We start from the raw sequence: 143,194 nt of genomic DNA on the forward strand, positions 1-143,194 counted from the left end.
GACAGGGTTTCTCCCTGGCCAACATTTTTGGTAGAGACAGGGTTTTCCCATGTTAGCCAGGCTGGTCTCTAACTCCTGACCTTGAGTGATGTGCCCACCTCAGCCTCCCAAAGTGCTGGGATTACAGGCATGAACCACCACACCCAGCTGGAAACAGCTAATTTTTTAAAATTGTGTCTAGAGTTTGCCTTTTTACAAAATGACACCTAGTTTGAATCACAGATTATGTATCTTCTTCAACAGATAATCCCAGCCTCCAGAGTGGTGAGAAAGAAACAACTGTGTTTATACCACCCAGCACATGGTATTTGGGTTACCTTTTCTTTTCTGGGGACAGGGTCTCCTGTGTTGCCTAGGCTGGAGCACAGTAGCGTGATCTGAGTTTATTGCAGCCTTGACCTCCTGGGCTCAAGTGATCCTCCCATCTCAGCTGGGACCGCAGGCACACACCACCATGCGAGGCTAATTTTCTTTGTATTTTTGTAGAGATGGGGGTCTCACTATGTTTCCTAGGCAGGTTTTGATCTCCTAGCCTCAAGCAATGTTGGGATTCACTCAGGGTGGCTGGAAAAATATTAAGGGAAATATCAGGGAAAGTTATAAGATATACTTTCAAATGTTTTGGAAGACAAAAAGATTTTTACAACTTGTAATAATGGAACAGACTGAAGGCAGCTGCTTCTTACCTTAGAGTATTAGGTCATGGGTAAAAATTAGGGATAATAGAAGCTTCCCCAGTTCAGTCTGTTTACCTCACATTCCTTTGTCTCTACTCTAACTCCCTTGTTTACCCATGTGGTCTTAAAACTAACCTTTTAGCCAATGGCTTTATTGGGGGAGGTCAAAGGGAGATTACCCCTTAATGGTGTTTTCTCTGGGCCCTGGAACCAAATCTTTAACTGTGTTAATTATTCACAAGCATGTTGAATTAGAGCTTTTGTCATTAAATCTAAACTGAATACATGTGAGGAGGGACAGCTATTGAAGTGTTGGATATCTGCAATGGCCCTCTGAGAGCAGCTGATTTATTCACTGTACTTCGTGTGTGGAGGGTACTTATTCATCTGTCGCAGAGTCAGGGTTTGCAGGACAGGCCCCCACAGGTGGTGATCAACCTCTCAAAGCAATCCACCTGCCTCAGCCTCCCAAGATGCTGGGGTAAGAGGCAGGAGCCTCAGCACCCAGCCAGCCTTGTTTTAGCAGCCTGAACTGACCGTAGCTGACTCTTCCAGAAGACACTGGTTGGAGAGGGCAGTCAGGAGGGGCAGCATCAGGCTTTAAGCTGTGTGAAACAGAAAGTTTTGCTCAGCAGCAAATTCTCTCCAGATTAAGAGTTTTGTGATTGGCGGCCACCGTGAACTAGAGAGACACATCCTCCAGGGAAAGCCTGCAACATCCCCAAGGTGTCTGCTGGCTTCCGGGGCCTTTGACCACTGCTTTCCATCTGGGATTCTGTGTTCACAGCAGAAACAAAAGACCTGAGAAACACCATGCAGTGTGACTTGGTCCTCATGGCCCCCTCTCTCCTTTAATTGTAGGTGGCCTCAGGAAAACAGCCTGTATTCTGGAATCACTGACTCACTGATAAAAAAAAAAATCCAGATGAAAAGCAAGGCAGGATTTTTCTGCTGGCTTCAATCTGATTCCAGCTTCCCACTGGGCACAAGACAGGGGTGGTGTAAGGAGTGATTTTTGGAGGCAAAGGACCCTGGCCTCATTGTACATTCCCTGGGGCAACCATATCTTTCTAGGTTTGTGTGCATAAGACTCTGGAGGGGTCTTCGTGGGTGTCATGCGGTGTGACTGAATGTGTGGGTGTGGGTGGGTGGGAGTGTGTCTCCTCAGGAGAGGTGTCCCACCTACACAGCACAGGTGCTACATCAACGTTCTCTAGGGAATCCCCACTGCCACTGTGTGCTTCCCACATGTTGACATGTTCATGGCTGACCACAGCCTTGCCCAGGGGCTCACTTTCCAGTCTCATGCCCTGGAAAATGAGGCATAGAGAATGATCCACACTCATGAGCTTCTCTGTGAAAGAGATGCAGGGTGAGTGAGGATTGGGGCCCCATGTGGAAGCTCAGGACCACTGGGTGGCATTCCTCACTCAGTAGCGGACTCATGGGTCACAGGGCAGGAGAGACCCAGCCCCGTGCATATGCCTGGAAGTACCTGGGTGTGTGGAGTTCCAAGACACCACCCATGGTTAAAAGGCAGCCCCTGTGTGGACATAGCCCGACATCTTTGCAGATATCATAGATTTTCCCTCAGCTATTAGCCTAACAAGTCCAAGTCATGGAAACAGAGTAGAAGGGTGGTGTCGGAGAGTGAAGAAAATGGAGAGCTGGTGAAAGGACACAAACTTTCAGTTATGTGATGAGTACACTCTAGAGACCTGGCACACAGCATGGCAACCGTAGTTCACAGTGATGAACTGCACACTTGGAATCTGGTGAGAAAGCAAACCTGGAATATTCTCAACACACACGCAAATGGCAACAATGTGAAGGGATGGGAATGTTTATGAGCCTGATGCTGGTCATCATTTCACATTGTTTGCATATATTAAAACTACACATTTCATGCCTTATATATATGTATTTACAAATTGTTCAAATATGTCTCAGTAACGCCAGGAAAATATCCTCAGAAATACTCAGATTCTGTGAGCTACACATCCTAGAATTGATTAATTAGAACCAGCAGGACCCCTGCTGATCAATGAGCCCCATTAGCCTGGCTGAGGCACCCCAGGACAGCAGAGTTAGAGCACCAGCTCCAGGCCCACACCTCCCCCTGTAAGGAGCCACCCTTCCAGCCTATGTGAGCAGGTCTAGGGAGGTGTCACAAAGATCCTGGCAATTTAGAGGCAGTTAAACATGGCAGGAGAGGTCAAGAGACTTTCTTTTGCATTACAGTGTAGAGTTGGGCACATGGAGAGACTGAGCATTTCCTGTTGAATTAGGTGGCCTCTAGATCCACAGCTGAGGACCCTGAGCCTCATCCAAGTCCTGATTTTCTTTTCCAAGCCTCTTCCACTGAGGAGGATGACCCAGCAGCAGCTGAGCCTATGTGGTAAGCCCACCGTGCCCACACAGGGCTGTGTCCATCTCAAGCCAGTGCCCCAAGTCATCCACAAGCAACACCGTCAAGGCACTGCCAGCCAGCCACTCTGTCCTTCTAACGTCCCTGAGAGGCTGCTGGAGGAAGAGTCACACCTCACAGCAATGAAGGATCGCCTACCTTTGTCCAAAATAGACACAACACTTTGTTGACTTATTTCATTTCAAATTTATTCATAAATGAACATCTGGCAATATACATAACATGTGATACATACTGTTTCCTGGCAAGACAGGGTCAGTCATGAATGGCAGCCTCAGCTTATTAACAAATCGGGAGAGGGTCTTCCCTCAGCACTTGTACTTCCTTCTTCTGGGAAGAATTTTCCAATTGCCAGCCAAAATAGACTTAGGAGACCCATACTCCAAGGAAACCTCTTGCATGTCCTACGGGTGTCCTCACACTCACTGCGGGGCTTTGACTGGGCTACAGTTTCCCATCTGTTTTTCTAAAGCAACCTGTTCTGTAATTATGATACAGAAGTGCTGGGAAGGGATGAGTGTCTTTCCTTTAAATGAAACAAAATGGGGGAAGGGAAGGGCTGGGTAGAGGAAGGTGAGGTCCCTTGTAGGGCTCCACACCCATGGACCTAGGTGAAGACAAGCACCCCTGCCTTCATGCCCAAATGTTGCATTTCCCAAGACCATCCTGGCCCACCATGTTGAGAGAAGCATATTGGTGGAGCAACACAAAGGTGGCTGGACATTGAGAGGAACTGTCAGGCACCAGCACGAGGGCAGACCACTGGCAGAAGCAGAATGATGTGGAGTTTGGCCAGAGTGGTCAAAGAAGAGTCCAACCACTGGAGAAAAGCTGGGCCACCAATGTCCGACCTCTAGGGGAAATCCATCTCCTTGCTGGCTCCCTGATCTGCTGAGAGCTACTCCCACTCAATAAAGCCTTGCACTCATTCTCCAAGCCCACATGTGATCCGATTCTTCCCCTGCATTAAGGCAAGAAACCCTGGGATTGAGAAAGCCCTCTGTCCTTGTGACAAGGTATAGGGTCTAATTGAGTGGGTTAACATGGGCCACCTGTAGACAGCAAACTCAAAGAGCACCCCATAACACACTCTCAGTGGTGCCTCAGATGTAACCATTCACCCCTATACACTGCCGTGGGGTCAGAGCCCCACAACCTGCCCAACTGAAGAAGTGAGCTACACCCCCATTGCATGCCCTGTGAGGGAACCTTTCCTGTTTCAATTACAGATCATCCCAAGAGTGAGTAAAAGTGGTGCATGTTCTGGAATCACTCCGTTGCTGAGAAATAGTGGAGGTGATGTGGAAAGTGGAACTTTCCTTTTGGCTTTGGTTGGAGAGGTTCCTTCATCCTGGGTTCCTATTAGGGGTGAGGATCAGGGAAGTGTTGATGGATGCTGATTTTCCAGATAAAGAGTAATGGACGCGTTTCAGGGAGCAGCTGTACTCCCCTTCAGATGGTGGGAGGCTGGTGTACGGAGCTGGCACTCTGAGTGTGGCTGTCTAGGAGTTCTTGCATTCATATCCCCTCTAGCAGCACAGCCACTATCGTCAGTTTCCAAATGAAAAACTCGCATCTCCATTATTGCATATATATATATATATATATATATTTAAAATTTATTAAGTTTTACACTTCATATGTGTGTAGTTCATCACACTCCAGGCTGTGGTCAGGGCCAGGGGAGATTAAGGTGGGCTCCTGGGGACAGTGGGGTGTCCTCTCCCCTCTGCTGCAGCTTCCCTGATTTTCCAGCACAGGTTTGCAGGGCCACGCTCTTCACTCTGCTTACAGTTTTCCACAGCTCTGAACCTCTCTAGGACTTGGATACAACCCACTGTTTAGCACCCCCAGGGCCTCAAAGTGGCCAATACTTGTACCTGTGCACAGGAAGTACCTATTAGAGGAAAGATAGCACTTGTCCATTGATTGCTACTCTGCAAGAAAAAACCAGGGGAGGCGGAGTGACGTCTCCCACATCTCCGGATCCCCAGTGCTATGCTCTCCAGGGTGTCAGCCATTAGCCAGGGGTATCTATTTTAATTCATTTTTTAAAAAATGTAATATCTAGTCCCTCATCACACTAAACACGTTTCCAGCACACAGTAGCCCTGCACAAAATGCAGAGAGAACATTCCCATCTGCACAGCATAGTCTTGCGCACAGGGTCTGTTTGTTGGATCACGGACCTGAAGCCTGCCTGTAACAAATGGAGCCCCGCATCGATCAGACTGGTGCTGAGAGCTGTAATGATCTAGAGGATAGGGGAGTGGCAGGTTGCAAGGAGGTCCTCTCTTGATGGGAAAGTTTGTAAATGTGACCATTGACCTGATGAAATCCTCTAATGCCAGAGAACCCAGATGAGTTCTGAGAAGGCTGAGGGCAGAGTAGGGAGTTCCTGTGGGAGCTGGTGTGGCCTCCCCTGCAGCAGGCAGGATGGGTCATCTCCTCTGGGTAACACCTTTCTTGCTGCTGTTTGTGTGTCCAGAGCTTAATTGGCCACATTCCAGCCATGACAATGAAGGCACTCCACGTGGATGCACACACTGGAGAGAGGGAGCCACAGAAGACGCTTGAGACATCAATCGCCACCAACAGAGGTTGGTCCTGCAGTCCCTGAGTCAAGGATGGGTTAATAAATTCACTCTCACACTTGGTGTTTCAGTGATTCAAGTGGGCTAGGGATGGTCATCTGCTGCTTTCAGAGGGCGACTGCAGACAATTGACCAGACCCCTGTCCATCCTCACATTTATTCAGTATGAATTTCATAACAGAGGTTCTAAGTCAACATGCTTGCGGATAATTAACACGGTGAAAAGAGTGGTTTTATGATGAGAAAAGCTTTGGGTTCCAGGGCCCAGAGCAAACACCATTAATGGGTAATTCCCCTTTCACCTCCCCCTGAGAGGACCATCCAGCAAAATACTAGAGACAAAGGGATGTGGGATAAACACACTTAACTTGGAAAACCTCTCATCGTCTCTATCTTTTCTCTAACATCATGGACCAGCTGCCTTCAGCCTGTCCCAATAAATCCTTTCAGCCTTCCAAAAGGTTTGAGACTAATCTGTAACTTTCCCTAATATTTTGCCAGCCACCCCAAGTGAATTCCAACAGAGGCTTCGAGGCTTTTTTTTTCTTGATGTGGAGTCTTGCTCTGTCGCCCAGGCTGGAGTGCATTGGAGCAGTCATAGCTCACTGTACCCTCTGCCTTTTTGGTTCAAGGGATTCTCCTGCCTTGGCCTTCCAAGAGCAAGTCAGAGTCTTGCCCTGTCACCCAGGCTGGAGTACGATGGTGCCATCTCAGCTCACTGCAACCTCTGCCTCCCTGGTTCAAGTGATTCTCTTGCCTCAGCCTCCCGAGTAGCTGAAGCTACAGGTGTGCACCACCACACCCAGCTAATTTTTGTATTTTTAGTGGTGACAGGATTTCACCATCTTGGCCAGCTTGGTCTCGAACTCCTGTCTTCCAGTGATCTGCCTGTCTCAGCTTCCCAAAGTGCTGGGATTACAGACATGAGCCACCACGCCCTGCCTCTGTATCCCTTTGATCACCCCTCAACTCCAGTGTTAAAAATCTAATAAATCCGGCCGGGCACGGTGGCTCATGCCAGTAATCCCAGCACTTTGGGAGGCCGAGGTGGATGGATCACGAGGTCAGGAGATTGAGACCATCCTGGCCAACATGGTGAAACCCCGTCTCTACTAAAAACCCAAAAATTAGGTGGGCCTAGTGGCGTGTGCCTGTAATCCCAGTTACTTGGGAAGCTAAGGCAGAAGAATTGCTTGAACCTGGGAGATGGAGGTTGCAGTGAGCCGAGATCGCGCCACTGTACTCCAGCCTGGGCAACACAGCGAGACTCCATCTCAAATAATAAGGCTAATAAATCTGGCCAGGCAGGGTGGTTCACGCCTGTAATCCCAACCCCTTGGGAGGCCAAAGTGGGTGGATCACATCAGGAGTTTGAGATCAGCCTGACCAACATGCTGAAACTCAGTCCTTGCTAAAAATACAAAACAAAAGTCTAATAAATGTAATAAATATGATGGCATGACCAGTGCTCACCCACGCCAAGGCAGTCCTTTAAAAACAAGACACATTGGTCAGGCGTGGTGGCTCACGCCTGTAATTCCAGCACTTTGAGAGGCCGAGGTGGGTGGATCACTTGAGGCCAGGAGTTCGAGACCAGCTTGGCCAACATGGTGAAACCCCCATCTCTTTAAAAAAAAATTTTTTTAGGTAAATTAAAAAAAACAAAAAACAAGACACATCATGTTGACTTGGGCAGGGCTGTGCATTAGAGCTGTGTTCGTGGCACAGAACACCTGACTTGAAGCCACCCAGCTGTGCAACAACTCCATCCTGGCCTCACACGGAATCTGCCATCCACCATCCCGCAAGTCAGTTCCCGTGCCTGCTTGGTGGAGCCAAGAGACTCCTGAGGCCATCTCTCTGGGGGAATGAAATACAAGTTCAAGATCCCCGATGCTGCTTTTGAGGTGAAGCTTTTGTAAAGGGGAAAAAAAGCATATCGAAAAAGTGAAGGAGGAAATGCCCCAGGGCTTGGCAGTTACTCTGGGGAGTGGGGGAGAATTTCAGTTCTTACTTTAGATCTTGAAGAGGTGGGATGAGCTTGAGAGTTTATATTGGACGTTTTTTCTCTTTCCCTTGGTTGAAAAATGTTCGTTTTGGGAGCCAGGAATGGTGGTTCACATCTGTAATCCCAGCCCTTTGGGAGGTCAAAGTGGGAGGATTACTTGAGGCCGGGAGTTCAAGACCAGCCTGGGCAACATAGCAAGACCCCATTTCTACAATAAATTAATAAATAAAATTAGCCAGGCCTGGTGGTGTGCAGTTATAGTCCCAGCTACTAGGGAGGCTGAGGTGGGAGGATCCCTTGAGTCCAGAAGTTGGAGGTTGCAGTGAGCTATGATCGTACCACTGCCTTCCAGCCTGTGCGACAGAGTGAGATCTTGTCTCTCTCTCTCTTTTTTTCTCTTGAGACAGAGTCTCGCTCTTTTGCCAAGCACCAGGCTGGAGTGCAGTGGTGCGATCTCGGTTCGCTGCAACCTCCTCCTCCCGGCTTCAAGCAATTCTCCTTCCCCAGCCTCCCGAATAGCTGGGACTACACAGGCATGTGCCACCACGCCCAGCTAATTTTTGTATTTTAAATAGAGATGTGGTTTCACTACCTTGGTCAGGATTGTCTTGATCTCTTGACCTCATGATCCGCCCACCTCACACTTTGATCACCCCTCAACTCCAGTGTTAAAAACTCCAAAGTGTTCCTTATGTAGAAAGAAAAAAAGAAAAACAAACAAACAAAAAACTCCAAAGTGCTGGGATTATAAGTGTGAGCCACTGCGCTGGGTCGAGATCTCCTCTCTTAAAGAAAAATTTTATTTCGACAATATGTATATTGTCAAAATATATGGCCACAGGCACGAGGCTCAGCTGAAACATCACTTGCAACATCATAAGAGGCAGAAGATTTGGGTCCTTCATATACAAAGAGTTCCAACAAATCAATAAGGAAAAAACTCAAATAGAAAACCATGCAAAGAAATGAATGATTAATTCACACAAGAAATACAAACGGCTACTGGATACAAGCCCACAGAATATTTGGAAAGTGAGGCTGAGAAGTGAGCTGCTGTCCTGGAGACATTGATTAATGACTGACGGGGCTGGGTGCGGTGGCTCCTGCCTGTTATCCCAGCACTTTGGCAGGCCAAGGTGGGTGGATCACTTGAGGCCAAGAGTTTCAAATCAGCCTGTCCAACATGGTGAAACAATCTCTCTACTAATATTCAAAAATTAGCCAGACCTGGTAGGTGGCACCTGTAATCTCACCTACTCAGAAGGCTGAGGTAGGAGAATCATTTGAACCCAGGAAGCAGAACCTGCACTGAGCCAAGACTGTGACACTACAATCCAACCTGGGCGACAGAGTGAGAGTCCATCTCAAAAAGCAGAAAGACTGCCAGGGTTCTCAGCATCCTCCTCATCTTCACGCTCTAAGATGATGGTTTCTGCCTGTGTGTATTTTATGTTTTTTGTTTGTTTTTTCAGATGGAGCCTCCCTCTGTTGCCCACATGCTGGAGTGCACTGGCGTGATCTCAGCTCACTGCAGCCTCCACCTTTTGGATTCAAATGATTCTCCTGCCTCAGCTTCCCTAGTAGCTGGGATTACAGGTGCCCAATACCATGCCCAGCTAATTTTTGTAATTTTAGTAGAGATGGGTTTCACCATGCCGGTCAGGCCGGTCTTGAACTTCCAACCTTGGGCGATGGCTGAGGCTGAGGAAGCAGGAGAATCGCTTGAGACCAGAAGGCAGAGGTTGCAGTGAGCTGAGATCACGCCACTCAACTCCAGCCTGGGCGAAAGAGTAAAATTGGTCTCAAAAAAAAAAAAAAGAGGTAGGGTCTGACTCTGTTGCCCGGGCTGCTGCAGCACAATGGTGCAATCATGGCTCACTGCAGCCTCAAATTCCTGGGATCAAGCCATCCTCCTTCCTCAGCCTCCCAAGTAGCTGGGACTACAGGCACACCCCACCCCACTAACTTTATTTTTTGTAGCGATGGGATCTCGCTATGTTGCCCAGTGAGGTCTCCAACTCCTGGGCTCCAGCCAGCCTCCTGCCTTGGCCTCCCAAAGTGTTGAGATTACAGGCATGAGCCACCATGCCCGGCCCCTTTTTAAAATGAAAAGAACATTTAATTCATCACCTCGCTGAAGACGCTGCATGACTAAGATTGCAGAACCGCAGGATGGGAGTGGGTGGACTTCCACGGGGTACCCCCTCCTCCTCCAGTATCAGCACTTTTTGGGCGTTTTCCTGGGGGTGGGGAGGCCTCTTGCTGTCCCGGGGTCTGCTGGGGGAAACCCCTGGTGTTCTGAGGAGGCCCCACCAGGTTGATCCTGAGCATGAGCTCAGGACAAGGAGCACTGCTGAGCGAGTCCACTGTGGTCATGATTGTACAGCTGTGTGAGCTCTCATCTGTCAAAGGAGTTAGTTCCATCTGTCCAGAGGACACAATGGGATGAGGCCCGGGAGGCTTTTAGGGGCCCCTGAAAATGTCTTCCTGTCTTCCTTCCCTTCTCCCTTCCTTCCTTCGTCTCTTCCTCCTCCTTCCCTTCCTCCCTCCTTTCCTCCCTCTTTTCCTCCCTCCCTCCTTCTCCCCTCCCCCTCTTCCCTCCCTCCTTTTCTCCTCGCCCCTCCTTTCCTCCCTCCTTCCCCCTTCCCCCTCTTCCCTCCCTCCTTTCCTCCTCCCCCTCCTTTCCTCCCTCCCTCCCCCCTTTCCCCTCCCCCTCCTTTCCTCCCTCCTCCCTCTCTCCCTTCCTCCCTTCTCCCTCTCTCCCTTCCTTCCTCCCTTCTCCCTCCCTCCCTTCCTTCCTCCTTCCCTTGCTGCCTTCCTTCTCTTTCCTTTCTTCTTCTCTCCTCCCTGCCCCCTCCTTTCTCCTCCCCTCCCCCTCCTTCCTTTCCCTCTTTTTCTTTCTCTTCCTTCCCTTCCCTCCCCCTCCCACTCCCTCCCTTCTCTCCTTCCTTCTCTCTTTCCCCCATTCTCCCTTTTTTATTTTTATTTATTATTATTATTTTTTGAGACAGAGTTTCGCTCTTGTTACCCAGGCTGGAGTGCAATGGCGCGATGTCGGCTCACCGCAACCTCCGCCTCCTGGGTTCAGGCAATTCTCCTGCCTCAGCCTCCTGAGTAGCTGGGATTACAGGCATGCACCACTGTGCCCAGCTAGTTTTTTGTATTTTTAGTAGAGACAGGGTTTCACCATGTTGTCCAGGATGGTCTCGATCTCTTGACCTCATGATCCATCCTCCTCGGCCTCCCAAAGTGCTGGGATTACAGGCATGAGCCATCAGGCTGGCCTCTCCCTTTCTTTCTTTTCTTTTCTTTTTTTCCACATCTAGAGATTTGGACCTTTCTTTTTCTTTCTTTTTTTTGTTCATTTGTTGTTAAGGAGTCTTGCTCTGTTGCCCAGGCTGGAGTGCAGTGCTGCGATCTCGGCTGCCTCCCAGGTTCAAGCAATTCTTCTGCCTCAGCCTCCCGTGTGCCACTGTGTCTGGCTAATTGCTGTATTTTTAGTAGAGACAGAGTTTCACCATGTTGGTCAGGAATTGCTGTATTTTTAGTAGAGAGGGTTTCACCATGTTGGTCCGGGTCCTTCCGGGCAGTCCTCTCTGCTGACACCCACATCCCTGGCTCTTCGTTCGAGGCCCACATGGTTCCCTGCTTTGATGCATCCAAGGTCAAGTGCTCAGGCCCTGCGCCAGAGCGGGCCACCACTGGGGAGGTGGGCCAATTCCAAGTGGACTGCTCCAGCACAGGCAGTGCAGAGCTGACCACTGAGATCTGCTCAGAGGCGGGGCTGCCAGCCGAGGTGTACATCCAGGACCATGGCGATGGCATGCACACCATCACATACATTCCCCTCTGCCCCAGGGCCTACACTGCCACCATCAAGTATGGCGGCCAGCCTGTGCCCAACTTCCCCAGCAAGCTGCAGGTGGAGCCTGCATGGACACTTCTGGCATCCAGTGCTACTGGCCTGGGATTGAGGGCCAGGGTGAGTGGCCCTGCTGTGTGGTATGTGGCAGTGGGGGCACAGGGACCAGAGCCCCAAGCCTCCTCCCTGTGTCCCTTTGCAGGCATCATCCAAGAGGCCACCACTGAGTTCAGTGTGGACGCCCGGGCCCTCACATAGACTGGAGGGCCACCCATCAAGGCCCTCGTGCCCAACCCCTCAGGCAACCTGACAGAGACCTACGTGCAGGACTGCAGCGACGGCACCTACAAAGTGGAGTGCAGCCCTTATGAGGAGGGTCCGTGCTGGGGCTCCTGCAGGCCGGCGGATGGGGGTGGGTAGCACAGCCCGGGCTCCTCCTGACCCGGCCTGCACTCCTCCAGGACTGCACTCCATGGACGTGACCTATGAGGGCAGCCCTGTGCCCAGCAGCCCCTTCCAGGTGCCCGTGACCGAGGGCTGAGACCCCTCCTGGGTGTGTGTCCACGGGCCAGGCATCCAAAGCGGCACCACCAAGTTCACCGTGGAGACCAGGTGAGGGGGCCCCAAGTGCCTGTGTGGCCGAGGGGCCTGGGAACCCCGAGAATGAGTGGCTGTCTCTTTGGACCAGGGGAGCTGGCATGGGAGGCTTGGGCCTGGCTGTAGAGGGCCCCTCCAAGGCCAAGAGGTCCTTCATGGACAACAAGGATGGCAGCTGCTCAGTTGAGTACATCCCCTATGAGCCTGGCACCTACAGCCTCAACGTCACCTATGGTGGACATCAAGTACCAGGTGAGGAGGTGGCAGCCAGCACAGGGCTGGAACTATCTGCTTGTCCCCACCCTGTCTCATATAGTCACCATCCCTTTGACCCACCCCTCAGGCAGTCCTTTCAAGGTCCCTGTGCATGATGTGACAGAGGCATCCAAGGTCAAGTGCTCTGGACCTGGCCTGAGTCCTGGCATGGTTTGTGCCAACCTTCCTCAGTCCTTCCAGGTGGACACAAGCAAGGCTGATGTGGCCCCACTGCAGGTCAAAGTGCAAGGGCCCAAAGGTGAGTGTTTGCATGCCTGGAGCCGAGAGTCAGGAAGGAGACTGCTAGTGTGCAGGTTTTTTTTGGAAGAGCCTCACATGACAGTGCAGCCAGGAGGGGGACTGGGAGGAGGTAGAACAGATAGGACTTTGTCACTTAGCAGATGTGGCAAGAAGGCACGCAGGCAAGGGTCCCAGCTGGCACCCAGATGGGCGTCTTTTGTGCCAGAGAGGGTCAGGGCCATTCCCAGGGTCGGGCTGATGGGAATGAAGCAAGGTCTAGGCCTGGGGCTGAGTCCTGGCCATTGAGAGGTGGGGTAGGAGTGGAGGCCCAGGATATGAGCTGAGGCTGTGTCCCTGGGCCTGGGGCCACGCCTGGTGGAGCCAGTGGATGTGGTGGACAACGCTGATGGCACCCAGACCGTCAATTACTTGCCCAGCCGAGAAGGGCCCTACAGCATCTCAGTACTGTATGGAGATGAAGAGGTACCCCGGAGGTAAGAGGCAGGGCCCGCTGCCTGAGGGGAGGTCCAGGCCGGATGCCTAGAGCCTATCTAACTGCTCATGACACCCATGCCCACAGCCCCTTCAAGGTCAAGGTGCTGCCTAGTCATGATGGCAGCAAGGTGAATGCCAGTGGCCCTGGGCTCAACACTACTGGCATGCCCACCAGCCTGCCCATGGAGTTCACCATCGATGCAAAGGATGCCGGGGTGGGCCTGCTGGCTGTCCAGATCACAGTGAGCTCCAGGCACAGGCAGGGGAGGCAAGGGGTCTGGGCCTGGGTGGCTGGAGTGTGGGCTGCCGGTGGTGCAGGCTGGCATCTGGTCTCCCTGGGGCACTGCACCAAGGAAGGCAGGGAAGGACAGGGCCACAGCCTTTGGCTTCCTAAGGTTGTGACCAACTTAGGATGGTGGTGATAGGCCTGGGCTCCCCCAGACACGCACTTGCTTACTGTTGACTTTGAGCACATTACCAAAGCCTTTTGTGCCTCAGTTTCCCTACCTGTAACATTCTCATGGGGCAGGGAGAAGCCTGAGATCACCTGAGTGTGTTCCTCCTCGTGCTGGACAGGACCTGGGGCTGAGGATGGGTGCCAGGCTCCCTGGCCGTGCCTGTTGTCAGTGGGGGGTGTTGGGTGTTTTAGTCTCCCTTGTGGACTCTGCCTGTAGGGAAATAAAGGGCAACAGAGCCTAAAAATAAACCCACACTTCTATGGTCAACTGATTTCTAACAAAGGTGGTAAGTTAAATCAGTGGGAAAAAGCCTTTTAAACAAACGGTGCTGGTACAACTCAATATTCATATATTCCCTTCCCCACTACAAAATAAACTTACATCTTTACCTCACACTACACATACCCAAAAAAAGCCTCAAATTGCATCACTGATCAAAATATGAAAGCCGAAACTATGAAATTTCTATATTAAAGCAAAGAAGAAAATCTTTGTGACTTTGGAAATGATTTCTTAAATATGACACCAAAAGTACAATCCATAAAAGGAAAAAAGAAATAAATAAATGGTTCTTCAAAAAGTCACCATTACAAAAATGAAAAGATAAACCACAGAATAGGAGAAAAGATCTACAAATCATTTACCTGATAAACAACTTGTACACAAACTATATAACAAACTTACAAGTATAAGAAGACAAACAATACAATTAAAAAAGAAAATCTGATCAAGAACAAACTCCCATTCACAATTGCCACAAAGAGAACAAAATACCTAGGAATACAACTAACAAAAGATGTAAAGGACCTCTTCAAGGAGAACTACAAACCACTGCTCAAGGAAATAAGAGAGAACACAAACAAATGGAAAATCATTCCATGTTTATGGTTAGGAAGACTCAATATCATGAAAATGGCCATACTGCCTGAAGTAATTTATAGATTCAATGCTATCTCCATCAAGCTACCAATGACCCTCTTCACAGACCTGGAAAAAACCACCTTAAACTTCATATGGAACCAAAAGAGAGCCCACATAGCCAAGTCAATTCTAAGCAAAAAGAACAAAGCTGGAGGCATCATGCTGCCTGCCTTCAAACTATACTACAAGGCTACAGTAATCAAAACAGCATGGTACTGGTACCAAAACAGAGATATAGACCAATGGAACAGAACAGAGGCCTCAGAGGCAACGCCACACATTTACAACCATCTGATCTTTGACAAACCTGACAAAAAGAAGCAATGGGGAAAGGATTCCCTGTTTAATAAATGGTGTTGGCAAAACTGGCTAGCCATGTGCACAAAGCAGAAACTGGACCCCTTCCTGACACCTTACACTAAAATTAACTCTAGATGGATTAAAGACTTAAACATAAGACCTAACACTATAAAAACTCTATAAGAAAACCTAGGCAAAACTATTCAGACATAGGCGTAGGCAAGGACTTCATGACTAAAACACAAGAAGCATTGGCAACAAAAGCCAAAATAGACAAAGGGGATCTAATTAAACTCCAAAGCTTCTGCACAGCAAAAGAAACAATCATTAGAGTGAACCAGCAACCAACAGAATGGGAAAAAATTTTTGCAATCTACCCATCTGACAAAGGACTTACATCCAAAATCTACAAAGAACTAAAACAGATTAACAAGAAAAAAAACAAACCCATTCAAAAGTGGACAAAGGATATGAACAGATACTTTTCAAAAGAAGACATATATGAGGCCAAAAAACATATGAAAAAATGCTCATCACTGGTCATCAAGGAAATGCAAATCAAAACTATGTTGAGATACCATCTCATGCCAGTTAGAATGGCAATCGTTAAAAAAAATCAGGAGACAACAGATGCTGGAGAGGATGTGGAGAAATCGGAAGGCTTTTATACTGTTGGTGGGAGTGTAAATTAGTTCAACCATTGTGGAAGACAATGTGACAATACCTCAAGGACCTAGAAATAGAAATTTCATTTGACCCAGCAATCCCATTACTGGGTATATATCCAAAGGATTATAAATCATTCTATTATGACATATGCAAACGTATGTTCATTGCAGCACTGTTTACAATAGCAAAGACTTGGAACCAACCCAAATGCCCATCAATGATAGACTGGACAAGGAAAATGTGGCACATATACCCCATGGAATACTATGCAGCCATAAAAAACAATGAGTTCGTGTCCTTTGTAGGGACATGGATGAACCTGGAAACTATCATACTCAGCAAACTGAAACGAGAACAGAAAATCAAACACCGCATGTTCTCACTCATAGGCGAGTGTTGAACAATGAGAACAGATGGACACAGGGAGAAGAGCATCACACACTGAGGTCTGTAGGGGGCACTAGAGGAGGGACAGTGAGGGGTAAGGAGTTGGGGAGGGATAACATGGGGAGAAATGCCAGATATATGTGATGGGGATGGAGGCGGCAAACCACATTGCCATGTATGTACCTATGCAACAATCCTGCATGCTCTTCACATGTACCCCAGAACCTAAAATGCAATAAAATTATATATATAATTAAAAAAAAAAGATCTGTTCTGGAGGAAAGTATAATAGAAAAAAAAGAAAAAAAAATCTGAACAGATAATTCACCAAGATATACAAATGGATAATATGAATATCAAAATATGCAGCCAGGTGCAGTGGCTCATGCCTGTAATCCCAGCACTTTGTGAGACAGAGGCGGGCAGATCACAAGGTCAAGAGTTCAAGACCAGCCTGACCAAAATGATGGTGATATCCCATCTCTACTAAAAATACAAAAATTAGTCAGGCATGGAGGCACACATCTGTAATCCCAGCAGTACTCAGGGGGCTGAGGCCGGAGAAGTGCTTGAATCGAGGAGGTGGAGGTTGCAGTGAGCAAAGATCTTGCCACTTGCACTCCAGCCTGAGCAACAGAGCAGACTCCATTTCAAGTAAAAGAAAAAAGAAAATATGCACATCACTAGTCATTTGAGAAATGCAAATTAAAACCACAATAAGATATCACTATACAACTGACCAGAATGACTATAATTTTAAAAAACTGACAATACCAAGTGTTGGCCAGGATGTAGAAAAACTGGAAGCATCTGTATTACTGGTGGGAAAGTAAATGATTCAACTACTTTGGAAAACAAATTGACAGTTCTTAAAAATTTACACACGCCAGGCACAGTGGCTCACGCCTATAATCCGAGCACTTTGGGAGACAAAGGTGGGCGGATTGCTTGAAGTTAAGAGTTCCAGACAAGCCTTGCCAACATGGTCAAACACTATCTCTACTAAAAATACAAAAATTAGCTGGGCATGGTGGCATGCACCTGTAGTACCAACTACTCTACTCAGGAGGCTAAGGTAGGAGAATCGCTTGAACCCAGGAGGCAGAGGTTGCAGCGAGCCGAGATTGCACCACTGTACTGCAGCCTGGGCAACAGAGCAAGACTCTGTCTCAAAAAAAAAAAATATTTATACATAAACTTAACATATAACCCAGTGATTCCACTCCCAAGTATCTACCCAAGAGAAATAAAAACATATGTCCACACAAAGACTTGTATATGAATATTCACAGTATTCATAATAGCCATAAACTGGAAGCAATTTAAATATCCTGGTAAGTGGATAAACAAAATGTGGTATATCCATGCAGCTGAGTATTATTCAGCCATAAAAATCAAGTACTGACACATGCTATAATGTGGATGAATTTTTTTTTTTTTTGAGACAGGGTCTTACTCTGTCACCCAGGCTGGAGTGCAGTGGCACGATCTCAGCTTACTGCAACCTCTGTCTCCCAGGCTGAAGCAATCCTCTCACCTCAGTATCTGGAGTAGTTGGGTCCACAGGCGCATGCCACATCTGGCTAGTTTTTTTAACTTTTAGTAGAAACAGGGTTTCACCATGATGCCCAGACTGGTCTCAAACTCCTGGCCTCAAGCAATCCACCACACCCAGCCAACACGGCTGAACTCTGAAAACATTAGGCTAAGTGAAAAAGGCCAGACACAAAATCATATTGTATGATTACACCTAGGTGAAATTTCTAGAAAAGGCAAAACTATAGAGCCAGAAAACAGGTTAGGAATTGCCTGTGTGTGGGAGTGGAACAGGAACCAACTACAAATGAACAAGACAATTCTGGGGGCTAGTGGAAGTACTCTAAAACTGGATCACAGTGATTGCTGCATAAATGTAGAAACTTCTTAAAGCTTACTGACTGTGCACCCACAAAGGGTGAATTCTATGGTATATAAATTATACCTAATAAAGCTGTTGTTAAAAAATACATGAAACAAACAGGAGGACTTTTTCAAAAACTTTCAGTCATAAAGGTTTATTTTAAATAAATAAAAAAATACTCTTCATTCCCATTATGCTTTATTTTGCAAACCACCAAAAATAGCTATAATTTTACACTATGACATACACTTTGCTTCCCCAAATTTTGGTGCCTGCTAACTTGGGTTAAACATAGTCTAAAGTTTATACTTGAGCAACTGGATTTATCAACTTTTTCTAAAAAGAATGATGCATCTCACCATAAGGCTCACACCAGATTGGAAAAGCTCATATGGGTAGAGAATTCTTTCATAATGTGACTTCAAAAGAGACCCAGTTCCTTTTCCTGGCGGATATCCCAAGCGACTACCCACTTTAGACCATTTCTTCTCTTTGGTGACCATTTCAAAACCTCCTTTGCTGGCAACAATCTGAAAAGCAAGTAAAAGTTTCTTAGAGAAAAAAAGTAGATTCAAGCATCCTGACTCTATGTCTACTAAATAGAAAAATTATTCTGGGCTTAAATTTCAAATTTTCCTTTCAATGAGTATGTAACCAAACTGAAATCTGTCAACATTTAGAGTAAGAAATAGAAACAATGATTTACAGAGGTTTAAAATTTAATTAATATTATTATGCCTACCTTCAAACCAAGCATTTAAAAATATTTAATGAATTAATACTTTGTATAGTATGCACTGTGAGAAAACTAAATACACATATAAAACTTATGTACTCAAGGAACTCACAGTATGAAATAAGAATAAAAACAGACAAAAATAGACATGAAAATGTTATATAACACAAATAAACATAAATCCTGAATTTAGAAATACCAAGTAACTTACAGAACTTAACAAAAATGTCAATCAAACCATGAATATAAAGAACGGTTTTGAAAAACAGGCCATAGTTTTTCAAAAGGACAAGAGTTTTCTATGGAAGATTATGAAGGAACACTGAGGAAAGGTTAGACTGAAGTAGATTTACTGATACGGAGTACAGAATTTATTAAGGTAGAAAATAAGATAAATTGGCTAATCTTTACTATCCCATACAATAATCACTTTTACATAGTAATCTGCTTTGTATTGAAAGCATTTCAAGCTAAATTTCCATTAGTTATGACATATCTGCATGGATCCAGTCATGATGTCCCACTCAGTTCTGGTGATTAGTAGCAGCCAGGATATGGCCATGACAAAGGAATAAACTATCTCACATAGAAAACAAAACCATTACTTAGGCTCCATGTATACAATACTCTAACAATCTAACCAAAAAACACGCAAAACCTTATACCTGTATTTCTTCAGCTGACAGATTCAAGGATTATCATGCATAATTTTAAAATATAAACCAGGGCACGGTGGCTCATGCCTACAATCCCAGTACACTGGGAGGCTGACACAGGTGGATCACCTGAGGTCAGGAGTTCCAAACCAGCCTGGCCAACATGGTGAAACCCTATCTCTACTAAAAGTACAAAAATGAGCCACGCATCGTGGCAGGCACCTGTAATCCCAGTTACTTGGGAGGCTGAAGCAGTAGACTCACTTGAACCTGGGGGGCGGGGGTTGCTGTGAGCTGGGATCAGGCCACTGCACTCCAGCCTGGGCAACAGTGTTGTCTCAAAAACAAATAAATAAAAATAAAATATAAAATATAAACCATTTATTCCAAATGTTTGCCATGTACTACATCACAGCATTGTCACCAGAAATATCACTATGAACCCTGCTCTATAAAGACATATGGCATGCACTTGAACTGAACACAATGAAGACAAGCCCTTTATCAAAACTTGACCAAAAAGTAGTATCACTCAAGACCAAAATGGCTGGGAATAGAGACAGTTTTAACATACGTAAAGAACAGTCTTCTACTTAAAAGATCCCTCTAAAAACTCCAGTAGAAAGACCAGAAAGAAACAAAAAGGCATCCTCTCAAGGGGTCAAATAGACCAAGAAAGAAACCAAATACAAAGAAATGTAAACAATATTTTGAAGCTAGAGATATCTAACAAGCCAAAGCAATAAACAAAACAGAAAAACCAGGTGTACTTTTAAACTACAAGTTTAAAACTAAGTGCCCTGCAACAGAGAAAAGCCAGAGAAGCTTTTGCAACATAGAACCTGGAAAGGCTTAAGAGGACGCCCTTCCTCCCTTTTCTAAAAAAAGAGAAAAAAAAAAAAAAAGGCTTAAGAAGCAAAAGCAGCAGTACCTCTAAAATTAAGGGTGGCAATGCAGCGAGAATGAGATTGTGAAGACCTGTGTAAACAGACCTCCTCCAGGCAACTATCCCTCTCTAGCCCCAGCAGAAAACTGGAGATTTACTCTCAGCAAAGTTTGAACAGAAGGGATGCTGAACTAAGAAAGCAATAGGTAAGTAAATTAGAGGACCAGCCTAACAAGTCTAATATCTAACTAACAAATAGTCCAGAAGAAGAGAAAAAATAATAAACTTATCAAAGAATACAGGAAAAATTAGAAGAACTGGAAGAAATGAGTTATCAGATAAGAGAGGTTATTGAGAGCCATAAAAACAGTGAATGAAAATAAACACATACCAATACATTATCACTGTGAAATTTCAAAGCCCTGGGAATAAAGGTAAGATCCTAAATCTTCAGGGAAAAAAAAGTCACACACACAAAAAAACAAGAATTAATATAGCATCGTTCTCACCAAGGCAATGGAGTAAAGCTTTACACATACTACAGTAAAATGATTCACAATCTAGACTTTTAAACCCCACCAAACTACTAAGAAAGTATAAGGGCAGAACATTTTTACACAAGCAAGAAGTCCTAAAAAATTTACATCCCACTACTATCTTTCTCATGAAACTAGCAGAAGAAACGTTTCACCAAAATGAGAGTAAACCAAGTAAAAGGAAGACTTGCAACAAGGAAAAAGGCCAAGGAATTCCCAGAATGATGGCAATAAAAGGAAGTTCCAGACTGACAGCCGAACTTTAAGAAACAACCAGTCAAGATCTGAGGTAAAAAAGACTCCTGGAAGAATGGCTCCAAGAAAATAAAGCTGACAGATTATCTGATGGGTAGAAGCATAATGAGCGATGTATATTTCTGCTGGAAAGTTTGAAAATATATTTTTCACAGTATTAATTTTAGATTAATAAAAAATTAATGTAACTACATTAGAAGGGGAAGAGGAACATATAAATGTAACTACACTAGAAGGGGAAGAGGAACATAAAGTATGGGAGGACTTAAGATCTCTTACACCCATTCTCCATCTTCAACAGGAGGAAATCAATATACAACATTTAAAGCTGAGAAAAGAAAAAATAGCATAATGAGCATATTGTTTGGAAATATGAGGATCAAAATCAGAAACCACTAAAAGAACTGAAAGTGATTAGCTCTGAGGAGTGGGAATGGGGGTGGAGATTAAGGGAGATGCTGATTTTCATTTTAAGCTGCCTTCTTTTTTTTCTCTTTTTTTTTTTAAGAAACAGGGTCTTACTCTGTCGCCCAGGTGGTGCAATCAGAGGTATCATAGCCTCAAACTCCTGGACTCAAGCAATCCTCCAGCTTCAGCTTCTCGAGTAGATGCAACTATAGGCATGTGCCACCACAATCAGGTAATCTTTTAAAATTTTTTTGTAGAGACAGGGTCTCCCTATGTCTAGACCAGGAGGCTGGTCTAGAACTCCTGTATTCAAATGATCCTCCTGCCTTGGCCTCCCAAAGTGCTGGGATTACAAGTGTGAGCCCACCGTACCCAGCCAAAGCCTTGTTTTTTTTAAAAGTGTACTACTTTGACAAGAATAAAAATGTTTTAAAGAGAAGGGCTAGATTGAATGCTTCTTGCTGAAGTGGTTATAAAAACAGTAATTAGTAATATAGAAGTCTGTTAAATTACAGGCATTCCAAGTAATACTTCTTTTTTTTTTTTTTTTTTGAGATGGAGTCACCAGAATGGAGTGCAGTGGTGCGTGCGAGCTAGGCTCACCGAAACCTCCACCTCCGGGATTCAAGCGATTCTCCTGCCTCAGCCTCCTAAGTAGCTGGTATCACAGGCGCAAGTCACCACACCTAGCTAATTTTTGTATTTTTAGTAGAGACAAGTTTTCATCATGTTGGCCAGTTCAAGATTATGATCTTGAACTCATGATCCATCTGCCTCAGCCTCCCAAATTGCTGGGATTACAGGCATGAGCCACCGTGCCTGGCCTAGTAATACTTTTTATTATTAAAAATAATAGGGAGAAAGATGTGATTTAATCAAAACAGGAATCCATCACATTGATGACTTAATGACTAAGACTGAAAATATGCTTCCCATTAAAATGCAATGTGAATCACAGTATTTTCAAATCATATCTATAAAAAACAAAACTCAATAGATGCCAATAAACTGTCAGCCAAAAATAAACTTTTTTTAAAAAAAGAAAGGACACCACTAACAACCTTAAAACATGCGAACTCTTGGTATTTTCTGCGGTTTTCAGCCCAAGCCTCTTGCTAGAATAAAATGTCACGTTAATGAAATAAACAGTCACCCATTGATAAGGGTCAGAATAAATTACTTTTGTGAAGTACTGACTGGGAGAGAGATGAAAGAACCCACTAGAGTGTTATGAAAATGTTATGCATCAGCCGGGCGCAGTGGCTCACGCCTGTAATCCCAAGACTTTGGGAGGTCGAGGCAGGTGGATCACAAGATCAGGAGTTCAAGACCAGCCTGGCCAACATGGTGAAACCCTGTCCCAACTAAATAGAAAAAGTAGCCGGGTGTGGGGGAGAATCCTAGCTACTTGGGAGGCTGAAGCAGGAGAATTGCCTGAACCCTGGAGATGGAGGCTGCAGTGAGCTGAGACCATGCCATCGCACTCCAGCCTGGGTGACAGAGCAAGACTCCGTCTCAAAAGCAAAAAGAAAAGTGATATATCTTGATCTGGGTGATGGCTACAAAACAGGTGTATACATATATAAAGATTTATTGAACTGTACACTTAAAATTTGTAGCTTACACTGTAAGCTACACCTCAATATAAAAGAAAAAAGTTAATGTGAGAAGCAGAAATCTCACAATGACATTTAGGGAACAAAAGTATTACAAACAAAATAACTACAAATCGAAGTTTGTCTTTTAGCTTTAAATCTGTTTTGCAAATGTTCTCACAGGTTAGGGGAAAGATGTCCATGAGGACTTAAAAAACCCCACAAAAGACAGGACTCCAATAAACCCTCAGATAAGCACACTTAACCTTTAATTACAATGCATTTTCAGTAAGTTTTCCGAATATTTCATTCTTTTTTTTTTTTTTTAAGATGGGCTTTACCATGTTGGCCAGGCTGGTCTTGAACTCCTGACCTCAGGTGATCCACCCACCTTGGCCTCCCAAAGTGCTAGAATTACAGGCGTGAGCCACCGCACCCAGGTTTTTTTCCAAATATTTCAATAAAGTGTACTTTATTAGTAGTTTGAACCTTAAAAGTAAATGGGATTCTCAAGATGGTGTTAAACAGTCTGAACGACAAATGTTGTAAAGAGAATTGTGAACAACTAAGTATTCAGACTAGGTTACCCCTAAAAGCCCTTTCCTGATTGAAATTCTATAACTTCAGAAAACCAGAAAAATGTGGTCGGGCTCAGTGGCTCACGCCTGTAATCCCAGCACTTTGAGAGGGTGAGATGGGCAATCACTTGAGGTCAGGAGTTCTTGACCAGCTTGGCCAACATGGTGAAATCCTGTCTCTACTAAAAATACAAAAATTAGCCATGCATGGTGGCTCAGGCTTGCAGTCCCAGCTGCTGCAGAGGCTGAGTCAGGAGAATCACTTGAACCCAGGAGGCAGGTAGTTGCAGTAAGCTGAGATCGTGCTACTACACTCTAACCTGGGCAACAGAAGAAGACACTGTCTCAAAAAAAAAAAAAAAGGAAAAGAAAAGAAAACCAAATAATGCAATTTAACTTATCATCAGATTAAACCTGAGGTTTATCTATTAATTGAAAAATCACTGATACCAAAAGTTTCCATTTAATAGGTTACTACTCCTACTATTAATAAATACTCTAGTAAATTCCTTATCACTGATACCAAAAGTTTCAATTTAATAGATTACTACTTACACGATTAATAAATACTCTAGTAAATTCCTTAGGGTATTTATGAAAACAAGAAATAAAAATGTGGCCAGGCACAGTGGCTCACACCTATAATCCCAACACTTTGGGAGGCCAAGGTGGGTAGATCATTTGAGGTCAGGAGTTTAAGACCAGCCTGGCCAATGTGATAATACCCCATCTCTACTAAAAACACAAAAATTAGCCAGGTTTGGTGGCATGCACCTGTAATCCCAGCCCCATTTACTCAGGAGGCTGAGGTATGACAGTCACTTGAATCTGGGAGGTGGAGGTTGCAGTGAGCCAAGATTGTGCCACTGCACTCCAATCTGGGCAACAAAGTGAGACTCTTTCTAAAAAAAAAAAGTGGAAAGAGCTTCATTAAAGAGTATCACAACATACTGTTATTAATGACAAAATAAATTTCGAGGGCCAGGCATGGTGGCTGACTCCTGTAACCCCAGCACTTTGGGAAGCTGAGGTGGGTGTATCACCTGAGGTTGGGAGTTCGAGACAAGCCTGATCAACATCAAGAAACTCTGTCTCTCGGCCGGGCGCGGTGGCTCACGCCTGTAATCCCAGCACTTTGGGAGGCCGAGGCGGGTGGATCGAGAGGTCAGGAGATCGAGACCATCCTGGTCAACATGGTGAAACCCCATCTCTACTCAAAATACAAAAAATTAGCTGGGCATGGTGGCGTGTGCCTGTAATCCCAGCTGCTCAGGAGGCTGAGGCAGGAGAATTGCCCGAACCCAGGAGGCGGAGATTGCGGTGAGCCGAGATCGCGCCATTGCACTCCAGCCTGGGTGACAAGAGCGAAACTCTGTCTCAAAAAAAAAAAAAAAAAAAAAAAAAGAAACTCCGTCTCTACTGAAAATGCAAAATTAGCCAGGCGTGGTGGGACATGCCTGTAATCCCAGCTACTCAGGAGGCTGAGGCAGGAGAATCGCTTGAACCCAGGAGGCGGAGGTTGCAGTGAGCCGAGATTGTGCCATTGCACTCTATCCTGGGCAACAAGAGTGAAACTCCGACTCAAAAAAATAAAAAATAAAAATAATAATAATTTTTGAAAAACAATTTTTTTTTTTTTCAGACAGAGTTTTACTTTTGTTGCCCAGGCTGGAGTGCAGTGGTGCTATCTCAAGCCCACTACAATCTCTGCCTCCTGGTTTCAAGCAACTTCCTGCTTGAAACTTCCAAGTAGCTGGGATTACAGGTGCCTACCACCACACCCAGCTAATTTTTGTATTTTTAGTAGAGACAAGTTTTCATCGTGTTGGCCAGGCTGGTCTTGAACTCTTGACCTCAGGTGATCCACCCACCTCAGCCTTCCAAAGTGCTGGGATTACAGGTGTAAGCCACTACCCCGGCCAATTTTTGAAAATTTTTTATATTTTATTCAAGTAACAGTCAAACACATTCAGAACCTTAAACAGCATCATACAGCAAAATGTAATAGGTAAGTTCTGACTGAATGAAAACATCAAAATTAAGTTCTTAAAACAAATTTTTATCCTAATGGTTCCCTATAGTAAACCTAGGCCTCAAATTTAGCATAATTTGTTCTTGAGCACCATAGGTTTTCATATAACTGCAGTAGAACACTTTTGGCACAGTGCTTACTAACCTCATCACCTGACTAAGTCTCAAGCTGTATTTTAGCATTAGACCATACTTCCCAAATTTTTTAGCAAGAGAATTCTGACCTGACACTAATTTTAAAACATATCATAAAAGATAAATATGATTATTCTAACATCTTTTTTTTTTTTTTGGAGACAGGGTCTTGCTCTGTCACCCAGTCTAAAATGCAGTAGAATGATGATGGTTCACTGCAGTCTTGACCTCCTGGCTCTCGAGATCCTCCTGCCTTAGCCTCCTGATTAGCTAGGACTATAGGAGTCCACCGCCATGCCCAGATTATTTATTTTTTAATTTTTTGTAGAGACAGAGTCTCACTATGTTGCCCAGGCTGGTCTCGAACTCCTAGGTTCAAGCAATCCTTCCACCTCAGCCTCCCAAAGTGCTGGGATTATAGGTATGCACCACCACAGGTGGCTGATTACTCTTACTTTTTTTCCTTGAAAGTGAAATCTTCCAAAATTAACTGCAATTTAAATGAGAATAAATTTCTATTTCAAAATAGTACATAAATTGTAAGTATGGAAGGCCACAAAAAGAAGCTGTTTTGCAAAATTTCTCAGATAATTAAGCAATAATAAACTTGTATTATTGTATTAACAAAACATATTTCAATGTTGTTATAATCTCAGCTTGCAGGTCAGTTAGTTTTCTTCACATTATAACATTAGGGAATATAATGTTAAAAAGTTAACACAATTTGGACGAAAATTTATCTAAACTCTTCACCCTTAAGTTTCTGAGCTATTGTTCATCCTACCCAACAATGCTGGCCTCAATTAGTCATTAACGCTACATATAGTTATTAACAAAACTAATATATACTATACATAAGAATGGTGAGTAACATGAGTCCCTTTATTTTTATTTTATTTTATTTTTTGAGACAGAGTCGCACTCCGTCACCAGGCGCCAGGCTGGAGAACAGCGGCATAATCACAGCTCACTGCAGCCTTGACTTTCCGGATTCACGTGATCCTCCCACCTTAGTCTCCTGAGTGGTTGAGACTACAGGTGTGCACCACGATGCCCAGTTAACTTTTTCTAATTTTATCGGAGTCAGGGTTTTGCCATGTTGCCAGGCTAGTCTCTTAACTCCTAGGCTCAAGTGATCCTCCCACCTCAACCTCCTAAAGTGCTCAGTTGACAGGCGTGAGCCATTGTGCCTGGCCCAAATTTTCAATTAAGTAACAACAACAACAAAAAAAGATGACAAGATCAACACAGAACATTGTACATGCAGTACAATATAATATTAGCAGGCTATAGTCATTTATTTTGCATATTGCATATCACAGAGCCCGATAAATATTAGTCTCATTAACAAATATAAAGTAACTTTTAAAGATAACTTTGAGGTCTGTCATTTCCATTTATTCAAATGTGCATTTCATTTTTTTTTTTTTGGAAATGGAGTTTCACTTTTATTGCCCAGGCTGGAGGGCAATGGCGCGATCTCAGCTCACCTCAACCTCCACCTCCCAGGTTCAAGCAATTCTCCTGCCTCAGCCTTCTGAGTAGCTGGGATTATAGGTACATGCCACCATGCCCAGCTAGGGCATCTATCAAACAAATCCTCCATTGGAAGCAATATTTCCCACCAAATTCATTTTAAATTCCTAAATTCACAAGCCTCTGCTCTAATTTCTAAACCAGTATAAGCCTCACCTTGCTCAAAGCATACAGATCCAGGATTTTTCTCTCTACCACAGGGATCTTCAGAGTAGATCCTTGAAGTTCCCAAAATTTTGCTAGTTGATCCAAGAAATCCAGTCTCACTCTGGTCATTGCCTAAAATTATTAAAATACAGAAATAAGAACTAAGTTATGATTGAAAGGAATGAGTATAACAGAGCAGGGGTCCCCAAACACCAGGCTGTGGACTGGTACCCATCAGTGGCCTATTAGGAACCCAGCCGCACAGCAGGAGGTGAGCAGCAGCAGCGGGCAGGTGAGCAGGCAAGGATTCCCACAAACCCTACTATGAACTGCATATGCAAGGGATTTAGGTTGTGCACGCCTATGAGAATCTAACAAATGTCTGATGACCTGAGATGGAACAGTTTCATCCCAAAACCATCCCCCATACTCCCATCCATCCATGGATAAACTGTCTTCCATGAAACCAGTCCCTGGTGCCAAAACCGTTGGGGACCACTGTAATAGAGGTACTCACTTCTTTCAAGAAATTCAAAGACTTTTCATTATTGCTTAGTCCAACCCTGTAAAACCAGCCAATAATAAAGATGCAAAAGACTTCTAACAAACTATTCATTCAGGCAAAAAAGTTACTCTGATTTATTTTAAAAGTTATCCTGGCAACCAAAATAATTTTTTTAAGTTTGTTCAACTTTATGCTGACCAGAAAATTCAGTAAATCAGATCCTCCTCAGTGTCTAACATTCTGTCATTTCATCCACAGGTAAATATGCACACTTTTGGTGCGTCATCCCTCAACCTCACTTATATTGAGATGCTTCATCAAGTATCTAATTACAAGAGACTAAAAAGAAAAAAGATGTACTGTGGCCAGGCATGGTGGCTCATGCCTAGAATCCCAGCACTTTGGGAGGCTGAGGCGGGCGGATCACCTGAGGTCTGGAGTTCTAGACCAGCCTGGCCAAAATGGCATAACTCCGTTTCTACTAAAAATACAAAAATTAGCCGGGCATGCTGGCTGTAATCCCAGCTACTGTAAAACTAGCTACTAAGGAGGCTGAGGCAGGAGAATCGTTTTTGAACCTGGGAGGTAGAGGTTGCATGAGCCAAGATCACACCACTACAGTCTCATTTGGGTAACAAAGCAATACTCTGTCTCAAAAAAAAAAAAAAAGTATGTAATAAACTCTCAGAAATGTTTTGAGGGAAAAGAAAAAAAAAACTCAGAATGACATAATAAACCTTTTCTATCAATGATTTTCCTTCTGTACTCTAAAAGTTTTAATATCACAATGAAGAACCTTCTAAAAATCAGCAGACAAGAAAAACAGCAACACATAGTCTTCTATTTAGAAAACGTAAGATAAATCAGTAATACTTAGAGGAAGATCTTTAAGTGTGTGTGAAACGGAGTCTCACTCTGTTGCTCAGCTGAGGGCCATGGCGCGATCTCAGCAAACCTCCACCACCTCCGCCTCCTGGGTTCAAGCAATTCTCCTGCCTTAGCCTCCCGAGTAGCTGGGACTACAGGGGCCCACAACCACACCCAGCTAATTTTTGTATTTTTAGTAGAGACGGGGGGGTCTCACCATATTGGCCAGGCTGGTCTCGAACTCTTGACCTTGTGATCCACCCACCTTGGCATCCCAAAGTGCTAGGATTACAGGCCTTAGCCACTGCACCCGGCCAAAGGAAGATCTTAATAAATTAGATTAACAGTCCTGACAAAGTTCCATTAAAACCGAAACCAAAACAAAAGAAAAAACTTTGAAAACTAGGATTTTAAAACAGGATTTAAGAATCCATTTTCCAAGAACCAAGGAAGACAGAATCTTCCGAGATTAACAAAAATTTTAGCAGAGTAAGAAACAATAGAGAAAGTAGAATTCAGGAATTCTAAGTCTCTGAAGCTAAGCATTGAACATTTCCACTAGAAAAACAGAGCTACAGATAGTTTCTCGTGATCTCAGTTAAATGGAAGAACCGTAACTGCTTTGCACAATTTTTTTAAAAAGCACACTCTTCCTCCAAACATCAAGTAACTATTCCAGTCAGTACCAATTAACACAAACTCTAGGCTGTGCAAAGTTCTCTACCTACAGCCCTAACAATAAAGAATAAATCAGGAAGAAGAAATGGTGACACAACACTTAACCTCAAGTTCATTCAGGCGCTGGACTCTTGGAGTGAAATGAAAGCTTTTTACTTCACAGGCGAATGGAGGCTGCCAGTCCTAAATAGAAAGAGTTTTTTCAAAACACAGTGGTATGTAAGCAAGGAATGGGTTATTTATTCCCTTAAAGGGGGTTTTTGCCACAAATCATGGTGATAATAGACTAACTTATAAGTCTTCTTTATTATAGAAACAAAATGAGCAAATTTTTTAGATAAAATAATTTTAATACAGGTTGAGTATCCCTTACACGAAATGCTTGGGATGAGAAGTGTTTTGGATTTCACTTTCCATATTCTGGAGTATCTGCATATACATAATGAGATATATTGGAGATGAGACCCAAGTCTAAATACAAAATTCTTTTATTTCACATAAAGTTATACATGTAGCCTAAAGGAAATTTTATACGATATTTTTAATAATCTGGTGCATAATGCATGTGTACACTGGACCATCAGAAAGGAAAGGTGTCACTATCTCAGCCACCCGTGTGGACAATCTGTAGTTGTCTGGCATCACCATAATTTCTGACTCTGCATTTACAAGCTACCAATAAACAATTATTTCCTTACACTTATTCCCACATAAGTAGTTAACAGGAAAAATATAACATACCATTAATACAATGAAAAAAGTAATCTGTTCAAGCTAGAATCAGTAGCTCACACCTGCAATCCCAGCATATTGGGAGGCTGAGGCAGGAGAATCACTTGAGCCCAGGAGCTTGAGATCAGCCCAAGCAACAGAGTGAGAACCTGTCTCTATAAAAGAAAAAGAATAATAATGTTTCAGGGTAACCTGGTTTCAGATTTTGGAGCATTTTGGATCTGGATTTTTTTTTATTTTTATTTTTTTAGCTCACTATGAATCTACTGTAAGGGGGTAGATCTGGAATTTTTAAAGTAGGGACACTAAACCTGTATTGCTCGGAGAAGCAATCGTCTTCAAACCAGTCCCACTATTTATATCCCACAATTATGCTTTCCCAAGTTACTCAAGTGAAAATCACTGAGGTCATATATGACAAAGCAGTGTCTAGTAAACATACAGTTTTACCAAAATGAAAAAAAAATTTTTAAAGACAAAAAGGGAGCAGGGGGCAGTGGCTCACACCTGTAATCCCAGAACTTTGAGAGGCCAAGGCGGGCAGATCACCTGAGGTCGGGAGTTGGAGACCAGCCTGACCAACATGGAGAAGCCATGTCTCCACTAAAAATACAAAATTAACCGGTGGTGCATGCCTGTAATCCCAGCTACCTGGGAGGCTGAGGCAGAACTGATTGAACCCAGGAGTCAGGAGGTTGCAGTGAGCCAAGATCACGTCATTGCACTCCAGCCTCGGCAACAAGACTGAAACTCCATCTCAAAGAAAAAAAAATTTTTTTTAAGGGTAGAATTAAAAATTAAAAAGAAACTTTGAAAAAGAACTTATTTATTTAAACTTTTTAAAAGTTATGTGTAATGTGACAGAGCACTTTATGTTACACAGATGTTTTGTTCAAAGCCCACCTCCTGGAAACCCAAATATTCAAAAAAAAGTAATAATAATAAGCAAACACACAAAACAAGAACAATTTTCAGATTGCAATATAACTAAAATGAGATAGCATATTTCACATGGGATCTAAAGAACATACTTTGATTTGGCCTAAATAGTAGTAAACTTATTTTTAAATGTGAGAAGTAGGAAAAAAAACCCTTACCTTGGAAACTAAAGAATCTACCAATACTAAAATTAAATTCCAAGTGTAAACAAGATTTATTTTCAATAATGTGACATAAAAAGAGAAAGCATTATTTCAGCTTCCAGCATTTTTTAAGTTAAAAAAAAAGCTTTTTTTTTTAATCGAATAACCTTGAATAGAATTTCTAATGAATAAATTCAAGAGTAGATTAAAACATGATTTAGGAAAACCTTCAATGCTTGAGATGTTAACATGAGGTCATTATGATAGAAAAAAGGGCTAAATGGAAGTTTTTGGAGAATGGCATTGCATATCATCACAGCAATTATTTGTTAATCCTCTGCTTGAAATGAATAGCCTATAATCTTAAACAAATTCATTCAACATAGTGAAAGCATTATGTCTGTTTTAGAATCAGAAAAACTAATCTAGGTTCAAAATATACTTTGCTACTTGCCCAGGATCTCACATCTGGTGTTTTAACTTACCCAGACTTGCAAACATAAAGCAAAATGTGTCTTCAAGAAGCAATGACTAAAGCGATGGTTCAAAAACCTCAACTTACATGAAGAATTATCTAAGATTAGTTGCTAGAAAAGCAGAAACTTCCACAACGAGAAGCCTAGAAATCTGCATTTAAACAAGCATCCAGTTGACCCTGGTGCCAAGTGGTCCAGTAACATCATTTAAAAAGCGCTTGGTCTAATGGGTACAGAAAAACACCTTTTGACCTGGAGCACTTTAACTCAACCTCTTTGGGCATTAATTCCCTCCACACAAGGGATAGTGTCTCCTTACCTCAAAGTCGAGATTATAATTAACCTTACAGGCAAACCTAATTATCTGCAATAACTGATTCTAAAATCGTTGATGTTTAGTTCCCTATGTCAAGAGATTTCAACATTTCCTTCCACCTCCATTATAGACCAATTCTTGCTAAACCTCTAAATTTTCTTCCCCCGGTAAGACTTTTCACTGCAGCCATAATTAGTCTGGAGTTCTTGTCTAGCGATAGCATCCTGGAGGACTAGAGCTCAGATTAGCTTTTGAGAAACCCTAACCCTGAGATAAGGCCTGCAAATTATTTGATGCAAGCAGGTCTTGAATAAAGAGATAGCCGACTATCAAACCATAATGAAGATACGCGAGGGAAGAGTATGTCATGTCATAATACTGTACTTTAAGCACCATATTGCTTAACGAAAGGCCTAAAGCCTTTTGTTACCCTTGCCCACAGCTGAGAAAAGTATCAGTTCCCGAGTTCTAGGCGGAAGAGGCCCCAGAGACACCACTTTCTCGCGTTCAGATGTGTCTACGTAAGACCACAAAAGAAACAGAGGCAAAAATATCCAGAAACAGCCTCCAGTTGTCGCAAAACAGAGAGAGTACATATAAAAGAACAGAAGGACCAGAAAAGTAAGGCTAAACCCAGGGCATGGACTCCCCGATTCTTCCTTCTCCCGCTCTCTTCACAGACTGAGGTACCTTGGGCGGCCGAATTTTGCAGATGCCGGTTTTCTCCGCCAAAAGCCGGATGCGAGCGATAAAGCTGAGAGGATCTGTGAGCTCCTCCCAGCTCGGCTCAAAGACAGGGCACTCTGGGGGTGACACGAACTCCGCCGCGTAGCCCCCCGGCCCCACGCCCGCCATTGCAACGGCGGGGGCGGGGGTCCCCGTGGGGAACAGGTGGTGAAAAGCTGACTGAAGCCGAGTTTGTTCACGTCCCCTGACACAGGCCGAAGCGCATCTTCGCGGACGAGAACTGTTCAACACAGAAACCCCAGAATCGCTTCCTGCTCCCGTTTGTTATTGTTTCTCTCAGGGCTTTTCCTCTGAGGTTCAGGACTTTTCCGGAAGTTACCGTGCTGTCAAAGCCCTCGGCTCCCTGCAGGAAACAGAATCCTTCCGCAGCGGCGCGAAGCCTGTGTGTCTGACCCTTCCTTATGCCTTTTTTGCCCGGCAGCCCAGTATGGCTGTTTCTCCCCTTGCCTGCCAAAGTTCAGCCCAGTCCAACGACTCCACGCGGCTCGCTCTTGGTGGGGTTTGAAGAGGGGCACATCTCCTTTATCAGTGCTACGGTATAGAGGGAAGCCGACTGGGCGAGGTGAGGCGACGCGAGGCGCGACGCGTTCTTCCGGCGCGGAGGAATGTGTAATGCCCCAGAGGGCAGAGGTTGTGCTTCCGGCGAGGAGGGGCTCTTTCCCTTTTGTGTATCTATCTGTGCACACGGAATCACGCCGGGTCTTAACTTAGCCACCCAGACTGGCCGCCTGTGCTTCGTGATTTGTTTTAACGTGCCCGGCTGCGTTTATAACAAGTAGACTTTCCAGCATTTTCTCTTTTTCTTAGCCCTTTGAATGCAGATATTTTACAGTAATCTCACCCTGCCACTTTATACCCGCCTCTTCTCCATGAAAACAAGTGCAGGTCTAACCCATCCCCTAAATTCTGCCATCTGGCTTTAGACATCATCCAGGAGTAGCTTTTCCTATTACACAGGACGCGGCAGCTCTCCTGAGTTACAAGCCAGTACATCTAGCTACTTACAGGACGTGTCACTTTGATAACTCAAAGAAATTGTTCACTATTTCTTCAGTGTTCCTGGTTTCTACTAATGACTTCATCTACTCAGTTGTTTGAGCAAAAAGAAAATCAAGAAATAATCCTAATTCTTTCTACTCTCACTTCCCAAGTATAATCGTGTGTCTCTCCATCCTTGTTACCAGTATCCTCATTTAAATACACTGAACTGACAGCAGCTCATTTCTTTTCTCCTCTCAAATCCTTCTCCATTCACAAGTTGGATTGCTTTTGTCTAAAATCTAGAATTTATCTTGTCACTTTTCAGCTCCAAACTAAACACTCCAAACTTTTTAAATTGCTGATTTGCTGCCTCACTCCCCAGCTTCATCTCTCCTGCCTCCCCACATAACCTACAGAAGTTTTTGTAGTGAGTTTAGTACACCATGATTTTTCTCACCTCTGAGCCTTCACATATATTTCCTCTGTCCGGAACATTTTAGTACTCTCCGGACCCAAACCCATCGTGCGGTTTCATATGTCCCCTTCCTGACTAAATGTCTACTCATCCTTCATTTAAATCAATATGAAGGATTAAATATCACTTCTAGATAGACTGTCCTAAACCCGAAAATTAGTGTAGTCAGCAGCAACTTGTACTTCCTTGTCAAACTCTTTGAAATTGCTTATTTAATTGCCTTTTCCCCTCAAACTGTAAGTTACACAAAGGCAGGGACAGTGTCTGTCTTGTTTTCCCAGCTTCTAGAATAGTGCTTGGTGTACAGGAGGTGTGCAATAAATATCTGCTAAATGAATGAGTAAATAAATAAATGGATTCACAAACCAATTCGCCTTGTGTGTGTCCCTGCCTCATCCTACACTTATGTATATAACATTTTGTTTGACACTGTACTTGCATGTGATATACACAATATCCCTCCACTTGATTACAGCATCCACAAAAGTTAATGCCCACTTACTCATAACCCCCACCCTAAACCCACAGACACTTTCAGAGGTAGTTCTGTTTCAGTTACCCTTTGTTATGTAACATATCACCTCAAAACTTAGTGGCAAAAATAAAAACAACTTACGGCAATTCTGTGGGTTAGCAATCTGGTGTTTTTCATGGTCTCACCTGGGGTCACCCATTCAATTATAATCATCTGACAGCTTGACTGGTATGATGATTAATTTTATGTGTCAATTTGACTGGGCCATGTTGCCCAGATACACGATCAAACATTCTGCTGTTTCTGTTAGGGTTTGTTGCAATGAGATTAACAAATCAGTGGACTTTGAATAACTCAGATTGACCTCCATAATGTGAATAGGCCTTATCCAATCACCTGAAGGCCTTTCGTGACCAAGGAAGAATTTTGCCAGTAGATGGCTCTCAGACTTGAACTGCAGCATCAGCTTTTCCCTGGTCTCCAGCCTGCCAACCCACCCTGCAGATTTTGGACTTGAAAGCTCTGTAATCAAGTCAGCCAAGTCCTTAAAATAAATCTCTTTATAAACACACACACACACACACACACACACACACGTGCACGCACACGCACACATCCCATTGGTTCTGTTTCTCTGGAGAACCCTGAATACATCTAGGGTTGGAGGGTTCAAGATGGCCTCACTCACATGTCTGGCAGTTGGTGCTGGCTATTGCCTGGGAAGCCTTAGTTCTCCACGTGGCTTCTCATCTTGTTGTGGTAGGTTGAGCTTTTCCATAGCATGGTGGTCTTAGCATTCCAAGATGAGAGTGGGAGCAAAGACCTAAAGCCTAGACTCTAAAATGTACAAGATCACTACATCATATTCAGTTGATCAAAGCAAGTCATAAGATCATCCCAGATACAAGAGGTGGTAAAATAAACTCCGATTTCTGATGCACAGAGTGACAATGTCACATTACAAAGGGGTGTGGACACAGGAAGCTGTGATTCATAATAATTGCATACAATTATTATAATGATTTACAGTCAGGCATGGTGGCTAACGCCTATAATCCCAGCACTTTGGAAGGCCAAGGCAGGTGGATTACCTGAGGTCAAGAGTTCGAGACCAATCTGACCAACATGGAGAAATCCTGTCTCTACTAAAAATACAAAAATTGGCCGGGCATAGTGGTGAGCACCTGTAATCCCAGCTACTTGGGAGGCTGGAGCTGGAGAATTGCTGGAACCCAGGGGGCAGAGGTTACAGAGAGCCGAGATCACACCATTGCACTCCAGCCTGGGCAACAAGAGGGAAACTCTGTCTTGGGGAAAAAAAAAAAAAAGGATTTACAACAAAGTCTTTGACTTTTACTACTTAAATCTGGAAAACTATATTATTCAGAAAAAGAAATAATGGAATTCCAAATAAAACAAGTCACTGAAATAATTCATTTTTTTAAACATTCAATTAAAATGTAATGGTTTTGCTTTCAAATTAATAGAGAGGGAGAATCTGATAGAATCTCAGTATAAGCACAAATCCTTCAAAGTTTTGATTGGTTCTATTTATTTCCTGTTATTTTCTTTTTTCTTTCTTTCTTTATTTTTTTGAGACACAGTCTCACTCTGTCGCCAGGCCAGACTGCCGTGGCCCCATCTTAGCTCACTGCAACCTCCCACTCCCAGGTTCAAGCAATTCTCCTGCCTCAGCCTCCCGAGTAGCTGGGATTACAGGCACCCACCACCACGCCCAGCTAATTTTTCATATTTTTAGCAGAGACAGGGTTTCATCATGTTGGCTAGGATGGTCTCGATCTCCTGACCTCATAATCTGCCCAACCTCACCTCCCAAAATGCTGGGATTACAGGCATGAGCCACTGTGCCCAGCCTATTTCCTGTTATTTTCTTCAGGAAAATTATTATTATTATTTTATTTTAAACTGTCTCTCTAGTGGAATAGAAAATTGTAGAGTAATGATTCTCAATCATTTTTATTTGCCACAGTACTTCTGAGAAATCTGTAGTGGTTGCTTACAAGAGCAGGAAGTCTGTAAGAGAAGACAGTGAATGGAAGGGCAGTAAATATTAATATATCTGGTGCGGACAGAAGAAACTTCTCTAGTTAGGTCCACCCCACATTCTGATGCTCCCCTCAGGGAGGGCAGGTGAAACCCATTCCCACCTCTCATGCCTACCCCTTTGAAAATCACTGTTGTAAAAATCCAAATTGTGTTTTATCAGCTTCTCTGAGGACATTTTGCGCACATGATGTTAAACTGACTGTCAAAAGTATTTGGGTTTCTGGGAAGAACAGTGGAGTATAACTGTAGTTTAAAAGTATTGCTTGCATTATTTAAACCATCCTTGAAAGTAACTTTTCAGAAAAATTAAATAATATTAGCATATTAAGTATTGATCTGAAATATATTATCCTGCGTGTTATAATAGACTAAAATGAATACCTAGATCTGATCATCATTTGGCTAGAGTGTGGTCCCTGAATTTTTTAAAAATGTAATAAAACCTCACAAAATCAGATTAAGGGAGGGTTAGTTTTAGAGAGGGAAAAGTCAAAATTACTGAATTTTTAAAGAAATGCATGCCATTTTACTTCAAGAATAATTCCCACCAGTGTTTCTCAAACTGTTTTGGTCTCAGGACCCTTTTGCACTCTTAAAAATTATTGAAGCTGAGCACAGTGGCTCATAACTGTAATCCCAGCACTTTGGGAGGCTGAGGCAGGCAGATCACTTGAGGTCAGGAGTTCAAGACAAGCCTGGCCAACATGGCAAAACCCCCTCCTACTAAAAATGCAAAAGTTAGCCAGGTGTAGTGGCGGGCACCTGTAATCCCAGGTACTCAGGAGACTGGGGCAGGAGGATCACTTGAACCTGGGAGGCGGAAGTTGTAGTGAGCCAAGATCGCGCCACTGTACTCTAGCCTGGGCAACAGAGTAAGACTCTGTCTCAAAAAAAATAAATTGAGAACCCCCAAAGTTCTTGTTTACATGTATAACACATATTGATGTTTACTATATTAGAAATTAGACCTAAGATGTTTAAACTATTTTATTCACTTAAATATAAAGGTCATCAACTTTTATATTTAAATGTATTTTTAAAATAATAACTATATTTTCAAAAACAAAAAAAATTTAGTGAAAAGAGTGCCATTGGTTTACATTTTTTGTATATTTTTTTAATATTTGGTTTAGCAGCACCAAGCTGGATTCTCATGTTTCTGCATTCAACCTGTTGCAATATGTTGTTTTGGTTGGAATATATGAAATAAAGCCAGCACCACACAAATATGCATTTTATTTATTTACTTTATGTGTGTATTTATTTATTTATTTATTATTTTTTTAGACACAAGGTCTCACTCTGTTGCCCAGCTAGAGCACAGCAGCACAATCCCAGCTTACTATAGACTCTTGGGCTCAGGCAATCCTCCTGCCTCAGCCTCCCAAGTAGCTAGGACCACAGATGTGCATCATTATGACCAGCTAATTAAAAGAAAAACTTTTTTTTAATACATGGGGTCTTGCTATGTTGCCCAGACTGATATCAAACTCCTGGGCTCAGCGATCCTCCCCTTGGCCTGCTAAAGTGCTGCAATTACAGGCATGAGCCACCGTGCAGAGTGGGGAGAAGCATTTTAAAAGCCTTCTCAGATAACTGTAATTTCTTTAAGGCTAACACTTTGGAATCTAAAACTTTATCATTTAACTGTTTGTACTCTGTTACATTAAAGTGGTAGTCAATCTTGTCCTTTTTTTTTTGACAGAGTCTTACCCTGTCGCCCAGGCTGGAGTGCAGTGGTGTGATCTTGACTCACTGCAACCTCTGCCTCCTGGATTCAAGCAATTCTCCTGCCTGGGATTACAGGTGCCACCATGACTGGCTTATTTTTAGTAGAGACGGGGTTTCACCATTTTGGTCAGGCTGGGCTCAAACTCCTGACTTCAGGTGATCCACTTGCCTCGGCCTCCCAAGGTGCTGGGATTAGAGGCGTGAGCCACCATGCACAGCCAGTCTTGTCCTTTCATGCACTGTTTTTACCCAGTCATGCTTTTGCAACATCATGCATTCATCATTTAGAAAATACTAGTTCACTGAGTTATACAGCTCTCCCAAATGTCAAAACATATTATTATACAATATCAAAAAATTTACAAAAATATCACCATCAATCTTATCAGGCAGTTGGGAAGTTGTCAAACTCATAATGACAGAAACAAGCTTTCCAAAATTATAATTTTCACTTGAAAGCCCAAATTTTATTATTGCCGACAAATACCATTCGTTGTTTTTGTGGAAGAAATTGGCTCTCCTTGTTCATTTTCTTTTCTTTTTTTTTTTTTTTTAAACATGGGTTTCACCATATTGGTCAGGCTGGTCTCAAACTCCTAACCTCAGGTGATCCACCCGCCCCAGCCTCCCAAAGTGCTGGGATTACAGGCATGAGCCACCGTGCCTGGCTCACCTTGTTCATTTTCAAGAAAAGACCTGCCATAGCTAAATCTGAACAACCATAGTTTGTCTGTTAGTCCTTCTGGTGTTCTATGAAAAAAGTGGCTAGTTGAGCTGGTATTACTTCCTTGAGGAAAAACCCTCTGTATGCAACTGAGTGTTCTATGTGTACTTCTTACTTCATCATACAGACAACAGACATTTTTAAAGGTTGAGATTTATTAAAATTAATAATTTTCACTCCTTTCTCAAGGGCATTCTTAAATGAAACTGGCTTTTCCCCATGAGCATATGTAATGAAGGCAATGACTACAAGGATGGTTTGGTGTCACTGCCATGACTCATGCTAAGGGACCAGCATTTTACCCACTGTTGCTTTTGTACCATTCATGCAAATATCAACAATGAAAATGGCAAATACCATCTTAGTATTACCATGGTCAATGCTGCTCTTGGTTAGGCCCTTTCCCTCATGAATTTCTGCTGTGGCCTTCCAGTGACCTTCGAGCATTGTTCTCATTTGATCCTTTGCCACCAGTGTGATTTTTAAAAAAAATTATCAATTTGATGTTGTGTGATTTCAAGAGAGTGATGAATTAGAGAATGACTCTTTGGCATTATAATGAATGATGATGCATTAATTTAGATACCAAATGGAAGAATAGCAAGCTAACAGGGGGAAGCAGCACACCTGTAGGGAGGAGCAGTATATGTGCATTCAACATTTATTGCATGTCTCTATGTGCCAGGCACTCTTCCAGATGCTGGATCTATGACAGTGAACAACAAAAAAAGACAGTGTCTGCTCTCATAGAGCTCACACTCTAGTGGAAATGGATAACAAAGGAATAAGTACAAACTAATAAATATATACTATTTTATGTGATGATGAGATCTTTTTTAAAGTAGAGAAAGTGAGGGGGATTGTGTGATCATCAAGGGGCTCACAGATTGGTGACATTTGTTTTGTTTTTTGTTTTCTGAGACAGGGTTTTATTCTGTCACCTAGGTTGGAGTGCAGTGGCACCATCTTGGCTCACTGTAACCTCGAACTTCTGGGTTCAAGCGATCTTCCTGCCTCAGCTTCCTGAGTAGCTGGGACTACAGGCCTGGGTAATTTTTAAAAATTTTTTCTATTTTCTATAGAGACAGGCTGTATTGCCCAGGTTAGTTTCAAACTTCTGAGCTCCAGCGATCCTACTGCCTTGGCCTCCCAAAGTGGCCGAATTACAGGTATGAGCCACTGCACCCAGCCAGATTGGGAACATCTGAATAGAGGCTACTTTATGAAAATAAAAGGACAAATTGCTAAATGAATATCCAGTCAGGAGGGATTACAGCTAACCTTCCATATCTGTGAGTTCCTCATTTAGAGAGGCAGTGTCTATGGACCCAACCAACTACAGAAAATATTTGGGGAAAAAACAATAAATATACCAATAAACAATAAAAATAACATAGATTAAAAAACAGAACAGGCTTACACCTGAAATTCCAGAACTTTGGGAGGCTGAGGTGGGTGGATCACTTGAGGTCACAAGTTTGACATCAGACTGGCCAACATGGCAAAGCCCCATCTCTACTAAAAATACAAAAATTAGCTGGGCATGTTGATGCACGCCTATAGTCCCAGCTACTTGTGAGGCTAAGGCAAGAGAATTGCTTTAACCCAGGAGGCAGAGGTTGCAGTGACCTGAGATCTTGCTATTGCACTCCAGCCTGGGCGACAGAGTGAGACTCTGTCTCAAAATAAATAAATAAATAGATAAATAAAATAAAATAAAACAATACAGTAAATCAAGTACAGTGGCATGCATCTGTATTCCCAGCTACTCAGGAGGTTGAGCCAGGAGGACTGCCTGAGCCCAGGAGTTCGAGTCCAGTCTGAGCAATATAGCAAGACCTTGTCTTTTAAAAAGGAAAAAGAAACGAAAATTAAATAAATTTTGAAATTAAAAAAAATCTGGATTACACCTGTAATCCCAGCACTTTGGGAGGCTGAGGTGGGTGGATCACCTGAGGTCAGAAGTTTGAGACCAGCCTGACCAATATGGTGAAACCCTATCTTAAAAAATAATAATAATAAAATAAAATAAACCAATACACTATAACAACTATTTAGCTACATAGGAGGCTAAGGTGGGAGGATGACTTGAGCTCAGGAGTCTGAGACCAGCCTGGGCAAAATGCGGAGACTCAGAGTTTAAGAAAATAAAATAAAATAATTAATTAAATTTAAAAAAGAAAAACAAGGGCGGGCACAGTGGCTCATGCCTGTAATTCCAGCACTTTGGAAGGTCGAGGCAAGTGGATCACCTAAGGTCAGGAGTTTGAGGCCAGCCTGGCCAACATGGTAAAACCTCGTCTCTACTAAAAATACAGAAATTAGCCAGGTGTGGTGACGGGCGCCTGTAATCCCAGCTACTGGGGAGGTTGAGGCAGGAGAATTGAACCTGAGAAGTGGAGGTTGCAGTGAGCTGAAACTGTGCCACTATACTCCAGCCTGGGCAACACAGTGAGACTCCCTCTCAAAAAAGAAAGTAAAAAGAAAAACAATTATTTACATTGTATCAGGTACTATAAGTAATCCATAGATGTCCCGTCTCTACTAAAAATACAAAATTAGCTGGCATGGTGGCACATACCTGTAATCCCAGCTACTCAGGATGCTGAGGCAGGAGAATTGCTTGAACCCGGGAGGCAGAGGTTGCGGTAAGTCGAGATTGCACCATTGCACTCCAGCCTGGACCACAAGAGCAAACCTCTGTCTCAAAAAAATAAAAAATAAAATAAAATAAATAAAGTATACGGGAGGGTATGCACAGGTCATATGCAAATAGTACACAATTTATGTAAGTGACTTTAGTGTCCACGTGTTTTAGTAACCAGGAATTGCCTGCCACCAATCCCCAGCAGATACTGAGCAAGGGACAACTATATTTCCAATTAGGGAGATAAGTCAAGATTTTACAAAAGTGATAGTATTTGAGTTGGCCCTTCTAGGAATTTTGAGTGAAGATTCATTGAAAGGGCCAATACAGATAAAAGGAAGAGGGTGAACTGAAGCTGGAAAGTGCATCTTATGTTCAGGAGATGACCAGCAATTTCTTTTAATAGAGACAAATTGGGTCCTAAAATGGCAGTCTTTGAATGCCATATTGCTATTTGAACTTTATTCTCTAGTTTGTGGGGAATTATCAAAGGCTTATAAGCAGGAATGTGACATATCCAGAATTGTGCTTAAAAAAAAAAATCCCCCTTTTTTTTTTTTTTCTTGGAGAGTCTTACTCTGTCATCCAGGCTGGAGTGCAACGATGCCATCTCAGCTCACTGCAACCTCTGCTTTCCAGGTTCAAGCAATTCTCCTGCCTCAGCCTCCCAAGTAGCTGGGATTATAGGCATGTGCCACCACGCCTGGCTAATTTTTATTTTTTTTGAGACTGAGTTTCACTCTTGTTGCCCAGGCTGGAGTGCAATGGTGTGATCTCAGCTCACTGCAACCTCCACTGCCCAGGTTCAAGTGATTCTCCTGCCTCAGCCCCCCAAGTACCTGGGATTACAGGTATGCACCACCACACCCAGCTAATTTTGTATTTTTAGTAGAGAAGTGGTTTCTCCATGCTGGTCAGGCTGGTCTCAAACTCCGGATCTCAGGTGATCTACCCGCCTCATCCTCTCAAGGTGCTGGGATTATAGGCGTGAGCCACCACGTCTGGCCTGAAATATATTTCTTAATAAGACCTGAAAGTCAAAATGACTCCTTGATCCATGAGCGGCAGAGTGTCTGTGGTGTTTGCAAGCATGAAAGCAACATTCACCTGTTTGCACATCTCCACCAGAGCTCTTGGGTGACCAGGTGCATTGTGAGTGAGAGTAGTATTTTGAAAGAAATTATTTTTTTCCTTCGCAGTAGGGCTTAAAATAAAACAGTGGACTTAAACTATTCAGTTAACCATGCCACAAACATATATGCTGTCATCAAGGTTTTGTTGTTCCATTTATAGAGCACAGGCAGACTTTAGCATAATTCTTAAGGGCTCTAGGATTTTAGGGAGGTAAATGAGCACTGGCTTCAACTCAGAGTCACCAGCTGCATTAGCCCCTAAGATGAGAGTCAGTTTGTTCTTAGAAGCTGTGAAGCCAGGCGTTGACTTCTCTCTAGCTATGAAAGTATTAGCATCTTCTTCCAATAAAAGGCTGTTTCATATACATTGAAAGTCTGTTGTTCAGCGTAGCCACCTTAATCAATTACCTTAGTTAGGTCTTCTGAATAACGTGCTGCAGCATCTACAACAGCACTTGCTGCTTCAGCTTTCACTTTTAAGTTATGGAAATAGCTCCTTACCTTAAACCTCGCTAGCTTCCACCTTCTTTTCTGCAGCTGCCTCACCTGTCTCAGCCTTCATTTTATTGAAGAGTCAGGGCTCCACATTAGGCTTTGACTTGAGGGAATGTGGCTGGTTTGTCCTTCTATCCAGATTACTCAAACTTTCTCTGTATCAGCAGTGTCTGTTTCACTTTCTTATCATTTGTGTGTATAATGGAGTAGCACTTTTAATTTCCTTCAAAAACTTTTCCTTTGCATTCACAACTTAGCTGTTTGGTGCAAGAAGACTGGCTTTTATCCTGTCTCAGCTTTCAACATGTCTTCTTCACTGAGCTTAATCATTTTCAGCTTTTTATTTAAAGTAAGAGATGTGTGACTCTTCCTTCCCCTTGAAGCCCACTGTAGAGGTGCTAATTGGTCTAATTTCAATATTGTTGTATCACAGGAATAAGGACACAGGAAGAGAAGGAGAAAAGCAGGAAGACTGCCGGTCTGTGGAGCAGTCAAAACATCCACAACATTTATGAATTAAGTTTGCCATCTTATATGGGCATGGTTCATGGTGCTCCTAAACAATTACAATAGTAATAAAAAGATAACAGATCAGCATAACATATACAATAATTATGAAAAAGTTTGAAACAGTGTGAAAATTACCCAAATGTGGCACAGAGACACATAGTAAGCCTGTGCTGTAGGAAAAATGGCGCAGACAGCTTTGGTTCTATGCAATGGCCACAAACCTTCCATTTGTAAAAACAGTTATCTGTGAAGCGCAATAAAGGAAAGCGAGGCTGTAGCAGATGCACGGTTCATTTAGACATCCTTAGGACTCAAACTAATACAGGGCCTTTTCCATGCCAGTAGCTGCAATTCTGAGACGAAAGTGCCTCTTCCCCGACCTTTACACCTTGCTTTCTGGAAAGATGAGACCATAATGAATTTTGAACTTGCTTTGATGATTAAAGCCCATTGTCGTACATTTCTCCGGAAAAGGAAGCAGTGTCTGCTATGGAGCAAACAGTAGAATTTAAATATATAATCCCTTGACCGTAGAAACTGAACCTCAGATCCTATCCTGGCTCTAGACCACCAGGTCATGGAAGAAGAAACTTTTCTTTGAATCTTTATCTTCTTGACAAGCTTGTAAATTACAACATATATGCACCATGGACACCTGAGCTCAAAGCAGTTGAGCAATCTTAAGTGGGGGTGACCAGAAGTGGTGCCTTCTGACCCCAAGCATCACACTACCCATACCTGAAGGAGCGAGTTGCAGCCCTGCTGCATCGCCACGCGGGGAGGAGCAAGCAGAAGGAAAACTACATTTCCCAGCGACCACTGCACGGCGAGGAACGCCGCGAGGAGGGGCGAGATGGGGGGGGTTGGCCTCTGTGTGAAGGCCCTTCCCATTGGTGCGTAGTCTAAAGGGCCGTGTAAGCTGCTGCGCGATTGGACAGACTCAGGGACGTTCAGTGGCGCCGCGACGCTCCTTGGTTTGACTTTTATTTTTCAGTTGAGTTCCCTGACTCGGAGACTTGAGTGTGTCCTGAGTATAGAGTTTCGGGTTTGGGGTGAAGGGGTTAGGGAAGAGGGCTTGGGAAGAAAATCTGGTGAGGGAGAAATAACTGCGGAAGCAGTACGGAGGAGACGGACGTGGCCCTGGAATCTGGGGTCTGTGGAGGGGCTGCGGACCGGGAGAGGAAAGTTCGAATCTGCAAAGGGAGAGACCTCGCCTGTGCTGGAGGGTTGGGACCTGGAGCAGTGAGAGAGTCGAGAATGGAATGAATTGGAAAAAGGAGTACAAGATTCGGACGTCCTGAAGGTGGGTTCCTGTATACGTTCACCCCACGCTGGTCCAAGCTTCAATTTCCTATTGTAAAATAAGGGATAATAAAAATACTTAACAGTTGTGGGAATAAATCAAATAAATCCACGGGTTGTCACATGGCGAAAAGAAAAAAATTCAAAGTGCTACACAAATGTTAATTGTTAATAGAAAGCTGTAAGAGTGTACCTAAGCAAGGATATCAGAGATAGGTGCATAGAAGCTAGCTGAAACCCGTTAATTTACCTATAAACAAGGGTTTTGTTTTGAGAGAGGAAATGAAGCGTAACACGGTTTCTATCTGCAGGGAACGCACGCCATCCTGGGAGAAACGATAGCAATAAAGAACTCTAATATGTTTAATTGTAGAGAATTTCAAAGGCAGTTCTTTTGCAGGTAGATCATTTTTGCTAAATCGTTTTGAGTGGAGAGACTCAGGAAAGAGATAAAAGAGGTGGTATTTAAGATGAGTTTTCGTGTACAGACTAAATTTTGTTAGCGGAAATTATGAGGGCTGTTGAGGGAGCTTTGTTCCAGCTAGAGGGAAGCTCATAAACAAAGGTATAGAGGCGGGGAAGTTATCTGGAAACAGAAAGATAGGTTTGACCCTTATGTAGAAAGGGTCACGAATTTTAGGCTAACAAGTTTGATTTAATGCTTTAGGCTATGAGGTGCTACTGATGAATTTTATTAAAGAAAATGGTCCAGGAGAGGCAAGGAGTAGGTTGAACCATTAGTTAAGCTGTTGTAGTGGTGTGGGTAGGAAGTATTGCGATTCTGAATTAACATGGTCTTTGTGCAGATAAAATAGGTAAGATGACAGGAGGTTCAGGAGAATGAGTAATCAAATGACGAATTTAAGTTGCCAACTCCAGGTTGCTTGGAAACGCTGAATTAGTAACTAAAATAGGAAAGTAGAAGGGGCACATTTGGATGAAAAAGATGATGTGTTAGGTTTAGGAAATGTTAGCTTTGAGGTGCTAAAAAAAAAGTCTGAGTGATTTCCTTTTTAAGCTAAATATTTCAAGTGCTAGTGAGACTATAGGTGAAAATGTCCGGTATGTTTTTGTTAATTCAAATTAAGAGCTTGAAAAAGATGTCATTTATTTATTCAACATGTAATTGTTGCTTGCTCTAGTGCTTTAGATGATAGAATTAATAGGCTGGCAAGGTGGCTCATGCCTGTAATCCCAGCACTTTGGGAGGCTGAGGTTGGCAGATTATGAGGTCAGGAGTTCGAGATCAGTTTGGCCAACATGGTGAAACCCCGTCTCTACTAAAAAAAAAATACAAAATTAGCTGGGCATAGTAACATGTGCTTGTAGTCCCAGCTACTTGGGAGACGGAGGCAGAAATTGCTTGAACCCTGGAGGGGGAGGTTGCAGTGAGCCCAGGTCATGCCATTGCACTCCAGCCTGGGCGACAGAGTGAGACTCTGTCTCAAAAAAAAAAAAAAGTGATAGAGTTAGTCATAAAAACAGGAGAAATAATGATGTTCCCAAATAAATGCTTAGAGGAAATGGTAAAGTTGAAGACAGAACCTTTTGAACCAAGAGAGTAAAATTGTCAATAATAATAATAGTCTGCCTTTATTGAGTGCTTATTTATGTGTCAAACACTGTCACTTGGCTCTGTACTCATTAGGTCATTTAATACTGACACCAACTTATGGCACAGAAGTAACTGAAATTTAGAGAGTATAACTTGCCGGAGGTACACCACTAATAAGAGGCGGGGCTCTGACTCAATCCCTAGTCTGATTTCAGAGCCCACTGTCTCAACGACAAAGCAATATTTATTATTATTATTATTTTCAGAAAAGTCTCACTCTGTTGCCCAGGCTGGAGACCAGTGGGGCAATCTCAGCCCAGTGCAGCCTCTGCCTCCCAAGTTCAAGCAGTCCTCCTGCCTCAGACTCCTGAATAGCTGGGGCTACAGGCACATGCCACACCTAGCTAATTCTGTAATTTTTGTAGAGACAGGGTTTCACCATGTTGCCCAGGCTGCTCTTGAACTCCTGACCCCTAGTGATCCACTCACATTGGCCTCCCAAAGTGCTGAGATTACAGGCATAAGCCACCGTACCCAGCTTATTTTAATTTTTTTTGAGACAGGAACTTGCTCTATTGTCCAGGCTAGACTGCAGTGGCACAATTACTGCTCACTGCAGCCTTGAACCCCCCAAGCTGAAGTGATCCTAACACCAAGCAGCTGGGGCTACAGACGTGCCACAGTGCCCTGCTAATTTTTTAATTTTTTGTAGAGATGGGTTCTTGCCATGTTGCCCAGGCTTAACTCGTGGGCTAAAGCAGTCTGCTGGCCTTGGCCTCCCAAAGTGCTGGGATTACAAACGTGAGCCACCATGCCCAGCCAAAGCAATATATTTTTAAAGGGTAGTTGGCGCTACCAGGCACAGTGACTTGCGCCTGTAATCCCAACACTTTGGGAGGCAGAGGCATGTTAGACCATCTGATGTCAGGAGTTCCAGACCCGCCTGGCCAACATACCGAAACCCTGTCTTTACTAAAAGTACAAAAAATTAGCCAGCTGTGGTGGCAGGCACCTGTAATCCCAGCTGAGTCAGGAGAATCACTTGAACCTGGGAGGTGGAGGTGGCAGTGAGCCAAGATCATGCCACCGAACTCTGGTCTGGGTGACAGAGTAAGACTCCATCTCAATAAATAAATAAACTAATTAATAAATTAATAAAGGGTAGTTGGCACTATTGAATTAAGCATACAAGTGAAGGAGTAACTGTTGGATGAAGCAGGATAGAAACAGAAAAGAGCAATGAATTTATTAATTTGGATGTCTGCTGACCAGTAAGAGTTCGGTTAGATGTCATAGTAGAAGCCCGAGGCCTGGCTCAGTGGCTCCTGCCTGTAATCTCAGCACTTTGGAAGGCCGAGGCAGGAGGATTGTTTGAGTCCAGGAGTTGAAGGCCAGCCTAGGCAACATAGCAAGGCCCCGTCTTGCAGCCAGAGAGGTGAGTGTAGACAGCGTTATTTGTGGACGTGTGCAATAGTGAGGACAGTCACTGTGAAGTAGAAGAGGGCTGCAGGTTGTTAGAAGACTCTTTTAAAGTTTCAAATTACTCTTTCTTTTTTTTTGAGACAGAGTCTCGCTGTCGCCCAGGCCAGAGTGCAGTGGTGCGATCTTGGCTCACTGCAACCTCCGCTTCCTGGGTTCTTGCAGTTCTCCTGCCTCTGCCTCCTGAGTAGCTGGGACTACAGGTGCACACCACCACGCCTGGCTAATTTTTTTGTATTTTAGTAGAGTCAGGGTTTCACTGTGTTGCCCAGGCTGGTCTCGAACTCCTCAACTCAGGCAATCTGCCCACCTCGGCCTCCCAAAGTGCCAAGATTACAGGCGTGAGCCACCGCATCTGGCCTCAAATTACTTTTAAATGGTTTTGGAACTGTGAAATTTAGCTTTAAGTTGTCATCCATATCCATACAATGGATACAATTCATCTGCAAAAAGAGATAAGTACTGATACATGGTGCAACATAGTTGAACCTTGAAAACATTATGCTAAGTGAAAGAAGCCAGTCACAAAAGACCACATACTAAATGATTCCATTTATAGGCAAGTCCAGAATAGGGACATCTGTAGAGACAGTAGATCAGTGGTTGCTTAGGACTGGGAGACTGGGGTGATAGCTGAAGGACACAGGGTTTTTTCTTGAAGTGTTGAAACTTCTGAAATGGACTCTGGTGATAGGTGCACGTATCTGTGAATATGCTAAAAATCATTGAATTGTATACTTTGAATGAATTTAATGGTATATACAAATTAAATTTCCATAAAGCTATTTTTAAAAAATGTTACCCATAATCCTACCATGCCAATCCAATAATTTTTCTTTTCTAGGGTATTTTGACAAGAGGCAAATTGGCCCAATCTGGAGAAGTATTTTGGAAGGAGGTGGGTTTGGAGGAGGAGAGCAATCATTTTAAAGGAGAGAATTAAAAGAATAAAGATGGCATATTTGAAGGGTTGGCTGTAGAAGAAAGCAAGTGGGATGAGAGAACCAGAAACAGATTTTTTAGCTGGATTGAGTAGACTGGCCAGCAGAAGAAAAGGCTGTTTAATAGTGTTTCAGATTCATATTGAGAATTAGTGTGTGTGCGTGTCCAGTAAATATTTATTAAGTACTTATTATGAGCCAGGCACTATTTAAGTTACTAGGGATACAGCAGTAAACATAATAGATAAAAACCCCTGCCCTTAGTGAGTTTGCATATTACAGTGTGGAGAGACAGACATTCAATATTAGATAGATGGTTCTAAGTGTTTGGCTTTTTTTCTTCTCTCTGTCACCCAAGCTGGACTGCAATGGCATGCTCATGGCTCACTGCAGCCTTGGCCTCCCAGTGCAGGCGATCCTCCTACCACAGCCTCCCGTTTAACTGGGACTACAGGCACATCCCACATCTGGCTAATTTTCTGTAGAGACAGGGTTTGGCCATGTTGCCCGGACTGTTCTGAAACTCCTGGACTCAAGCAGTCTATCTGCCTTGGCCTCCCAAAGTTCTGCGATTACGGGAGTGAGCCACCACCCAGCCAAGGTTGTACGTGTCATGGAGAAAAGTAAAGCAGAGAAGATGGATGAGGGTGGTGGAGTGGTCAGGAAAGACTTCATCAAGAAAGTGACATTTTAGCTCTGAAGGAGGAGGAGGGAGTAAGCCACGTAGATAAATGAGGAAAGACCATCATAGCAAAGAGAACTACATGGGTATAGGGACTCTGAAGTAGAAGTGTGCCTGTGTTTGAAGAACAGCAGAGAGGCCAGTGTTTGTGCAGCAGTGAATGAGAAGAGTAGTAGGTGAGGTCGCAGAAGTCATGGGGTTGGCCAGGTCATATATGACCCTGTAGCCAATTTTAAAGACCTTGACTTTCTGAGTAAGATGAAAGTCATTGGAGGCTTTTGGGCAGGGGAGTTTTGTGTTTTGATATATATTAATGTGTTGAGAATATACTGTAAGGGATGAGGTTGAAAGTGGAACGGGGGCAAAGTGTGGTGACTCACGCCTGTAATCCCAGCACTTTGGGAGACTGAGGTGGGTGAATTACCTGAGGTCAGGAGTTCAAGACCAGCCTAATCAACATGGTGAAACCCCATCTCTACTAAAAGTACAAAAGTTACTGGGGCTTGGTGGCCTGTGCCTGTAATCCCAGCTACTCCAGAGGGAGGCTGAAGCAGGAGAATTACTTGAACCCTAGCGGGGTAAAGGTGGCAGTGAACCAAGATTGCACCATTGGACTCCAACGTGGGTGACAGAGAAAGACCCTGTATATTTAAAAAAAAAAAAAAAAAAAAGCAAAAAACGGCTGAACCAGGGCAATGAGGGCATAGGTGTTAAGTAGTTGTCAGATTCTAGATGTTTTGATGTGCTGGCTAGTAGGATTTGCTAATGGGTGTGTGTGGCATGTAAGACAAAGAGGAGGAGTAAAATTTCTCCAACCACATTTGTTTGTTTGTCATAAACAACTGGCAGCATAGAATTAGCATTTACTGGAATGTAGAATTCTAAGAGAAGAGCAAGTTTTGGTGGTGGGAGGTAGGTATCAGGAGCTCAGTTTTACACTTGGCAAGCTTGGGAAACCTGCTAGACATCCACGTGGAGAGATTGAGTAGGTAGTTAGGTGTGTGAGTCTAGAGCAGAGGGCAGAGTAAGGACTAAGGCATCAGTTTGAAAACCATTAATGTGTATATGCTATTTAAAGCTGTGAGACTTCAGGAGATCACCAACGCAATGAGTAATGACCAGTAAGGAAAGCGGACAACCAGGAAGAGGTCCCCTGGAAGCCAAACAAAGAAAACTTTAAAGGAATCAGGGAGAGAGGCACTGTGGGGTTCTGAGCAGGAAAATGGTATGTGGAAGTAACAGTGGCGATGATCTCTTGCTACTTTTTCACAAAATTCTTTCCCAAAGGATTGAAGATTTTAAGCAGATTATACCAGGTAGAAGAACATAGCAGAACATCATCTGACTTGCTCAGAGTCAGAAGGGATTGACAGAGCATGCTTGATAAGAAAGCTTTCACCGAAGCAATAAAAAATCAGCCTCTCTTCCTCCCCCCACGCCCCCCCCGCCGTCAATCATGTAACATGGTATGATATTCCCTTTCCAGCCGTGAGGTTTATATTCCTGATATTTTATTTATAAATTTATTTATTTATTTATTTTACTTCAGGTGCATACTATAGCTGGCATTTCTCCCCACGTTATCCCTCCCCAGGAAAATTTCTATAATAAGGTTGTTGCAAGTACGGGAGCTCAAGATCTTGCATTATGAATTGAGATGGAGATTGTGAAGAGACATTTAAATTTTATAAGTAATTTTTTTTCTTTTGCTCAAGATGCTAGAGAAAGCATGTGAAATAAAGATAGCATCAATGGCTTTGTATTAGTTTTAAATTCGATATAGTGGGTACTCTCTCTACCTTAATTTCCATTTACTACTTCCTTCTTTGGAGAGGGGAGTGGAGCAGGGGAAGTCAATATGTTGCTGAGGCTGGCCTCGAACCCCTGGGCTCAAATGATCTTCCCTCAGCCTCCTGAGTAGCAGGGACTATAGGTGTGGACCACTGCACCTGACTGTATGTACTGTTTATTGCTTATTAGAGACTTCTCTGCATCTCCTTCTCCTATCCTGTAACTTCGAGGAAAAGATTGTAGATTTGTTTTTCATTGTTGCAGATAACAGGGAGACCTTTTTTCCTTTGTTTGCTTATCCATTTAAATATTTAATACCATTCTGGTTTTTATTTGAAAATAATTATGAGGAGTACCTTTTGAAAATTCAAAAGGCATGAATTTCAGGATTTGGAGATACTTTAAAGAAAACTACATTTTAAAACATTAAGTTCTTTCCAAGAGGAAAATATGATGATGTTGAAGAGGGAACTAGTCTATACGTCCTGTACTGTTTTTATTTTTCTGTTCTTGGCCCCTCATTATGAATTTTTTGTGTATTTGATAGGTGTGAAAAAGACAGCATGAACTTTACCCCAATACACACCCCTGTCTGCAGAAAGTAAGACATTTGCTTCTTTTTTTTTTTTTTTTGAGACAGAGTTTCGCTCTTGTTACCCAGGCTGGAGTGCAATGGCGCGATCTCGGCTCACCACAACCTCCGCCCCCTGGGTTCAGGCAATTCTCCTGCCTCAGCCTCCTGAGTAGCTGGGATTACAGGCACGCGCCACTGTGCCCAGCCAATTTTTTTTGTAATTTTTAGTAGAGACGGGGTTTCACCATGCTGACCAGGATGGTCTCGATCTGTTGACCTCGTGATCCACCCGCCTCGGCCTCCCAAAGTGCTGGGATTACAGGCTTGAGCCACCGTGCCCGGCCAAGACATTTGCTTCTTATTTTCAACTTGTTAAAATAAGAAATCAAGACTTGTGTGGTCTTAGTCTTATAATAGGAACTGGAAAGGTATTGGAAATGTACTTCCTAAAGTTTTTAATTTTTATTTATTTTTTTATTTTTTGAGACAGAGTCTCACTCTGTTGCCCAGGTTGGAGTGCAGTGGTGCAATCATAGCTCATTGCAGCCGTGACCTCCTGGCTCAAGCAATCCTCCCGCCTCGGCTTCCTAAAGTGTTGGGATTACAGGCATAATCCACGGCTCCCAGCCTGAGACAACCCCTTTTAGAAAATATGAAATGTCGGCTGGGCGTGGTGGCTCACACCTATAATCCCTGTACTTTGGGAGGCCAAGATGGGTGGATCACTTGAGGTCAAGAGTTCAAGGCCGGGCACGGTGGCTCAAGCCTGTAATCCTAGCACTTTTGGAGCCCGAGGGGGGTGGATCACGAGGTCAAGAGATCGAGACCATCCTGGTCAACATGGTGAAACCCCGTCTCTACTAAAAATCCAAAAAATTAGCTGGGCACGGTGGCGCGTACCTGTAATCCCAGCTACTCAGGAGGCCGAGGCAGGAGAATTGCCTGAACCCAGGAGGCAGAGGTTGTGGTGAGCCGAGATCGTGCCATTGCACTCCAGCCTGGGTAACAAGAGCGAAACTCCGTCTCAAAAAAAAAAAAAAAAAGAGTTCAAGACCAGCCTGGCCAACGTGGTGAAACCCTACGTCTACTAAAAATATAAAAATTAGCCAGGCATGGTGGCAGGAACCTGTAATCCAAGCTACTTGGGAGGCTGAGGCAGGAGAATCACTTAAACCCAGGAGGTGAAAGTTGCAGTGAGCAACTTTCATGCTACTGCACTCAGCCTGGGTGACAGAGCAAGACTTCATCTCAAAAAAAAAAAAGGAAAGAAAAGAAAAGAAAGAAAATATGAACTGTTAAGTAGGTGAGCACTGTGGCTCATGCCTGTAATCCTAGCACTTTGAGAGGCTGAGGCGGGCAGATCACAGGGTCAGGTGTTTGAGATTAGCCAACATGGTGAAACCCCACCTCTACCAAAAAAATAACAAAAATTAACCAGGCATGGTGGCGTGCGCCTGTAATCCCAGCCATTCGGAAGACTGAGGCAGGAGAATTGCTTAAACTCGGGAGGCAGAGGTTGCAGAGCTGAGATCACACCATTGCCACTCCAGCCTGGGCAACAGAGCAAGACTCCATCTCAAAAAAAAAAAAGTTAAATAAAATAGTATTTCTCTCACAAGTTTTTAATGATTGGGAAAATATCTAAGGTTTTCTTCATACAAGTTGACAAATTTTAATATCTTCATGCTTATTTATTAGAAGCAAGCACATATATTAACTACAACTCAGAGCTTCTGGTATAGTTTCTTCACTTTGTTGTCTGTTTTGTTATGTTGTAAATTGTAGACAACCAAGCTGGATTTATTTTCACATAAGGGTTACTCTTCTTCTGTACTATTTGTTTTCTCACTTCCATTGTTTTAGCTCAAGTCTTGTTTGCTAGAAGCAAACAAACAAAAATTTCATGTCCACCCTTTTTTTTTTTGAGACGTAGTTTTGCTCTTGTTGCCCAGGCTGGAGTGCAGTGGCATGCTGTCAGCTCACTGCAACCTCCAATTCCCAGGTTCAGGCTATTCTCCTGCCTCAGCCTCCTGAATAGCTGTGAATACAGGCGTGTGCTATCACGCCCGGCTAATTTTTGTATTTTTAGTAGAGACGGGGTTTCGCCATGTTAGTCAGGCTGGTCTTAAACTCCTGACCTCATGATCTGCCCATTTTGGCCTCCCAAAATGCTGGCATTACAAGTGTGAGCCACCATGCATGGCCTTTTTTTGTTTGTTTGTTTGAGATGAAGTTTCACTCTTGTTATCCAGGCTGGACTGTAATGGCGCAATCTTGGCTCACTGCAACCTCCATCTCCCAGGTTCACATGATTCTCCTGCCTCAGCCTCCCGAGTAGCTGGGATTATAGGCATGCACCACTAAGCCCTGCTAATTTGTATTTTTGGTAGAGATGGGGTTTCACCATGCTGGCCAGGCTAGTTTTGAGCTCCTGACCTCAGGTGATCCACCTGCCTCCACCTCCCAAAGTGCTAGGATTATAGGCATGAGCCATCATGTCCGGCCATACCCAGCCTTTGATCAGAGTCTTTTGCCACTTATAACATCTAGTTCTAGTCTGTGCAATTCAAATGTCTCAGATGTTAGAGATTAGCATCTGATGTGATTGTTCCCATTGCAGTATGTTTGTTTCTTTTTTTTCTTTTTGAGACAGGGTCTCCCTATTTTGCCCAGGCTGGAGGGCAGTAGTGCAGTCTCAGCCCACTGCAATCTCCACCTCCCATGTTCAAGCAATTCTCCTGCCTCAGCCTCCCAAGTAGCTGGAATTACAGGCATGTGCCACCACACCCAGCTAATTTTTGTATTTTTAGTAGAGACTGGGTTTCACTGTTTTGGCCAGGCTGGTCTTGAACTCCTGACCTCAAGCAATCTGCCTGCCTTGACTTCCCAAAGTGGTGGGATTACAGGCATGAGCCACTGTGCCTGGCCTGCAATGTGTCTTATAGTACTGCATTTTCTAATTGTTACTACATGGTCTCACTTAGTTTATATTCTTTTTTGTGTGTGTGACAGAGTCTTGTTCTGTCGCCAGGCTGAAGTGCCGTGGTGTGATCTTGGCTCACTGCAATCTCTGCTCCGGGGTTCAAGCAATTTTCCTGCCCCAGCCTCCAACAGGAATTACAGGCACATGCCACCATGCTCGGCTAGTTTTTGTATTTTTAGTAGAGACAGGGTTTCACCATGTTGACCAGGCTGGTCTCGAACTCTTGACGTCAGGATCCGTCCACCTCGGCCTCCCATAGTGTGAAGATTATAGGCGTGAGCCACCACACCCAGCCTATATTCTATTTTTTAAAATTATTTCTTTAGTTTCTAATGTATTTTACTTTTACTTTTTTAGAGACAGGGTCTTGCTGTGTTGCCCAGGGTGGACTGGAAGTCCTGGGCTCAAGCAGTTCTCCCACCTCAGCCCTCTGAGTAGTTGGGACTGCTCAGCTACTCAGCTGTGCCACCATTCCTGGTTCTAACATGTATTTTGAATTTAGCTTTAAACCAGTAGTACTTGGAAGATAATTAATAAAATTATTTACTATCCTGTAATATCAAACTTTCAACTTTTTTTTTTTTTTTAAATAGAGACAGGGTTTCACTGTATTTCTCAGGCTGGTCTTGAACTTCTGGGCTCAAGTGATTCTCCCATCTTGGCCTCCTAACGTGCTGAGATTACAGGCATGAGCCACTATGCCTGGCCAAACTTTCAAATTTATGAGCACCTTAATTATAAGCACTTTAAGAATACAGAACACCCTTTTATTTAGAAAGTTATAACTCATAAACTTTCACGGAGTATGATAAATATTTCCTTTCTAATTTCACATAGGCAAACAGTTGTCTCCAAACGTGGTGTTGCCATCAGTGATTCCACCAAGAGGAGGGGAATGGCAGATTCACTGGAGTCAACCCCCTTGCCTTCCCTAGAAGATCACCTGGCCAAACTCTGTCCTTCTAAGGACCTCCTGGAATATTATCAAAAGAAGATGGCTGAGTGTGAGGCAGAAAATGAGGACTTACTGAAGAAACTGGAACTCTACAAAGAAACTTGTGAAGTACAGGTAAAGAGACAACACACACGTTTTTAGATCTCTGATGAAGTCTTCATTAATTAGAGATGCTATAGAAGTACCAGCTTGTATCATAAGCAGATGTTCTATAAAAATATTCCTATTTTATTCCCCAGCCCACCTTCCTGCCCTTCAGGCCCTCCTTGGATTGTAACCCCCAAAACTACTCTTCTTATAAAATCTTAAATTCTGATATCTCCACATTTCTTATACTTGTAGTTCTTTCATCTTCTAACCTGACTAGTCCTTAACTTCTTTGTTACCTTCGTAACTTCCTAACTTTTCAGTTTTCTAAGTGCTACCTATAGCTCTGACATCGTGGCCTTCAAACCTAAACCCCATGTTGCTTTACTTTGGTAGTAACTGCACTGCCTGTAAATGACCCCTTGCTCAATTATTCTTTTGCTCCACCTGTATAGCAAAAACCTTGTCCTGTGCATCACAGGATGTTTAACAGCTTCCCTGGCCTCTACCCACTAGATACCAGTAGCACAACACCCCCAGCTGTGACCATCAAGAATGTCTCCAGGCTGGGCATGGTGGCTCACGCCTTTAATCCCTGCACTGTGGGAGGCCAAGGCAGGTGGATCATGAGGTCAAGAGATCGAGACCATCTTGGCCAACATGGTGAAACCCCGTCTCTACTGAAACTACAAAAATTAGCCGGGTGTGGCAGCATGCACCTGTAGTCGCAGCTACTCGGGAGGCTGAGGTGGAAGGATCACTTGAACACAGGAGGCAGAGGTTGCTCCAGCCTGGCGACAGAGCAAGACTCTGTCTCAAAAAAAAAAACAAAACCCTGCTCCATCATTTTTCTCCACTTTCTGTTGTATTTTTAACTTCTTGCTTGACGTTAGCTTTTTCTTCTCAGTATATAAACATATTCAAGTTTTTTCCAACTTAAAAGAAAAATTAAAAACTCTTCCTTCATTGTGCTTCTCTCTCTAGGTACTCTTTTTATATAAATGGCTCATTCTTTTCCCAGTCGCACTTCCAGAATCATGTAACTTTCCCATTCACTGAAAGGGAAATTTCTCGACTGCAGTTTCATCTCTGTCCTCGCCACACCACTAAAACTGTGCCTTCTGTGGTCTCCAAGTACTTCTTTACCAAACTCATCTCTTTTTTTTTTGCCCTTTGCAGGGTTTGTCACTTTTGACCTCTCCTTTTCTAAAATTTTCTTCCTTTCTTGATTTCTGTGTCATTTTTCTTTCACGATTTCTATCTAACCTCTCTGATCACCTCATCTTCGTGTCCATGAACAACTCTCCTTCCTTACTCTTAAATGTCAGAGTTCTTCCAGATTCGACTGTAAATGATCTTGTATATTACACTACTACATATGTGATGGTGACTGTTAAATCACTAACCCTGACTCACTTTTCTCCAGAGCTTCCTTTCTCTACCCCAGCTTCCGCACCCACACATGTACTGCCACCATTTCACCTCCCTTCATTCCTCATTCCTTAACTTTTTCTTTATTCTTTGTCTTGGTAAGTGGCATCATTGCCTCCGGTTCTGCCAAGCCCATTACACTGAAATCATTTGGCAAGTCTTATTGATTCTGCTTCCTAAATACTACTTAATCCATTCCCACACCTATATCACTCTTGCTGAGATGCTCATGCAGACTCTCGAGTTGCATTTAAACTGAGACAGTGTCTTCCTTGCCAGTACCTGCTCTGCCCTCTTACATCCCCAGTTGGCCTCACACTTTTCACTCTAGCAGCACTGAAATATTTGTAGTTGTCCAAATTTATTAGGCTTTTTTTTTGGACATTTACTTGTCATTTTTATCATGTTATGTATGTATACAATGAACTACATTGTAGTTCATTCCATTTGGGCTCTTGAATAGCCTCAGGATGGGGGCTGGTTGCCAGATAACAGTGATGCAGCATCTCTAATATATTTACTGTGACTCGGGGTGAGCCACCATGCCTAGCCTAATTTTTTTATAGATTCTACAAAAAAAGTGTTTCCAACCTTGTAAGTTCCACTGTGGTCCTGTATGCTGTACCTTTCTCCAAATCGCTTGTTAATATTTACTTGTCATTTTTATCACCTTATGTCTGTATCTGTGGACTTCTGGATTTTTTGTTTTTTGAGTCAAGGTCTTGCTCTGTTGCCCAGGCAGGAGTACAGTGGTGTGGTCATAGCTCACTGCAGCCTCAAAGTCCTGGACTCAAGCAATCCGCCTGCCTCAGCCTCCCAAGTAGCTGGGACTACAAGCATGTACTGCCATGCCAGCTATTTATTTATTTACTTACTTACTTACTTACTTATTTATTTAGAGACAGAGTCCAGCTCTGTCACCAGGCTAGAGTTCAGTGGGGTAATCTCAGCTCACTGCAACCTCCGCCTCCCAGATTCAAGCAGTTCTCTTGCCTTAGCCTCCTGAGTAGCTGGGATTACAGGCACATGCTGCCACGCCCAGCTAATTTTTGTAGTTTTAGTAGAGATGGGGTTTCACCTTAGTGGCCAGGATGGTCTTAGTTTGTGACCTTGTGATCTGCCCACCTCAGCCTCCCAAAGTGCTGGGATCACAGGCATGAGCCACCACACCTGGCTTGCTTATTTATTTATTTATTTTGAGACAAAGTGTTGCTCTTGTCACCCAAGCTGGAGTGCAGTGGTGTGATCTTAGCTCACTGCAACCTCTGCCTCCTGGGTTCAGGCAATTCTGCCTCAGCCTCCTGAGTAGCTGGGATTATAGGTGCCCGCCACCACGCTGAGCTAATTTTTGTATTTTTAGTAGAGACTGGCTTTCACCATGTTGGCCAGGCTGGTCTCCAAATTCTGACCTCAGATGACCCACCCACCTTGGCCTCCCAAGGTGCTGGGATTACAGGTGTGAACCGCTGCGCCTGGCCCAGATTTTTAATTTTTTTGCAGAGACAGAATCTCACTCTATAGTCTAGGATAGTTATGAACCGTTGGGCTCAAGCCATCTTCCTACCTTAACCTCCCAAAGTGTCGGGATTACAGGAGTGAGTCACTGTGCCCAGCCTTCTTTATAAAATCATTTTTAATGACCTTAATTTTAAGTGTTCAGTTCAGTAATGTTAAGTGTGTGTGTGTGTGTGTGTGTGTGTGTGTGTATGTATACATACACATACCCATTTTTTTTTTTGAGACAGAGTCTTGCTCTCTCACCCAGGCTAGATTGTGCAGTGGTACAATCTCAGCTCACTGCAACCACGGCCTCCTGGGTTTTAGTGATTCCTGTGCCTCAGCCTCCCAAGTAGCTGAGATTATAGGGTGTGCCACCACGCCCAGCTGATTTTTGTTTTTTTCAGTAGAGATGGGGTTTCATCATATTGACCAGGCTGGTCTTGAACTCCTGGCCTCAAGTGATCTGCCATGCCTGCTGTGTTAAGTATATTCACATTGTTGTGCAGCTGATCTTCAGAACCCTTTTCATCTTAAAAAACCAAAACTCCATCCCATTAAACAGATCCTCATTTCTCTCCACTCCTTCTGTAACCACTATTTTACTTGCTATTTCTATGGATTGGAAGTAGAGCAGTATTTGCCAGGCACGGTGGCTCACACCTGTAATCCTAACACTTTGGGAGGCTGAGGTTGAGGGGGATCACCTGAGGTCAGGAGTTCGAGACCACCCTGGCCAACATGGTGAAACCCTGTCTCTATTAAAAATACAAAAATTAGCTCAGCATGGTGGCACATACCTGTAGTCCCAGCTACTCAGGAGGCTAAGGCAGGAGAATCATCCAGGAGGTGGAGGTTACAGTGAGCTGAGATTACACCATTGCATTCCAGCAACAGATCAAGACTCTGTCTCAGAAAAAAGAAATAGAGCAGGATTTATCTAGAATAGAGTGAAATCATACTGTAGTTTTTCTTTTTGTGACTGACTGACTTCACTTAGCATAACGTCCTCAGGTTTTGTCCATGTCATAGCATGTGATGAGATTTTCGTCCTTTCTAACAACATCAGGCTCTGTCATGGTTCTTATTTCCTGCTCTCTCTTCTTAGAGAACCCACCGTCTGCTTATCCCTCCCCCAGTCCTCTGTTCCTCTGTCAGGTGTCAGCTCTTTGGTGGGAGTACTTTGACTTCCCAAACAGATTTTAGAATTTTATTCCTGCCACACTTTCCCCACACCGTTCCACCATGCGTGCTACCATTAGCTAGTTATTTTAGAATTTTATTCCGGCCACAGTCTCCCCACACCGTTCCACCATGCGTGCTTCCATTAGCTAGTTATTTTAGAATGTTATTCCGGCCACACTCTCCCCACACCGTTCCACCATGCGTGCTTCCATTAGGTAGTTATCTTATTTTAATCATTTGCCTCTCTCCCGTGAATTTCCTTAGCTCTGTAGACAGGAATCATATCTTTTCATCTTTGTTTTCCTGCATGTAATAATAATGCTTATGCTATAGGAAGCATTACCAAAAAAGTGTGGATAGGCCAGGTGTGGCTCACAGCTGTAATCATGGCACTTTGGGAGGCCAAGGTGGGTGGATTGCCTGAGCTCAGGAGTTCAAGCCAGCCTGACCAATATGGAAAAACCTTATCTCAACTGAAAATAAAAAATTAGCCGGACATGGTGGTGCGCACCTATAATCCCAGCTACTTGGGAGGCTGAGGCAGAAGAATCACTTCAACCTGGGAAGCAGAGGTTGCAGTGAGCTGAGATCATCCTACCCCACTCCAGCCTGGGCGACAGAGCAAGACTCTGTCTCAAAAATAAAAGAGAAAGTATAGATAGAATAGGTGAATCATATGGCATTTTGGATTCTATAGTCCATAAAAGGAAGATGTGAGAGCTTTGATGTTAAGTGCAAACTTCACACTCATTCTGTAGCTTTTAAACACCAGTCAAGGTCATGCATGGTGGCTCATGCTTGTAATCCCAGCACTTTGGGAGGCCAAGGCGGGAGGATCACTTGAAGGCAGGAGCTTGAGACCAGCCTTGGCTAACATGGCGAAACCCCATCTCTACTAATAATACAAAAATTAGCTGGGCATGGTGTCATGCACCTGTAATTCCAGCTACTCGGGAGGCTGAGGCATGAGAATCACCTGGGAGGTGGAGATTGCAGTGAGCTGAGATCGTGCCATTGCACTTCAGCCTGGGCAACAGAGTGAGACTTGGTATATATGTATGTATATATATATGACTAAATAAACAAATAAGACTTGGTCTCAATAAATAAATAAACTCCAGTCTATATATACATGCCTATTGCTGTCATTTGAATTCTGTATTGGTGAAATTATTTACTTTAGAATATTTCTACATTAATAGACTGCTCCCTGTCCCGTAAGAGATACTCCATGGAAACCCAGTATCTTTCAAGTATCTTACTGTGTTTTTTGCAGCATAAACTTGAATGTGATTTACAGGAGAAAGAGGAAGAGATTGATGAATTGCAGAAAGCTCTAAGTGATATGCAGGTCTGCCTCTTCCAAGAATGGGAACATGTTTTACGCCTCTACTCAGAAAATGACCGACTGAGAATCAGGTACCGAGTAGGAGAGGGGAAAGGTTGGAGTTATAACTTGAAATTACTTTATTTATTTATTTTTGAGACAGCCTCACTCTGTTGCCCAGGCTAGAGTGCAGTGGTGCAATTTTGGCTCACTGCAGCGTCTGCCTCCTGGTTCAAGTGATTTTCATGCCTCAGCCTCTTGAGTAGCTGTGATTACAAGTGTGCACTGCAATGCCTAGCTAATTTTTGTATTTTTAATAGAGACAGCGTTTTGCCCTGTCAGCCAGGCTGGTCTCCAACTCCTGGCCTCAAGTGATCCACCTACCTCAGCCTCCCAAAGTGCTGGGATTACAAGTGTGAGCCACCATGCCCAGCCCTTTAAATTACTTTTAAAAAGATAAATTTTTCCACATTAATTCTCTTAGGTTGTATTCCATAGGAAACAGACTCTAAGATGGAGATTTGCCTTCAGGGCAGTTATGGGAGAAGCTCTCTGATAATAGCTATGAGCAGATTTGGGCAGAGATAGAATAGGAACAGATACAATGGTAACAGAGGCCTTAGTCAACCCCATAGGGAGCACTAAGGATAGGGGGGCCTTTTGGTGGCAAAGGACTCAAATTTGTGTCCCCACATTGACCAGTCATAGGATGCAAGCTGTCCCCAGGGAGGGTGTGTAGACTTGGGAGAGGAAGCCCCCTTGAGCCAAGTGAAATTTTTAGAGAAGAACTGAGCTCCTGGGAGATGAATGTCTTGGTCCTGAGGGGGAATTGAGCAGTACACTACATGTTCCACTACAGTACACTTCTGTGTGTGTGTGCTGGGAGTGGAGGACAGGGGGTAATATATACATAACATAAAGTTACCATTTTGGCCATCTGAAGTGTACAATTCGGTGGCATTAAGTATGTTCATACTGTTGCACAACTGTCACCCCCGTTCATTTCTAGAACATGTTCATATTCCTAAGCTGAAATTGTGTACCCATTCAGCAGTAGCTCCTGCATCCCCGTTACCTTAGTCCCTGGGACACACATCATTCTACTTTTCATCTCTATGAATTTGACTATTCTAGGTACCTCATGTAAATGGAGTCATATAGTATTTGTTACATCGGGCTTATTTCACTTAGCATAATATCTTCAGAGTTCATCCATGTTGTAGCATCTGTCAGAACTTTCCTCGTTTTTAAGACTGAACAACGTTCCATTATATGTGTGTACCACATTTTGTTTATCTATTCACCCACCGGTGTATCTCAGCTCACTGCAACCTCTGTCTCCCAAACTCAAGCGATCTGCCCACCTTAGCCTCCTGAGTAGCTGGGACTACAGGTGTGCCAACATGCCTGGCTAATTTTTTCTGTAATTTTTATAGAAACAGGGTTTTGCCATGTTACCCAGGCTAGTCTCCAATTCCCAAGCCCAAGTGATCTGCCAGCCCTAGCCTCCCAAAGTGCTGGGATTACAGGAGTGTGCTACTGTACCCAGAAGTAGATCATATGGTAATTCTGTTTTTATTTTTTTGAGTAACTACCATACTATTTTCTATAGTGGCTATACTGTTTTATATTCCCACCAGCAGTGCACAAGAGTTTCGGTTACTCCACATCCTTGCCAGTATCTGTTATTTTCTTTTTTTTTTAAAGCTTTTTTTTTTTGAGACAGGGTCTTGCTTCGTCACCCAGACTGGAGCACAGTGGCATGATCTTGGCTCACTGCAACCTTTACCTCCCAGACTCAGGTGATCCTCACACTTCAGCCTCCAAGTAGCTGGGACTACATACATGTAGCACCACGCCCAGCTAATTTTATATATATATATATATATATTTTTTTTTTTTTTTTTTGGTAGAGATGAGGTTTTACCATGTTTTCCAGACTGGTCTCAAATTCCTGAGCTGAAGCAATCTTCCTGCCTCAGCCTCTGAAAGTGCTAGGATTATAGGCCTGAGCCACTGTGCCTGGCCAACACTGGTTATTTTCTGGGGTTTTTTTTTTTTTTTTTTGGAGACCGGGTCTTGCTCAGTCACCCAGGCTGGAGTACAGTGGCAGGACCACAGCTCACTGCAGCCTTGACCTCCCAGACTCAGATGATCCTCCCACCTCAGCCTCCCAATTAGTTTGGGGCCACGAGTGTGCACCACTATGCTTGGCTAATTTTTGAAGAGATGAGGTTTCACCATGTTGCCCAGGCTAGTCTCAAACTCCTGAGCTGAAGTGATTTGCCCAGCTTGGCCTTCCAAAGTGTTAGGATTACAGGTGTGAGCCACTGTGCCCAGCCTTATTTTCTGTTTATTTGATAGTAACCATCTTAATGGGTGTGAGGGAGTCTCACTGTGGTTTTGATTTGCATTTAAAAATGTTGAGCATCTTTCATGTGCCATTTGTATATCTTCTTTGGGGAAATGTTTATTCAAATCTTTTGCCCATTTTAATAATTGGGTTAATTTTGTTGTTGAGTTGTAGAAGTGCTTTTTTGTTGTTGTTGAGACGGTCTCGCTCTGTCACCCAGGCTAGAGTGCAGTGGCATGATCACGGCTCACTGCACCCTCTGTCTGCTGGGCTCAAGCTGTCCTCCCATGTGAGCCTCCCGAGTAGCTGGGACTACAGGCATGTGCCACCAGGCCTGGCTAATTTTTGTGTTTTTGGTAGAGTCAGAGTTTTGCTATGCTGCCCATGCTGGGCTCAAACTCCTGAGCTCAAGTGACCCACCCATCTATTAGAGGTGTGAGCCACCGTGCCTGGCCATAGAAGTTCTTTATATATTCTGGATATTAAACTTTATTAGATATACTGATATATGCAAATATTTTCTCCCATTCCATAGATTGCCTTTTTATTTTCTCCTTTCTTTTGTATTTTAGAGACAGGGTATCACTGTCGGCCAGGATGATCCTCCTGCCTAAGCCTCTGGAATAGTTGGAACTACAGGCATGTGCCACTATGCCTGGCTAATTTATTTTCTTTTTTGTAGCAACGGGGGTGGGGGGTCTCACTATATTGCTCAGGCTGGTCTTAAACTTCTGGCCTCGGGTGATCCTCCTGCTTCAGCCTCCCAAAGTGCTAGGATTACAGGAATCAGCCACTGTGCCCAGCCAGGAGTTTTTAATTTTTATGAAGTTCAATTTATGTATTTTTTTCTTTTGTTGCTTCCGCTTTTGGTATCACGTCTAAGAAAATTGCCAAATTCATTGTCAGGAAGCTTTTCTTCTATGTTTTCTTTGAAAAGCTTTTGTTTTTTGTTTTCTTTTTTGAGTTGGAGTTTTGCTCTTGTTGCTCAGGCTGGAGTGCAATGGCGATTCTCCTGCCTCAGCCTCCTGAGTAGCTGTGATTACAGGCATGTGCCACCATGCCTGGCTAATTTTGTATTTTTAGTAGAGAGGGTTTCTCCATGTTGGTCAGGGTGGTCTTGAACTCCCGACCTCAGGTGATCTGCTCGCCTCAGCCTCCCAAAGTGCTGGGATTATAGATGTGAGCACTAGAAAAGAGCACTTCCTGCCTCTTTTAAAGTTTTAATTATTTTAGCTCTTATGTTTAAGTCTTTGATCCATTTGAGGTTTTTTTTTTCTTTGAGATGGAATCTTGCCCTGTCACCAGGCTGGAGTGCAGTGGCACGATCTCGGCTTACTGCAACCTCTGTCTCTCGGGTTCAAGCGATTCTCCTACCTCAGCCTCCTGAGTAGCTGGGACTACAGGCACCCGCCACCATGCCCGGCTAATTTTCATACTTTTAGTAGAGACGGGGTTTCACCATGTTGACCAGGGTGGTCTCAATTTCTTGACCTCATGATCCACCCACCTCGGCCTCCCAAAGTGCTGGGATTACAGGCATGAGCCACCAAACCCGGCCTTGAGTTAATTTTTGTATATAGCGTTAGGTAAAGTTCCAACTTCATTCTTTTGCATGTGGATGTCCAGTTTTCTCAACACCATTTGTTGAAAAGACTTAGCCACATGGTTTATTTTTATTTTTATTTTGAGACAGGGTCTCCCTTTGTCACCCAGGCTGGAATGTTGTGGCACAATCTTGGTTCACTGCAACCTCTGGCTCCCAGGCTCAAGTGATCCTCCTGCGTCATCTTTCCAAGTAGTTGGGACTACAGACACAAGCCAACACACCTGACTAATTTTTGTATTTTTGTAGAGACAGGATTTTTCCATGTTGCCCAGGCTGGTCTCAAACTCCTGAGCTCAAGCGATTAGTCCTCCTCACCTCCCAAAGTGCTGGGATTTCAAGTGTGAGCCACCGTGCCCAGCCTCGCCACATGGTTTTTGATGTCCCATGGTCAGGTGCTCCATTTCTAGCAGGATCTACTAGCATGACAGAAGCTGGTTTTTAAATGTTTTGTCATTCTCAGCTGTAGACAGCATAGTCTTGCTGCAGATTCTTAGAGGGTCTTTTACGATTCTTGTAATGGTGCTTGCTGTAAACTCCACTTGGTATCTTGTGCCACCACAGATACCATAGGATCTGCCAAGTCATATGTCCCAAGCAATAGAGCCTCCTTTCAACTCGGGGCCACACTGAAAGCTCGCCTTCCATGTCAGTTGATATATGGGATACTGATCCCAAAATACGAAGGGTGTTGTCTACAGAACCTGAAGACGCCTTTCAGGCATTATGCTTCCTTCTTGTTGGTAGCAGGTACCAGAGGAAATAATTTGATCTTTACTTCGGGGGGAGTATCCTGATATACCTAGATCACACCCTTAAAAACTTTACGTATGTGCTTTGTAAGGTTCATCTCCAACTCTTTGTTGCACATGTGTCTCACCAAGGGTTCCAGTGCACTTGCTCTTTCTTGTTCATGTGATTTAATGCGATGTCATCAGTAGTGAGCTCCTGGCGATTTGTGAAGGAGCCAGATCCAGATTCCTCTTTTTTTTTTTTTTTTTTTTGGAGACAGAGTTTCACTCTGTTGCCCAGGCTGAAGTGCCATGGCAAAATCTTGGCTCACTGCAACCTCACCTCTTGGGTTCAGGCAATTCTGCTTCAGCCTCCTGAGTAGCTGGAGGCTACGCCTAGCTAATTTTTGTATTTTTTAGTAGAGATGGAGTTTCACCATATTGGACAGGCTTGTCTTGAACTCCTGACCTCGTAATCCTCCTGCCTCTGCCTTGCAAAGTGCTGGGATTACAGGTGGGAGCCACCTTGCCCGGCCCAGATTCTTTTATACTATATTGACAGAGAAAAAATGCATTAACATGGCCCTGGGGGAAGACTCTAAAAGTACACCATTGTAGACACCACATGATATAAACTGCCTGTGGTCTTTTGAGGGGTAGAAAAGAATGCATTTACCTAACTAGTGACCACATACCATATGCCTGAGACCAAGTAATTGTGTTCCAGCCTGGCACAATGACTGAAATTGGGACCTACTTGCTAGTAGTCTGCTGTTATCCTCCAGAATCCATCTGGTTTTGTATAGGTTGTAGTGAGGAATGAAATAAGGCTTTGATAAGGACCTCCACCCCTGCATTCTTTAGGTCTTTATTGATCATCTTGACTGGGTAGGGAGGGGCGGTTTCAGCGGCTTTTACTTAGCTTACCCCAGAAGCCAAGAAGCTAGTTTGGAGGTACTGCCACCTACCTAGTATGACCATTTTAATCATTTGGGAACTGAAGACATGACCATTGATTTGGTAGATCCAGTAGACCTGCTGTGAGCTAGACGTGCACCAAAATTCCATTTATTCTTTGGTGCCCACATGCCCCAGTGCCATCATGATGCTTCAGGTTTTGTGGTATCAGCGTCAGCTTAGACCCTGCATCCAGCAATCCTTCAAATACCCAGGTCTTCCCTTTTCCCCAGTATATAGTTACTTGAATAAATGGCTATAGGCCCTTTGAAGGATGGGGGGAATCAACCATGAACATCTACCCTGTAGTGTCTCAGGGTCTTACCTCCTGGGATTTCTACCCTCTTCTTTAGGTAATAGTCCTGGGGACTTATAAAACTGACTTGGGCCTGGAAAATGAGTCAGAGATTGTGATTTTGCATGGGATGCAGCCCTCAGCCTCTTTTCCATCTTTGACTTACCTTTTATTGTTTAGGCTATACTCTGTTGACTACCCATCTACCTTGCTGTGAGAAATGTCATGTTCTATAAACCATCTCTGTATCACTGGCTCTGAAATCCCTTTTTATGTTTTTTATTTTTATTTTTATTTTTGAGACAGAGTCACACTGTCACCCAGGCTGGAGTGCAGCGGCGCTGTCTCGGCTGACTGCAGCCTCCACCTCCCAGGTTTAAGCAATTCTTCTGCCTCACCCTCCTGAGCAGCTGGAATTACAGGCACACGCCACCACACCTAGCCAATGTTTGTATTTTTAGTAGAGAACTCCTGACTTCAGCCTCTCAAAGTGCTGGGATTGCAGGTGTGAGCCACCACACCCAGCCTGAAATCCCTTTTCAGCGTTGGCCTCCTTGGTCCAGTCCAGACCTGAGCTATCTTAGGTTGGGTTCTCTGGGAAACAGACTGTGCCATGGAGATTTGCTTGCAGGAATTGTATTGGGAAGTAAGGCAACTGAAACTGGGATTCAGTTGCAGCAGGCCTCAGCCAACACCACAGGGGTCTCTGAAGCTGGGATGGCTCTTGAAAGATATCCTGAACTGAGGCAAGGGGATTGGATTTTTGTGTCCCCCTCATTGACCAGGCACTGGATATGAGCTGTCCCCAAGGAATAAGAGGCAGAAACCGGGGTGAGGCAGTTCCCTTGGCTGGAGATTCAACTACAAGCTGTCAGCAGACAGCATTCCTGGCAGGTGGCAGAATGAGCCCATAAGCCAAGAAAAATAAGATCTGAGCAGTGCTCCTCAGCAGCCACTACAGTTCCCTTTTAGAATCAGCACAAAATGTCCTGGCCCCTTCTCTCTGAATGGAAATACCTGATGTTTTACAAAGTAGAGCTAAAGTCTAGGTACATCCTATTCAGTTTTAATTTGAGGTTACTATTTTAATTTGAGGTTTAACTTTAGTTTGAGGTTACTATTGTTTAAAAAAATAGAAGGGAGATCCTTTAAACAGAAAAGTTTACTTACTTGGGACATATAATAATGTGTGTTTGCTTTCTATGAGAATTACAGGGAACTAGAAGACAAGAGAAGAAAGATCTAGAATCTCTTGGCTCTTGTGGGAACAGACACTGGAGAAGTGACCTATTTTTTGTAAGGAGCCTCCTCACAAAGTAAGTAATCTTTGGTGGAGCATGGTGAGGGTGGCTTTACAGATCACAGGCTAGGGCCCGTCATCAGAAGAATTTTAGCATTTGCTAGAGAAGGCAGATGGAGAATTAGCTATCATAATGCCGTGTTTGCCTGAGTTTTAAAAGCCTTTTTGTTTGAAGACCTTGGGAAGTAGCATTGTTTACCTCGTTTCACTGTTTAGAAACCTGAAGCCCAGAGGGGTGGCTGTTTTAGCTGAGATTGAGAGAAAAGAAGGAGCAGACTGTGTGGGAGACAGTTTTGGTACTTAAGTTGCTTTTTAAATCTTTGTTTATGCTGATTGCAAATCTAATCCGTGGTCTTTACTAAAAACAAACACAGAGTATAGTAATCTATCATATGAAAATGGCAGGTTCTCATAATCCTATACCACAGAGATAATTCATTATTAATAGTTTGGTATATATACTTCCATCTGTTTTTCCATTCCTATAGAAATAGTGATGTGTATATGTATACTATTTCTTTTTTTTCACTTATATAAACAGTTTCTGAGCATTTTTATACATATCTGTATATGTATATATCCATTTCCTAAGGGTCTTTGGTCAAGAGCTGCTTTTTTTTTTTGAGACAAAGTCTCATTCTGTTACACAGGTTGGAGTGCAATGCGCAATCTTGGCTCACTGCAGCCTCTGCCTCCTGGGCTCAAGCAATCCTTTCACCTCAGCCCAAGCAGCTGTGACTACAGGTGTACACCACCATGCCCAGCTAATTTTTGTATTTTTTGTAGATACAGGGTTTTACCATGTTGTCCAGGCTGGTCTCAAAACTCCTGAGCTCAAGCAATCTGCCCGCCTTGCCCTCCCAAAGTGCGGGGATTACAGGCATAAACAACCACATCCACCAAAGAGCTGCTTTTAAAAAGTTTTTTTTTTTTTTAATTTTTTTTTAGAGCTGAGGTCTTGCTCTGCTGCCTGGGGTAGACTCACACTTCTGGGCTTAAGCACCGTCCTTCCACCTACAGTCAAGTATCACTGTGCCCCAAGCTATTTTTGTTTTTGTTTTTAATCATGTATTACTAAATAGCCTTGCAATTTTATTTAGGTATTTATTTTATTTTTTCTAGAAACAAGGTCTTACTCTGTTGCCCAGGTTGGAGAGCAGTGGAGTGATCATAGCTCACTGCAGCCTTGAGCTCTTGGGCTCAAACAATCCTCCCACCTCAGCCTCCTGAGTAGTGGGGACCACTCAGCCAACTTTAAGTTTCTATCGTCAACACAGGGTTTTATCCAATTTGTTACTTTGCCTGCGTGGCCTCTCATATGCATGACATCCTTATATAATATCAATTTTGACAAATTTAACTTAGAGTTTTCGATCTGCAGAACTAAGGCAGATCAAAAAGTAAAATATTACATTTATAGGAAGGCACTTCTATACCAGTTTTTGCTTCTTCAGGTCACCATTCTCCAAAAGACTATCCAGGCTGTGGGTGAATGTGAGCAGAATGAATCTTCAGCTTTCAAAGCAGGTAACAACCATATAACCTATTAGAAATTCTCACTGATGCAGAATTGACAATCACAGTGCAGGCTGGGCATGGTGTCTCATGCCTGTAACCCCAGCACTTTGGGAGGCTGAAGTGGGCAGATCACCTGAGGTCAGGAGTTTGAGACCAGCCTGGCCAACATGGTGAAACCCCATCTCTATGAAAAATACAAAAAATTAGCCGGCGTGTTGGCAGGTGCCTGTAATCCCAGCTACTTTGGAGGCTGAGGCAGGAGAATTGCTTGATCCCGGGAGGCAGAGGTTGCAGTGAGCGGAGAGATCACACCATTGCACAACAGAGCAAGTCTCTCTTTTTTTTTTTGAAATGGAGTCTTGCTCGTTGCCAGGCTGGAGTACAGTGGCATGATCTCAGCTCACTGCAACCTCCGCCTCCCAGGTTCATGAAATTCCCCTGCCTCAGCCTCCTGAGTAGCTGGACTACAGGTGCGTGCTACCACGCCCAGGTAATTTGTGGTTTTTTGTTTTGTTTTGTTTTCTTTTTCTTTTGTATTTTAGTAGAGATGTAGTTTCACCATGTTGGCCAGGATGGTCTGGATCTCCTGACCTTGTGATCTGTCTGCCTTGGCCTCTGAAAATGCTGGGATTACAGGCATGAGCTACCACACCTGGCCAACTCTGTCTCAAAAAAATAAGAAAAAAAGAAAAGAAAATCACAATGCAGACAACCGGAAATGTTTTCCTACTGTACAGTGATAATTGACATTCATGATGATGCCTTTGGTGATCTAATGTCTTAATGAGCTTTTCGAATCATCCAAGAAATTAAATTTTGCTCAGTTCAATTTTTAGTCTTCCTTATTTTTAAAATAACCTTGTCTTTTGAAAATTGTGTGATGTGTCATAACCAAAATGTTTAAGTTTTGTTTTTCTTATTCTGTTTGTTGATTGATTGAGACAGACAGGCTCTGTCACCCAGCCTGCAGTGCAGTGGTGCAATCATGGTTTACTGTAACCTTAAACTCCTGGACTCAAGTGACCCTCCCACCTCAGCCTCCTGAGTACCTGGGACGATAGGCAAGCACCACCACACGTGGCTAATTTATTTTATTTTGTGTAGAGTGGGGTTCTCACTCTGTCACTCAAGTTGGCCTTGAACTCCTGGCCTCAAGTAATTGTCCTGCTTTGTCCTCCCAAAGCACTGGTATTATAGGCATGAGCCACAGCACCTGACCTTATTCTGATTAAATAGAATTTTATTAAGAAATAGACACAACTATTTTAGTGGTTTATTCTAAGGAAAATTTAGTGGTTGATTGTGCCAGAAGATGAATAATATGGTTATTTAGGTGACATCCAGCAGAGTTCCCTTATAGAGATTCCTATTCCAAAAGTTAAGCCCTGTAGTTACAATCTTTCCCTTTTTCCTTATTTTCTTCCCTTACAGGTAAATGAATCTGAACTCCTCTGCACAGAAAATGCTGATATTTCAATAATAGACGGAAAAGCTAGGTAAAATCTTGATTGATTTTGTTTTCTATTTTATATCCTAAAATAAGCAAAAGAAGACCATCAAGAGAAAGAGGAGAAAGTTCTGGGCATTATCAAAGAGACATACAGACGCTGATCCTACAGGTAAAGAATGTATTTTGGCAAACCAAGATGGCTTTTATCCACAAGTTGAACTTTATATAACATATCTTCAGTATCATGTGGTAAGTATCTCACTGCACACAGGTTACGTTTAAGCACCATGTGATTAAGAAAATTGTGGTCATTCCTAATTTCCAAGAGCTTATATTTTAAAACCATCCTTTTCTATTGGAACATTCTAAAAGCGCTACTCTGCACCTTTAATTCAATATGCTAAGCCCCACCCACCAAAACCATTATAAAGTAAGAATTCTCTGGCCTAGGGGTATGCAGAGAGTTGCAGAAGGAAGCTTGTCTGTGCTGATATATCAACATTTGGTGGTACATTCATTTATTTAGTGCATGAGTTCTAAAGTCTGGGAAAGTGATGAACTATTAACCTCCTGGTTATTATGTGTCATTGGAACCATGATTTTTTATCTAATTGCACTAAAGTTTCTGTCCTCATTAGGATAAGTCTCTTGATTTAAATGACAGTTTTTTCCTTTGGCCAGTGTCTCCATGTGGAGTCATGGCAGCCAGACAGAGAAGGAAATTACATTATATTCATTTTGCTCTACTTGTTGAAACCAAAAACTAAGAAAAGAGTCATTCTGTTTCTGTGCAGCTAAGGTGTCTTAAAAGGGAGGCAGTTAGGGAGACAGCAAAAAGGCACAAATCACAGGGTCGAGGAAATTGAATTTTGTAGCTTTGTTTGTGTAATGTTGATGCTGGGTTTTGTGTGGACAAAGAATCTACTCTTGTGTAGCCTAACCCCATTTATAAGACATTAAGAGGAGGCCGGGCAAGGTGGCTCATGCCTGTAATTCCAACACTTTGGGAGGCTGAGGCAAGTGGATCACGAGGTCAGCAGATCAAGACCACTCTGGCCAACATGGTGAAACCCTGTCTCTACTAGAAATACAAAAATTAGCTGGATGTGGTGGCACATGCCTGTAATCCCAGCTACTTAGGAGGCTGAGGTAGGAGAACTGCTTGAAGCAGGGAGTTGGAGGTTGCAGTGAGCCAAGATTGTGCCACTGTACTCCAGCCTGGTGACAGAGCAAGTCTCGGTCTCAAAAAAAAAAGACATTAAGAGGAATTGGGCTGGGCATGGTAATGCCTATAATCTTAGCACTTTGGGAGGCCAAGGAGAGATGATTGCTTGAGCCCAAAAGTTTGAGATCAGCCTGGACAACATAGTAAGACCCCATCTCTATAACCCGAGACCAGCCTGGACAACATAGTGAGACCCCCATCTCTACAAAAAATAAAAGTAAAATTAGCTGGGTGTGGTGGTACACACCTGTATTCCTGGAGGCTGAGGCAGGGAGGACTGCTTGAGCCCAGGAGATTGAGGCTGCAGTGAGCTATGATCATACCACTGCACTCCAGCCTGGGTGACAGAGCAAGACCTTGTCTCAAAACAAAGAAGAGGATTAGAATTGAGACTTTTTGTTTGTGTTTGTTTTTTAATTTTTCTGGAGAAAGGCTCACTTTTCCTAGAGGTATGAAGTAAGTGGAAGTAGGGCTGGATTTCTCACACTTTTTGGCCTGTCTAGGTGGAAGCACTGCAGGCTCAGCTGGGAGAACAGACCAAACTTTCTCGAGAACAAGTGGAAGGGCTCATGGAGGATAGACGGATTCGCCTCGAGGAAGTACAAGTTCAGCACCAGAGAAATCAGGACAAAATCAAAGAACTAACCAGAAAGTGAGTGTCTAAGAAGCTGTGCCTAACAGGTGTTTTATTTTTCTGAGTGGCTTGAACTTTAACATTTTGTACTTGAGCAACTGTGGGTCACAGAACTGAAGGGAACCTTGAAAAAATTGTCTTCCTCAGAAACACCTGCCTCTAGGTGGATGAGTGTCTCGCTTTTCTAGGCATGCTGTTGAAGAGCTGATGAGTTTTTCACCTGCTCCTTTAAATCCATTTTAGCGTTTTAGCTTGCTTCTGGTGGTTAAGAAGTTCTTCGGCTGGGTGCAGTGGCTCACGTCTAGGCGACAGAATGAGACCCTGTCTCAAAAAAGAAAAAAGTGTTATTTTATCCACTGATGTGCTGTTTGACTCAATGTACTAGGGTCCTTTTCATTTGTTTGCCCCTTCATGAATATGGAAAAGATGAGTTTACATATCTATACCAAAAAACCTGCACACTCAGTATTTTCATCAGAACTCTGCCAGTGCTTTTTTCTAGAGACGTGTCATCATTTTTGTCTTCTAAGAAATTTTTGACCCAAGAAAGGCAGGATTCTATTTTTTTCAAACAGATTGAGTTGGTGTAGTGTATTCTTGGTTATCAAAATACTCAAAAAGCTTTGGGATTTTGAATTGGTAAATATCTATGATGTGTGAAACAGCATGATACATACTGTATGATCTCAATCCCATAAAATGGGATGTTGTGTCTACACACAAAGACTTAGAACGTCCTATAAACTTTACAGTTTACAAACTGTAAAGTGCCTCTGATTGTGGCTGATTTTATTCTTTGCTTCTTGTGTGTTTCAGTTTCCTATAATGTACATACTTTTTAAAAATTATTAGGCTGGGTGTGGTGGCTCACACCTGTAATCCTAGCACTTTGGGAGGCCGAGGCGGGAGGATCACGTGGTCAGGAGTTAAGACCAGCCTGGCCAACATGGTGAAACCCTGTCTCTATTAAAGATACAAAAAGTTAGCTAGGTGTGGTTGCATGTGCCTGTAATCCCAGCTACACAGGAGGCTGAGGCAGAATCTCCTGAACCCAGAAGGCAGAGGTTGTAGTGAGCCAAGATCACACCATTGCACTCCATCCTGGGGGACAGGGCGAGATTCCATCTCAAAAAAAAAAAAAAAAAATCTAAACAAATAAAAGCAAGAAATAGCAAACTCTGTCGTCATGGTTTTTGTTCCTGACCCGCTTGCTTTTCTTTACTTTTCTGCAGTCTGATTTCATCCCCACCATTTTATGAAGCATGCCCTTTCTGGGATCATCATTGACCTCTTAACTTTTTTTTTTTTTTTTTTTCCTGGAGACCAAGTCTCACTCAGTTGCCCAGGCTGAAGAGCTGTGGTGCCATCCTGGCTCACTGCAACCTCCGCCTCCCCAGTTCAAGCAATTTTCCTGCCTCAGACTCCCAAGTAACTTGCATTACAGGGGCACGCCACCACACCCCGCTAATTTTGTATATCTAGTAGAGATGGGGTGTCACCATGTTAGCTAGTCTGGTCTCGAACTCCCGACCTCTGGTGATTCACCTGCCTCGGCTTCCCAAAGTTCTGGGATTACAGGCATGAGCCACTGCGCCCGGCCGTCCTCTTAACTTCTAAGACCAGTTATATCTCTGTTCAGTCCTTATTATACTTAGTATCTTCCTGCATATTTGCCATCACTGATCAGCCCCTCCTTGAATTCATTTTTCTTGATTTCTGCAGCACCTGTCTTTCTTGGTTCTTCTACCTGTCTAACCACTTCACCCTTTTGTCTGGTTCTAGAGGCCAGACCTATGCCACAAGGACATCCTCAGTTGAAGGTGTTTGAGCCTGTCAAATTCATTATTACTGAAACCACACACACTGTTTGTCTCTTCCAACAAATACCCGCGTCCCCATCTCAAACCTACGACTTTTTTTCATTTAGTTTCATGGCATCACATGTATTCAGTTTCCCAAGCTTGAAACCACAAGATCATCTTCAACTCTTAAACTTACTCCTTAATTCCAAACACTATGGACTGTAAGCCTAAAAACGCTCTTAAGTCCATTTTCTGCTCTCTCATTGTTTTGTTTTGTTTTTTTCAGTAGACAGGGTCTGTTGCCCAGAGTATGAGTGCGGTGGCGTGATCATAGCTCATTGCAGCCTCGTACTCCTAGGCTCATGCAGTCCTCCTGCCTCAGCCATTCAGGTACCTAAGATTACAGGTGCATGCCACCAGACCTGGCTTATTTTTATTATTTTTTGTAGAGATGGGGTCTCGCTGTGTTGCCCAGGCTAGTCTCAAACTCCTGGCTTCAAGCAGTCCTCTCACCTCAGCCTCCTGAAGCACTGGGATTACAGGCATGAGCGACTATGCCAAGCCCTGCGTTCTTATTCTTACTACATTAATTCAAGCTCTATTCCTTTGTTTAATTGTTGCAGTAATCTACCTGTTCTTCCTGTCTCTGATCCTTTGTATTCTTACAGTCCTCCTGACTACTATGATTAGTTCCTCTGTTAGGAATTGTCAACTGGTTAAAAATATTTCATAGTCTCCACTTACCTTATAATGAAGTCCTGATACCTTAGCATCCGTTTTTAGGGACATCATCATTTGACATCAAATAAAGTTTTAGCCTCAGCTCCTCCCCTGTTGCTGTAGTTCATCTTGTGCTTCAGCCAGACTAATTATAACTATTGTTTATGGGACACTTGTTACGTGGCAGCACCTTCCATCACCTCCTTCTTTGATGACTTCTCTAGGCCAACTTCAGTTCTTCCTTCTCCCTATTCCCATGTTTAGCATGCCTCTGTGGTGACACTTATCACCACGTATTGTAATGCTGCCTTTGTTCCCAGAGTCTTGCTGTGTGGCTTCTGCCCTTCTCTCTGTGCACAATAGGCACACAGTAAATATTTGTTGAATACGTAACAGTCCTTATCAAATTGTACCTTACCATCACTTTTGTGCAATAAACATCCTACCTTTTAAAATATTTTCTCATGTTACATTCTTCATTCTTATGTCATTTTCTTACTGTCTTCCCAAACGTTTCTAGTGTCTATTTCTCCATTGTCAAGTGTGGTGATTAAAATTGGACATGATATTCAAATTAGGATCTCTGAAAATTGCAGGGTAGAAAATGTCTTCTGGCCCTTACAAGCTATGTTTCTTTTCTTTTCTGTTTTTGTTTGTTTGTTTGTTTTTGAGACGGAGTCTCGCTCTGTTGCCCAGGTTGGAGTGCAGTGGCGCCATCTCGGCTCACTGCAACCTCCGCCTCCCAGGTTCAAGCAATTCTTCTGCCTCAGCCTCCCAAGTAGCTGGGATTACAGGCACTCGCCACCCCGCCCAGCTGATTTTTGTGTTTTTAGTAGAGACAGGGTTTCACCATGTTGACCAGGCTGGTCTTGAACTCCTGACCTCAGGCGATCTGCCCACCTCAGGCAATCTGCCCACCTCAGCCTCCCAAAGTGCTGGGATTACAGGCGTGAGCCCCCACACCTGGCCTGCTGTGTTTCTTTTAACATAGTATAATGTGTTTGCATTTGGCCAGTATTTCTCCATTTTCATTTCTATTTTTAATATTTTTGCACTTAAGTTTAGCATCTTGACTTTTCATTGAGTTTTGTTTCTAAGGGACAGATATTTTAAAATTGTCACAGTAATTTGTAATTTTTTATCTGTTTTTCCAGAATATCAATAACTTTCCTTGTTTAGCATTATCTTCACATCTGAGCACGTGATTGGTTCCTTCCATTAGATAGATCTTCCTATGAATGGCATGAAATCCAAGGCCATTAATGACTGCCCTTTGGGTGTCACTTTCAAGCTACTAGTATTTTAACAACCCCATACTTTCCCGGTTTGTAATTGAGAACATAATGTAAGACAGAATAAAATAACTCATTGAAAGTGGGGGAGATCCGTGTGGTAACTGAATCAATCTCTCTCTATACACAAGCATACATACCTGACTGCATATATTCAACTTGTGCCATTTACTCTACTGTGTGCTTGGCACTATGCTATCATTTTCCTCTTATCTGTTACGAAAATAACTAAATGGATCCGACATTATTTGTTCAGTAGAAAACTATAGCGATTGTTTCATGATATTTAACATTCTCGCAAGCAGTTAGATCATTCGGTATAGCATTTTTCTAGGTGTTGATGTTAAACTGATGAGTTGCTAGCTTCCAGGGGTATTGTTTTTAGAGACAGAAACATTGTCTATCCCCAAATTTCAGGAAATAGTCATCAAGAATCTGTTTACTGCCTGTGTATGTCTAGTAGTTAGTATTATCCTTGACAATTTCATGGCATTGGGGCAAAAATAAGCGATAAATAAGGTATATGCTTTCACTCAGGCTGGGAAAAAGTGCATGTTGACAGTTAAAATATGACAGGTGAGCAAGTGTTGGATTATAAGACGAGAACATTAGCACTGTTATGGAATTTCAGAGAATGGAGGAACTAAAATAGGCTAAAGTTGTTGAAAATGACTTCATGTAGGAAGTTGACTTTTTAAAAAGGAAGCTAGGTGCAGTGGCTCACACTTGTAATCCCAGAATTTTGGGAGGCTGAGGTGAGAGGATTGTATGAGCCCAGGAGTCCCAGACCAGACCAGCCTAGGCAACATAGCAAGACCCTGTCTCCTTACACACAAATATTTTTTTAATAAGCTAGCACACCCCCCTGGGAGGTAGTCTCAGCTGCTTAGGAAGCTGAGACAGAAGGATTGCTTGAGCCCAGGGGGTCGGGGCTGCTGTGAGCCATGATTGTGCCACTGCACTTCAACCTAGGTGACAGAGCAAGACCCTGTCTCAAAAAAAAAAGTTATTTTTCTCTTTTTTTTAAATTTTTTATTGGATTATAGGTTTTGGGGTACATGAGCAGAGCATGCAAGACAGTTGCGTAGGTACACACATGGCAGTGTGCTTTCTTTTCTTCTCCCCTTCACCCACATTTGGCTTTTCTCCCCAGGCTATCCCTCCCCACCTCCCCCTCCCACTGGCCCTCCCCTTTTCCCCCCAATAGACCCCAGTGTTTAGTACTCCCCTTTCTGTGTCCATGTGTTCTCATTTTTCATCACCCGCCTATGAGTGAGAATATGCGGTGTTTCATTTTCTGTTCTTGTGTCAGTTTGCTGAGGATGACGTTCTCCAGATTCATCCATGTCCCTACAAACGACACAAACTCATCATTTCTGATTGCTGCATAATATTCCATGGTGTATATGTGCCACATTTTTCCAATCCAGTCTATTATCAATGGGCATTTGGGTTGATTCCAGGTCTTTGCTATTGTAAACAGTGCTGCAATGAACATTCGTGTACATGTGTCCTTATAGTAGAACGATTTATAGTCTTTTGGATATATACCCAGTAACGGGATTGCTGGGTCAAATGGAATTTCTATTTCTAAGGCCTTGAGGAATCGCCACACTGTCTTCCACAATGGTTGAACTAATTTACACTCCCACCAACAGTGTAAAAGTGTTCCTTTTTCTCCACATCCTCTCCAGCATCTGTTGTCTCCAGATTTTTTAATGATCGCCATTCTAACTGGCGTGAGATGGTATCTCAATGTGGTTTTGATTTGCATCTCTCTGATGATCAGTGACGATGAGCATTTTTTCATATGATTGTTGGCCTCATATATGTCTTCTTTCGTAAAGTATCTGTTCATATCCTTTGCCCACTTTTGAATGGGCTTGTTTGTTTTTTTCCTGTAAATCTGTTTGAGTTCTTTGTAAATTCTGGATATCAGCCCTTTGTCAGATGGGTAAACTGCAAAAATTTTTTCCCATTCTGTTGGTTGCCGATCCAGTCTAGTGACTGTTTCTTTTGCCGTGCAGAAGCTGTGGAGTTTGATTAGGTCCCATTTGTCTATTTTGGCTTTTGTTAAAAGTTATTTTTAAAATAAAAAAGGATAAAATTTTGATACAGGCAGTTCTACATGGAACACAACATACACAAAAGCAAAACTGTTTTTGATGCTTTACAATTTGTGTTAACTTGTCAGAAACCATGATTTAGTTCTTCCTTGTCTTATTCCTAGGAATGGCTCATACTTATGCAGCCTATGTGTAAATATCCCTGCAGTCCTTCCAATCATAAAACCAGGAATTAGCACTCAGAAAATATCTGTAAAGACCAGTCTATGAACCAGTGAGCATGGGTAGACACATTACACTTTGTCCAGTAAAATATGTAAGATCGCCAGTAATCAGATTTTTAAAACTGCTAATATTTTACAAAATGTATATATTATACAATTTTAAGATAACCACTCTCTTCCATTTTGGAATAATCCTTGCTTTCAAGTGTGCTGTGTGTGCATCCTCGTGTGTGCATTTTATACTTTCTTTCCTAGTCTTCACCATACCCAAGAGCTACTCTATGAGAGCACCAAAGATTTTCTGCAACTCAGATCTGAAAACCGAAATAGAGAGAAGTCATGGATGCTTGAAAAAGATCATTTGATGTCAAAGATTAAGCAATATAGGGTGCAGTATAAGAAGAAAGAAGATAAAATTGGAAAAGTGTTGCCTATCAGGCATGAGAGTCATCATGCCCAAAGTGAATATATTAAGGTAATGTTCTTATGTCTTAAAGAAGTTATTTATTTTTCTGGGAGAGTTGAAGGAATTCCAAATAACCTACAATTTGTAATATAAGATCCATTTACTCCAGGAAGCTCTTGTAGCAGGCCGGGCGTGGTGGCTCACACCTATAATCCCAGCACTTTGGGAGGCCCAGGTGGGTGGATCACGAGGTCAAGAGATCGAGACCATCCTGGTCAACAAGGTGAAACCCCGTCTCTACTAAAAATACAAAAATTAGCTGGGCATGGTGGTGCGTGCCTGTAGTCCCAGCTACTCAGGAGGCTGAGGCAGGAGAATTGCTTCAACCCAGGAGGCAGAGGTTGCAGTGAGCCGAGATCGTGCCATTGCACTCCAGTCTGGGTAACAACAGCGAAACTCCATCTCAAAAAAAAAAAAAAAAGAACTAGGTTTCAAAGAACAGCTGATCATTACAGTGTTTGAGGATTTAAAATATTAGACTTGTTTATTAATTCATTCAACAAATATTTATTGCACTCCTCTTATGGGTTAGGCTCCAGAGTTACAGTAATAAATAATCTAAACGAGGTCTGCCCTCATGGTGTTTATATTTTAATGGGTGAGAAAAAAACAGAAACATTAACAAATAATTAACAAAATTATAGATTAGGCCGGGCGTCATGGCTCACACCTGTAATCCTAGAACTTTGGGAGGCTGAGGTGGGTGGGTCACCTGAGGTTAGGAGTTCGAGACCAGCCGGCCCGACGTGGTGTGAAACCCCATCTCTACTGAAAATACAAAAATTAGCTAGGTGTGGTGGCAGATACCTGTAATCCTAGCTACTTGGAAGGCTGAGGCAGGAGAATCACTTGAACCCAGGAGGCAGAGTTTGTAGTGAGCCAAGATCATGCCGTTGCATTCTGTCTTGGGCGACAGAGTGAGACTGTGTCTCAAAAAAAAAAAAAAAAGACTTTGGGAGGCCGAGGTGGGTGGATCATTAGGTCAGGAGTTTGAGACCAAGAGTTCAAGACCAGCCTGGCCAACATAGTGAAAACACGTCTCTACTAAAAATATAAAAAATTAGTCAGGCATGGTAGTGGGCACCTGTAATCCCAACTACTTGGGAGGCTGAGGCAGGAGAATCTCTTGAACCAGGGAGGCAGAGGTTGCAGTGAGCCAAGATCGCCCACCGCACTCCAGCCTGGGTGACAGAGCAAGCCTCTGTTTAAAAAAAAAAAAAAGTGGTATTCAGGGAATAAAAGAATTACATGAAGACTATATGAAGTTGCTGGAAGTCAATTGTATTAATAGAAGGAACACACAGGGACACTTACATCTAGTGTTTTTGTTCAGACCTGAAAAATGGGACTAAGCTTGCCATACAGACCTTGAGGAAGAGCATTCCTGGCAGAGGGAAAAGCAAATTTATAGGCTTGGAGTATGTTCAAGGAAATGGAAGGCTGGTGTCATAGCTGTAGAGGAATAAGGAGGAAGTTGTATGCTCTTTAAGAAGGCAGAGTCAGCAGCAGCCCATTGTGGAGGGCCTTGTGCAACATGGTACGAAGTGTGAATTTAGCTCTCAGAAGTGTTATGTCCTTGAAGGATTGTGTGAAAGAAGTAACATGGGCCAGGTGTGGTGGCTCCCGCCTGTAATCCCAACACTTTGGGGGCCGAGGTGGGTGGATCACAAGGTCAGGAGTTCAAGACCAGCCTGGCCAACATAGCGAAATCCCGTCTCTACTAAAAATATAAAAATTAGCTGGGCATGGTGATGCACACCTGTAGTCCCAGCTACTCAGGAGACTGAGGCAGGAGAATCGCTTGAACCTGGGAGGCAGGGATTGTGGTGAGCCATGATAGCACCACTGCACTCTAGGCTTGGCAACAATAAGACTCCATCTCAAAAAAAAAAAAGTAACATGATCTGATTTGGGTTTTTTAAAGATCATTTTAACTGTTCAATGGAGCATGTATAATAAGTGTTGTTCATATTTCTTCCTTTTTAAAGAAAACTTTAGAAATGTAGCCCAAAACATGTACTGTAATGTCTTACTTGGGACAGCTTCTGAGCTCCATTGTCTGACTCTTCCCAGAGCCAAGAATATTTGTTTGAATTTCTATTGCATACATTTTAGAATAAGGGCTTAAGAGACTAGTCTAGAAGTAGGAAATTTTCAGATGTTTCTCAACGCTCTTGTCGTCTGGTTCCTTAACTCATTTTGTACCTTTGGAAATCTCTTGTTTTCGCTCTTTCTTTATCTAAGGGCTATTTGAATTACCTAAACTGTAGAACTGATTATTAATGGTTTTTGTCCCTTTGACTTGCAGTCCCTAAAAGATAAGTTAGTACAAGAGAAAAAGCTGTCCAATATGTACCAGGAGCAGTGCATTTCCTTAGAAGAAGAACTTGCCCGAATTTGTGAGGAAGAGGGAATGAGGAGTGAGATCTTCAAGGTACAGAATTGTCTGCCAGTTATAATGGAGTAGGAAGTGGGAAAATGCTTCCGTCACCTTCATAAGTGCCTTCCCATTCCCCATATTTAGGATCGCGCTAACAAGATGGGGAAACGTTTACAGATAACGACAAAATGCTATGAAGCAGTGGAGCAGCGATGTATCTTGGAAGTAGAAGGCTTTAAGACAGATACTAAGGTTCTCCGATAGAAACTGAAAGACTTGGAGCAAATGTTGTATAAGGTAATTGTGGATGCTGAATTGCCGCAAGGGAGAAAAGAGGTGGAAGTGAGGGAACACTGGGTCACGAGGGTTCCTTCAAAGAAGGATGCGCTGTTTCCCTGCTAGTAGACACTAACAGATCACCATCTTTAAGCCTCCCTGAAAATTGGTTCAACAAGTACATGCTAGAGAGAAAATACAAATATCCTGAAATCATTAAATGACTGCATCGTGAATACTTCCAAGTAAGCTAAACTTAACAGAAATTGTCATCCCTCCTAATTCAAGAAGTAGATTAAAGAATTATGTCTGTTTTACAGTTGGGGAAAGTGAGTAATTGAGCGATAGAGTAATTTTTTCCAGCAGACACAGCTTTTTAGAATACAAGTTGCCTCAATGGCATTCTTAATGAGATTTAGCCAGTTAGCCTATGATCCAAGCAAGGTTAGTTACAGAAAAAGGAGATGCCTGCTTTGATTCTTCGACAAATTTACCAGTGGTATTGCTTATTCTGGTCTCTTACTCCTCCGCCATTTTTCATTGATCTCTATTTCAAGGCTCCTTTATTGAATGGGAAGGAGTTTCATGAGATTTCTGCCTTAATTCTCCATTTTCCCTCTTTAGTTAGCCACTGAACAAACTAAGGATGGAATTTATCTTATGTACTCAAAATCTCATAAACAGGAGCCAGCATAGCTGTCTTTTTGACTGATATCTCTGCCCATTTCTTCTTCTTCTTTTTTTTTTTTTTTTCCAAATCCCTAGGTAACAGTTAATGCCCTGGCAAATCAGGATCTCACCATTCTGTGTGAAGTCCATGACAGCAATAGACAGGCACATAAGATACAAGGAGAATTGAAGAATCTTAAGTCCAAAGTGTTTGGTCTGGAAAATGAACTTAGAGTCTGTTGATGTCTACTTTTGGAAATGGCCCCCATTTGGAAGAGGTGTGCTTCTTGAAACCTCAGGACAAGGTCATCTGCTGCCAGACAATGTAGACCTGAGTTGACTAGAGTGGTGGCATTATTCTTCATTATTATGAAGACAGGGTGAAGAATCAAGGACCACTAGGAAAGCTTTTCTTCATACTCAGCTTGCTTTATCATTTTTGCTGTCATTTTACATTTGTGCGGAGTGGGGGCCTCGTCCCAAACAACTGAGAAGCTTTCATTATTTATCCCGTCTGTATTGACAGGTTTTTGGGTTTTTTTTAGAAGGCAGTGATGATGAAAGCTTAGGAAGAAGGTATTTTGCAATGAGCTTGACTGAGTTGTCTGTGGGAAGAACACTTTCCCTAAAGAGAGAGAAGCACTCATGGAGGCTGCCTTTCTCCTGAGCTCAGGAAGAAGTCAGCACATCGCAACTTGTCACATTGGAGTAGGCGCTCATTCTATTTCACCTTCCGTCACGCACAGAACCTCAATCACATTTCTGGGCAATTTCATGGTGTTTCACCAGAGGGCACTAGAGACTCTACTCAAACAAAATGTCCATCTGGATAAACAAAGGAGACACTTTGTCAAGGGTGAATGAAACTGAAATAATCCTTATATGGAAAGTTTGATACTTTATCAGTAACATGGCTTTTTAAAAATGGTGTCTCTATTTTAAATAAAATATTTCATTTAAAAGATTCTATTTGAATTTTCTGTAACTTCTCAATGCTATGTTTATGCTTTGTTAATGACTCCCGCAGCTCAGCCTACTCTCTTGTTCTATGGCCTCTGCTGTACAAGTTTGGTTTTTGTTTTTTGTTTGTTTGTTTTGAGATAGAGTTTCACTCTTCTTGCCCAGGCTGAAGTGTAGTGGTGTAATCTTGGCTCACTACAAACTCTGCCTCCCAGGTCAAGTGATTCTCCTGCCTCAGTCTCCCAAGTACCTGGAATTACAGGCACTCACCACTACGCCCACCTAATTTGTGTGTGTGTGTGTGTGTGTGTGTGTGTGTGTGTGTGTGTGTGTGTGTGTGTATTTTTGTTGTTGTTTTTGTTTTAAGTAAAGACAGGATTTCACCATTTTGGCCAGGCTGGTCTTTTACACCTGACCTCAGGTGATCCACATGCCTTGGCCTCCTCTCTAATTCCAAAAATTAGAGAATTTGGGAGTAAGAAAGAACTTTAAATACTTTTCTTCTTTTTTTATGTTTTATGTTTTATTTTATTTTTTTATAGAGATGGGGTTTCACCATATTGGCCAGGCTGGGCTTGAACTCCTGACCTTGTGATCCACCCACCTCAGCCTCCCAAAGTGCTGAGATTACAGGCATAAGCCACCGTGCCTGGCCGAACCTTAAATATTATGTACTCCAACTTACTTTAAAATGACCGAGACATACTACCAGTGACCTCAGCAATCCATTGATGTTTCTGACATCCTGGTCTCAATTCTAATGACATTCATCTTTATATTAACCACCCACTGGTGTGGCCACTCTTTAAATCTTATGACCAGTTAAAACTATCACCAAGAAGCAGCATAAAATAGAGGAAAGGGCACAGGCTTTGGAGAACCACAGGTCTAGATTGAGTCACACCTCGTAGTAAAATTCTCCAGGCTTTAGTCTCTGTCTGTAAAAGAAACAAAAAGCTACCTGTTTCAGCAGGGAGATTGTGAGGATTAAGAAAGAAAACCTAGTACCCAGAGTATATAAAGAGCTCTTACAACTCAATTTAAAACATACACCCAATTTAAAAATGGGCCAGGGATCTGCATAGGCATTTCTCGAAAAAAGATACACAGATGACCAGTTAGTACATGGAAAGATGCTCAACATTAAGGAAATGGAAACTAATGCTCGCTAGGATGGCTCTAACCAAAAAGTCCGTACCAAGGGTGGATAAGGATGTGGAGAAACTAGAGGCCTCATAGATTGCTGGTGAGAAGGTAAAATGGTGCTTCCCCTTCGAAAAACAGTCTGGCAGTTGCTCAAAAAGTTAAGCATAGAGTTACCATAAGACCCAGCAATTCTACTCCTTAAGTATATACCCAAGATAAATAAAAAACAACACCCACACAAAATCTTGTGCATAGATGTTCATAGCAGTATTAATAATAGGCCAAAAGTGGAAACCATCCAAATCTCTATAAGCTGGTGAATGGATAAACAGAATGCGGTATATGCATATAACGGAATATTATCAGCCATGGGAAGGAATGATGTAGTGATACATGCTATTACATGGGGGAACCTTGCAACATTCTGCTAAGAAGGCAGAAATTGAAGGCCACATATTGTGTGATTCCCATACACATGAAACATCCAGAATAGGCAAATCCATGTGGAAAGTAGATTAGTGGTTGCCAAGGGCTGAGAAGAGGGGGCAATAAGAAGTGACTGCTAATGGGTTTGTGGTTTCTTTTTAAAGTGTTGAAAATATTCTAGAATTAGTGATGATTGCTGTCAAACTGTGAAGATACTTTAAAAACCACTGAATTGAATGCTTTAAAAGGGTGAATTTTGTGGTATGTGGGTTATATATCAATTTTTTTTTTTTAGATGTGATCTCGCTGTCATCCAGGCTGGAGTCCAGTGGCTCAACCTTGGCTCACTGCAGCCTCAACCTCAGCTCCCTTAGTAGCTGGGACTACAGGCACATGCCACCATGCTCAGCTAACCTTTGTATTTTTTTGTTAAGGGGATTTGCTATGTTGCCCAACCTGGTCTTGAACTCCTGGACTCAAGCAATCCTGCCCTGGCCTCCCAAAGTGCTGAGATTATAGGCATGAGCCCCCACACCCAGCCTATGTCAATTTAAAAACAAAGCAAAACAAAACAACCTCCATGAAATGGCTTAGTCTGGTGCCTATATATAGTCGGCATTCAGTTACAATTAGTTGTTACCTATATTTTGGCTTCAATTGACTTATCAATTGCTCACTACTGCTAATTGGATCTCGTGATATATTTAATGCAATTCATTTCTTCATTCAGTAATTTATTTCTTAAGTGCTATTTATTTTGTTTTGTTTTTCAAGAAACAGGGTCTTGCTCTGTTGCCCAGGCTGGAGGGCAGTGGTACAATCAAAACCCACTGCCATTTTGAACTCCTGGGCTCAAGCAATCCTCCCACTTCAGCTTCCCAAGTAGCTGGGACTACAGGTGCATGCCACTACATCCAGCTACTTAAAAAAAAAATTGTACAGGTAGAGTCTCACTATGTTCTCAGGCTGGTCTCGAGCTCCTACCTCAAGCAGTCCTCCTGCCTCATCCTCCCAAAATGCTGGGATTACAAGCATCCCACTGCACCTGGCCCCTTAAGTGCTTTTTATGTTCTAGAAATTATACTAGATCTTAAATTTACAGAGAACACTATCACACTTGTCCTCCAAAGGTTGGTGGGGAAGATAAACATAGAAAAAACTCAGTAATGAAGTGCAGTGCTATCGGTGCTCTATAGAAAGCAACAGAGAAGGCGACTCACAGGAGTTGCATGTGAACTGAACTTCAAAAGTGAATTTGGAGACAGACAAGAAGCTGGACTTTGTAGGCAGAGGGACAACATATATGAAGGCATTGAAGAACAGAATGTTTGGGGAAATGCAAGTGCAGGAGACAGAGCTATGTAATATAAGGCATAAGAAATGGCATGAAATTTTATTTGATACAATTATGCAGACCTGTTAAATATTCAAAGATGCTTTGAATCAATTGAAAATGTTCGGGTTTACTTAAAACTAGAGAAAAACAACTTAATCAAATATTTTGTGATATAAAGTCATGCATGAAAAATAATTTGAAATACAAACTCATTTCTTAAAAATTAGGGGCAAGGGGGTCAGGGTGTGGTGGCTTACGTCAGTAATTTAGTAATCTCAACACTTTGGGAGGCCGAGGCTTGCTAGAGCCCAGGAGGTCCATGCCTGTCTGGGCGACATGGCAAAAACCCATCTACAAAAACTACAAAAGTTAGCTGGGTGTGGTGGTGTACGTCTGTAATCCCAGCTACGTGGGAGGCTGAGGCCGGAGGATCACTTGAACCTGGGGGGTTGAGGCTGTAGTGAGCCATGTTTGCACCTCTGCTATAAAATAAGACTCTGTCTCAAAGCAGGCGAGGGGGTAAAAGTATCATGAAATAATAAATATATGAAATGTTTATTTCCTGGTAAATGTTTGTATTTCAGATCAAGCTAAGGCACAATCACTTAATTCTAGGATTTATTGCATTATCTGCAGGAATCAATCAAAGGATAGTGCAAAAGATCCTTGAAAAGTCCCATCATTATCATTTGCTCTGCATTTTAAACTTTGTCTTTTAACTGTATATATGAGTAACCTGGTAATAAGTCACCTTTTTATCCATATAACCTTTTTTTAAAATTTATTTTTTAAAGACGGGGTTTCACTATGTTGGTCAGGCTGGTCTTGAACTCCCAACCTCAGGTGATCCACCCGCCTTGGCCTCCAAAGTGCTTGGATTACAGGCGTGAGCCACCATGCCCAGCTTATCCATATAAATTATGTGATTTTTCACAACATAAAATAGTCTCTGGCTATGTTATTTTTGGTCCAGTCTTATGATTCTCACTGCCTCTCCACCCACACCACGTTAGCTGGGCTACTAAGACTGTAATATTTGCAACATAGCAGATTGCACTATCATCACTCACTGTATCTAGGAACAGAAAGGAAAAAGATGGCGCTGTCCTCATCCAGAAGAGAAATTCAGGGTCTAAGCTAAAGGGAGACATTGAGAAGAAAGAGAAAGGAACAGATTTGCAGATCATTTAGGAGTAGAATGGTCATCCTATCTTTGTGATGGATGAGATGTGAGTTAGGGAAGAGTTAAGGAGGTGGGAAGATCGCTTGAGCCCAGGAGTTTGAGTTTGAAACCAACCTGGGTAACAGAGTGAGACCTTGTCTCAACAACAACAAAATTAGACAGGCACAGTGTCTCGCGCCTGTAGTCCTAGCTACTCAGGAGGCCAAGGAGGGAAGACTGCTTGAGTCCAGGACTTTGAGGTTGCAGTGAGTTATGATCGTGCCACTGTTCATCAGCCTGGGCAACAAGAGTGAGACTGTATCTCAAAGGGAAAAAAGGATAATTTTCTAACGTCAAAGTTTCTGGCTTGAAGTGCCATGTGTCCAGTGACACCATTAAGTGAGCTTCAATGTTTAGGAGAAGCAGCCTGTTTCTAGTAAATTTGGGAATAGAGATCTGGAAGATAAGTTAGTATTAAAGATTTGGAATTCTAACATATAGAAGGTAATCGGATGTGGATGAGATCCAAGATGAAAAGCATACAGAATAAGAAGACAAGAGAGTCAAAGAGGAGAACCCTTAATAGTAAGAGGAGCGGTAGCCAGTGAGAAAGGGCTGGTCTGAATAACAGGAACATAGTGTTCTGGAAACTCGGGGACTGAGAACTTCAAGTCAATGGTTGGGAGCATTGTCAAACGCTCTAGAAGAATCATGTAAATTAGAATTGAGGTTTGGGATTTAGCAGCAGGTGAATTTAGAGCAATTTCATTGAAGTAGAGATGAAAGTTGGCTTACATTAGGTTGAGGGATGAGGCCAGAAGGAAAATGGGAAATAGCTTCAGAGTTGATAAAGCCAAAAAAGAGGAGTTTTGATAATTTTAGGCTGGGGAAGACTTAATTGTATTTGCAGGCTAAAAGGGAAAAGCCAAAAGAGTGAGAGGGGTTGCTAAGTAAGAGGCTGGGGGAGCGCTTGTACTGATGGGTGCAGTAAGAGCATATGAGTTAGCATAAAAACTCTAAGGGTAGCTACCCTGTTTTCAGAGAGGAAATAAAGTCAAGTCCTCCACTGAAAGTGAGATAGGGCGTTGATGTGACAAGGAGCTTGAGAAGAGCGAACGCCGGAAAGATTGAAGGGAGCTGGCAGGGGACGAATGATAGAGTTGTCAGGAGTAGGTCTTGATGAAGGATTTATTGAGTTGAACTGCCTGCCAGGGAAAAAGTGTCTAGGATCGCAGCAAGTCACAGTTTGCTTCATCTGCCCTTCTAACTCCCTAAGTAGGTAAGGGCATGGAGCCAAACAGAGCTAGAATAGACAGAGCAGCAGGAAAAAAGGCAGGTGAAGAGATAGAGCTGGAAGGAGGGTTTGGCTGCGAAGTGAAGGGAGGCCCTGCAAAGAAAACGTTTGGGAAGGGCGTTTGAAATCTCTCCACGTGAAAACATTGCTTTATGAGCTTAAGCTGAGATAGTCCACTCCTGGACTGGTTGGAAGCTTATTTTCAAGTTAGCCATACAAAAAGCAACTGTGAACACAACCTAGACTTCTAGAGATTAATCACGTCATTGCCTCACATTTAAGATGACATCACAGCGCACCCTTGTTATTGTGTGTAGGAAATCCCTCATTTTGGAGATGATGCCCTTCTTGGGAAAACTGCTAGATGAGAATATTCACATCCTAAGTGAATGCAGGCACCTATGTAGGTGCCTGTGGAGTCAGCTTGTCACTGAGAAACCCACCATCCTTGCCAGAACAGCCTTCTGGGAACTCAAACTCCAAGTAGCAGCTATGATTTTTTATGTTTGCAGATCTCGGCTCTCTTTTTGCCTCTTCAGCTGCCTGGCCTCTTTTTTTTCAGGCTGAGCCAGCCGCTCCATTTTTTAAAAAATTAGGGCTAGGCACAGTGGCTCTTGTCTGTAATCCCAGCACTTTGAGAGGTCGAGACGGGAGGATCACTTGAGGCCAGGAGTTTGAGACCAGCCTAGGGACATAGTGGGACTCCACCTCTACAAAAAATAGAAAAAACTATCTGGGTATTGTGGTGCATGCCTATGGCCCTAGCTACTTGGGAGGCTGAGGCAGGGGGATCGCTTGAGCCCAGGAGGTTGAAGCTGCAGTGAGCTATGATCAGGCCACTGCACTCTAGCCGGGGCTGCAGAGTGAAGCCCCATATCTGAAAAAATAATAATTAATTAATTAATTAAATAACTTGTGTTGACACATGAACAGAATAGACTCATATATATATGAATCATTATAATAGATACATCTTGAGTTGTTCTGCTAAACATATTTTTTTTCAGTTTGGACAAATATTTACTTTCTTCTCCTTGATGATTCAGCTCATCTTTCTATTTTTTTTTTGGATAATTGTAGATTCACATGCAGTTCTAAGAAATAGTACAGGGATCTTCTGCACATTTTGCCCAGTTTACCCCCAATCTGTGACTCACTCCTTTTTCACCAGTGTGCAGCTAGTGAGTCCTGGTAATTCTAGACAGGACCACAATGTTTGTGATTAGCCTTGCGTTGTCTTATGACATTTTCCTTCCCTTTGGCCCACAGTGGTCACATTCTCAGAGTTTAACAACAGCAGTGCTGACTTTAAATGAACGATTTCAATATTGCTTTCGTTGACTCTTCCAGAGTCTCTTAATTGGCAACCTTGCCTTGGCATTTGGGAAGGATAATTAATATTAAATAGAGGGATCCCAATTAGGAATAAGCCTAAGTAGTATTGTCATGCACATTTTGTAAGGTTTCATTTGGCCCAAAGCTCAGTAATCAGTGCAGATTGAACCAGTGTGCCTGAGGTTTTTTTACTTAAATTAGAGAGGTGGAGAAATAACATTCCTCATGCTAGCCTCATCTCTCATGTCACTCCCTAGGCTAGGCCAGCACCTGATAAACTTCTGTGGAAAACAGCTCTGTTCTCTGTGTGCAGACAGGTTCTCCTGCTTGTTTCATGTCAAAGCAATGAACTCCTTCCCCCCAAAAATGACCTTAGGAAACTCTTCGTTCTCTACGTGTTCTCTGCTCATTTCCTGAAGCCGGACTCTTTTGTCCTCATCTTTGAAATTCAATATTTCTTCCCCTGCATATTTTTTTTTTTTGAGACGGAGTTTCACTCTTGTTGCCCAGGCTGGAGTGCAAAGGCACAATCTCGGCTCACCGCAACCTCCACCTCCTGGGTTCAAGCAATTCTCCTGCCTCAGCCTCCTGAGTAGCTGGGATTCCAGGTGCCTGCCACCACACCTGGCTCATTTTGTATTTTTAGTAGAGATGTGGTTTCTCTGTGTTGGTCAGGCTGGTCTCAAACTCTCAACCTCAGGTGATCTACTTGCTTGGGCCTCCCAAAGTGCTGAAATTACAGGCATGAGCCACCACACCTGGCCTTCACTTTTATTTCTTTATTGATTTTAAAACTTTACATAGAGATGGAGTCCCACTGTATTGACCAGGCTGGTCTCAAATTCTTGGCCTCGAGTGATTTTCCTGCCTCAACCTCCCAAAGAGCTGGGATTACAGGCATGAGCCGTGGTACCAGGGCGGATTCTATATTTCACCTTGAGTCAGTTGGACTCACCTCTCTCCTATCTGGGTGCTTCCCACCCAGTCTCCTGCCCTTGCCTCCTGAGTGTTGATCATGTGCTGACATAACACTGGGATCTGAAAATGTAGAGCTGCCTGCCCATCCATGCACTGACACTGCCTCTGGCTCTCCCTGCTTCCTAGGTCTCTGTCCTAGTCTGACTTCTGTGCCTGCTGCACTTGCCTGCTCCTGGCCTCTGATTCTGCTTCTGCTTGTCCCACCAGTTTTGGTGTTTCCAGGAGTTCGACTTGGGGCTCTTTTCACAAGGCACCTATATCCTCTCCTGAGGTGTTGGCATTCCTCTCCATGACGCTACCTGTGACTCTCCTCTACAGTGAGAATGCTGTGGGGTTTCCTTTCCTATAGGTCTCTAAAGGCTGGAGAAATCTCCCTTGAGAATAGTGTGGCATTTAAAGGAAAAAATTCCTGAAAGCAATATATTCATCTTAGAAAGCTGACATAACACTGGGATCTGAAAATGTAGAGCAAAGGACATCTGACCTAGATTACAAAAACAATTCAGAGACTAATGTGAAGTCTCTGAGGTCACTTTCTACATTCTCTGAAGGAAAACTCAGAGTGTGAAATACTCCTGTGAACACCTGGATAACACCTGGAATGCCACAATGCCAGGCTTTACCAGGCACATCTCCCACTGGCCTGCTCTGGCAGCCCTCTTTTTAGGGTAAGACGCCTGTCTGAAGAGCAGAATCCTCATCAAGGGAGAAGAATCTTTGTTATGTATTTAATTTTTGATATAGGGTCTCGCCCCATCACCCAGACTGGAGTGCTGTGCAAATCACTGCTCACCGCAGACTCTACCTTCTGGGGTCAAGTAACCAGCCCACCTCAGCCTCCCAAAGTGTTGTGATTACAGGCATGAACTCAATGCCCTGGAGCTTCTAAAAGGTTCTTCTGCCTTGGCAGGGTGCAGTGGCTCATGTCTGTAAACCTAGCACTTTGGGAGACTGAAGTGGGAAAACTGCTTGAGCCCAGGAGTTTGACACCAGCCTGGGCAACATAGCAAGACCCCCATATCTACAAAAAATTTAAGTTAAAAAAAATGTAACCAAGGACCAGGCACAGTGGCTCACATCTGTAATTCCAGCATTTTGGGAGGCCAAGGCAGGCAAATCACTTGAGGCCAGGAGTTTGAGACCAACCTGGCCAACATGGCAAAATACCATTTCTATTAAAAATACAAAAATCAACCAGGCGTGGTGACGTACATCTGTAGTCTCAGCTACTTGGGAGGCTGAGGCACGAGAGTTGCTTGAACCCAGAAGGCAGAGGTTGCAGTGAGCCGAGATTGCACCACTGCACTCCAGCCTGGGAGACAGAGCAAGACCCCGTCTCAAAAAAAGAGGGAAAAAAAATTAGCCAGGCATAGTGGTACATGCTTGTAGTCCCAGCCAATCAGGAGGCTGAGGAGGGAAGAACACTTGAGCTAAGAGGTTGAGGCTGGAGGGAGCCATATATTGTGCCACTGCACTCCAGCCTGCATGACAGAGAAAAAAAAACCACAAAACAAAACAAATATACCTGTCTTGACCACCTCCACCACCCACACAGCGTGTAGGTGGCAAACATATGAGAGGCTAGAAAAACAAAATGGAAAACTTCACCATATGACTATGTAGTTTCACCAACAGTCTTGTCCCAAATCACTAAACTGGGTTTGTTTTCTTTCTTTATAGCTTAGCCAGTGAGGATGCTCTGTTTCAACCAGTTCTTGCCAACTGACTTTATTTTATTTTATTTTTTTATTTACTGTAGAGACGGGGTCTTGCTATGTTGCCCATGCTGGTCTGAAACTAGTGGGGTCAGCCTCCAAAAGTGCTGGAATTACAGGCGTGAGCCACCGCGCCTGGCCAGCAAACTGACTTTAAATCAGACTCCTTGGCTCAGAGTTTTTACCTAGGAATGAGATGGGAACCTCCACCACTGCCGAGGGGTTCGGAAGTTATTTTTGTCCTCACCCTAACCCGTTCCCAATCTTGGGCCAGCTCAGCTTTAATGGGTCTTGCCGCCTGCAGAGGGCGCTGAGGTAGAGGAGCAATGTTGCTCTTTAATTTTTCCCTCTCCAGGGCCAAGCTGAATTCCAGAGAGCCACATACAGTGGGGATTTTTGTTTTCTTTCTTCCATCCCCAGTCCGGGTGGCAGCAGAGCTCAAAGAGGAGTCTGTTCTGGGGAAAACACGGCGTCTGCCTCTCTCTTGAACCAGCCCTGATCAAATCCCAAGCAGCCGGTCCTTAGATAACACGGCTGAGAAACCTGAAACCAGCAGCTCTGCCTCTCAACAGCGCCCAGCCAGCATCACCGTCTGGAAACTGAGACGCGCTGCTGAGATGCCACAGTGAGTGTTAAGTGGCAAGGCCGGGGTTCCCGCAGCAGAGTTCATAGGCCTGGACCTATGAACTTAGACGAAGAAGGTTTTCAGGAAGTCTGTCTGGGGCTTGAGCAATTGAGCTCTTTTGAGGCACTCTGCACATGTACCCGGCTTTAGGACCATTGTTCCTCCCAAGCCAAGCCATGAGGTGGGTTAATACAGCCGTGCGCTCCACTTACCTGGGCTGCGGCGCTCCCCCGCCGTGGATTCAATCGTGTTTGAGGCAAGGGGAGAAGAACATCCACGCCTCTTTTCTGTTTTCTTAGGGGAAGCATCCTTAAGAGAGTGGTCTTTCACGTTGACAGAGCCTCGTATGAATGGGGAGTAAGGACATTCTCGATTACTACAGAGTATTTACTGAATGGCTTCTGGGCCAGAGCCTGTAAAAGGAGTACAGATTATCAAATGTAGAAAAGGTGTGGTCACTGAAAAGCCCTGTGAGGGGCTGGAGAAACTGTGAAGTCAGGAGTGAGGCGTGCATATGAGTTTCTTTCTTCTGGAGGAAAGAATTGTGGTAGGAAATCCAGCTTCACTGAGAGTCCTAGGGACCTATGCCTTGTTCTGAAAATGCTGACACACACATCTGTGTGTGCTCAGACACACGTATGTGTGTTGCTCAAAGTTGTAGGGAGGGACCAAGCCTGTGGGATGTGTCCTTGGGAGAAGAGAAGGAAGCACTAAGACTTCACTCGGAGGGATGGCACTACCCTAGCACTTTGGGGAGCCACACAGCTTCCATGCATTAAACATATGCCATGACTTGGGAGTGGGGAAGAAGCTACTCAGAGCTGTGGGTCATCATGCCTTACCTTCGGCTACAAATCTCCTCAATAGTACCTGTAGCAGAAGACTACAGAGTGCAGACAGGAGACTGCCTTTCTAGAGAAGGGTGAGAGAATGTCTTTCTAGTGGAGTTTGGTGGTCAGAGAGAGAGGAGGTAGAGCTTTGGGGAGGCTCCTGTCTCAGCACCAGCTAATGAGCAACCAAGAGCGCTGTTCACACTATGTCCTTCTGGGTGTGTCAGCAACAAAGAAAACCTTAGTGGTTGGAAGGAATTGATATTGCTCAGTTGAAAAGCCTGAAGAAGACAAAGATAATTTTTTTGACCGGACAATTGTCTCTTGACTTGCTGGGGAATCCTTCTCCCTGAGGGAGGAAGGCAGAAAGAGACATCAGAACAATTTGGAGGCATTCATAATGCAGATTGAAGAGGAAGCAAGGCCCAGCCATAGATGCCAAACTTAGAACTTCAAAGCACATAGTTCTGGTTTGGGTCGCCCCTCACGGTTTGCTGAGGATGATATTAACAAATCACTTGCTTGGGAGTGAGATGAAGTCAGAGGTTCTCAGTGTGTGAATTGCCCGGGATTTTCCCCAGAAAATAAGCTTTATTTTGACCCTCAGCATAACCTCTCTGCCCTCTCTTCATCTTTTCTTTGACTCCCCTCATCTGATTCCTTTGACTTTTTACCATGCAATCTTGAACATGTTCTTCTATAGAGAGGCTTCTATAGCAATATTCATCTGTTTCCCAGGCTAGTTTGCAAAATTACTTAGGACCACAGATGGAGAAACTGAGGCTTGAGATTTTGCCAGAGCTCATACCATTCTTTCCATTGACCAAACGGAAGAGCCCAACTGTTTGGAAAAGCAAGAGAAGTCGCCAATAAGAAGCATTCAGTGTGGGCTTCCATCCTCTTCTGGGATTGGCCTCCATAGCAGCAAACCGTACAGAAAGATTTGTAAAAGATGGACTCATGGAAGGAGGGCTAGGAAAAAGGGTCTCTTCTATAAAGAGCAGGGCAGGCAGCCTCGGTGAGGGTGGGAAGGGGGAAGTTGAGAAGAATAATCATGTGGCTGAATGAGTTATGGATGTGCTGAAGGTGAGCTCAGAGTTTCCGGGGTGAATATACTTCTGCAGGGGAACTTCCAGGGGCGTAGCATGTGCAAAGGGAAAAAAGCCCTGGATCTGAAGTTAGAAAGCCTGAGTCTGAGCCCTAAGAGACTGGTCACGTACATTACATGACCTTGAGCGAGTTATTTAACATCTCTGAGCCTATTTCTTTATCTGGAAAATGGAATCAGTGAAACGAGTTTCCAGGATACGTGATTTGCATGAGTTGAAAGAGATGAAACAAATAAATGCTTGCCAGGATGGCCCTGGCAGTTGGGGAGCACGTATTCGTGCCTATCTCCAGCACAGTTCTTTTTTTTTTTTTTTTAAGGCGGGGTTTCACCATGTTGGTCAGCCTGGTCTTAAACTCCCGACCTCAGGTGATCTGCCCACCTTGGCCTCCAAAGTGCTTGGATTACAGGCGTGAGCCACCACGCCTGGCCTCAGCATCGTTCTTTTATCTCTTAAAAATTGCCTCAAAGTAATGGAACACAGTCTGCCCAACACATGCACAGGTATATATAGGCAGGGATAAGATACATAGAGATAGAGATAGATAAGGTATGAATATGGATGCAGATATGGAAGATCAGGCTGGAGAAGGAGGAATTCTCTGGGTACAATGGAAAGAGGACCAGCAGGCTAAACATCTGGTTCCGGTTCTGATTCTATCATTTATTGGTCATGTGAAGAAACTGAGGCTTGCAAAGCTTATCTGTAAACAGCAAAGGCTACCTCCCCATCTGTTCTCATATGGTTGTGAGAAATAAAACACATGTAATATAGATGTAAAAATGCTCTGTAAGCTCAAAGGTGCTACCTGGTAATGTAGGTATCAGGTTTTAGGAAAAAGGATGGGTGGCACAGGGGGCACTGGAGTTACTGAGTATATTTCGACATCCCTGTAGAGTAGAATCAGACTTGCTCTGCATACATGCCACCATACATATAGTTCACTAAACACCCTTCCCTTCTGAATTCTCCACAAATGAGAAATTTCTGGTCCCTATGCTAAGCTTGACACATTTTAGAAAACTTTAGTCAACCTCTCTTATAGCCTCTGTAATTTGGGAGAAGAACATTTATGGTTTGACCTGCCCTCCCTGTGATATTCTTGCCAAGCAAAGACCAGGCCCTTCTACCATTATTGCAGGTGTATGCAATACGCCTTCTACCATTATTTTTCCTTTTGGGTACAATTTTTACAATGTGACCCTGGGCCATTCTGGGTCAGGTGCTGCAGCTGAAATGGGAGGGTGAAAGGACAGTGAAAACCATAAAAAGAACTGGTGAGTATCCGGGTAAATTCACACAATGGACATTGGTGACAATATATTATTCTACTAAAATTTGCCACCATGATGCCTCAATCCATATACTTAGTTCTGGAGCTCAGCTAATTGGGAAATTCGGGCCTCAAAATTCAGATCTTCCCCTGTTGTAACATCACTAGGAGTCAAAAACGGATGTGGAGCAAGCAGGGTCTGAATGTGAGGGATATCTCAGTTCTAAGGTGTCACCCACAGCAGAGAAGGGAAGAGAAGAGGGAGAGAGGAGAGCCACATTAATTTCCTGGCCTCTTTTCTCTTCGACAGCTGGGATCCTTTCACCATAAGCCAGAAAAGTTACAATCTACTCAAGTTATAAAAACAAAATAGAAATAAGAGGAGGACAAAAAATCAAGAGGTACAAGGTGATCTCCTTCCTCTTCTAAATTCCTCTGGAATTCATGTTTGGACCAGAAATTTGGCCTTTAAAGTGTCAGATTTCTTTTCCTGTCGACTATCTTTTTTCCTCAACTAAACAGCATGCTCCCTGTTTTAAATCTCTCCCAGTTCCTACATAATAGATGCTTCAAGCATTTGGTTGACTGAAGTGAATGCATGAGTTTTCTCAGTCTGAGGAGAGAACTGTGGCAAGGCTGCCACCTGTTTCCATGACAAAGTGCTAAAATGACTCAGCCTAACACCCAGTTGGGTTGCCCTCAATGAGAGAGGGACTCTATTTACAGGGGCCCCGGTCATTTCCCACATGACTCAGCTGAGCTTGCACAGGCTGTGCACATGCTGGCTGCCCCTATCTTGGACTTGTGGAAACAAAGAAGAACATGAGAAGTGCAGGAATCTGTGGCTTTGGAACTTCAGAGACCTTTTCCAGGGCCTGCAATTAGAGAATTGTCCTTTGGATCCACCCTTTGCTCAAGAACTACAGTGAAAGTTCTGGGAGATGTTTGCTCAAAGTGCTACTGTCATCCTCAAACCTTCCTAAGTGCTAAATGGACATTGTGGCACCCACTGGAAATCCAGCTCCCATTTTTGAAGCCTTATAGTGAGGTTAGGAAAACAAGACTCACACACTCCAAGTGAGTTCCAACATATCAGATGGTGAGACAGATGGCAAGTTCTACTAAAGCTCCAAGAAGGAAGGAGGTGCTTAGGACTTGGCTGGCCCAAGAAAGCTTTATAGAATCTGAAATGGACCTTGGAGAAAGGGTACAAGTTGACCAACTAGAAAAGAGAATGTGTTGGAGAGCAGTGAATAAACTCATTTTAGCTGGAGCAGGTTTCACGTGGTCACCTAAAGTTGGAGAAGGTTCTGGAAGGCCTTGAATTCTGGGTTTACAGTGTGCATCTTAATCAATAAGCATTGGAAGCCATTAAATATTTTTGAGCAGGTGTGTAGGTACATATGAGGTTTTTGTTTGTTTGTTTTGAGACAAGGTCTCACTCTGTCACCCAGCCTGGAGTGCAGTGACATGATCATGGCTCACTACAGCCTCACACTCCTCCTGCCTCAGCCTCCTGATAGGACTACAGGTGCGTGTCACCAAGCCTGGCTTTTTATGAAGGCCATCTGGTGGCAGTGGAGAGGATGAGATGGGAAGCTTGGAGGTGGGAGGCCGATTAGGAAAAGTCCTGCAGAGATGTACAATGTCCAACTGCGGTGAGAACAGAGAAAAGGGAAACGTGACTCTCAATTCTGTGAGAACTTGTCTTGGAACAGTACTTGTGTGATATTAATTTGCTTGAAAAATGCCCAGGAACACTTTGACCCCTTCACTTTTCCCATGGTCTCCTGACCATTTTTCCCAGAAGAGAGAACGGTGGAAAAGAAAACTGCAATGTAACCTGCTGAATGACCTTGGGCAGTTCATTCTGCCCTTGATACTTTAATTATCTCATTTAAATCAGATAAGAATGCTTTACCTGCCTCAAAGCAGAGGAGCGGAATATTGTGGGTTTTCTTGGTTTGTTTTGTTTTGTTTTTGAGATGGGGTCTCACTCTGTTGCCCATGCTGGAGTGCAGTGCCGCAATCATGGCTCATTGCAGCCTTGACCTCCTGGGATCAAGGGATCCTCCCGCCTCGGCATCCCGAAGTGCTGGGACTGTAGACGTGAGCCACCGTGCCTGGCTTATCTTGGTGATCTTTTCAACTCTAAGAGTGAGCTCCTTTCTTTTCTTTCTAAAGTTCATTTTTTGAACCCCCCAAACAGATACTCTCTTCAAACAGCCATTCCTGACCAGTCTGGGAAAACTGCTTGCTGGGGGTCACCGTGGGTGCCTCTCGGAGATGTGGTTCAGGCTGGGGAGAAAGGTCTTCAAATCTCCAGTGGGCGACGAAGCTACGTCGGAGTTAAGTGTCCAGTGATATCTCCCGACGAATATCACGTCTACTCTGGGTAGGGTCATTGCTGTAGGCGACGAAAGGCTCTGAGGCTGAAGCCTTGGGCACCCCCATACCAGCCTCTACTTCGCTTCTGCTTAAAGCCACACCGTCAGGCGCCTGGGCGGTGACTCGGTTTCCCTCGGTCGCCCAGAGTCCGGATCATCACTCACCCGCTCGTCACCCCACCCGTGCCCGGTCGGCAGAGGCACCAGGTCTCTGGCCCCACCTCTCGCTTTGCTAGGGAAGCCAGAACAGCCTCTTCTTGTCCCCGGCTTCTCCGGGGCGGAGCCCACCTGTGCTGGGGCGGGGCCGGGGCCGGGCCAGGTGCGGCGAACCGGAGCGGCCCGAGCCGGGAGCCCAGTCCCGGACTGGCGGAGGCGGGCGGCCGTGCGCCGGGGAAGCCTCCTTCTGGGCAGCGAGAGAGGGCGGCGGCGAGCCTGCGACGGGAGAGGCGAGGCGAGGACAGCCCGGCGCGGAGCACGCGCGCGGAGGAGAAGCCGGGCTCCACTCCCGGAGAGAAGGGCGGGGTGCCCGCGCAGCCCGGGGACCCCTCGCGCCCGGAGCATGAGCCCGCGCCCTGCCGGAGAGCGGCCGGGGGAGGCGGCCACGGTGGAGCCCTGAGACGCTGGGCCGGGACGCGGGGCGCCCGGGGAGCGGGGCCCGGCCAGGGGGCGGCGGCTCCGGGGGTTGCAGCCCGCGCCGGCGGCGGCCGCCTGGGCGCAGCGCCGTGGGGAGCCCCCGGGCCGCGCGGCTCCTTCTCCTCCTACGCCCGGTGAAGCTGCTGCAGAGGCGCTTCCGGCTGCTGCTGGCGCTCGCCTTGGTGTCCGCGGGGCTCTGGACTCTGTATCTGGAACTGGTGGCGTCGGCCCAGGTCGGCGGGAGTCCCCTGAATCGGAGTAAGTAGCGCCGAGGGGAGGCGAAGGGCGTGGGGGTGGGCAGCGGCGGCTCCTGCGTTGGGGGGACCCGCCTCTCATCCCATCCTCAGACCCGATTTCCCACCCGTTTCTCCCTCAGGTGCCTGGCGTCGCCCCGCGCGTACTCGGGGAGAGCGGCGGGCGGGGGAAGCTGCGGGGCCGAGCGCAGAATTCCCGAGCCCGGGCCTGCCCGCTGGCCGTGTGGGGCCGGGGCATCCCGGGGGTGCTCCTCGCTTCTCCCCTCGGAGAGCGAGCGACCTGGAGAGAGGCTCCTCGCCCGCCCCGCCGAGACGCTGGCAGAGACTCGGCCCCTCCTGCCGTGCCCGGCTTGTGGCTCCCGCGTTGGAAGTTCGCAGGGTCCACGCGCTAGCTGGGGATTCGTGTGCGGGATGCTCTCGGCTGTCCATGCCCAGGCACGCGCTCCAGTCCGTGCGGCGCAAACTGCCCACCGCCTTCTGTTTGGCTCACTCCGTTTCCTCTCCTGCGGCGTCTTGTGGGGGGTTCTTTTTCAGGATACCTCGGAGAGTCCCCTCTCCTTCCCGCTTCACTACTCTCCCAGCGCAGGCAGTCCTCTTCCTCTGAATCTCCCACCTCCCCGCTGCGCCCTGCCTTGCCTGTTTTGGCCGCCCCTTCTGCTAGTTATCTGAAGCCTGAGCAATCTCCCAAACTCTCCAGTTTAAGGAGATGGATGGAAAGCACGGTGGAGTGGGCAGCGGGTAGATTCCTACTTCTGTTTTTAACTTAGCCAAAGCCACTTAGTAATTCCATGCCTCAGTTTCCTCTGAGGACAGCAGGAGAGCATGGTCTCTGCCTTTTTACATAAATAGGTATGGCGGTGCCAGATGGTTTTCAACGTACTGCGGATGGGAGTAACAAAGTAAAACTGACAGTGTGAGGGGCTGTAAAAGACCCTGCAATCGCTGGGAAAAGGACTGGAGAAACTCTCATTACTGCCAGGTGCCCAACGCAAGACTGAGGGGCCGAGGTTCAAGGTTCTGGCACATGGCCTCCCATGCCTTCACTTCCCTCCCGCTTTGGGGAAACTCAGACAGAGTGACTGAGCAAGTTGCTGAGAAGACACTCTGACCTATAGTCCTGTCAGCTCCTCTATCCAGAGTTGGGTGTGGTGCTGTGCCTTCTCTTGTGGCCCAAGAGAGGGAATTATTAGGGACCGTCGTTGAGCTGCTTCGGGTTGGAAATGTATATTTATGGCCTAACCTTTCTGTGGTGATGGAAATAATTCTGGCTGTGAGTTAGAGGAGACTGGCTGTGCCACTAACTAGCTGGGGAATCAAGGGGAAAAGGACAGCTTCTCAGGTGAAAATGATTTGTCTAGATGATCTCCAAGTTGTCTTTCAGTCTGGATACTAAGACTGGACTGCACATGAGCATTTCCAGGGCTGGAGAGCTCAGCACATCACTAGGAAGGCTGAGTCCACCCCAGTGCCACAGCTGGACGCAGAAGAGCCCTTGCCTCTGATGACCAAAATCTGCCTGCCCATAGTGAATTCTTCCCTCCTCTGGGCCTTGTTCTTCCTTCTGAAAGACAGTGAATCTGTTCTCCCCTGTACCGCCACTCAGCCCCAAATGGATGAGCTCCTTTGGAGGGTATGCGGGTGGGGGCCTGGGAGGTGACACCTCTTCCCAATGTAGCCATCATTTTGGCTACATTGTCTTTTTGTCCTGGGCTGTCCCCTGATATTCTACTCTCGATTTCCCTATTGAATGAGATTTAGACAGGAGCTGTGGTTTCTGGCTTCTTGTCTCCCATCCTTTTTTGTTGTGATGAAGCCGATATCTTGCATCGGAGTTCCCTCTTTTCCTGTAGGTTTCACTCTAGCTCAGAGCTATTCCTCTGGAGGGAGAGCCAGGGGGGAGGCATTAGGAAAGGAGAGGTGGAAAGGGGTTGCTAGCATTCCCTCCTCCACACCCTTGCATGTCAACCAGGGTAGTAAAACTGCACCTCCCAGGCCTGTATCCCTGGCCTCAACCACAGCAACCAGAACCAGCTTGTTGGCTCTGCTTTCCAGCAAGCCACCCCGCCTCCCCTCTCCAGCAATCCCTGCCAACTCCCTCCACCACCCACAGCTCCCTGTCATCTGTAAGGCCAGCCTCCGTTACCAGGAACCTTTCATTTGCCTGTCCCTGTGCTGGATCTGGTGCTGGAAGAAGAGTGTGGAGAGATGGCAGTCACAAACTCCAGGGTTACCAGTAATGACAGGGGCACATGCTTCCTTCTTTATCTTCATGAAATAACCCGGTAGTTTAAGATGTGGATGATGTACAGTTTGGGCTCCACATGTAGAAGGAGATATAACCACAGCTGGAGTGGCTTCAGAGAAAAACAACCAAAATCCTTAACAAATAGAAAATGGACAAAAGAATTGAGACTGTTCACTCATTCATTCACACAAATATTGACTTAGCGTCTACTGGAGCCAGACCTTGTGTGGGGCCAGGTAGGTGTGATGACCAGGATGGGGTTTCTAGCATCTACAGCTTTATCTAGGAGGAGAGCTAAGGTGCCTACATCAAAATGGTTGTAATATAAAAGTCATTAAGTTTTGCAAACATAGGACCTATATGTTTCTGTGACACCTCTTGAAATGGGGAACAGCTCTCCCAACTAATATTTCATGGAAATGGTGACATTTTGGGAGATTTTGAAGAGTTGGTAAGATTTTGGTGGATACAGAAAGGCTATTCCAGACAGAAGTAACGTCACAAAGACTGAGAGTCTGGGAAAGTTTGTATTTGAGAATACTGAACAGCTGAGTTTGGTGAAGCAGAGTATAAGGAGAATAGAGGATGATGTTATGCGTGGAAGACAGTAAAAACCTTGAAGAGTGGCGTTTATTCAGTAGCTAGCAGAAAGCAGTTGAACGTTTTACAATAGGGTAGCATTGTAGAATGGGACAAGTGGAGGGTAACAATACTTTTGGTATGGCATGGTGGTTCTGGAACAGGGTCCTGATGAGTCCCCTTGTTGAGGCCAACCATAACCCTTTAGCTGCTGGGTCATGAAGCTGTCCTAGGGAGGGGGTCCAGGTGGCAGTGGGACACTCAGAGGGCCTAGGGCAGTCACTGTACTAACACACGCGTAAGGATTTCAGTGTTTTAATAAGTGACGTGGCTATCCTGAGATATGTACTGGCTGAAAAACAGCCCTGGGAACAAACTGTTATTGGAAGTTAACGATTCTCAGATCAGGCAGGTTTTAACAAGTTAGATACCCATTTGTTCAGATTGGATCAGCTAAGATTCTATCTGAAGACAGAGTTCTGGACTAAAACCGTTTCTAGAGGCCAGGGGCAGTGGGTCACACCTGTAATTCCAGCACTGTGGGAGGCTGAGGAGGGCGGATCATTTGAGGTCAGGAATTTAAAACCAGCCTGGTCAACATGGCAAAACCCCATCTCTACTAAAAAAAAACAAAACAAAAAACCAGCTACTAGGGATGCTGAGGCCGGAGAATCGCTTGAACTCGGGAGGCAGAGGTTGCAGTGAGCCAAGCCAAGATTGCACCACTGCATTCCAGCCTGGGTGACAGAGCAAGACTCCACCTTAAAAAAAAAAAAAAAAAAGATGGTTTCTAGAGATGAAACATCTCAGAGCCAGTAGATGACTTTTGGGCACAAATCCAGGACAGAAGGAAGGCATACGCTGGCCTCTTTTAGATCTCCCAAAGCTGGGTCTGGCATGTCCCCATTTAAGTGCCAGGATTATGTGCTGGATCCCAAAGTATTCTGAGGCTCAGAAAGCCATTGACTTTCACTGCCTTCCTCTATCTGTACCACGTCTCCCTGGTTGGCCTTAGTGACTTCTGGCTGACTTGAGTGGGCTGAGGGAGGCGCATCCACAGTGTGAAGCAGTCACTGCAGCCCGGACCACCACAGCCATTCTGATTTGGAAAGGATACAAACCCTCCAGTAACAGAGGTAACACAGGGCAGAGCAGTAATCTGAGATGCAGGCAGGGAAAGAGGGAGAAGCGAATGAGACAGATGTGTGGGCAGAGGAGGGATAGTGTGGCATGGAGTTGAACCCCAGCACAGCAGCAAGCACAACTGCCTCGTGTGCTCCCACGGGCAGGGACTGTTTCATGCAGCTCTGGCTGGGCTGCCTCTCTGTCCCAGGGAACCTCTAGCTTCCTTTCACGTGTCCTGTTTACCTCTCTTTATGCTGACATTCAGGTCATCAGGCTACTGTGTGTGCCTTCAAATTAACATTCAATTCTGGGCACATACTAGGTGCTCAGATAAGTACCTTCTGGATATGAATGTGTCAGCTCTGAATTTCCAAGCACCTGATATTTTCCACATGCAGATACTGTGTTTATCAGGGACTGACCTAAGAATAAAACCTAGAAGTTCTTGTTCCTTGTACCATAATACACATACACAACAATAGCCTGTGAATACAAATGCAAAAGATAAATGATAAGACTTTTATTTAATCGTGTGCTTTCTTTGGTCATTGCCTATACAAGGAATGCAGTTTTTGACAATAGGCGACCTTACCCATATTTAGAATCTCTCCTTTCCGTGGTCTCTCAGTCCCTGTGCTGATGTGGCCAGCAGAACCTCAGCAACACATCTGCCATCTTTACCCTGCCTACTACCCAGGAACCCTCAATCTCAGCTGAGATTCCCCTGCTTGGTGGTTCTGGGGCTGCCTGCCACTCCCTGTCCTGGGAGTTGTTCAGACACTGTGCATGGTTATAACTGCTTTGTAGCACAAGGTTTTCTGAAAGCACTTCTGGGCTGGTTTCAGGAGAGGTTGGTAAGTACACGGCAGTAATTTTCCAGGCCATGGAGCCTGGTCTAGCCCTCTAGTACTGAGCTGTATGGAGCAGAGTGGAGCAGCGGACATAGCAGAGTTTGCTTTGGAAGGAGTCCTAGAGGCTGTTCTTGGAGTTGGCCACTCACTGTCTAGTTCTCCTCTACAGTGTTCCACCAGTCTCAAAACTAAGCTTTTATTTTCCATAAGCGCCTTTCTTTATATGTAAAGATTATGTGGTCTCAACTAGGCGAACAAGTTTTCAATCCTTTGACCTTGTGATTCATATAATTAATAGATTTATATATTAGCCAATATACAAAAATGCAAGTGGAAGAGGTAAGAATAGTTGTATGGTGGCTCTAAAGGGCACTGGGCTGCATGTGTTACATATTCTTAACAAAGCGTGACAGATCTTTCAATTTTTACAGACTCATGTTAACAAGTGGTACTTTGAATGTTAGAAATATCCATTGGATAAGCAAAAATGAATATTCTTTGTATTCTTGTGATACTTTAGTGTATGATTTTATTTATTTATTTATTTATTTATTTATTTTTTGGAGATAGAGTCTCACTCTGTCACCAGACTAGAGTGCAATGGCATGATCTCAGCTCACAGCAACCTCTCCACCTCCCAGGTTTACCTGAGTAGCTGGGAGTACAGGTGCTAGAGATGCGGTTTCACCATGTTGTGCAGGATGGTCTTCAACTCTTGATCTGCCTGCCTTGGCTTCCCAAAGTGCTGGGAATACAGGTGTGAGCCATGGTGCCTGGCCTAGTATATAATTTATTTTTATGTTCAGTATGTTCTTTATTTTGTAACTACAAAAGGCCTGATACTGACCAACTTTTTAAGAAGATAAACATGCAAATCGTTCCTGTGGTCCCTCTTTTTATTCAAGTATATGTACAGAAAGCTTGATGAGCAGTTTTCACAAACTGAAAATACCTGTGTTATGAGCACCATGATGAAGAAGCAGAATATTACCAGCATCCCAGTGCCCCCACAGGGGGCTATCAATCACTACCATCAGCATAGATTAATTTAGCATATTTTAATATTTTATATAAATGGAATAATAGATTGTGCTTTTTTATTAAACATTTTTAAAAATTAAATTATTTTTTGAGACTGGTCTTACTCTATCTCTCAAGCTGGAGTGCAATGATGTGATCTTAGCTTATTGTACCCTTGAATTCCTGGGCTCAATTATAGGAGTGAGCCACTGCGCTCACTCTCATTTTAAAATGATATTATTTATGATTATAAAAATGATGCATCTGGGTGTGGCGGCTCATGCCTGTAATCCCAGCACTTTGGGAGGCTGAGGTGGGCAGATCACTTGAGGTCAGGAGTTTAAGACCAGCAACCTGGCCAACATGATAAAACCTCATCTCTACTAAAACTACAAAAATTAGCTGAGTATGATGGTGTGCACCTGTTGTCCCAGCTACTCAGGAGGCTGACACACAAGAATCACTTGAACCTGGGAGGCTAAGGTTGCAGTGAGCCAAGATTCCACCACTGCACTCCAGCCTGGGTGACAGAAGGAGACTCTGTCTCAAAAAAATAAATAAATAAAATAAAATAAGGATAAAAATAATGCATGCTTGGGCCAGGCGCGGTGGCTCACGCCTATAATCTCAGCACATTGGGAGGCTGAGGCAGGCGGAACTCGAGGTCAGGAGATCGAGACCATCCTGGCCAACATGGTGAAACCTCATCTCTACTAAAATACAAAAAATTAGCTGGGCGTGGTGGCACTTGCCTGTAGTCCCAGCTCTTCAGGAGGCTGAGGCAGGGGAATCACTTGAACCCGGGAGAGGCGGTTGCACTGAGCCAAGATCACGCCACTGCACTCCAGCTTGGCGACAGAGCAAGACTCGATCTCAAAAAAAAAAAAAATGTGTGCTTATTATACTAGATAACAGCTGTGTATCTGGACCACATTAACTCCAGTGAAAGTACTTTTTTGCCTTTAGGCACCCCAGCATCACTAATAAAATAACCTAAGTCCAAGGAAGACCAGGGGCCTAAAAGCTATAGGATACACAGCCTCTGAAATTCCCCAGTAGCTCTCTGCCAGGGAGGAATTGAGAACTGCTGCTCATCCATATGTGAGAACTCTCTAAACATGTTTCTTCTGGTCTTGATCTTGGAAATAGCTGTGCTTTTCTTGAGCTGTTTGTTTTAATTTTTATTGGTCATATAAGTTGCATAATCACTCTGATTTCTCTCTTTGTGTTGGTTACTAGAAAGCTTTCGGATTCAGTTTTTTCCTCACCTGGTGAAAAGTGTAAAGGATTTTATGATCTGTATTTTTCTACTAATTTTATGCCTGTGCCTTTATCTCCCCAGCCCCACAACCAACTATTTCCAGTTTATGTCATCTTATATTCTAAGCTACTTTAATTTTTATAAGTTACTTTATTTTTTCCTGGACCAAATCAAGGCATATAATAAATCAACAAGATCACTATGTTATGCATACAAGCATGAAGAAGTGAGCCCCTAAAATGCCACCACTCTGACCTAGACATTGTTGCAAAAATAAAGTACAATAAGCAGTGATAACAAGAGGTTGGATTCCAGGATGCCATAGACAAAAAGTCTGGATTTAAAAACTTAAAAAGCCAAAATAGTATCGTCCTGACCTTTTTGGAGGTCTTTATTTAGGTACTAAAAAGTTGAATCACATCCACAAATTATTACCTCTTTCCATAGCAGAAGACTATCAAAAGCTTGGAATTTACTGACAGATGTTGGGGCCTGTGCCACTTTTGTTGAAAATCATGACCCCATACAAGGCAAATTCAATAAAATTTGGGGCATCCCTGACACTACCAAGAGAACAATTGAGAGACTGACCAGGAAGGCCAGAAACCTGGTTTGCTGTGTGGGCACCGTCCCTGCAAAGGTCTGGGAGGAAGCTCCTCACACCAGCAAGGAAACCTCAATGTGAAGATCTGTAGCCACTGCCAGCCTGTTGCTTTTGGATGCATAAAGTCACAAACTAATTTAGAGAACCAGCCCCTAGCCCCTCTACTAGCAGCTGAGAATCCCTGCTTAGGGAATACATTTTATCCATCTCTTCCACCCATTTCTTCTTTGAAATTGTGTTCTTGTGGTGCCTAGCAGAGGCTATGCGTGTGTCCCACTCTGCACAGCTAAAATTCTGCTTTGTGGCCACACTACCCAGGAAGAGGGCCTACAAATGGGAAGAGAATAGAGAGAGGTGGGAGTGGAAATAAAGAAATGACATTTCACGTCGACCAAGGATTTTATTTATAAATGCTCAAGAAATTGATTGTTGTGTATTTTGCAGTTTCTATTTATTTTGCAAACCCTGAATGGCTACAGAAGCAATTCATTCTAAACTTAAAGCAAAATGTTTATGGAACATTTACTTTTTTGTGGCAGACTGAGTGGACTGAAAAGCATTGATAATTCCTGGAAAAAATTGTGGAGTTTGAAGACAGGCAAAGTTCAAGTTCAAGCTCTATTACTCACCAATTGTGGGACTTTGTAGAAGGCATTTATTCCTTTCTAAGTCTCAGGGGTCTTGTCTGGGTAGTGGGGCTATAATGCAGTTCCTGTAGAGCTTTTCTTGTGACTAAATGAGATTTAGTGAGCCTAGAACATATTAGGAGCTCAATGTATGTTGGTTCCCATCTCTTCCCTCTCAGTCTGATAGGAGTTAGAGAATGGCTGGGCAGGAGGAGCAAACAGACACATTCCTCAACTGGCCCATTTGCCAGTGCCTCTTCAACTTCTCAGCCCATGACATAGTTGTGTCCAGTCCCCCAGTGGTCACTATGCCATTCGTGTCCAGCACCTGCCACCAAATACACATTCTTCAATCACTTTTTCCCTCCGTGATGTTCAGCAGTGCCTGTATCTTTCCATCCCTGGCAAAGATTTATATTAGGGGAGGGGGCCAGGCTAAGAGTCAAGGATTTTGCTGAGAATGAGAGCAATGTGGGGGGCTGTACCAAGGCACAGAAGCACAGCAATTGGGAAGTGATAGCCTCTTACTCTGCTGCATGCCCCTGAGTACATGCTGAGATTTCTGAGACTGGAAGACAGGAACACGTGGCAGTTATCTCATTTATGTAAAAAAATATTTTTTAGAGATGGGATCTCACTATGTTGCCCAGGCTGGTCCTGAACTCCTAGGCTCAAGCAATCCTCCCTCCTTAGCCTCCCAAAGTGCTGGGATTACAGGCATGAGCCACTATGTCCATCCAGTTTTCTCTTTGTACATCCTAGCTTTGTAACTGATTTTCCTGGTTTCCTGATTGCAGGAAATCAGTTTATCTGAAACTAATTTTCTGTCCTTTTGAGGGCTTCAGTTCTGTAATCTTTGGAGTGAGATGCTTCTTTGCAGGAGTAGATTTGGAACTTGCCCATGTCACTAAGGGGTGAAGGGGATAGTCAGAAAGGAATATCTTTGACATTCTGGCACTGGTCTTTCCAAGGCTCAGTTGCCTGAACCAGGAGGTGGCAGCTCTCCCAGTAGTTCTGACTGCTTTGGCCTCCAAGGTCACCTCTGACAACATGGTCTCCGTACAAGCAGTTGCCTCAAAGATTAAAGGCCTCCCTGCTGAGATCTTCTTACAAATCCTCTGATCCACTCCTTTCCACCCTGCCTGCCAAGCCTGGGTTCAAACGAATGTGTGTGGTGTGTGCTCATGCACACCTCCCTTGCCAGCCAGCTGGTCCCAGCTGCTCACCAGCACCTCTCAGGCAAAGGTGGGCAGGAGGAATGAGGACGGGGAGGATTCCCTCATGGAGCAGGCACACAGCGCAATACGTACTCCATGTCCTGGGTCTCCTTTCTTTTCATTTCAGCTGAGCAGAGGGCCTGGGAAAGAGAGGTGGAGATGGGGAACACATGCCAGGTGAATGACTTCCAACAGCAGAAGGCAGGGGAGATTGCACAGGCACAGAAAACGGGTAGAGAAATTAGGGAGTGAAATGGAGGGAGAAAGCTTTATCCCATTTTTTTCATTTTAGTGACTGTATTTTTTTTTTTTTAGATGTAATCTCCCTCTGTCACCCAGGCTGAAGTGCAATGATGTGATCTCAGCTTACTCTAACCTCCGCCCCCCCAGGTTCAAGTGATTCTACTGCCTCAGCCTCCTGAGTAGCTGGGATTACAGGTGTGTGCCACCACCCCCAGCTAATTTTTGTATTTTTAGTAGAGATGGGGTTTTGCCATGTTGGCCGGGCTGGTCTCGAACTCCTGATCTCAGGTGATGCACCTGCCTCGGCCTCCCAAAGTGCTGGGATTATAGGTGTGAGCCACCGTGCCTAGCCTAGTGACTGTATTTTTTAATAAGTTTTATTTAGTTCTATTTCAAATTTGTTGGGTCCCTTTAAAAATATTATCTTGTGGCTGGACGAGGTGGCTCACACCTATAATCCCAGCACTTTGGAAGGCCAAGGCGAGCAGATCACTTGAGGTCAGGAGTTCGAGACCAGCCTGGCCAACATGGCAAAACCCTGTCTCTACTAAAAATACAAAAATTAGCTGGGCATGGTGGCGCACACCTGTAATCCCAGCTACTCTGGAGGCTGAGTCAGGAGAATCACTTGAACCCAGGAGGCAGAGGTTGCAGTGAGCTGAGATTGTGCCATCGCACTCCAGCCTTGGTGACAGAGTAAGACTCCGTCTCAAAAAAATAAATGATAAAAATAAAAATACTGCATCGTTCTTTAAAACAAATTCATTTAATTATCTAAAATTTAAAACAAATTTATTTAATTATCTAAAATTGTTGGTTGTCCCAAACTAAAAGGCTGCTAATGTGTTAGCATCTGCTTGCTGCTTTGATTTCTACATGTTTGTATTCTGGCTACCAGAGATTTCTCTTACCTTATGGAGGGCTTTACTATGCAGGTTGATTATGCTGTTGGAAGTTTGCAGGATGGCTGGGACATAGTGAGGTTGCTCAGGTGTTACTGCAGTGACCCAGGGGGTGAGTGGTGAGTGCCTACCTTGAAGGGGTGACAGGTAAAAGCTGAGACATCTCAAGGCAGGAAGCGACAGACTTTGGTGGTAGGGTTGTTGTAGAAGGTGATAGAATACTAAAGTTATGGGTTTCACACGTGGTTCTCTGGCTGTATTCTGTCACCATCATTTAAATAAGGGTTGTCTTGTGCACCCAGCATCTCAGAAATGGTCTCCTGAGGAAAAAAATGCATTCATTTGTTCTTGTACTTTCCTCTCTGGGGCTTGGGTACCATGGTGGTCCTACAGAAGAATGCAAAGGGTGGGAGGGCAGACAGTCATTCATTCAGTAGGGGTTTACTGAGATCTTATTATATGCCAGGCTGTGCTCTAGGTCTTAGGGACATCACAGGGAACAAGAAGTTGAAAGAGTTTGCCATCACACAGCACACATTTCCGGTGAGGAAAAGACAGGATAATCGAGTAAACAAACAGATCGGGATTTGAGATGGTGACGCTGCCTGGGAAGAAACAGAAACAATAATCACACAAAGGGACTGGCTTGGAGTGACAATCCTAAAACAGATAACTCAGGCCTGGAGGACTGATACCAAAAGGGTGTCAGGATTACAAAGACCTCAGGAATTTGGAGAATGGGAGCTGGGTAGAAGAGGAAAAAAATGTAGAAAAGAGTCATCACTGGTTTTCAGGGCAAGCGTCTCCTTCCTACTCCCCTTGTCCTGAAAACAAGGTCCTCCTTCACCTCACTGGCAGGAATAGAGTCAGCCTCAGACTTGAGTTTTCTACCAGGAGTGCTTGAGGAAGAAGTACTGGCTAAAGACTGTCTGGGCTGGGCAGAAAATGATAGTGACTGTTTCTTCTTTATCACAAACCCAGATCCCAAAACCAGTATGAAGGGATGGGGGATGTCCTATTGAAAGCCAGCCTGAATTAACCCTGTCTCTTCCTCTTACAACATTTTTTCTACACCTCCATTAGTGCACTTATAAAAGTCAGGCTTGCATCAGAGTTCTTTTTGTCTGTGTTTGTCTTCCCCCATGAGATTGTAAATTTCTGGAGTACTGGACCTGGGCATTTTCCCCTCTTTGTCTCCATAGTGCAGAGATTTTTATTTATTTATTTATTTATATTTTTTTCCCTCAGCTGGAAGAGATTTTTAAACTTTTGTGGATCACATACACCTGTAAGAATTCGATGAAGAGGCCAGGCACGGTGGGTCACACCTGTAATCTAGCACTTTGGGAGACTGAGGCAGGAGGATGGCTTGAGTCCAGGAGTTCAAGACCAGCCTGGGCAACACAGTGAGACCCTGTCTCTACATAAAATTTAAAAATTAGCCCAGGGCAAGCATGGTGGTGCACACCTGTAATCCCAGCACTTTGGGAGGCCAAGATGAGTGGATCACTTGGGCAACATGGTGAAACCCTGTCTCTACAAAAAATACAAGAATTATCTGGAAGTGGTGGCACTACTATAGTCCCAGCTACTTGGGAGGCTCAGGATCACTTAAGCCTGGGAGGCAGAGGTTGCAGTAAGCCAAGATTGCACCACTGAACTCTAGCCTGGGTGACAGAAGGTGGCACAGGCCCCTGCCTGGGTGACAGAGGGTGACACAGGCCCCTGACCCATATCCATGGATCCCTAGTTAAGAACTCAGCCTGAAGCTTTACCCAGTGCCTGGTATCTGGTAAGCTCTTGGAATCTGATGACTTGGGAATGGTCTCCTGATTAAATCTCCTTACTCTAGTTGCAGGGGACAGATGTTAGGTGAGAGAAAGAGAGCCAGGAAGAGCCCCGCTGCTGGGAGATGGAGAAGAGTGTTTAAATAATCCATCTGGAAGCAGCCATCCAGAGAGCAGTAGCTTCACCATCACTTCCTGTCCAAGGGAGAACCGGAGGTGGGGTCTCCTCCCCGGGCTTTGTCTTCCCTCGGGCTCTGCAGTACCTCCTCTTCGCCCTGTGCCTGCTGTTCTCCAGTCTTCTGACATCCCTCTGCTTGCCTTTCAAAGCTCTGCTCATCCTTTTCTCTCATCTCTTCCCTGAAACCTTCCTCAACTATTTCAGAACCAGCTGACCTCGTTCTTTTCGGAACTTCTGTTGCACCTAAGTTTTCTGAAACTTACAACTGAGTACTGACTTTCTTTCATTCCTACTTCATCTGGGTTGGTCTTGTGTATCCCATCTAGGTTGTTAGAGAAGCCAAAGATGGCTCCAGAGTATCTGGTTAGGACAGTTTGCTTCATTCGCCCCACAGCATTGTTGGAATGCGTGGAAGAGCCAGCCAGTTCACTTAGAATCGAGTTGGCACAGGCTTCACTGTGCCCATGTTTCCTCCATATGACATGGCCATCCTTCCTGCCTAAACTTCTGGCATTGCTGGTGTGCCCTCCAGGCCATCTGCTGCTGTCTCTGCTCCTCCATTTCTTCCTTCCTTTATCATGGCATAGTGGTGAGAAACTTTGACGTCAGACTACCTGAGTTTGAACCCCGGCTCCAGTGGTTAGTAAGCTGTGGCACAGTGAGCATATTATTGAGCCTCAATATGGCCCAGTTCCTTCTCTGTAAAATGGAACTATTTTTTTTTAATTTTTTATTGGATTATAGGTTTTGGGGTACATGAGCAGAGCATGCAAGACAGTTGCGTAGGTACACACATGGCAGTGTGCTTTGCTTTTCTTCTCCCCTTCACCCACATTTGGCATTTCTCCCCAGGCTATCCCTCCCCACCTCCCCCTCCCACTGGCCCTCCCCTTTTCCCCCCAATAGACCCCAGTGTTTAGTACTCCCCTTTCTGTGTCCATGTGTTCTCATTTTTCATCACCCACCTATGAGTGAGAATATGCGGTGTTTCATTTTCTGTTCTTGTGTCAGTTTGCTGAGGATGATGTTTTCCAGATTCATCCATGTCCCTACAAACGACACGAACTCATCATTTCTGATTGCTGCATAATATTCCATGGTGTATATGTGCCACATTTTTCCAATCCAGTCTATTATCAATGGGCATTTGGGTTGATTCCAGGTCTTTGCTATTGTAAACAGTGCTGCAATGAACATTCGTGTACATGTGTCCTTGTAGTAGAACGATTTATAGTCTTTTGGATATATACCCAGTAATGGGATTGCTGGGTCAAATGGAATTTCTATTTCTAAGGCCTTGAGGAATCGCCACACTGTCTTCCACAATGGTTGAACTAATTTACACTCCCACCAACAGTGTAAAAGTGTTCCTTTTTCTCCACATCCTCTCCAGCATCTGTTGTCTCCAGATTTTTTAATGATCGCCATTCTAACTGGCGTGAGATGGTATCTCAATGTGGTTTTGATTTGCATCTCTCTGATGACCAGTGACGATGAGCATTTTTTCATATGATTGTTGGCCTCATATATGTCTTCTTTCGTAAAGTATCTGTTCATATCCTTTGCCCACTTTTGAATGGGCTTGTTTGTTTTTTTCCTGTAAATCTGCTTGAGTTGTTTGTAAATTCTGGATATCAGCCCTTTGTCAGATGGGTAGACTGCGAAAATTTTTTCCCATTCTGTTGGTTGCCGATCCACTCTAGTGACTGTTTCTTTTGCCGTGCAGAAGCTGTGGAGTTTCATTAGGTCCCATTTGTCTATTTTGGCTTTTGTTGCCAATGCTCTTGGTGTTTTGTTCATGAAGTCCTTGCCTACTCCTATGTCCTGGATAGTTTTGCCTAGATTTCCTTCTAGGGTTTTTATGGTGCCAGGTCTTATGTTTAAGTCTTTAATCCATCTGGAGTTAATTTTAGTGTAAGGTGTCAGGAAGGGGTCCAGTTTCTGCTTTCTGCACATGGCTAGCCAGTTTTCCCAACACCATTTGTTAAACATGGAATCCTTGCCCCATTGCTTGTTTTTGTCAGGTTTATCAAAGATTGTATAGTTGTATGTATGTTGTGTTGCCTCCGGTGCCTCTGTTTTGTTCCATTGGTCTATATCTCTGTTTTGGTACCAGTACCATGCTGTTTTGATTACTGTAGCCTTGTAGTATAGTTTGAAATCCGGTAGTGTGATGCCCCCCGCTGTGTTCTTTTTGCTTAGAATTGACTTGGCTATGCGGGCTCTCTTTTGGTTCCATATGAAGTTCATGGTGGTTTTTTCCAGTTCTGTGAAGAAAGTCAATGGTAGCTTGATGGGGATAGCGTTGATTCTGTAAATTACTTTGGGCAGTATAGCCATTTTCACGATATTAATTCTTCCTAACCATGAACATGGAATGTTTCTCCATCTGTTTGTGTCCTCTCTGATTTCGTTGAGCAGTGGTTTGTAGTTCTCCTTGAAGAGGTCCCTTACGTTCCTTGTGAGTTGTATTCCAAGGTATTTTATTCTTTTTGTAGCAATTGCGAATGGCAGTTCGCTCTTGATTTGGCTTTCTTTAAGTCTGTTATTGGTGTAGACGAATGCTTGTGATTTTTGCACATTGATTTTATATCCTGAGACTTTGCTGAAGTTGTTTATCAGTTTCACGAGTTTTTGGGCTGAGGCGATGGGGTCTTCTAGGTATACTATCATGTCGTCTGCAAATAGAGACAATTTGGCTTCCACCTTTCCTATTTGAATACCCTTTATTTCTTTTTCTTGCCTGATTGCTCTGGCTAGAACTTCCAGTACTATATTGAATAGGAGTGGTGAGAGAGGGCATCCTTGTCTAGTACCAGATTTCAAAGGGAATGCTTCCAGTTTTTGCCCATTCAGTATGATATTGGCTGTTGGTTTGTCATAAATAGCTTTTATTACTTTGAGATACGTTCCGTCGATACCGAGTTTATTGAGGGTTTTTAGCATAAAGGGCTGTTGAATTTTGTCAAATGCCTTCTCTGCGTCAATTGAGATAATCATGTGGTTTTTGTTTTTGGTTCTGTTTATGTGGTGAATTACGTTGATAGACTTGCGTATGTTGAACCAGCCTTGCATCCCTGGGATGAATCCTACTTGATCATGATGAATAAGTTTTTTGATTTGCTGTTGCAATCGGCTTGCCAATATTTTATTGAAGATTTTTGCATCTATGTTCATCATGGATATTGGCCTGAAGTTTTCTTTTCTCGTTGGGTCTCTGCCGGGTTTTGGTATCAGGATGATGTTGGTCTCATAAAATGATTTGGGAAGGATTCCCTCTTTTTGGATTGTTTGAAATAGTTTTAGAAGGAATGGTACTAGCTCCTCCTTGTGTGTCTGGTAGAATTCGGCTGTGAACCCATCTGGACCTGGGCTTTTTTTGTGAGGTAGGCTCTTAATTGCTGCCTCAACTTCAGACCTTGTTATTGGTCTATTCATAGTTTCAGCTTCCTCCTGGTTTAGGCTTGGGAGGACACAGGAGTCCAGGAATTTATCCATTTCTTCCAGGTTTACTAGTTTATGTGCATAGAGTTGTTTGTAATATTCTCTGATGATGGTTTGAATTTCTGTGGAATCTGTGGTGATTTCCCCTTTATCATTTTTTATTGCATCTATTTGGTTGTTCTCTCTTTTATTTTTAATCAATCTGGCTAGTGGTCTGTCTATTTTGTTGATCTTTTCAAAAAACCAGCTCTTGGATTTATTGATTTTTTTAAGGGTTTTTCGTGTCTCAATCTCCTTCAGCTCAGCTCTGATCTTAGTAATTTCTTGTCTTCTGCTGGGTTTTGAGTTTTGTTGATCTTGCTCCTCTAGCTCTTTCAATTTTGACGATAGGGTGTCAATTTTGGATCTCTCCATTCTCCTCATATGGGCACTTACTGCTATATACTTTCCTCTAGAGACTGCTTTAAATGTGTCCCAGAGGTTCTGGCACGTTGTGTCTTCATTCTCATTGGTTTCGAAGAACTTCTTTATTTCTGCCTTCATTTCGTTGTTTACCCAGTCAACATTCAAGAGCCAGTTGTTCAGTTTCCATGAAGCTGTGCGGTTCTGGGTCGGTTTCTGAATTCTGAGTTCTAACTTGATTGCACTATGGTCTGAGAGGCTGTTTGTTATGATTTCAGTTGTTTTGCATTTGTTGAGCAGTGCTTTACTTCCAATTATGTGGTCAATTTTAGAGTAGGTGTGATGTGGTGCTGAGAAGAATGTATATTCTCTGGATTTGGGGTGGAGAGTTCTGTAAATGTCCACCAGGTTTGCTTGCTCCAGGTCTGAGTTCAAGCCCTGGGTATCCTTGTTGATTTTCTGTCTGGTTGATCTGTCTAGTATTGACAGTGGAGTGTTAAAGTCTCCCAATATTATTGTGTGGGAGTCTAAGTCCTTCTGTAAGTCATTAAGAACTTGCCTTATGTATCTGGGTGCTCCTGTGTTGGGTCCATATATGTTTAGGATCGTTAGCTCTTCTTGTTGTATCGATCCTTTTACCATTATGTAATGGCCTTCTTTGTCTCTTTTGATCTTTGTTGCTTTAAAGTCTATTTTATCAGAGATGAGAATTGCAACTCCTGCTTTTTTTTGCTTTCCATTAGCTTGGTAAATCTTCCTCCATCCCTTTATTTTGAGCCTTTGTGTATCCTTGCATTTGAGATGGGTTTCCTGGATACAGCACACTGATGGGTTTTGGATTTTTATCCAATTTGCCAGTCTGTGTCTTTTGATTGGTGCATTTAGTCCATTTACATTTAGGGTTAATATTGTTATGTGTGAATTTGATACTGCCATTTTGATTCTAAGTGGCTGTTTTGCCTGTTAGTTGTTGTAGATTCTTCATTATGTTGAAGCTCTTTAGCATTCAGTGTGATTTTGGAATGGCTGGTACTGATTGATCCTTTCTATGTGTAGTGCCTCTTTTAGGAGCTCTTGTAAAGCAGGCCTGGTGGTGACAAAATCTCTGAGTACTTGCTTGTTCGCAAAGGATTTTATTCTTCCTTCACTTCTGAAGCTCAGTTTGGCTGGATATGAAATTCTGGGTTGAAAGTTCTTTTCTTTAAGAATGTTGAATATTGGCCCCCACTCTCTTCTGGCTTGTAGTGTTTCTGCCGAGAGATCTGCTGTGAGTCTGATGGGCTTCCCTTTGTGGGTGACCCGACCTTTCTCTCTGGCTGCCCTTAGTATTCTCTCCTTTATTTCAACCCTGTTGAATCTGACGATTATGTGCCTTGGGGTTGCTCTTCTTGCAGAATATCTTTGTGGTGTTCTCTGTATTTCCTGCAGTTGAGTGTTGGCTTGTCTTGCTAGGTGGGGGAAATTTTTCTGGATGATGTCCTGAAGAGTATTTTCCAGCTGGGATTCATTCTCTTCGTCCCCTTCTGGTACACCTATCAAACGTAGGTTAGGTCTTTTCACATAGTCCCACATTTCTTGGAGACTTTGTTCATTCCTTTTTGCGCTTTTTTCTCTGATCTTGGTTTCTCGTTTTATTTCATTGAGTTGGTCTTCGACTTCAGATATTCTTTCTTCTGCTTGGTCAATTCGGCTATTGAAACTTGCGTTTGCTTCGCGAAGTTCTCGTATTGTGTTTTTCAGCTCCTTTAATTCATTCATATTCCTCTCTAAGGTATCCATTCTTGTTATCATTTCCTCGAATCTTTTTTCAAATCTTTTTTCAAGGTTCTTAGTTTCTTTGCATTGATTTAATACATGATCTTTTAGCTCACAAAAGTTTCTCATTATCCATCTTCTGAAGTCTAATTCCGTCATTTCGTCACAGTCATTCTCCGTCCAGCTTTGTTCCCTAGCTGGTGAGGAGTTTTGGTCCTTTCTAGGAGGCGATGTGTTCTGGTTTCGGGTGTTTTCCTCCTTTTTGTGCTGGTTTCTTCCCATCTTTGTGGATTTGTCCGCTGGTCGTCTGCGTAGTTGCTGACTTTTCGTTTGGGTCTCGTTTGCGAATTCAACGTGGGCTCCAATCCTGGGTTGTTCTCACAGCGCCATCTTGAGTCCCTCTCCGGGTATACAAATATCTTTTTGAGATCCTGCTTTCAATTCTTGGGATATATACCCAGAAGTGGAGTTTCCGGATCATGTGGTAATTCTGTTTTTAATTTTTTGAGAAGCCTTCATACTGTTTTCCACAATGGCTGCCCCATTTTACATTCCCACCAATAGTGCACAAGAGTTCCAGTTTCTCCATATCCTCACCAGCATTTGCTATTTTCTGATTTTTAGTGGTAGCCATCCTAATGCCTAATGGGTGTGTAGATTTTATCTTTTTATTGTCATGTGAATTTCAAACTGTGCTTTTGACTATTTAAGAGAAGTGGTTTTTTGGTAGCAGACCATTTGTTAGACTTGTATCCTTACAGTGAGCCTCAGGGATGGGACTCTTAGTCCCATCTTAGTGCCAGGTTGCTACTGGAAGGAGTGTCCATAGTCAGATATGTTCTCATGGCAGTTCTGGCGATCATTGCAATTTAATATTAATTATCTCTAGAATGTTAGACCAAGTTTTGAACAATTTGTTCTTTCTGATTTGCAGTTGACTGAAACACTCATCTATTTAAATCGCCCTTCAACAGCTCAACGCTTTAGGAAATTTGCAAATATAGAGGGACAATGCTTTTCAAATGTGCATAAGTAACAAATATTTCTATGATTCATTAAATTATTTTTTGGAACGGAGTCTTTACTATGGTGAGGCATTTATTCTTTCACACAGTTGCTCCCTTTTATATAGGATACAGTAGATTCGGTCCTGTTTGAGTAAGAAAGATGACAGTAATTTTCCTTTTTTATACTATTAATGCTGAGTTAAGTGCGGTTTCTAATTTGGATTAAAAGTCATTATCTTGCCTTTTTCTTTTTCCCGGATTGAAAGAATTGATCAACTTTTTGCTGTTGGAGGTCTCCGACACCTCATGTTTTACTATCAAGATGTGGAGGTAGCAGAAACAGGTATCTGAATTTGATGTGACATAACCCAGAAATGTGTCATTAGATTTATCTGAGGGTAGCTTGAAGAAGAAAGCCACCGTGAGAACAGACCTGCTGCGCCTTGCTGGCAGGAGGGAGGTTTGTGTGGGGGTGGATGTGGGAAACCCTTAGTGTGTTGGGTGTGGCCCTGTGGAAGAAGTTGTGTGTCCTCAAGGATAGAGGACAGATCACAGTTGGTGTTTAGCCTGGTTGTTCTAACTTTGTTGGAGACGTTTTCTTTTCCTTCTCAGGCTGTGTTGGCAATAAAGATAATAAAGTAGATTATATTTGACTTCCTTTTCTTATATTCTAGTTCATTCTGTGTATTATGTTCTAGAAGTTATAAAGGGTACCTGTTTCTCATGTATATAGGCATTATTTCTTTTTGACATAGAAATTATTGCCAGTATGTATAACATCCCTTTTTTGTTAAATATCATATTGTATTTAACTGACACTGCTTTAAATAAGTAATATTGGATGACAGGTTTCATCACTCGCACTTACGATAAGTTTGCAAATCTTTCTATGGATTCAACTGGGATAGTCTATTCTCCTTTTAAGTGGATTAATGTAATTTTAAAGGCCTATCCAGGAACATACTAAATATATGATTAAATGTATTATTTAATATATTAAAATATTATATACATCCTTTTTACTACCCATTTGAAAAAAGGGAAAATAGTCATTGCTCTTGGCATATAGTAAGACTATACTTCTTTATTTAAAAGCTGAAGAAATTATGCATGCAAATTTGAACTGGCATTTTCTCAAAGCTGTCAATTTGGTATTTTGTGCTTAGAAAGCTTATTACATTTTGAGTGAAAAATCAAGAGATAGAAGTTTTGGTGTCTACAGCAGATTGCAAAACATAAACTCAAATGAAAGGTCAAATTTATCCATGAATGGAGCACTGGATGAAACTGGCCTTCTGTGTAAATTTTACTTGGAGCCAGAAGTGTTTGTAGGACACAAACATAAAAGCACGTTTAACCTTCACATTTCCTCCCTTGCGATAGTTCTTCTTCTGAACGTGGATTAGAAGGCTGGCAATCCCATGACTTCCCTGGATATTCTTAGATTACAAAAACTTCTATGATCATTTTAAATTACAAACACAACCTCAACTCAAAAAGAAAAACTGTCCTGTTGATGGAAAGTGAAATCTTCTTCCCTCCTCACCCTTGAGCCCCCCATTCCTCTGAAGGTTGAAGTTCTCAGTGGGAGAAGAGGAGGACTATGCGTTCTTCTTCTCACCTTCCTCTTCCACCCCTTGTCCACAGCAGCTTAACCAAAGTGCCTGACTGTGTGAGGCCAGAGGCAAGGTAGAGATAAGAGGGAAGCAGGGTGGGAAAGTTTTTACTGGACTGCCACTGTTGTGAGCTGACTGCCCTGGCACTCTGACCTTGCTCTTGTGGGCATGGTGGTGGGTTCTCCTGAGGTGACCACTGGGAACATTGGCTGTGCATCCCATGGCAATGGGCTGTCCTGATGATGACCTCTGAAATTTGGTAGCATAAGCCACCAGGAGTAATCACTCTGTCCCATCCTCCCTCAAGTGCTCCTTTTGAGTAGGATTTAAGGTGGCTCCAGTCTGGCTCTTTTTAGCAGGGCCCCCACCGGGTTCCAAGGTCCCTGCCCTCCATGGATGTGTTGTTAGCTCCCAGCCAGTCCAGTTTCTCTCTATCTGCCTTATTGTACACTGTACTTAGATTTCTTATCTGGGTCAGGTGTTATAGCCCAGTCATTTTGTTCCTAAACTCCAGGAAACATAAATCAGGCTCTTTAGGTGGTTGGGTTGAAGACCTTGTTTTTTGACTGGAGTGACTGTCCTGATTTTAGCACTGAAAGTCCTGCAGCCCAGGAACCCCTCCCTCCTTTGCATAGGATGATATGGTTTGGCTCTGGGTCCCCACCCAAATCTCATCTTGAATTGTAACTCCCACAATTCCCATGTGTTGTGGTACGAACCTGGTGGGAGGTAATTGAATTATGGTGGTGGGTATTTCCTGAGCTGTTCTGGTGATAATGAATGAGTCTCATGAGATCTGATGGATTGTTAAGGAAAACCTGTTTTGCTTGGGTCTTATTCTCTCTTTGCCTGCTGCCATTCATGTAAGACAGGACTTGCTTCTCCTTGCCTTCCACCATGATTGTGAGGCTTCCCAAGCCACGTGGAACTGTAAGTCCAATTAAACCTCTTTCTTTGGTAAATTGCCCAGTCTTAGGTATGTCTCTATTAGCAGCATAAAAACGGACTAATACATAGCATAACTGTCCTCACAAAATCCTTCCTTAGTCTACATGCTCTTGACCCTTTTGCATTCTGATGAGAGCCGGGGAGGAGATGTCTAATCAGTTCTAGGAAAAGTGCTTTGAAATTTCTGCAGATTTTTTTTCTTTGAAACTGTGTTTTCTGATGTCTATCATGCCTTGGTGCCTCAGTTGAAACTTGTTGGCTAACTCATGAAACCCAGGTGATATTAGGCAGGAGTGGGATGCAATTTTGAATGAGGGGGAGACTGATCTTCTAGTTCCCTTCAATGAAGGTTTACTGTCAAAGCCCCAGTCCAGGTTTCTAGCCTAGCACCATGGGAGGAAGATCCCCGAGGGAGGATTATTCCAAGAGGTTTTAATCCCAGGATTATAGGATTCGACTTCTGGTCTACTCCTCTTCCCAAAGTACACCGTTAGCACCGTCCTCCCACCCCAGTAACCCAGATGGAGTTACCTGTCTATTTGGAGATCTAAACATTTCTTGGGCAGGTAAGAACACAAGGGACTAGCTCAGAGCATATTCTGTGTACTTAAATGTTCTACATGTTTGGATAATCAAACATGAATGTTCAATACTGATAATAATAATGCTTACTTATGTGTAAGCATTATTATCCTTATGTGCTTTTCTAAGAGCTTTTCATGTATTAACTCATTTGATTTTCACAACAATTTCAGATGCTAAGTTCTAGTATTATTCTCATTTTTAAAATAGGAAGATGAGAAAATGGAGGCACAGAAAGATTAAGCAACTTGGCAAGGTCACATGGCTGGGAAGCGCATGGGAGTCTGACTCTATAGCCCACACTTAATCATCAAGTGATCCTGCCCCTACAAGACCCTGATACCAGCAGTATTTGAAAGATAACCAGTTATGCTGACTATGACAGAGAATGGACAGCATGGGGAAGTGAGGGTTCTGAGTTCTGAGTTTTATAGTCAGAGCTGGTTTTTGACCTTTGCTCTGCCACCAAGGTCACCAAGTTGTGCCACCAAGTTTGGCTGTTTAACTTGGAACATGTCACAGCTCTCTCAGAGTTTTTTTTTTTGAGGCTGAGTTTTGCTCTGTTGCCCAGCCTGGAGTGCAGTGGTATGATCTTGGCCCACTGCAACTTCTGCCTCCCAGGTTCAAGCGATTCTTCTGCTTCAGCCTCCCTAGTAGCTGGGATTACAGGTGCACACCACCACGCCAGGCTAATTTTTGTATTTTTAGTAGAGACAGAGTTTCATGACATTGGCCAAGCTGGTCTTGAACTCCTGACCTTAGGCAATCTGCCCACCTTCACCTCCCAAAGTGCTGGGATTACAGGTGTGAGCCACTGTGCCCAGCCAAGTTGTGTTTTTATAAGGGTACGTAGCAGAGGGCCTGGAACACAGTACATGTCAGTAGATACTTTGTCCTTCTTCCCTCTTTTCACTGCCCATGAAACAACAATTTAGAAGTGAATCTGTGATCTGGAATCAAACAGATTCTTTGAGATGCCTATAGGGCTCATGCTAGAGATTGTTCAAGAGGTGGACTGACCTAAGGCACATGGACAAGTCAACAGTGTGCCCATAGGGCTCATGCTAGAGATTGTTCAAGAGGTGGACTGACATAAGGCACATGGACAAGTCAACAGTGTGCCTATAAGGCTCATGCTAGAGATTGTTAAAGAGGTAAACTAACCTAAGGCACACGAACAAGTCAACAGTGTGTCTATAGGGCTCATGCTAGAGATTGTTCAAGAGGTGGACCGACCTAAGGCACACGGACAAGTCAACAGTGTGCCTATAAGGCTCATGCTAGAGATTGTTCAAGAGGTGGACCGACCTAAGGCACACGGACAAGTCAACAGTGTGCCTATAGGGCTCATGCTAGAGATTGTTCAAGAGGTGGACCGACCTAAGGCACACGGACAAGTCAACAGTGTGCCTATAGGGCTCATGCTAGAGATTGTTCAAGAGGTGGACCGACCTAAGGCACACGGACAAGTCAACAGTGTGTCTATAGGGCTCATGCTAGAGATTGTTCAAGAGGTGGACCGACCTAAGGCACACGGACAAGTCAACAGTGTGCCTATAGGGCTCATGCTAGAGATTGTTCAAGAGGTGGACCGACCTAAGGCACACGGACAAGTCAACAGTGTGCCTATAGGGCTCATGCTAGAGATTGTTCAAGAGGTGGACCGACCTAAGGCACACGGACAAGTCAACAGTGTGCCTATAGGGCTCATGCTAGAGATTGTTCAAGAGGTGGACCGACCTAAGGCACACGGACAAGTCAACAGTGTGCCTATAGGACTCATGCTAGAGATTGTTCAAGAGGTGGACCGACCTAAGGCACACGGACAAGTCAACAGTGTGCCTATAGGGCTCATGCTAGAGATTGTTCAAGAGGTGGACCGACCTAAGGCACACGGACAAGTCAACAATGGCAATATTTTAACAAGGAAACTTCTTTCCAAAGGAAACCATGTGGACTGTAAAAAGTATTTGTGATACTAAAATTATTTTTCTTTTGTAGGACAACTTGGCTCTTTAGGAGGGGTAAATCTTGTTTCTGGAAAGATTAAAAAACCCAAGGTGTTCGTGACTGAGGGAAAAGATGTGGCCCTTACTGGGGCATGTGTGTTCTTCATCAGGACTGACCCTTCTAAAGCCATCACCCCTGACAACATCCACCGGCTAAGGGGCAAGAGCTGTTGTTTACTCTGAATTACCAAAAATCAAACAACTTGTACACAAATATTCCTCCAGTAAAGGACAACCATTGTATTCACTACGGTATCTGAAACTCTTCAGAGAAGTATTTTTTAAAAATTTAAAACAAGAAATTAAGAGGACATTCCCTTTAAATCTTTTGAGTAAGAGGACTTAATATTTGATTTATTAACACAAATTGATACAGCCTTCTGGCTGTGTGGAATGTAGGGATTCATGAGCCCCACAGTTGGGCACCAGAATATAGGGAACCAGCTGTACATCACCCGTGGGTACCCTGAGTTCAGTGGGACAAAGGAATCAGAAAAAGACAGATAAGGAGAGAAGGTGGGACCAGGGGACCATCACTTTATTACTTTGGAGGAGACAGTGAAGTCCCCGAGCTCTGATCATCCACATTTTTATTGATTACAATCAGTTTGATCTGTAGGGTAGGAGTGGAGTGATGGTGGAGTGAATCAGTGAGCCGGAAGAGAATCAGTGAGCCGGAACTGGTGTGTCATTCTAAGGACTGATAACAGTGGCGTTTTGGGAGTTTCACAAAACAAGAACACGTGGTTATCTTTAGCCTATTATCTATGTGCAGTTGGTGGAACTCAGGCCTTACAAGGACCCTACAAGTCTGGCTACATCATAGTGCTACGAAGGGGTTTTACGTCCTTGAGCACAATGTTTTTGGTAACAGAGCCGAGGTCACCCTGCACCGGAACATGAGGCATGGAGAGGCCTTCCTCCTCAGAGGCCTCCTGAGGCCTTCCACAGTTTGTTGTTCCTTGTTTATATGTTACTCATAACCAATTTATGTAGTTACTCTGTAAGTCCTTTCTCCTTTGCTGCTTTTCCCAACATGTGTAACAGTGAGGGCTTTCTTCTTCTAAAGAATTACCCATGCATAATTTACTTAGTGGTGAATTTTATACATTTAAGATAAGATTTCTGAAAGTAGATATGTAACTTTCTTTTTTTGCATGAAGTAAAGTGTGTCTGTACAAGTTTTTCCTGTCCCTCTGATGGTGCACTGTCTTCTTGGAGCATATGAATTCGTAAACATCTGGCACTCTATTTATTGCATGCTTTTATTTTGATGATTATAATTTAGGATAGTATAAAGCTTATTTCTTTTTTCTTTTCTTTTTTTTTTGAGATGGATCTCTCTCTGTGCCCAGGCTGCAGTGCAGTGGCATGATCTTGGCTCACTGCAAGCTCTGCCTCCTGGGTTCAAGCAATTCTCTGCCTCAGTTTTCTGAGTGGCTGGGATTATAGGTGCCCACCATCATGCCTGGCTAATTTTTGTATTTTTAGTAGAGATGGGGTTTCACCACCTTGGCCAGGCTGGTCTTGAACTCCTGTGATCCACACACCTTGGCCTCCCGAAGTGCTGGGATTACAGGCGTAAGCCATTGTGCCCGGCCTGCCTCTTATTTCTTAACCAGGTTGTCACACTAATAATTTTCTTTTTTTCTGAGACAGGGTCTTGCTCTGTTGCCCAGGTTGGAAGGCAGTGATGCCTCTCGGTTCACTGCAGCCTCTGCCTCCTGGGTTCAAGTGATTCTCGTGCCTCAGCCTCCCGAGTAGCTGGGATTATAGGTGCCTGCCACCATGCCCAGTTAATTTTGTATTTTTAGTAGAGACTGTATTTTTAGTTTAACTGTGTTGCCCAGACTGGTCTTGAACTCCTGATCTCAAGTGATCCACCTGCCTTGGCCACCCAAAGTGCTGGGATTACAGGTGTGAGCCACTATGCCTGGCCCAAACTAATAATTTTCTGGGTATTTGGTAAACTGACAACATTTAGAAATGACTTAGTAGCTGTGTGGCATTTGAGGATCATATGTACAGTAAAGGATCTCCTGCTTGTCTTCCAGGAGGTGAGCTTTAACATGTTAGATGCTGCCGATGGAGGCCTGCTCAACAGTGTGAGGCGTTTGCTGTTGGACATCTTCATTCCTGCTCTCAGAGCCATGAGCCATGGCTGGGGCGAGCTTGAGGGCCTTCAGGACACAGCTCATGTCCGGCAGGAGTTCCTGAGCTCCCTGGAAGGCTTTGTGAATGTCCTGTCGGGTGCCCAGGAGAGTTTGAAGGAGAAGGTAAGGATGAATAAGCTGTTCCTTTAAAAATGATCACGTGGTCAACAAGTACAGTACGTGTGTGATGCGTCTCTTAGACGGTCTTAGTTCCTCGTGTTGCAGTTCTTCAAAAAATGTTGTAGGCAATTTTATTGCCCCTTCAAGATGTGGTGGTGATTAGATTCAAGTTTCCACAGTTTGTAATAATCATCACATTCAGGGGTTCCGTAAAAATGTTGGCAGTGATGCAAGACTTTACTCAGTTAGATGAGCGACTCCAAAGGCAAGAGTCCGAAATGCTGTGGCACTGCTGTGCATCCTAGAATGAAAGGAATTTGGAACTGAAGTGTGTGTGTGTGTGTGTGTGTGTGTGTGTGTGTGTGGGGAGGGGATGGGGGTGGCAGATGGAGGTGAGAAGGGATCCTGAAGGGGCAGAAGAAGGAAAGAGGAGTTGATATGTTTGGAGAGAACAAGTTGGATTCTGTGGTTCAGTCAATGATCAAAAGGGCCTTTAAGAATAATTCTGGCAGATGTGAGACTTAGCTTCTGTATGCTTTGTGCTGTTTATAAGTCTGGGTTTGTGATTACTTGGGGCGGCGTTTGATAGATGCAGGCATGTTTGTGTGTGTGTGTGTGTGTGTGTTTGTGTGTGTGTGAAAGAGATAGAATGAGAGAGAGAGAGAGAGAGAGAGAGAGAAAGAGAGACGACAAAGGAATAAGAGAGATGACAGAGCCCAGATTGGGCATGTAGGGGGAGGTAGGGAAATGGGTCCCATGGTAATGATGACAGTGTTACACTCTGCCCTGCTCTCCCAGGAGTGCTGATCCTGCTGGGATTGGGGAGGGGGCATTATGCTTTCCAAAGGATGTAGAATGGGGGAGTTAAGCAACCTTTATTCAGGGAGACACAAGATGATTAGCTGGATGACTCCAGCTGCCTGAGTTATTTTTGTGATTAACTGTTGGAGGCCAGACCAAAATGCAGGTTGAACCAAATACAAATGTTGGTATTCTATCTAAAAAAGCAGTATTTTTTTATGTGGTTCCACTTCAGATTGCAACAAAAGTTTTAACAAAATGGGATGGGTGCCCAGGTGGGAGGAGGCAGTCTTTCTGAGTGGGAGAGGGCAGCGGGCTTTGGGTTGAATTGTGAGGGTGTGTAGGATCACAGGGAAGTGTTGGGAGGTCCCGACAGTCTGGGGCCAATGTGGACAAAGGCACGTGGGAGTGGAGAGGAGCTATGCGCTACCTGACAGACTTCCCAGAACACTGTCAGAGTGCAGCAAAGTGAAAAATAGAGGGCCCAAAGTCTGTGTGTTTTATAAAATCATCATCTTATTATTTAATTTTCATTCTGATTAGGTGAACCTTCGAAAATGTGACATACTTGAACTGAAAACCCTAAAGGAACCTATGGACTACTTGACTCTAGCAAATAACCCTGAGACTTTGGAGAAAATAGAGGATTGTATGAAAGTGTGGATCAAACAGACAGAACAGGTAATTTTGAGAAAACAAATGTCAATTTCAGGTGCCAAGTTACTGAACTAGACAATGGAAGAAGATGTATTATCAAATGGCATTCCATTTGCTAAGAGTTTTTACTATAAATCCTTAAGGAGGTGAGAGGTCCAACGTGGTTTTTCATTTACTATCATGAATTAAGAAGAGGTAATGACTTTGTATACTTAGATCACTCAAAGGCTGCACTTTGCAAGTTTTTTTTCCTTGAAGTCTAATTTACTTTGGAAAGAACTGCTGTAGAAGCATGAGGAGTTTTCTATTTTAGCATGTCCTCCAAAAAGGAGCTGGAGACTTAACCTTAAAAAAATTCAGAAAAGTCTTAAATGAAGGAATGAAGGTGGACATTACGTTAAAAAGTAAGCACAGTTAAAATCCACTAGCCTAAACCATACAGTTTAATAAGGTTATGTTACTCCAAGGTCATAGAGTAAATGAATAGCCAAGAAAAATTCCTGAGGTCAAGGCCTTCGGAAGCTCATTACAGCTCATTAAATAGGTAGTTTTCTATTGCAGATTGGGTGACTGTAGTTAGCAACAGTATACTGTATATTTCAAAATAGTAGGTTGGTGCAAAAAGTAATTGTGGTTTTTACCATTACTTTCAAGGGCAAATTACTTTTGTACCAATCTAATACTTAGATGAGAGGACTTGAAATGTTACCTACACATAGAAACAGTAAGTAATCAAGGTAATCATATCCCAAATACTCTGATCTGATCATGACACATTCTATACATATAACAAATACTCACATGTACCCCATAAATATGTAAAATACATATCCTTAAAAGAAGAAAATACAAATGAAAAATCTCAAAATAACTCCCAAATATAAACTATTTTCTTTTTTTTTTTTTTTTTTTTGGTGGGTTTCTTTTTTTTTTATTTTTTTATTTTTTATTGGATTATAGGTTTTGGGGTACATGAGCAGAGCATGCAAGACAGTTGCGTAGGTACACACATGGCAGTGTGCTTTGCTTTTCTTCTCCCCTTCACCCACATTTGGCATTTCTCCCCAGGCTATCCCTCCCCACCTCCCCCTCCCACTGGCCCTCCCCTTTTCCCCCCAATAGACCCCAGTGTTTAGTACTCCCCTTTCTGTGTCCATGTGTTCTCATTTTTCATCACCCACCTATGAGTGAGAATATGTGGTGTTTCATTTTCTGTTCTTGTGTCAGTTTGCTGAGGATGATGTTTTCCAGATTCATCCATGTCCCTACAAACGACACGAACTCATCATTTCTGATTGCTGCATAATATTCCATGGTGTATATGTGCCACATTTTTTCCAATCCAGTCTATTATCAATGGGCATTTGGGTTGATTCCAGGTCTTTGCTATTGTAAACAGTGCTGCAATGAACATTCGTGTACATGTGTCCTTATAGTAGAACAATTTATAGTCTTTTGGATATGTACCCAGTAATGGGATTGCTGGGTCAAATGGAATTTCTATTTCTAAGGCCTTGAGGAATCGCCACACTGTCTTCCACAATGGTTGAACTAATTTACACTCCCACCAACAGTGTAAAAGTGTTCCTTTTTCTCCACATCCTCTCCAGCATCTGTTGTCTCCAGATTTTTTAATGATCGCCATTCTAACTGGCGTGAGATGGTATCTCAATGTGGTTTTGATTTGCATCTCTCTGATGACCAGTGACGATGAGCATTTTTTCATATGATTGTTGGCCTCATATATGTCTTCTTTCGTAAAGTATCTGTTCATATCCTTTGCCCACTATAAACTATTTTCAAATGCGGAAGGCATAAGTGGTTTTCAGTGAAAACAAGTCAAATAAATTTTCGTTGGCATTTAAAAATGGATGGATACATGCTAAGTTAGTAAAAGATGGTTGCTGGAAGCATGGAATACACATATATCATGATCCAGATAGGATAATCGATTTCCTTATTTGTTTTGCTTGTGTGTAACTTTAGTATCTCCAGCCCCACACAGTGGCTCGTGTTTTCCTGTGCATTTGTAGGTTCTCGCTGAAAACAATCAGTTGCGGAAGGAAGCGGATGACGTTGGGCCACGAGCAGAGCTGGGGCACTGGAAGAAAAGACTATCCAAGTTTAACTACCTCTTGGAACAACTGAAAAGCCCCGATGTGAAGGCCATGCTGGCAGTGCTTGCAGCGGCCAAGTCAAAACTGCTCAAGGTCGTCAGCCATTTCATTTTGCCTTACGAAATGGGAAGGAGAATTCTCTGTGCATATTTTCAAGTCATAGAGTGATTAGGAACAAAAACATGTTATGATACCTTTATGAAAAACATTTAAAATTACGTAATATTTTCCTCATATAACTTTGGAGGCTGTGGAATAGTCTTTGAATTAAAGGTATTTGTTAGCTGGTCTACATGTATGTATATGTGTTATTAGAGGGCATTGCATGTAATTAAGACAGAGCATGATAGCATGTGTGTGTGTGTGTATATATATATATATATATATATATACACACACGCATATGTATGTGTATATAATGATTTCAGACCAGCTAGAAATAATAATAATGAAAACTCACCATATTCATGTTTATTTTTTAGCCCTTGTATATTAGTTTTATATTGCAAAAAAACAACCCCCATTAGCAGCTTAAAACAGCCAATATTTTAATCTCACAGTTCATGGAACAAGAATCTGGGTGCAGCTTAGCTGGGTGCCTCTGACTCCAGGTATCTCATGAGGTTGCAGCTGTGATGTGGGTTCATCTTAAGACTCAACTTGGGGAAGATGTGCTTCTGAGTTCACTCATCTGGATGTTGCTGGATTCAGTTTCTTGCTGGCTGTTGGCTGGAGACTTCCTTCAGTTCCTTCCCATATGGGCCTCTCCATAGAGCAGCTTAGAACATAGCAGCTGGCTTCCCTTAAAGGGAGCAAGTGAGAGAGGCAAGAGAGCACCCAACCTAGAAGCTACAGTCTTTAAACTAGTTCTTGAAGTGACATCCCATCACTTTTGTCATATTCTCCTTACTGGAAGCAAGTCACTAGATTCAGCTCACAATCAAGGAGAAGGGATGAATACAAGAGCTTGAATACAGGGAGTCTGTGGTCATTGGGGATCATCCTAGAGGCTGCCTAACTCACCTGGCATTAATGTTGGAAAGACTATTTGTTAACTATTTGCATGGGTGTTATTAGCTATTTGCATGTTTTGATACATGCAAATAATCTAAGCAATAATAATTAGTTGCTATAAATGTGCTATAGATTTACTTTGTATTATTCTTAAAAGAAATAGCAGAGGTGAACCTTGCTATATAGTTCAGAAATATTATCAGTCGGACTTCCATGAAGTCAGTGGAACGTATTGATGTGCTAAATAATTTCCTTTTACTTCTCTCACTATTAGATTATATTTTTATTTCTGAGTTCCTAGCTCATAGCACAGTCCTGGCATACAGTTGGCAGATAATAAATATTTACTACATTAATGGAGAAATGTATAGGGATATAGGAAGGGAGGTCAGGTTAGAATAGCAGAAAGACAGAAAATATGGGAGCAGGGTACCAGATGGGTCTGGTAACCAGCGGAGGGGAAAAGGTGTGAGTTAAAAGGTAGGTGCTGCCTTCTTGGTACTCTGTGACAGTCATGGCATAGATTTCATATGCCATGGAAGAGATGCTTTAAAATATTCAGTCAAAAATTTTAAATTGCTTTCCAGCATAGCAATATCTCTCACCCCTCTGGATTCAGTTTTATGTGAGATACGCAGAAAGTCTGGCTTAATGGACTTGTGGTGACTCTTCGCAGTTGTTATGTTGGAATTTCCTCTATTAATAATTGCATTAAAATTGCTTTTCCATATTGTGCTTAGACTTGGCGGGAGACAGATATTCGAATCACTGATGCAACTAACGAAGCAAAGGACAATGTAAAATACTTGTATACACTTGAAAAATGTTGTGACCCTTTGTACAGCAGTGATCCAGTGAATTAAGGATTTCTGCTCTTTTAGTCTATAGATAACCCTTTTTTCACTAGCTGCACTGAATATTGAATTTTGGTTCATTGATATCACAGTCCATTGGAAAGGTCTTAGAAACTTTTTATTTTCTAATATATATATATGTATATATATATATTTCTAATATATATATGTATATATATATGCATATACACACATACACATAGATATCTGTATTTCTATATCTAACTCTAAACAATCTATCTACTATTTATTGAAGATATGTATGAGGTGTTATATTTTAAAACATTTATTGCATGTTACATTTTCCATTAAATGTTGCAAAGGACATTCTGAACTATATACCCCGAAGAACTGTGGGAAAAGTTGTTAACTGGTGATTTATCGTTTAGCTTTGGGAAGTGCCTGCTTTTACTTATTACAACATTAATTGTTATTAACAGTTCATCATTAATAACAGTTAACAGTTAACTTGATGTTCCTTGTCATTAACAGCAGGTCAATGATTCTTTCATTGAAATAACATTTGATTAACCATATATGACTAAAATAATAAAAGTACTATTAAATATATTATATTCATGCAAAGCATTAGATAGTATTTTTAGATGTTTAATGGAGATATCTTAAACTTTATTTTAATGCCAATGGAATGGTTAGTCTTAGAATTTTGCTCAATTTGATGATTTTTTTTTTCTGAAAACTTTGATGGTATCTTTCAGCTGTCCATGATGGATGCTATTCCTACACTTATAAATGCAATTAAAATGATCTATAGTATCTCTCATTATTATAACACCTCTGAGAAGATCACATCTCTGTTTGTAAAGGTAAGTGTGTGATGTAGAGGTCATGGTCGTTTATATTTCTTTGCCAATGATCAATTTATTGATAATTAAAAATTACCACATTGGCCCAGTTCAACATATATGTATCTTACCATTTTAAAAAGGCTTAGGCTATCAATAGAGATAGAATTAAATTTATATCAGAGGCTGACTCTAGCAAATCATAAAGCATTATCTCCCAAAGTAATTATTATGATAAATATTTTATCATTTATATAATACAAAGGAAAAAAGATTACTTTTGGAATTTCTTTTCCTGTGTGGTTGAGCACATCATGTATTCCTACTGGGTAAATTTTAATTAAGAAAAGCTATATTTAACTGGCTGTCTCCTGTTTCATATGCCACTGTTCCAAATTTATCTGATGCCGCAGTTGTTTACTTGGTGTTATTACAACAGTAATCATGGCAATAAAAGCCATTTGCAATGTTCTAGTAATCTATAAAGCAGTTATAATGATTCTGCCAAAAACATAACTATGCTTAAACCTTATGTCCTAACTCGTAAGTGTTTACGGTAAGCATTGTCACTATTCTCATTTTGAATGGTCTCTAAGAAATAAATGACTTTTTCATTATCAAGGCAAAAATCTTAAATGTTGTATTAAAATGGAAGAATTTTTGACTCATCAAGACTTGCATTCTGAATACTAACCATAGTAGGAGGCAAAATTCTTCCTGGGAATAGAGACATCAAGCCTTAAGAGCTCAATGGGAAACTTTTTCCTTCTGCTCTCTTGTAGGTAGTTGAGGTAAAAGAAAAAGGAGGGATGGCTGCAAGATTCCCTCCCAGCTTCCGTATACTTTAAAATTATATGTTAGGGTTGGGGGAGTATTCTCTGTGTAAATGAGACCCAAAAGTAAATTTGTGTGATTATTTTAGGTTTTATGCATATTATTTGCAAAACTTGATCTAGCATAAAATAATGAAACCACCATTTATCTAATTACAAAAAAAGGTTTCATTATGGAAATGTTGAAGTGGGTACAAAAGGAGAGAGAAATGTATACTGGAATGTCATGTACATATCACCTAGATTCAGCAAATAGCCACACATGGCTGATCTTGATTCACCCATACCCCCATACCCCCACCCCTTGCACTGGAAATCCTGGCATCATATCATTCCATGCATACAGCATGGTCATTTAATTTTCTTTGTGTGTTATTCAAAAAATTAATAAATGAATAAAACGTTAGTGGTTTTGTATAGCATCTTTCCTTCTCTCTGTGGCCTCCTCCTTGTGACATTTCCATTGCTGATCATGGTCACATGGAAAGATCAGGGTTGACAGTATTTTAAATGGTGCTAATAAACTGTGAGTTAGATATTATAAAACTCATCAGTTTTTAGGTAGGGAAATGAATCCTTTCTTGGTTGGTTAAGACAATTCATCCTGTATAAACAAGGTGGCCCAAACTGTCAATTTTCCATGGTGCTTCCAACTCTGTGATTTCACAGACGATTTTGACAATATCAGAGGATCATTGGTTGATTATAATTGTATAAATCCAAGCTCAAGTTAGAAGATTGTGAGTTCTGAGAAGCAGAAGAGTTAAGGACCTTCTAGTCCAGAGTATAATCCATGGCTGTTTTGTGTAGTTAACATCATTTTATTGGAAAATCCCAGGTGACAAATCAGATTATATCTGCATGTAAAGCCTATATTACCAATCATGGAACCACTTCCATCTGGAACCAGCCACAGGATGTTGTTGTAGAAAAACTACTATCTGCGATTAAACTGAAACAGGTAATGGTCTGTTTAGTATTTAGATGTTCTGTTATTTTTATCTTATTTCTGCTGCTGAGACTATCTGAAATCATTTTGTAACTATTATGTTATTGGTTGCTAAAAAGAACAGTGATTCTTAACTCTTAAGAAAATTGAAAGTTACTATACTTTCCCAGAAAATTTATTCACTTATTTTTTTACCCTCCTTGGGAGCCTACTATGTCCTGATACTACACTAAATACTAGAGATACAAAGACAACTTATATAAGGTTTCTTAAGCATCTTAAAGATGAATGGAGAGAGAGAGTCATAGAAGGATGCTATTACCAAAATCGTGGGACCAAGATGGGAAAACCAGACCTTTGAGTTGTGTCATGAGTAACCAGATTAGAATCTAGAATTGCTTGATTAGAAGAGGTGAAAGATGATTTTCCAGGCTGATGAGTGAGTACACATAAAGGCATGAAACTATAAAAAAGGCTTGCAATTCCATCCTAGTTTTGCTATTGCCTTCGCTTAAGAAAATAAAGTTGATACCTCTGTGGTTCCCTTTGTTGTATATTTTTCTTGTGATTTTAAGGAATACCAGCACTGCTTTCACAAGACAAAACAGAAGCTTAAACAAGATCCAAATGCAAAGCAGTTTGATTTTAGTGAGATGTATATTTTGGGAAAATTTGAAACTTTTCACCAACGCCTTGCCAAGATAATAGACATCTTTACAATCCTCAGGACGTATTCAGTCCTGCAAGATTCTACAATTGAAGGGCTAGAAGACATAGTCACTAAATACCAGGTATTGTACTTTAAAGCTGTATTTTCTACCATAATCCACAACTAAACTTCAATATTTTATGCAAACAACGGTGTTGAGAATGATTCAAATCATCAGTTTGGAATGTAATATAAATAACCTCATGTCCTCTAACAATAAAGAAATTAGATTTATTTGAGAATTGTGTAATGGTTCTAATATCTTCTTTTCAGGTTTGTGGTTATAAGAATGACTTCCCAATAGTCTAAAATTAATCACCATTAAAAAAGCATTTTCATTAGTAGTACAGGGAAAATGCTTAAATGTAACTTATTTCATTTATTCATGCAAGAAATATTTAATGAAGACTACACTGTGTCAGGCACTAGTTGACACCAGGCATTGCATGGCACTAAATTATTTCTGCATTTAAGTATTTTATTTGGACCCATATTAAAAAATAGAAAGGACCTGATTTTATTCTAGATCGGACTTCCCTGATTATTTTGATTTTTAACTGCTTTATCTTGTGATGGTATCTGTGTGACTAACTTTAGTTTTGAAAGTAGACATGATGACCTAATAACATCTTGAAGATTTTAGAAATACAATTTATAAACAGTTTGCTTTGAATTCTTAATGTAGACATATTCAATTTTTTTTCTTTTTTGGGGAACAGTGACACTAAATCTTAAATTTTTTTTGTATTTGAATTTGAAAAGGATCATATAATTAACCACTACTCACTAATTTTTTTAAATTGTACTTTAAGTTCTGGGGTACATATGCAGAACATGCAGGTGCAGATTTGTTACATAGGAATACATGTGCCATGGTGGGTGGCTGCATCCATCACCCCGTCATCTACATTAGGTATTTCTCATAATGCTATCTCCCCCCTAGCCCCCACCTGCCGACAGTCCCCAGAATGTGATGTTCCCCTCCCTGTGTCCATGTGTTCTCGTTGTTCAACTCTCACTTATGAGTGAGAACATGCAGTGTTTGGTTTTCTGTTCTTGGGTTAGTTTGCTGAGAATGATGGCTTCCAGCTTCATCCATGTCCCTGCAAAGGACGTGAACTCATCCTTTTTTATGGCTGCATAGTATTCTATGGTATATATGTACCACATTTTCTTTATCCAGTCTAACATTGATGGGCATTTGGGTTGGTTCCAAGTCTTTGTTATTTACACACTAATTTTTGTACTCTAACAGTTTAGCCTAACATAAGGAATCTTTTTCATTAAGTATACCAAGTTTTGGGAGAGAAAAAGAAAAAGACCTTTATATAGCAGGAAACCTTTAAAGTTTATTGCCACATAATAGGTGTGCAAGAAATATTTATCAAGAAAATAATTAAGTAGATTGAACTTGAGTAGTTGGTATAAAGGTCACAATCATTTCCTATTTAACTTAATAATCTTAAGTGACCATTAAATCCAATCACAGAGCAGGATTTTCTCAAATCCCCAAATCTTTAAAATTGCTACATCAAAATGTGGTAATGTAGCTTTTCCATACTTCTTTTAGACATTTTATTATTAGTTTTTTTATTGTACTTTAAGCTCTGGGGTACATGTGCTCATCCTGCAGGATTGTTGCATAGGTACACATATGCCGTGGTGGTTTGCTGTCTCCATCCCCCTGTCTCCCACATCAGACATTTCTCCTGGTGTTATCCTTCCCCAACCCCCCACCCTCCTGTCCCTTCCCTCCCCTGGCTCCCCACCTCCTAACCTACTCCAGTGTGAGATGTTTCCCTCCCTGTGCCCATGTGTTCTCATTGTTCATCACCCGCCTATGAGTGAAAATATGCAGTATGTGGTTTTCTGTTCTTGTGTCAGTTTGCTGAGAATGCTGGTTTCCAGATTCATCCCTGTCCCTAAAAATATAATACTATATGTGTGTTTATGTATTTAAATATATATACACACACACATATATACATATACATACACATATACATATGTATATACATATACATACACACACATAGAGTGTTATATAAAATGTCTAAAAGAAGCATGGAAAAGCTACTTCTATATGTATATGTATATATACATACACATACACTTTGATTCTTTTGATTTTAAGAAATATCAGCACTGTAAATCCTAGCCATTGTATCATTCCATGCATATATATATATATATTGTGTGTGTATATTTTATATAACATTTCATGCACACATACATATATATAATGTTATATAAAAACATATATATACACACAGTTTCTAAATAGAACTAATTTTGTAGTTATGCAGCATGAAAGAATAGGTTGTTTTATCTAGTAAACTTGATTCAAAAAGTTATGCCATTTATACACTTCTGTCTATTGAGAGATGTGATGTTTAAATGGAAGTGACTTTGAAGAGGAGATCGTAGAAGGGGGCCCAAAATTCTTCATAAAAATTATATGCCTCTGTCAACAATGTGGGCACCTGAGTTTGAGAATGGCTTAGTGCCTGGTTAAGAAGAATCACAGAGTATTATAGTTCATTATTCAAAGCAAACAAGGCTTCCGATAATAGTATTTTCAAGGAGATGAACTTCCTCGTTGTGCTTTTCTAGTCACAGGCTGCAGCTTTGCGGGGCAGTAGAAAGCAATTAATTCTAGAGGGGTTTTAAGTGGTGGATTCTGGTCTGACATTTTTAAGAGATTTGTGGCTTGGAAGATAGTAACTTGTCTATAGATATAACATAATTATTTTCTTCCGATATCGTTTGTGTTCTGTGAAAGCCTTATTTATTTTCTGAGAAGATTTAAACTTTTCAACAAAATATTTTAGTAAATTATTCACTGGGCTTTAAAAGGGTATTTTAGATATGGCTAACAATACAATTTTAGTGAAAAAAAATCCTTTCCCAATTTTCAGATGTGGTTTTTATTTTATTTTTTCAAAAATACATAAAACATGAAAATGCTTTCCAAGTGATTTCTTTGAATGCGTATGGCTGCCTTATACTGCCTGTAAAATAATAAGCATGAAACAATGTGAGTAAAAAAATAAGCCTTCCTTTAAATGGATTTTTTTGGCAATTGTTTTATAGGCTCTACATTTAAGGGTCTTATTTAGTTAGGTAATATAAGAATATTGAAATATTATCTAATTTATCTCATAATATTTCAGGACATTGTGGCAACCATAAAGAAAAAGGAATATAATTTCTTAGACCAGCGGAAAATGGATTTTGACCAAGATTATGAAGAGTTTTGCAAGCAGACTAGTGACCTTCATGTAGGTTGTATAATAAAATTCCTGTTGACAGTCATGTGTTTATTTTTTCCTTTCTGTATAATGCTGTTAATCATTACCCATTCAGAAGGCAGAGGTGCCTTCATCATGGAGGTGACCGATAGCAACCTCAGCCTGTGTTTTGTGATTTCAGATTAATAATTGAAGGCTGTTTTTCATGGATTAAAGGGTCATAAATATAGCTTTGGCTAATGATGTGGATCAGACTTCTACACGTCTTCCATTGAAGTTCTTAGAGAGTTAACTTTCACCTTCTGTTGAACATTGCAGTGTGATTAGAATATAGACACTTATTTCCATTTGTCACTGTGTAGCAATGATTATGACCAGAGGCGGCTCGGGCAAATGGTCAGCAATGTCTGTCAGATTCCAAGGCAGGCCTGCCACTGGCCTTAGAAATGGTGGGACTGCTCAATACCTGGACCCTCTCTTGGTCTTGCAACCCCTTCCTCTCTTCCTTCTTTCCCTGCTCACTGTAGACTAGCCATCATGCCTTGCAGCTCATATGAGCAGTTTATGGCATCAGCAGCTGAGACTGTTTCACAGGACCAGGCAGGCTACAGATTCCTGGGAAGGGCTTGGGCTAGCCAGTTCTGGTGAGGTGCCTGGTCCTGCACCTCTCAACTGTGAGATCTTGTGCTAGACACTGGCGGGGTGGGATCCACTGGGTCATTGGGAATGTTGATTATCAGGAAAGGGGAGTCAGAGAGGGTAAGATGGGGAGACACCGGGCAGGTATCTACCATAATGAATATGTGGACATTTTTTCATTCCAATGAGGTGCAAATGTATATCTTTCTGACTAAAAGAGGAACATAGCCACTCTATTTCTTTCCCAGAGTTTTTGGTTTGCATTAAATTTGTGCACTTCAAAGTAAAAGGAGCTCTGAGACACCTTTGGAGGAATGAGTTCAATGTTAGAATGAGTCGTAAACGAAGCTAGCTAATCCTATGTGTCAGGCACTGTTCTAAGCACCTGGTATGTGCTAATCCATTTAATAATTATAATAATCCTATAAAGTGGGTGCTCTTATTCCGCTCATTTTGCAGAGGGGTAATTTGGGACACAGTGAGGTGAAGTGGCTTGCCCAAAGTCACAGACATAACAAGAGGTGGAACCTAGGCATTCTGGCTTTAGAATTCAACTTTTTAACCATTGTGCCATGCAGCAGATGGGAAGGGAGAGTGCCTGTAATAATTTAAGCAATGACTTTTTTTGGGGGCAGATTCAGACCTAAGGACAGTGGATCTTGGTCTCTTTTTGTTAGAAATTGATGGAGAATGGCAAGTTCTGATGTTCCCCTGTGTTTCCCAGCCGTGTTTGACCATGTGTTACTGACGTAACTTTTATGTGGAACATAGATGGTGAGCACCTTGAATGCAGGGATTATGTTTTATTCCTATATATTAATAAGAAGATGTAGATTTATTGCAATGAAACAGACATTTGCTATATGGCAATTATGTCTGGGTGTCTATGCTGCAGGTTATAAATATAGAAATAAATGAAGTAGATGTGCTCTCGCAGCTCATAGTGAGACAGGAGGCAGACGGTGAAATGATTAAAATATAAGCACATATGAGTAATGAATGTAGCATTAAAAAAGGGCAGATGGGGCTAAAATGGCTAGTTATGAAAGAATACTATTCTGATATTATGTCAAAAAGTCAGGATTCAGAAGTAAAGAGATATAGCTCAAGTCCTACAGAGATGTATAGGGAGATCAGGTCTGTAAAACGTTACGTAGAATCTGATCTTGTGAACCTAGGAAAAGCTAATCTGATACTTCTGCTTGGCTGGGGTTAGGCTTCAGAGAGGAGGCTGTGCTTGATGCTGGAAAGATGTTTGTGTGGTTTTACTTTCCGTGGTTTCAATTACCCATGATCAACTGTGGTCTGAAAATAGGTGAGTATCGTACAATAAGATGTTTTGAGAGAGGGCACATTCACATAACTTTTATTGCAGTATGTTGTTAAAATCGTGCTAGTTTATGATTAGTTATTGTTGCGAATCTCTTACTGTGCCTATTTTGTAAATTAAACATTATTATGTTTGTATGTATAGGGCAAAGCATGGTGTATATAGGGTTTGGTGCTGTCTTTGGTTTCAGTCACTCACTGGGGGTTTTGGAACATATTCCTGAGGATAAAAGGGGACTACTATATTAGTTCCCATTCTACTCAGCCTTCTTAAAAGAAATTCCACACTATTATCTGTCTTGCCTTCCATCTAAAAATTGTTCACTTCTGACTTTTTTGCCGATGAGTTTTTCTTTTACTTAGACTTCCTTATTCCTTTGTCCATTCTCTTTCTCTTAACTAATTGTTCTGCAGCCTCTCCTTTAAATACTCACCCACTCTCATGAATTCAGCCCTTGTCTTGATAAAGCTGTGGCAAAGATACTTACCTTCCCACAACTCTGGATGGAGTGAGGGTGGTGATGAGTCCAGGAGTCTTGGAGAGACTCAACAACTGTAGCATCTCAAGTGAAAGACTCCTGAGTGACTTGGATTAGGGTGATGTCCATGGCTGCCCGTCAAAGGGATCAGAGCCTGGAATCCTCTCCAGATTTAGGGTTCATGCTGGTACTCACAGGTCAAAGAAGGCAGCGTGTTGGAACCAAGTGGGCTGTTGGAAGTCTAGAAGCATGCTGATCCCAGCAGATAGAGAAGGCATTGCTTAGTAGAGGATGGGTGTTGAGTGGCAAGCTGAGTTAAGGGAAAACTGAGTAGGAGCTGAGACCCCAGAACTAAAGGGAAGATAAGTGTGAAGATTCCATAAACCAGCCCCCATAGACTGTAAGAATGGACCAAGGCTCAGAACAAGAAAATTAATTCTAGTTCCTACATGTTCACAGACAGTTCAGCCCAGGCCTTTGCGAAGCCATAGGGTTAGAAAGGTAAGAAAAACCAGGTAACAGTGTTAGGGCTCAGTAGAGATTTGCTGGTGTCTGAAGGAGAGGGAGGCAGTGGAAGGGTTATAAATGTTTCGGTTTTGTGTAACTTATACATAGAGATTTTTTATTGAGTGAAAACATTTAGATACTCATTTAGGTAGGCTAACTGTACTGTTTTTCTAATGCAGGAACATTTTTCATCCTAAGATGTGGATGTAGCAGAAGAAATAATGTCACTTTAAAAATACATATACTTCCAGTAAAAGTAGCCGGAACTATTGTGGGCAAGGAAGTCTTGTAATAGGCTTCCAGATCCTTCAGCTTTGGAGCTTTGTTGGATCGGGCAGGAGGTTTGCAGCTTACCCCCCCCCCCGCCCCACCCACCAATAGCTCCATCTCAGAATGAGATTAATCAAAGAGTAAAAATGTGTTGTAAAAAA

At 43.1% G+C, this 143,194-nt stretch overlaps 4 protein-coding genes and 1 pseudogene across 11 annotated transcripts in view; 4 read left to right on the plus strand and 1 right to left on the minus strand.

The window, feature by feature from the left end:
• The first annotated feature begins 10,974 nt into the window (after positions 1 to 10,974).
• On the plus strand, positions 10,975 to 12,929 carry LOC144579863 (filamin-A pseudogene; annotated as a pseudogene). Its single transcript, XR_013528324.1, has one exon. The product of XR_013528324.1 is annotated as a filamin-A pseudogene (transcript).
• LOC118151126 (filamin-A-like) lies at positions 12,268 to 13,669 on the plus strand. Its single transcript, XM_078355009.1, has 5 exons — positions 12,268 to 12,418; positions 12,510 to 12,680; positions 13,002 to 13,155; positions 13,242 to 13,398; positions 13,655 to 13,669. Exons 1-5 carry the CDS (start codon positions 12,268 to 12,270, stop codon positions 13,667 to 13,669), a joined length of 648 nt encoding a protein of 215 aa, XP_078211135.1.
• A 4,260-nt stretch (positions 13,670 to 17,929) lies between these two features.
• Positions 17,930 to 33,021, minus strand: LOC108587676 (lysine-specific demethylase 5A). Of its 5 annotated transcripts, XR_013528325.1 has the most exons (5): positions 32,637 to 33,021; positions 29,446 to 29,523; positions 27,808 to 27,853; positions 27,300 to 27,422; positions 17,930 to 18,321 (listed from the first exon to the last, which is right to left on the minus strand). XR_013528325.1 is itself a non-coding variant. In XM_078353686.1 (4 exons), the coding sequence occupies exons 1-4, from the start codon at positions 32,799 to 32,801 to the stop codon at positions 18,118 to 18,120; spliced, it is 570 nt and encodes a 189-aa protein (XP_078209812.1). In that variant the 5' UTR covers positions 32,802 to 33,021; the 3' UTR covers positions 17,930 to 18,117. The 5 variants fall into 5 exon arrangements, 3 of the variants coding, with proteins under 3 accessions (XP_078209812.1, XP_078209813.1, XP_078209814.1); XM_078353686.1 differs by lacking the exon at positions 27,808 to 27,853; XM_078353687.1 differs by lacking the exons at positions 17,930 to 18,321; positions 27,808 to 27,853 and adding an exon at positions 19,654 to 21,188.
• Positions 33,022 to 44,923: 11,902 nt separating this feature from the next.
• LOC103791085 (coiled-coil domain-containing protein 77) lies at positions 44,924 to 84,645 on the plus strand. 2 transcript variants are annotated; one of them, XM_078353692.1, is made up of 11 exons: positions 45,096 to 45,234; positions 49,112 to 49,165; positions 56,076 to 56,307; positions 68,875 to 68,975; positions 70,414 to 70,486; positions 72,021 to 72,176; positions 73,656 to 73,804; positions 80,146 to 80,365; positions 82,665 to 82,790; positions 82,881 to 83,033; positions 83,778 to 84,645. In XM_078353692.1, the coding sequence occupies exons 3-10, from the start codon at positions 56,134 to 56,136 to the stop codon at positions 82,998 to 83,000; spliced, it is 1,119 nt and encodes a 372-aa protein (XP_078209818.1). In that variant the 5' UTR covers positions 45,096 to 45,234; positions 49,112 to 49,165; positions 56,076 to 56,133; the 3' UTR covers positions 83,001 to 83,033; positions 83,778 to 84,645. The 2 variants fall into 2 exon arrangements, with proteins under 2 accessions (XP_078209817.1, XP_078209818.1); XM_078353691.1 differs by lacking the exon at positions 49,112 to 49,165 and having other exon boundaries at positions 44,924 to 45,234.
• Positions 84,646 to 101,035: 16,390 nt separating this feature from the next.
• Positions 101,036 to 143,194, plus strand: part of LOC100389549 (dynein axonemal heavy chain 5) — a 60,408-nt gene continuing 18,249 nt past the window's right edge. For both annotated transcript variants that reach the window (XM_078353694.1, XM_078353693.1), the window contains exons 1-8: positions 101,036 to 101,148; positions 127,600 to 127,821; positions 129,163 to 129,300; positions 131,310 to 131,486; positions 133,981 to 134,088; positions 135,739 to 135,861; positions 136,425 to 136,640; positions 139,732 to 139,839. In XM_078353694.1, the coding sequence (XP_078209820.1) occupies positions 127,615 to 127,821; positions 129,163 to 129,300; positions 131,310 to 131,486; positions 133,981 to 134,088; positions 135,739 to 135,861; positions 136,425 to 136,640; positions 139,732 to 139,839 (1,077 nt within the window). In that variant the 5' untranslated portion in view covers positions 101,036 to 101,148; positions 127,600 to 127,614. The remainder of the gene's footprint in view (positions 101,149 to 127,599; positions 127,822 to 129,162; positions 129,301 to 131,309; positions 131,487 to 133,980; positions 134,089 to 135,738; positions 135,862 to 136,424; positions 136,641 to 139,731; positions 139,840 to 143,194) is intronic.

This window comes from Callithrix jacchus, chromosome 17, assembly GCF_049354715.1.
Source record: "Callithrix jacchus isolate 240 chromosome 17, calJac240_pri, whole genome shotgun sequence".
NCBI lineage: Eukaryota > Metazoa > Chordata > Mammalia > Primates > Cebidae > Callithrix > Callithrix jacchus.

What these genes read in the sequence shown, in the direction of transcription:
- LOC108587676 (XM_078353686.1), bottom strand. Translation starts at nt 32,801, where the DNA reads ATGGCGGGCGTGGGGCCGGGGGGCTACGCGGCGGAGTTCGTGTCACCC. An exon ending in AGCGCCTGAATGAACTTGAG is followed by an intron (nt 27,423 to 29,445) that starts GTTAAGTGTTGT and finishes TAATAATTTTAG; the next exon opens with GCAATGACCAGAGTGAGACT. An exon ending in ATCTGTATGCTTTGAGCAAG is followed by an intron (nt 18,322 to 27,299) that starts GTGAGGCTTATA and finishes CTTGCTTTTCAG; the next exon opens with ATTGTTGCCAGCAAAGGAGG.
- LOC118151126 (XM_078355009.1), top strand. Translation starts at nt 12,268, where the DNA reads ATGGGAGGCTTGGGCCTGGCTGTAGAGGGCCCCTCCAAGGCCAAGAGG. An exon ending in TGGTGGACATCAAGTACCAG is followed by an intron (nt 12,419 to 12,509) that starts GTGAGGAGGTGG and finishes CCCACCCCTCAG; the next exon opens with GCAGTCCTTTCAAGGTCCCT. An exon ending in GATGAAGAGGTACCCCGGAG is followed by an intron (nt 13,156 to 13,241) that starts GTAAGAGGCAGG and finishes CCATGCCCACAG; the next exon opens with CCCCTTCAAGGTCAAGGTGC.
- LOC103791085 (XM_078353691.1), top strand. Translation starts at nt 56,134, where the DNA reads ATGGCAGATTCACTGGAGTCAACCCCCTTGCCTTCCCTAGAAGATCAC. An exon ending in ATCAAAGAACTAACCAGAAA is followed by an intron (nt 73,805 to 80,145) that starts GTGAGTGTCTAA and finishes TTTCTTTCCTAG; the next exon opens with TCTTCACCATACCCAAGAGC. An exon ending in CCCAAAGTGAATATATTAAG is followed by an intron (nt 80,366 to 82,664) that starts GTAATGTTCTTA and finishes TTTGACTTGCAG; the next exon opens with TCCCTAAAAGATAAGTTAGT.